This window comes from Macaca mulatta, chromosome 7 (genome assembly GCF_049350105.2).
Source record: "Macaca mulatta isolate MMU2019108-1 chromosome 7, T2T-MMU8v2.0, whole genome shotgun sequence".
Classification (NCBI taxonomy): domain Eukaryota; kingdom Metazoa; phylum Chordata; class Mammalia; order Primates; family Cercopithecidae; genus Macaca; species Macaca mulatta.
The window spans coordinates 124,484,873-124,629,051 of NC_133412.1; the positions used below are offsets into that span (position 1 = coordinate 124,484,873).

Genomic DNA, 144,179 nt, shown 5'->3' on the forward strand with positions numbered 1-144,179 from the left:
TTTATGACTGTCCTTTTGAATTTTCTGTCACGCAAATGACATATCTCCATTTCATTAGGGTTGGCTTCTAGAGATTTATCTTGTTTTTTTGTTTTTTTGTTTTTTTTTTTACTTGGAGTACATTTCCCTTTTTCTTCATTGTCCTTGACTTTTTGTGTTAGTTTCTGCTCATTAGATAAAAGAATCCCCCTCCAAGTCTTGGTAGACTGGTCACATGTAGCTGTTCTTCCTCATTCAGCCCAACCAGAGATTCTAAGTGCCTCTAAACTCTTTGTGCTTGTCCAAAGAATCTTTATTCTTAGTGGGCCACAACAAATTAGAGAGCATCAAGTCATACTATTGCCTTGTAAGAGGCAGGATAGAAGGCAGTCCTTTGGAATGCAACTGCAGAGGTTGGAGTGTGAGATATGATTCACTTATTTCCTTGCAGAGAAGCTGAGAGCCACAGTTTCTCTCTGACTCTTTCCGTCTTACATCAAGGACAGGTCAGTAGCAGATCCTTAAAGTCTTGTTCAGGCTGCACACTTTGAACCTGGGGAGCTACCTGCTGAACGTGTACAAGTTTAGAAGTCATCTGTTTGTTCTCTATGGTCCAGAAGACTCAGGAGTACAGAGCTCTGTCAGTTTCCAGAACTAGGTAATGTAGGTGCCAGTAAAGGCTTGAGTGAAGGCTTTACAAGTTGGGGTGCTAGATGCATGTGGAAACTTTCCACAGAGTTTGCAGGTTGGATTTGTTGATGGAACAAGCCAGAGAAGATGATGTGGGGAGTGCTCACTCTCCTGTTAGAGCAAACAGAAGTTTCACAACCTGCTAGCGGGGGGAGACTCCTCTGGAGTTGTCATTGAAGTAAGCCAAGGATGAAGGCAGGGAGTGTCTGCTTTCCCTTTTAGACAGAGAGAGGTACCCCTTGCTGGTCAAGAAGGTGCAGGGGATGCTATTGCTCCCATTCTTGCTGGTAGAGGTCTCCCACCTCTTTCCCTGGAGAGCTATAGCAAGTTAAGGAAGGTGACACAGGGAGTGCCATGCTTCCTATTTAGACTTGAAGAGGTGTATTTATTTATGTATGTATATATTTTTTGAGATAGGGCCTTACTATTGCCCAGGCTGGAGTGTAGTGACATGATCATGGCTCACTTCAGCCTCAACATCCTCGGGCTCAGGTGATCCTCCACCTCAGCCTCCCGAGTAGCTGGGACTACAGGTGCACGCCACCATGCCCAGCTAAATTTTGGGTTTTTTTTTTTTAGAGATGAGGTCTGAACTATGTTGCCTAGGCTGGTCTTGAACTCCTTGGCTCAAGCAATCCTACTGCCTTGGCCTCCCAAAGTACTGAGATTATAAGTGTGAGCCACCACACCTAGCCATATATATATATATATATTATTTTTTATATATATTTTATATATATTTTATATATATTTTATATTTTATATATATATATATATATATTTTTAAGAGACAGGGTCCTGCTCTGTCACCCAGGCTTTAATGCAGTGGCAGCATCATAACTTACCGCAACCTCAAACTCCTGGGCTCGAGTGATCCTTCTGCCTCAGCCTCCCAAGTAGCTAAGATTACAGGCACACACCACCACGCCCAGCTAATTTTTGAATTTTAAGTAGAAACTGCATCTTGCTATGTTGCCCAGGCTGGTCTTGAACTCCTGGTTTCAGCCTCCTGCCTCAGCCTCCCAAAGTGAGGTTTATTCTTTATTTTGCTATGTAGGTTACCAGGTACAGGTTTGTCAGAAGCCAGAATCTCAGGGAGCTGCTGGAAAGTGTGTGTTCAAACCCTTTCAGGAACAAGTTGGGAGCTGAGCTGATCCTGGGGACTGCAGCGACTGGGAGTGTATGGTTGGTTCAAAAGCCCCCTTTATTCTTTGTGCTTGAGGGAAATCCGATGCTGTGCCCTCCTCTTTCCCAAGCAAAGTAATTTTAAGTGTCAAACTCTAAGGCAGGGACTGTAAATGTTGAGCACCATGTGGTATAAGTCCCTCACCCATCAGGAAGAAGCTAGGAGTTGGAGTTTCCTTTCCATTTTTAAGGTGCCATGCTCAAGGTAGGGTTAGTGTGCTGGTGTATCTCCACTTTTCCTACCTGTTTTGATGTGGATATTTTCTCAGTCATATGGTGTGTAGGTGTTTTTCAGCTGGATTCTGGCTTTCTCTTGAGAGAGCTGATCTATGTGTAGGTGTTTTTACTCAGTGTGTCTGTGGGAGGAAGGACAGTCAGGAGGCTTCTATTGTGCCCTGTTGCTGACATCATTCCTATCCCTGTCTTTTAAAGTAATTGTTTGTTTGGATTCGTTAATTACAAATGGTGATAATATCAGTATTTTGCCTGGTAATGAAATCAGCTTGTGTCTTCTACCCACTTGGGTGTGTGTGACATTACTTTTAAGCCTATTTTCCTAGTGATATTATAACTCAGACTGGTTGTGTCTAAAACATGAAAACATGAGAAATGAAAACACTGGAAGTAAATTGACCAAATAGAGGTTTGACTTATCTGAAACTTCTTTTAAATGTAAATATAATTAAGAGAGTCACCGTTTTAAATTCAGTGGAAACATACTTAATTTTTAAGAGTAACTTAAGCAATGTATGTTTTTGAAGCTTTCCTATTTTCAGTGTTTTTAATAAAGCATGTCAGAAATAAGGTTACCTAGTGGATTAGAGTATATCAGTTCAGGTCCTTAGGGTGATTCGGCATATTGCTACCTGGGCTTTTATTTATTTATTTATTTATTTATTGAGACAGTCTTACTCTGTAGTCCAGGCTGGAGTGCAGTGGTGCAATCTCACCTCACTGCAACCTCTGCTTCTTGGGTTCAAGTGATTCTCCTGCCTCCGCCTCCTGTGTAGCTGGGACTACAGGCATGCGCCACCACACCTGGCTAATTTTTTTTTTTTTTTTTTGAGATAGCAGGGCATTCTTAAGAAACATTCTCTAAACTTTAGATATCTCCCATCTTCCACAGATTCAAATATACATTTCTTGGCTGGAAATTTTAAATGTTGTTAACTATCTGCCAACCATCTACCTCAGTTAATATTCTTGAGACCACTTTTAACAAATCAGTTGTTCAGTGAATGTTCCTCACATTGTCTGTTGGTTCATAAGTCAGCTCAAATCTGTTTAAAGTCCTTTCTGGCCCACAAATGGAGGTTTTGTCATCCTCTGGCAGTTAAGTCACAGTTTGTCTTGTAATGTTTCTTCTCTTGCATTTATTATACCAGTTAGCTAAGTGACATTGAGCAAAGACCATCCATCTCTTGTCCTCAATTTATGTGTAAAATGATTACTGAAATTTCTTCTCTACCTTTAAGAAGACAATTATTAGATTCATACTTGTCTCCAAAACCTGATTGTCAGCTCCTTGCGGCCTGAAACTTGTTAGTTTGAAACAAACTGTAGTGATGTAGTGGGACACTTCAGAGCACTGATGTTCACATTTGTAAAACGAAACAGGTCACTAGGAAGTAATTCATACCCTGAGTGCTGAGATGGGGGAGCCAGAAAAGAAAAAGGCTGCCCTGCCCTTTACTCTCATAGTCAACACTGTTGTGTTGTGTCACTGTACTAGCATCATCCCATCCTTCACTGCAAAAGCCAGATTTTAAGTCATCCATCTGTGTCTCCCCTGGATTCATATGCTTCAGGGGCAGTTGACTCCATCCTTGCCTGCTAGGATTGAGTTTAGATTATGGACACACATGCTCGTCCAATCCAGCAATTAACATGGTCAATGGACATGTGCTCCAAAAGGAGCCATTGAGATGTTGTGGTCTTCTGGCAAGGCCTCTTAAAAATGAGACTCAGAAAATAGATAGTTCTCTCTCTTCTGGAGTTTGACATTATCTTAAAGTGATGCACAGAATTTTGAGGTCATCTCAAAGCCTGAGGATGAAGCCAATAAACAGGATGGCATAGCCAAGAGACTCTCAGAAAAGCAAAGGGAAAGTCCTCACGTAACACCCCTTACCTCTGGACGTCTGTCTTGAGATAATTTTTCTTACTGCCTAACCATTTTGAGTAAGACTTTTCGTCGAAATTATGAGCGTGGCTGTTACCTCTCTGGACTTTGTGAACAATGGTGTCTTGATTTAACTTCACCCAGCTCATTCCATGTGTATTTCATTATCTGAGAATGCTCATTTCAAGCCTATGGTTTACTTCTCTCACTGTGACATTCCAAGGTCAGAGGGAACAAAGAGTACATGTATGTGGCCGAAAGTAATTCCTGGGCCAAATCAGACACAACAAACACACTGGGTAATGAAAGGTGAAATGAGTACAGTTTTCCTTTCAGGGATCTATTTTTTATTATAGCTCATAATTCATTACACCAATGTTATGCTCTGTAAGCATCAGAGTTGAAATCCTGGAACTTAAAAATAGTATGTATTGGGTTCAAATATAGCTGTTTCGTGTGAAAGCAGGCTGAGTCTAAAAGAGCCTTGTTTGGCTTGTTTAATGTAACTTTTATATTTGGATTTTATGTTTAGTGAGCAAATTCTTATAAATCGTTTTAGACAGTTACTTTAGTTGTCTACTGAGAATGGGGACAATTTAAGTTTGACGGTAGTAAAGAGGAATTATTTTGCCATTTTGTTTCCTTTGAGGAGGAGGAAGGAAAGGATGAGATATGTTTATGTTGTTGCAAATGTTTCTTAGTCTAATGTTCATAAAGGTGGATTCCGGTTGAATAACCCTACTGCTTAATAGTCTGTAACTTGCACTATAACTGGAACCATTTTTTAAAGTATTATTTTGCAAACCTGTCAAGAATGTGATTCCTTTTATTTATTTATTTATTTATTTTTTTGGTGTGATTTTCAAGCTTCTTGTCAGTGCATGCTTTGACACCTTATTGCTGGAGAAGCCAAATTGCTTGGTAACTTTTAGTAATATATTGCATATAAACAGTTTTAGTTACATTCAATGTTAATATGTAAATTCCGGTTGTTAAATGATCCCAGTTTTCAGGCTGATTTTTAGCTGAGTACATACAAACTGCATAAAATGATCTGTTACTTATTCTCATCTTGGATATGAGTTTCCAAAGAAATTATAGTCCACAAAAATAGGACATTGTGGTATATTTTTATTAATCTTTAGAGCAGCCCTTTATTCTGAGATTACATCTTTCTACTACTTAGTGTTTCTAAAATGAAAAATGATAGTAATTTTTAAAAATGACCTTAGTAAAGTTAGAAGTTGACAGTTTCTTGTATCTAATAACCTTTTGAAGTCTGGGAACATTACGTCTAGTGGGAGGTGAGTAAACTGAAGTTTCCTCATTAGACAGCTCATGTAAAGGCAGATAGATAGAAAGCAAGTATTAGAGTCTCCTCTCAATCAATAGATTTCTTCTTCCTCCACAAAGTTTTGTTTGAGTGGAGTTACTGGAAGCCATGTTATATGATATAACTGTAAAGTTAAATGCTTTAGTCACATTGTTAAATAGAACTCATTTTTTATCAAAAAGGGCTATTGACTTAAGAGATCTATCAGGTGACAGTTTTTATTATTGTGACACCCATGCCTGTAGTAATTTCATTACTCTTTGTGTTAAGAAAAGATAGACCCACAAGGTGGATGATTATCTTGGCATTTTGGTTACATCAGTGACACTTCTTTCTGTACATATGGGGAGATCAGATTTAATCTGATGCTTGACACTCACGAAGGAATAAGAAGGTCAGTTGGGTTACTGAAGGTTTTTGTTTTGTTTTGTTTCAGAAGCATCAATATAAAATTTATCATAGCAAGGAGAAGTGTCCAAATTCAAAAGGAATCATACTAGTGTCTTGGCACTGTCATCTTAATAAATTCTTTTTTGCTGAATGTATTTTTTCATTCTGTTGTTTACCACTGATCTTGAGTTAAGCCACCAAAGAAGGCCCCAATTATGCTAGTTATCCAACTTTGCAAAAAACAACTTTTTTTTTTGAGACAGTCTCACTCTGTCACCCAGGCTGGAGTGCAGTGGCAAGATCTCAGCTCACTGCAAGCTCCGCCTCCTGGGTTCACGCCATTCTCCTGCCTCAGCCTCCTGAGTAGCTGGGACTACAGGCTCCGGCCACCATGCCCGGCTAAGTTTTTATATTTTTAGTAGAGATGGGATTTCACCATGTTAGCCAGGATGGTCTCGATCTCCTGACCTCGTGATCTGCCCACCTTGGCCTCCCAAAGCACTGGGATTACAGGCATGAGCCACCGCGCCTGGCCGCAAAAAACAACTTTTAATAGAATATTTTCTATTTTATTTCACTAATAATACTGTCTCATGATACCCATGGATTTCCCTTATCTCTAATGTGAGATATTGTAAAAACCTTTTGTTCAGTGCATACACCTGTAATCCCAGCACTTTGGGAGGATGAGGCAGGTGGATCACTTGAGGTCAGGAGTTTCAGACCAGCCACGCAACATGATGAAACCCCATCTCTATTAAAAATACAAAAATGAGCCGGGCATGGTGGTGTGTACCTGTGGTCCCAGCTACTGAGGAAGTTGAGGCCGGAGAATCGCTTGAAGCCAGGAGGTGGAGGTTAAAGTGAGCCAAGACCAGACCACTGTACTCCAGCCTCGGCAACAGAGCGAGACTCCATCTCTAAAACAAAACAAAACAAAACAAAAAAAGCCATTTTATTCATGTGTTTGTTGCTTTAGAGTTTACAAAGAGTTTTCCTGTTCTTTATCTCATGTGACTCTAACAACAACCTTTAATTAGTGGGTGGGAAGAGCACATATTTTTTATTATGAATATTTTTATTATTTTACAGATAAGGAAACTGAGAGACTAAAACACTTGGGTGAAGTTACACCACAAGTAAGTGTTGGAATGAAGACTTGAACCTAGGATCATTGCCTTTAGTAGAGTTCAATGTTTCTCAAATTATTTTCTGTAGAACACTAATCCCACAAGATATTTATGAGGACGATGCTCATGGTCAAATGAGTTTCACATATATGTCAATACAGTATGTTCCGGTTGGATGTTTACAGTACCTGTTACCAATAAGACCAGTTTACCTTTGTTCAACCTGGTATTAATCAAGTTTGTTTGAATGTAGAATCCCTTTTGAAAGCAACAACTTTAAATATCCTAAGAGATCAGTATTTCTTAAAGTACACTTTGGGAGAACGTTAGTGTAGTAACTTCTATGCTATGCTGCACTAATCTTACATGGGACTTTTCTGTATGGCACCTTGTAATTTAAACTTCCTACTATATTGTAAAATCCTGTCTTCCTGAAATACACCAACATAATCCTATTGATCACTACATTGACAGCATCTTGATAATATCTTAGAGGGAGAGCAAAGACAGGATATTTTCGGTTCCTTGAGGGTCTGGCTTATGTTGGGTCTTTTCATTTGGGAGCTTATGATTGGACAAATTTGTGGATAGGATTTTAAAGTGAATCTTGGCTGGGCACAGTAGCTCACACCTGTAATCCCAATACTTTGGGAAGCCAAGGTGGGCACATCACCTGAGGTCAGGAGTTCAAGACCAGCCTGGCCAACATGGTGAAACCCGGTCTCTACTAAAAATACAAAAATTAGCCAGACGTGGTGGCATACGCCTATAGTCCTACCTACTTGGGAGGCTGAGGCTGGAGAATCCCTTGAACCCAGGAGGTGGAAGTTATACAGTGAGCTGAAATCGCACCACTGCACTCCAGCCTGGGCAACAAGAGTGAAACTCGGTCTCAAAAGTAAAATAAAATAAAATGAAGTGAATCTTGAGAAGTAGACATTCAATGCTATATTCTGAGAAAGGAGTATATACTTTGATGAAGGTGAGATCAGTAGTTTAGTGTTCAGATAAATGATTATGATATGTTCAGTAGTTTGGTATTCAGGTAAATGATTATGACTATGTCTTGAAATGAACAAATAAAATTATTTGCAAATTTACCTTCCGGGTAAATTTCCTAGAATATTAATGCTATGTGAATGAAGGTAAATTTCCTAGAATATTAATGCTATGTGAATGAATGCTATGTGAATGAATGCTATATCCCCATATAACATAATATGAAATATATATTTGGTCTTAGCCCCCCAGTTCCTGACACAGAGTTCCTAAAACTCTTGCAATTTCATTAGTGATGGGGTGATAGGATATCTTTTTAAATCTTACTCCTTGTTCTTGACACAAGAGCTTCTCAGAAACTTGAGATCTCCGGAGTGAATAGTGAGTGTCTTTTTATATTTTAATGAAAAGAGTGGTGCTGAAAGCCCCCTAAATATTATAGCTTCAGGATAGGGACTGGTTACCAGGGGAATCAACCTTGTGATGAGAAGACTGAAACTTTGAACCTTACCCCCTGACCAATGATTGAGTTAATCATACCTATGTAATGGAACCTCCATAAAAACCCTTAATAAAGGGGTTCTAGGAGTTTCTGGGTTGGTGAACACGTGAAGGTACAGGGAGGGTGGTATGCTTAGAGAGCACATGGAAACTTATATCCCTTCCCACGTTCCTTGCTACCCTATGCATCTCTTTTCTGGCCGTTCCTGAGTTGTATCCTTTATAATAAGCCAGAAGTAATAAGCATTTCCTGAGTTCAGTGAACCATTCTAGTAAGTTACTGAACCTTAGGAGGGGTTCATAGGAACCCCTGATTTATAGATGTCAGAAATATGGGAGGCTTGGGCTTTTGATTGGCATTTGAAGTGGGGAAAGAGGGGCAGTCTTGTGGGAATGAGCCCTTAACCTGTGGGGTCTGCGCTGTCTCTGTATAGTCAGTGTCAGAATTAAATTGTAGGACACCCTGCTGGTATCCACAGAGAAATGGAGAATTGCTTGGTGTGGAAAGCTCCCATACATTTGGTGTCAGAAGTGATGTGAATATAGAGGAAACAGTTTTTCTTTTTCACCCCCTTATTGCCATTCTTTGGCCTGAGCTGATGGATTCACTACTGGGGATGTGATCAGTCTAGATATTCACTGCTATTTATAGTCTCATGATCATGTATCATTTCCCAGATGGTTGTTTCAACATTCAAGTGTTAGGTTTTTCTCTTCTTTTTGTTGGATGATCATTTGTTTAATCATGTGGTAAGACAACAGTTGGACGGCAGCATTTAAAACTTGAGAACACACCATCTGAGCCCCTGTAACTAAAATATACCAAGAGAAGGATTATGATCAGTTTGTTGTCTTCCTGTAAGCCGTGAGTCAAAAGTGTCCAAATTAAGCTAGAAGAACAGATTTTATCTCCTATATAATGAGATGCAGTACCAGGTATGGGATTATTAGTCAAATCATAAAGTTAATTAATTTAATGATTTTTTGGTTAGCTTACCAGATCTCTTTAGTATTGTTAAAGATGGCAGAGACATCTGCAGGGCTTTAAGCACACCATTTCCCCCTAAAAGCACATTTTCTCTCAAGACACCAATATAACTAATGGGCTCCTTTTGAGTTCCATTTTCTGAACTTCTTGGGCAAAGAGTTCTATAGTTGTGGTTGCATTGTTTATTATAGCTTTCCTGCTTTTCTCATTCTGAACCATAGCATGCAGGAGCTTCTCTACCTCTAGGCCTCTTATAAAGTGAAGAGGCTTGAAGACAGCAGAAAGCAATCCAAAATTTGAGTGATTAGGGTTTCTATTCTTAAACCAAGACCCATTTTCTCTCCTTTCATGAAGATATCTCTTTTTCCAAGAGGGTAAATTGATTAATCAAAACAGATCTTGGGTGATAACAGGGACTATCCTGAGGTCAGTTAGGAGTTTACCAAAATAACAAGCCTCTGTCCAATTTGCAGGTAGTAGCCAGTAGGTTTTTGTGTTACAAATCCACTCACTGGTGGCCACTTAGTCGTCTGGTTTTTGTCAAAATACTCCTATGGGTATTGTCAAATCCTTTTGCTATGATTTGGGGCCATTTATGAAGAGTGGTCTGGCTCCAGGCAATGAAATTTATGGTGTCAAGACTTAATTAGGTTGTTGTAAAGTGAAAGAGAAGTAGTGTGTTTTACTTGTCAAATTGAGTGACGTGAGGTAGTCTCCAAATATGCATAATCTGTTTCCTAGTTCTCTTTCAAGCTTTCTGTGAAAGTTTGTATACAAAAGCTAGCTCCCACAAAAGGTCTCAAAGATCCCAAGCATAGTTTTGGTGGAGACAGGAGCTTTTTTTTTTTTTTTTTTGATAGGCTATTTATCCTTGTATTCTACCCAGAAAATCATTTGATCTCATTACAAGGAAATGGAACCAATGGAAGCTGGGTGGCTCCTCCAAAAGGAAAATGTGTATAATCCCAACTCTCAGTTTAATTGTATGCTTTATTTAGCCAGTTCATGAGTAAGTTATTTCTTTCAGAAGACTAAGTCTTTGGGTTTCAGGTTGTATGAAATTTGTTTGGGAGGATTTGGGGGAAAGGCTGCTCCTATCTATTGATAAGACTGGATGTTTAGCATGAGTTCCTTGCAACATTTGGTCCTGTCTGCTTGCCAGTAGTGTGTGGAGTCTAGAATCAGATGTAATTTTCCTAGATGCCTGGGCAGGCCTGTATATACTTATAAAGCAAGAGTTGATAGACCCCAGTGGACTCATTGAAGCTTATGGGAATATCTTAGACCATATAACTTTGAGAGTCTCTGGGAACTTTGCAAAATTGAGATTCAGAGTTTTATTTATTCTTTACTTTTCTTGGATATTGGGGCAATATATAGATAGGGAACTTTCTGATTAAGTGGAGGGGCTTTGCAAAGCTCTTTAATAACAGTCCTAGAAAAATTGAGGCCCCTGCCACTAGAGAGATTTTTGAATTCCACAGGTTGGCAATATGACATTAGATATTTTTTCTACTGTAGAGCCATAGCTCCCTAGCAAGGAAAGGCTTCAGTCTATCCTGACAATAAGCAAACAATGGACAGGACATATTAAAAACTCATTGCAGGATGTACTTATATGAATCCATTTGGAGGTACACAAAGAGGCCCTTTGTGGTTTTGGGGTTTCATGAGTGCTAGGGTCTTAGCAAAAGATGCCTGTCTTCCATAGTGACCAGCCAGAACACCTTGTTTAGCATTTGTGTTATCCCTTTTTGGGATGAGTTTCAACCTTGATAATAACTACCACCTTAGGAAGTATTAGAGCACTTAAAAGTTCTTTTAATCTGCCAGTCTTAATTGGATTTCCTGCTGAGGTCAAAAGCCTGTATTGTAGCCAAAGCATTCTAAAATCATGGACTACCTGCAAAAGCATATCCTCTATAAGTTAAGCTCCTTTATTGCTAAATAACCAACAAGCTAAGCAAAAGGATTTCATAGGAGGTAAGCCCACTTGTGAGAAATGTGTATTTCCAGCAAGCAACAAAGGTTGTATATAGCATGGGACACCTTCAAGACTACCATCAGAACTATAGACTTAGTTTGAAGGACACTGTTAAACTTGATGATGCCTCATACTATACAACCTGCAGGCTTTCTACGGGCAGAAGGTTTTACCAGTAGTAAAGAGAAAGATTGTAGTAAGCCGTTGGCATCTAGCAATTCATATGGGCTTGAGTCAGAACATTAAAAGCTTGTTCAGATCTTCCTTGTACAAATAGGCACAATGATTTATGATGAGAAAACCCAGAATACGATGTTGGTGAAGAGCACAACTTGGCGTTTTATCACAGAAATGACCATGTCAGTGTGTAAATGAATGAGTGTTGCTTTATTACAGTAACACTTTATTTACAAAACAGGTGGCTAGACATGGGCCTTACAATGAAATGTATTTTCTCTTACTGAAGAATTTAGTCCTTTAACATTTTGTTACTGATACATTTGCAGTCATTTCTACCATCTTACATTGTGCTTTGTAATTGTCCTATTTTTTATATACATATTTTTTCTCTTTTGAATTGATGGGTAATTTTTTTCCAATTTTTTAATTAAATTTTTTTTTAGAATTCCATTTTCCCTCCTATTGAAAATGATGCCATTTTAATTTTTTTGTGGTTCTCCTAAAGTTCTAACAAGCATATTAATTACTATTTTTGCCTACCTCCTAATTTACATGCTATTGTTTATTTTAATTCTCTATATAAAATATATATTTGTTTAAAAATATATAATTTAAAATTATATATTATAATTTATATATTATATGTATATTTGTTTTGGTTTTGTTTTGAGACTGAGTCTTGCTCTGTCACTCAGGGTGGGGTGCAGTGGTGTGATCTCAGCTCACTGCAACCTCTGCCTCCTGGGTTCAAGTGATCCTCCTGCCTCAGCCTCCCGAGTAGCTGGGATTACAGATGCCCAACACCACGCCCGGCTAATTTTTGTGTATATATATATATATATATTTTTTTTTGAGACAGAGTTTCACTCTCGTTGCCCAGGCTGGAGTGCAGTGGTGCTATCTCGGCTCACTGCAAACTCCATCTCCTGGGTTCAAGCGATTCTCCCACCTCAGCCTCCTGAGTAGCTGGAATTGCAGGTGCCCGCCATCACACCCCGCTAAATTTTGTACTTTTAGTGGAGACGGGGATTCACCATGTTGGCCAGACTGGTATCAAACTCCTGACCTCAGGTGATCCTGCTGTCTCGGCCTCCCAAAGTGCAGGGATTACAGGCATATATTTTTAGTAGAGACAGGGTATCACCATGTTGCTCAGGCTGGTTCTCAAACTCCTGACGTCAAGTGATCCTCCTGACTTCAGCCTCCCAAAGTGCTGGGATTACAGGCGTGAGCCACCACAGCTGAGCCTAATTCTCTACATTTTAACCCCACAATTTAGGTATTACTATTGTTGTTGCCTTATGCAGTCAATATTAGTCTAGATTTTCCTACATGTTTTGCATTTATTATGCTCATCATTGGTTCTTCAATCATGGACCTTCCTTTTGGGCTCATTTTGCTTCTTTCTGGAGCAGACCCTCGAAGTTTTGAAGCCAGTCATTAAACTAACTTTTTTTTTTTTTTTTTTGAGATGGAGTCTCGCTCTGTCGCCCAGGCTGGAGTGCAGTGGCACGGTCTCGGCTCACTGCAAGCTCTGCCTCCCGGGTTCACGCCATTCTCCTGTCTCAGCCTCCCGAGTAGCTGGGACTACAGGCACCCATCACCACGCCCAGCTAATTTTTTTTGTATTTTTAGTAGAGATGGGGTTTCACCGTGTTAGCCAGGATGGTCTCGATCTCCTGACCTCGTGATCCGCCCATCTTGGCCTCCCATATTGCTGGGATTAAAGGTGTGGGCCACTGTGCCTGGCCTAAACTATTTTATATGCAGTCTGTCTTTTGTTGTTCTGTAGTGTCTAGGTATAATTTTTTTATTCAGTCTTTTTAGGATTCATCAGGATTCTTGAATCTGAAGATTTTTGACTTTCAACAGTTTTGGAAATTTTTCCACTATTATGTCTTTGAATATTGCCTCATTCCTGTATTCTCTACTAATTTCCTATTAGAGATATGTTAAACGTACTCCCTCTGTCCCCAATATTGATTAATTTTTCTTTTATATTTTTCATCTCTTTATTACTCTTTATCTTTTTTTTTTTTTTTTTTTTGAGACGGAGTCTTGCTCTGTCGCCGAGACTGGAGTGCAGTGGCCGGATCTCGGCTCACTGCAAGCTCCGCCTCCCGGGTTTACGCCATTCTCCTGCCTCAGCCTCCCGAGTAGCTGGGACTACAGGCACCCGCCGCCTCGCCCGGCTATTTTTTTTTTTGTATTTTTTACTAGAGACGGGGTTTCACCGGGTTAGCCAGGATGGTCTCGATCTCCTGACCTCGTGATCCGCCCGTCTCGGCCTCCCAAAGTGCTGGGATTACAGGCTTGAGCTACTCTTTATCTTAAACAATTTCTTTAGAACTAACTTCAAGTTTATTATTTCTTCAGCCATACCTAAGCTTTCATCTCTCTATTGAGTTTCTAAATTCAATGATATATTTTAAATTTCTAGATGCTCTATAGATGAAATCTGCCTCTCCATACTCAAAGTACTATCTTTTTATATTTAAATATATTCAATGAAATTATGTTCTCTCTTTCTGTATATATAGTCACGGTGAGTCTGATATGGTTGTTGGTGTTCTGCTGAGTGTCAGTCATGTTAATTTGTCTCCTCTTGTGTGTATAGGTTTTTGAGCTTAACTTGATATGTCATCTGTATAAATTTTTGGAGACCAAGCTTCAAGGTATGTTCCTCTAGGATTTGTACTTATTTCTACCAGTCACTTGGAGGTGTTTTAAATTCTCACCTTGGGATTTTTCACACCTAAAGGTTGTACAAATTTTGCCTTGGTGTACAGGGCCAGTTTCTGGATAGAAACTCATGGAGGAAATTTTTTTTCTCTTTCTTTTCCAGAGCCAAGGTGAAATAGGCACTTTTTTTTTTTTTTTACTATCTCCGTCTCTGGGGGCTAGTTCCTGGTTCCACTGAGGGAGTTGCTGGTGGGTGTCATCTGACCTCTCTCGAGCTAGGCTTTTTCTCCAGTGCCTCTGTTTGCATAAAGACCAGTGAACTAAAGACCCAGTCCATCAGTGACAGCAGAAGCTCCAGTGGTAGCTGTTAGCTCTTGGACTTGGCTACCTCACTGGATTCAAGTTTTTGCTTCATTTTTAGCTTTGAGGAGATTCTCAAATGCCCAGCTGTGAATTTAAGGAGATTTAAAAATTTTTTATCTAGAACTTTTAGGCATCTGTCCTAGGAGTTTTTCTCAAATTATTCACTCCACTAAATTGCCTGAAACAGAAGTACACCTCTGTTTTTGTTTTTTTGTTTTTTTGTTTTTTGTTTTTTTTTTGAGACAGCTTCTCACTCTGTCACCCAGGCTGCAGTGGTGCAGTCTTGGCTCACTGCAACCTCCGTCCCCCGGGTTTAAGCAATCCTCCCATCTCATATGAGTAGCTGGGATCACAGGCACGCACCATCACACCTGGCTATTTTTTTTGTATTTTTAGTAGATATGGTGTCTCACTATGTTTCCCAGGCTAGTCTCAAACCTCCAAGCTCAAGTGATCCACCTGCCTCCGCCTCCCAATGTGCTGGGATTACAAGCATGAGCCACCATGCTGGGCCTACTCCTCTGTTCTTTTTGTATTGTTGTTTTATACTTAAAAAAACCTTTTACTATGACTTTAGCGGTGTTTTAGAAAATTAAAAGATTAACAAAAAGCTTTTATTATTGAAGGTCATTCAAATATTGGGGCCCTCTTTATACTAACGTACAGAGATGATGATGTCACAAACACAATTGAGTTTAAGGTTATAACTGCATCCTGAAATGAAGTGTGATGCTTTTTCTCTCCCTTTTACTATCGATTATTAAGTTACTTGGGTTTGGCAGCTGAGTCTGTGTGTGTTAGGGTGTGTTCTTATGTCATTTCACTCATTTAAACTATTATAACCAATAGCTTCAATTGATAAATTCTACTCACTTTAGTAAAAATTTAAAATGCTATAAAATAAATTTGCAAAATTATAAATGTTGGGACTTCTGGATATGCTTTCCATAATGTTAGTCATAAAAGGCAAGAGAGTGACCTTTTCATGGGGCAGAAGACAAATTGCAGAGAAAATGCTTGGAAGCTATCCTCTGAAGATCTTATTTAGATAAAAATGTAAGTTATGCAGCAGAGGACAATACAGTTTATTAAGCTGGTAAAAATAAAATTTCTTTTACCTTGAAAAGGGCACGTTTGTAACAAGTTTTATGCCTAAGTTAGGACTGACTCAGCAACAAATTCTCAGTCAGTATAGTAAAGTACAAACCTTATTTATTTGGGTTGAACAATAGAGTCGGGAGTTCTGAACCTGTGATCTGGGCTTCATAGGACCTAAGATCCCTGAAATTTTGTGAAGGTTTGCAAATACATTTATATTCATGCATTTTTCCTGGGACCAACCTCCTTGGCCCTCACTCCCTCTTTGGCTGGGTACACTTGTGCATTGTTTGAATTATATGGTGCTCCTGGCCTTACTGAAGTGGGGTTTACTATTTGAGAAAACATTTTAGAAAATGTTAAGCTTGCATCTCATAGTTTGAGAAACTCTGTAAAAGATAAATGGAAACAACATGATTTGACATATTGAGGAAACATGCCTTATGGGTTTGGGATTTAGAAACTCAAGTCATCTTTATCAGTTGCATTAAATATGGAAGTGAAGAAAGTGAACTCATCTGAGTCAAACAGTGTTTTTATCCTTTTCATTTACACTAAAATCCTTTGTGTGTGTGTTTACCATACTTGGGAGGGGCCGTTCATCCCAGGAGAAGAAGCCCTTTTGCCCAATTATTACTGGTTGAGGGTGTCTCGGTTCTTGGTGTTTTGAACAAAGAATTGGACAAAATGCACAAAGCAAGGAAAGAATGAAGCAACAAAGGCAGAGATTTACTGAAAATGATACCACACTCCACAGGTTGGGAGCAAGCCTGAGCAAGCGGCTCAAGGGCCCAGTTACAGAATTTTCTGGGATTTAAATACCCTCTAGATGCTTCCATTGGTTACTTGATGTATGCCCTATGTAAATGAATAGGCTAAAGTGAAGTTACAAAGTTATTTACTCTGTGTATGCCCTGTGTAAATGAAGAGGATATTTCCTGTCATAGCTGAAGTGTTTCCATTTGATTTAGTTCTAGGAAGTCCTTAGGTTCCCTGCCTCCAGGCCCTATTCTCCTGCCTCACAATTATCCTCAAAACCTTGCCTGATTCCTTGAAGCAGATTTGAGACACACTATGCTTAGTGGTTGACTGTTTCCAGCTGATTTTTCAGAGTAGCAAGGAACTTGGACACTGGTTATCTGTAGTCTTACTTCATAATTCCTTTTTTTTTTTGTCTTAAGTGGCTAATAGATTTTTTTTTTAAAAAAAAGAACAAACGTCATAAAGGAAACCTGGGGAGAAAAAAAAGCAACAAAAAGTTTTGTGTGCAGATTATAAAATAATGTGATTGCAGTTGGTTTAAGTTGTTAGGCAGCTGTTTTGTCAAAAATTAACAATAGGGCTGAGTTTATTTTTGTTAACAAATCAGACTTTTGCTTTGATTGTGTTTTTTTTAGGTTTCTCTGCTTTTTTGTTCCTCGCATAAATGAACCAAATATTTTCTCTCTGATATTCCACAAGAGAAATCTCTCACTTAAAAAAATAAATTGTAGGACTTGTCTTTCATATAAAAAAATCTGAAATACATCTTTTTCTGTTCCAGGTCAAAATGATTTCATTTTTCATCTTTGTTGTTGACTAATGATGGACTTCCTTAGGAGCTTATATGTATAAGAAGTTTTTGAGCAGTGCTTATGAAGTCTTTTGATAGCCTTTTTTTCCATGTAGCATGAAGTAAACCCAACCTGATTTGGTTCCTGAGCAATCTTCATGGGCAAAGAATGCCATCTTTGCTTGTTCTATCTGTAATGATTGGCCTATATCTGGTATGGATGGTTCACTGGATAGAATTGTCATTTGCAGACATTTTTATGAGTATTTTGTGAACTTAATAATGTACTGCCACTGATTGGTATCTGTTCCATATTTGTCCTTGACAAGGTTGTCCTGAAACTTGTTCTTAAGGGCAAGCTTGTATCTTTTTCTTGGCTTGAGTCTCTATCACCCTCTTCCCACTTCCTACAACCCCCTACCATCCTCCAAAGCAGAACAAGCTTGCACAACTTGTGGCCTGCCAGCCCCATGAGACCCAGGGCAACTTTGAATGTGCCCCAACACAAATTCGTAAACTTTTTTAAAACATTATGAGATTTAAAAAAAATTTTTTTTAATTTTTTGGCTTATCAGCTATCAGTAGTGTTAGTGTATTTTATGTGTGGCCCAAGACAATTCTTCTTCCAAGTGGCCCAGGGAAGCCAAAATATTGGACATCCCCTGGTCTAGAACAAAGGCTGATGAGCAAGAAGTTTACTTAGTAGTGATCCCGTTGTGCTAACGTGAGGGATCAGGAGAATTGAACAGGGAATGGCGGTGGTGGTGGGTGGGGAATACTGTGATGTATTATTGAGTTCTTAAATTGGATGACTGGTACTCAATCTTCATGGAATCTTCTTTTAAATGTGTCTCAGAACTGTTTGCCTGCGGAACAAAAGGAAGAAACATGTATCTATTGACATCTGTCTCCTATTGCTTAAGTCTGGCCAGGCAAGCATTAACTCCAAGGGGTGAGACCAAAAGGATTTGCACCTCTCATTTGTGGTACTAAAGATATGTCCAATAAAATTTTGTGGACTTATTAGGACCAAGCTCAAATCTGAGTACATAGTGTGCATTCAGTGACTACTTTACTGGCTTGAAGGTTATGGCTCTGAAAATAGAAAAAGCACAAGTAGCACATTATTATTTCTATTTTTCCCAAATCTGCTAAACAAATAGGTTATATTTTATGATGTTTTAAGCAAAATATTGTTCTGATTTCTTTTCTAGTGTCCAACATTCTTCCTACATAATTTATACAGTAATATCTGTAGAACTTAAATCCAGTAACAGTAAGCTCTTCCATATGGCCACTCCCTTCAGAAATGTACCACATGGCAATGTTTTCACCTTATGGAACCAGTTTTTTTGTTTGTTTGTTTTTTGTTTTTTTTTTTTTCTTTTGAGATGGAGTCTCACTCTGTTGCCTAGGCTGGAGTGCAGTGGCGCGATCTCAGCTCACTGCAACCTCTGCCTCCCAGATTCAAGTGATTCTCCTGCCTCAGCCTCCTGAGTAGCTGGGATTACAGGTGTGCACCACCACGCCCAGCTAATTTTTGTATTTTTAGTAGAGATAGGGTTTCACCATGTTGGTCAGGCTGGTTTCGAACTCCTGATTTCGTGATCTGCCTGCCTCACCCTCCCGAAGTGCTGGGATTACAGGTGTGAGCCACAGCGCCCAGCTGGAACCACTTTTTTTCCTTAGCTTTAAAAACCTTTTATTTTGAAATATGTATAGACTTACAGAAAATACTTCAAAAATTAGGAAATTAACATTGACATCATAAACTAATCTGCAAATAATTCAAATTCCAGCAATTTCCCTACTAATGTACTTCTTCTGGTGTGGGATCTAACCAGAATTCCACAATACATTTAGTTGTCATGTCTCTGTAGTCTCTGTAATCAGTCTTTGTCCTTCATGACCACTTATTTTGTAGATCATCCCTCTGTTGGGGTTTGTTGTTTCATCATGATTAGAGTGAGATTATGCATTTTTTGCAATAATGCCACAGAAATGATGGTATGCCCTTCTCAGGGCATGATGTCAGGGGGTACATGATTTCAAATGTCTTGTTACTGGTGATGTTTACTTTTTTTTGAGACAGAGTCTCACTCTGTTACCCAGGCTGGAGTGCAGTGGCAGGATCTCGGCTCACTGCAACCTCTACCTCCTGGGTTCAAGCATTTCTCTTGCCTCAGCCACCAGAATTACAGATGTGTGCCAACATACCCAGCTAAGTTTTAAAAATTTTTAGTAGAGGCAGGGTTTCACTGTGTTGGTCAGGCTGGTCTCGAACTCCAGATCTCAAGTGATCTGCCCACCTCAGGCTCCCAAAGTGCTGGGATTACAGGCGTGAGCCACTGTGCCCGGCCTAGGTGATGTTTACTTTGATCACTTTATTGAGATAGTGTTTGTCAGGTTTCTGCACTATAAAGTGACTATTTTTCCCTTTGTAATTAATAAGTACCTTTTAGGGAGATACTTCGACACTATGGAAATATCCCGTTTCTAATACCGTTAATTTTAGCATCCACTGATGGTTCCCTGCAACAGTTATTAGCGATGATATTTGCTTAGTAGTGATTATTTCCATCATTCCTTCCACATTTATTAATTTGAAATACTAATTTATTTTTTATCGATTTGGACTTATGAGCATAATCTATTAGTATCATTATGTATATTATTGCTCAAAGTGTTTCCACCTTAGCCATTAGGAGCTCCCTCTAGTTAGCTCCTATATCCTTTTTTAGCTACCCCTGTCATTTTTTGAGCCCTCCTTTCTGGCATCAGAAGCTGTCCCAGGCTCATCTATATTTGCTGTTCTAAAGCTGAAATCAACTGTTTCTCCAAGGAGCTTTGGTTCCTTATATTAGAGACTGGTATTTAGAAACCAAGATCCTAGAGCTAGGTGTGCTCACTGCTTCTCAGAAGACAGAGCTTAGAAATGTATGTATGTGTATTAACCCATGTATGCACACATACATAGTTCTTTTGGTTTTTCTTTTTATAATAGATAGTCAAAATACTTACAGTCGCTCTTTCCATCTCACCCTCTTCATTTGTCTTATTATTCATCTGCAGTACAATTAAGTTCACTGGTTGCTGTTTATTCCATTTTGGGTTGTCCCCCTCACATCCTGGTTTATTTTAATCGTTTATTTATTTTGGGGGTATATAAAACATATGATTTTAGGAGTCAGAATTATTTTAAAAGATACACTTAGAAGGGTTTTACTCCCCCTTTATGACTATTACCCTGTTTCTTTTTCCTATTCCCTTCTGCCCTGTTCCCACTTTCTCTTAACCAGTCTCATTAATTTATGATTTATCCTTTTTTTTTTTTTTTTTTTTGAGATGGAATCTCACTGTTGTTGCAAAGGCTGAAGTGGAATGGCATGATCTTGGCTCACTGAAACCTCTGCCTCCCAGGTTCAAGTGATTCTCCTACCTTAGCCTCCTGAGTAGATGGAATTACAGGCACCTACCACCAGGCCCAGCTAATTTTTTGTATTTTTAAAACACAAAACCTTTTTGGTAGAGATGGGGTTTCACTGTGTTGACCAGGCTTGTCTCGAATGCCTGACCTTGTGATCCGCCTGCCTCGGCCTCCCAAAGTGCTGGGATTACAGGCGTGAGCCACCGCACCTGGCCAGTTGATTCTTTTGTACAAATGAATATACCTATGAAAGAAAAAATACGTATATATTTAGATTCCTTTCTGTTTTGCATGAAAGGTAGCATACTGTAGATACTATTTCATATTTTACATTTTAAATTTAATGTGTCCTGGAAATCACTCAATATAAGTTCATAGAGATCTTCATTCTTCTTTATAGCTGCATAGTATTCCACTGTGTTGGATGCATTATCGTTTATTCAAACACTCTTCTATGTATGAACATTGAGCATCTAGGTCGCTTCCAACATTTTGTAATTACAGTGCTGTAACGGATAACCTTGTGCATATTAATTTTGTATTGTTGGAGGTTGAACTTCAGAGTAGATTCCAAGAAGTAGAATTGCCAGGACAAAAGCTAAATGCATCCATGATTTTACTAAGAGTTGTTAAATTTCCTTCCAGGAGGGCTGTACCAATCTTCATTCTCACCAGCAATGTTCAAGAATATTCTCTCACAGCCTTGACAACAGAATGTATTGTCATACTTTTTAATTTTGCCAATCTGATAAATAAGAAATGGTATCTCAGTGTTGTTTTAATGTCCATTTTTCTTTTTTTTTTTTTAATTTTTGTGACAGAGTCTTATTCTGTTGCCCAGGCTGGAGTGCAGTGGCATGATGCAGCTTTGAACTCCTAGACTCAAGTGATCCCCTACCTCGGCCTCCCAAATAGTTGGGACTACAGGTGTGCACCACCACACTCTGCTAATTTAATTTTTTTTCTGTAAACATAGGGTCTTGCTATGTTGCCCAGGCTGGTCTCAAACTCCTGGGCTCATGCAATCCTCTTCCCTCAACCTTCCAAAAGACTGTGATTACAAGTGTTAGCTACTATGCCTGGCTGCATTTTTATAACTATAAGATTTTTTTCATATATTTAAGGGCCATTTTGTATATTTCATTTTATATATTTTTGGTTCAGTTGTCTGTTGATATTGGGTTTTTGGTCCTTTCTCCCTATTCAAAATCTCTTTACATATTAGGGATATGTCTGTTGCAAATATTTTCTCCTAGTTGTCTTTTGACTTTGTTTATGGTGATGATGGTGTTGCTGTTTTACCATGTGTTATATTTCATTTTTGTGTGGTCAAATTATCTTTTATTGCCTCTATTTTAAGTCTCTACACTGAGAACAGAGAGTAATTTACTCATGGTTTCTTCTAGTAATTGTATAATTTTATTTTTTGTACTTAGGTCTCTGATACATTTGGAATTTATTCTTTTGTATGGCATGAAATGCGGATCTAATTTTATTTTATTTTTTTCCAACTGTCTACCCAGTTGTCCTGGCACCATTTATTAAAAAGTACATCTTTGCCCCAGTGGCTTGAGATGCCACTTTCGTCACATGCTAAATTGGACAGAATCACCTGTTAAGTCCCTTTTTGATATTTTTACTTTGTCATGGTGTGATTTGTCTTTTGCTATCTATTCATTGCCTATGGCGACAAATGTTTGTTCTTCTGAAAGAATAGTTAATTATTGCAGCAATAATCTTGAAAGCTAAAGCAATTTACCGTCTGGCTATGCGTTTATAAAACGTTGTTACCCAAATTGAACCCACAGCTCTGAGATATTATTCCTTCTGTCTAAATGTTATCAGTGTCTGTTCTATTGTAAAATCATTAGGCTCAAATGAAGCTTTTTAAAATTAGTCTCAGTGCTACTTTGGAACCATTGTACTGAAACCTTGGAGAATGGTCTTATGAGAACTGGCTTTATTCATGTTTATTGTCTTTGACTCCTGGACTTGTTTCCTTCATTCAGCTGCTGGATCTAGGTAGACAAATTGTTATACCAGACTTTTGTCAGAGTAGATTCATTAGAATAATAAGGTAATTTAACTTTCATGTGCACCTGTATCTGGAGTACAAAGTTGCCTGGCAACAATGATGTCCTCATTAAAATTCAGAAAACCTCAAACAAAGTCCAGCCATTATTCTTCTAGAATGAATTTACATGTGAAGGAACGCCATGTTACAGAATCCTCCTGTTTTCAGAAGAAATAATTAGTTATTTAGAGAAATAGATTAATAAAAGCAATGCAATATTGTACCCTTTCTCTATCTTATAAGGCCAGTCTTAAGTATTTGATTAGTGTCATAGAGCTGGCTTTGCTTGCAAAGCACCCCCATTTCTTGGGCTTCAAATGTCAGAGTATGTGGAAAGTGCCAGAGGAATTTTAATTCATTGCCTTTATTTTGTCTCTCTTTTAAAATACTTATCTCAAAGTGATGTAAGAAAGGTGCAGATAAAAATGAAGCCATGGCTTCTATTATGATTTTTTTCTTTGTAGTCATGTTATTCATACCTTTGCCCTGTAGAGGGAGCAAGAAGGTTATAGTTGTTAAGTAGTCATAATTCCTGAAGAAACTCAAATCTTACCTCCCTTACCTCCCCAACCCAGATGGAAATTTGTTTCAGCAGGTGGGGCTATTTCCTTGGAAATAGTATTATTTATTTCACTCCTCAAGCTCCCCACTCTGGTCCTTTTCCCCCATTAAGGTAGAGAGGCCTGTGAGTTCTTTTCTCCCAATTCCTACCAGCAACAAAAATGTTAAGAGAACATGGCCAAAAACTAAAGAGAACCAACCCTCCAGGTGGCTTCTGGGCTGAAAAGTTGGTGTATCACAAGATCCTTCGTTGATAGAAAAGTCCAAGCTATTAGAAAATGCTGTTTCTCATTGGTCTCCTGCTTCACAGGAAGCTTTCTCCATGATGACTGGTCCCAAATAAATAATTATAACTTTCTCTGAAACAAAAGCCTGTACAATAATGATGACCTAATTTCAACATGTGCATTTTCTCTCTCTTTTGGTTATTGCTAAATTCAAGATGGGTTTGTGGTGCCTGATTCTGGATCTTAAATGCTATGCTGAATCTGAGAGCTTGGCTTGAGCTAGGTTTGGGAGTGGTTGGGTTTTTTCTTCTTTGACCTGACGTGGGCTGGCCTATGGAGGCTTTCATCCCCAGTGCCTTCCATGCACAGATGGAACCTTCCTTCATACTGTACAGTGGGCTTGACATACCATCTGTATGCTGCCGATTCCCAAATTTTTATCCTCATCTCTGACCTCTCATCTGAGTGGTCTATTTCATATTACTGGGATATCTCATTGGAATTTCAAATTTAATAGGTTCAAAACAGAATCCCTGACTTTTCCCACTGCACACCAGTTTCTTCCCCAGGACTCCCCATTTCTGTAAAAATGGACAACCAGCTATTACTGACTTACGAGTCATTTTTGGTTCCTCAGCTTTCTTCACCCCTGCCATCTAATCCATCAGCTAATTTTGTTAGTTCTACCTCCAAAATATTTCCTCATCCTGCCTTCTTTTACTTATCTCTCCTACTCTCTACTCCACTTCCAACAGGTATCAAGCTATGGTTATTTCTCACCCAGAACATTAGGATAGCTTAGGAGGTATAATGATGGCCATGGTTTGGAACAATTTCATGTGCTTTTCTATTTTTCCTGAATATATCTGCCTCTGAGATGAGATAAATGAGTGCAAACTGAAAGTAAGAGTTAAGATTTGGCTTCTGACAATCAAAAATGGGGTTCTGCAGAAAGACAGTAGTCTTAAAAACTAGTCCTTATAGGGAGAGAAAAGATTTTATAAATGTTTTTATTTTTTTATTTTCATAGCATGGAGTAGGCCTGGAAATTTAGACTGTGAATTTCTGCAATAACACATATTAATAGAATGTTTATTCACCATTAATGCTCAGTAATGAGGCAGCAGTTCAGAAGATGAGGGCTGTGATAATGAAGCGTGCACTCCAGCCTGAATAGATATTTGGAGGAGGAAGACAGAGAAAAGGGGGTCAGAAGAGGTACATGGTGAGTTCAACACTCTGATCTTCCTTCTGGTCTCAACCCTGTAGAGTGGGAATTCTGTTAAATTCATAAAGGGAAACAGGGCAGAGAGGTTCCTTCCTTGCTTCCAGTCTGGGACACTGGGAAGAGATCACCTGGAAGCTCCTTGAGGGACCTTCTTGGCAAACCTGGAGGGTGACCACATGAAATAAATTCAGAGATGTGGTCAGGGAGAGTGATGGTCTAATTTGCATCCCCAATACTTCCTCTGTTCTCCCAAGACATGAATGCAGACCTAAGAGCTGACAAGGCCTACAAAGGCCTGTTGAGATAGGGGACTTACAGAGACTCAGAGGGGTTTGTAATGCCCGTGAGAGCTGAAATGAATGAGGCTGTCATACAAGGAGTCATTGGGTCCAACTGAGCTGAGAGGGAGCATAGACCAAGGTGCCTCCCAGCTGCAGCCTCAGCCATAGCCCCTAATGACACCACTGAGGGCTAATCACAAGGAGAACAAGGCACATTGCTGGGGAGCCAAAAGACCCTGCATGGTTTTAAGGACTTTTCCCTCAAAATCTTCAAGGTCATGTACACTTCTTTCTCCCCAGCACTATCCTGGGGGCCAGGGATGTTGCTGAAATCTAGAGACTAAGTATGTTTAGTGAAAGAGGCCGAGTTTTACCAAAAGAAAGATTTAAACTATTGTATTGATCTAAAGGTTATCCCCTGCTTTTTTGTTTTTCTATAGTGCATAGGAGCTAGTGAGCAAGAATAGATTAGATCTAGGGAAAGCAGAAGTGTAATTTCTCTGCACATGTGAGTTCTGGGGTGGCTTAATCACACCCCTGCTGCACTGGTTCCTTCCTGCCTCCACCCTTACCACTGCTATAGTACACACTCACACAGCAGGCAAAGTGGTCTTTAAAAGTGAGATCTGGTTCTGTCTCCTATCCCAACCTTCTAAAACACTTCCTGTTGGGCACAGAATTAAATAGCAGCACCTCACTATGGCATGGTAGGCCCCACATGATCTGGGTCCTATCTTCTGTCTGTCACACCTTATAGCTTGTCTAAGAAGCTCCAGCACAGTGGCCCCTCTACTCCTTGAACAGGCTATGCTATTTCCCATTGCAAGCTTTTGCACTTGGTGATTATGCTGATGCCTTCCATTTGCCTTTCTATACCCAGTCTTCAGTCTTTCTCATCTTGTTCTGTGTGCCAGTAGGCTGATGGTGTGAATTGCATCGATGAACACTCTTGCTTCCTGACTTCCTGTTGGAATTGGCCAGTGGGAAGCACTACCAGGAGATCAGAGAGAGAGTGAGGAGGAGATATTTATTCAGGGTATTTACCACCGCACGCCTGCTCCTTCCTTGCTGGCTAGTCACCTGAGGACGATTGCATCCCTTTACCAAAGGCCACAGCTCCTATCAGGGGTCCTCTCCATCTTTTGGTAGCCATTCCTCCCTTTGTCCCTGCAGGCCACGGGTGCTCATGGTTCCCCCCACTTTTGGTAGCCCTGGGTTTGGTAGCCCTCGGTAGCTAGTTTCATTAAGCTCTGCCTGCATATTTGCACATAGTCCCTTTTGAGTGTCTCCTGCTTCGTATTAGGCCTCAGCTGTCACATTGCTCCTTCTGTAGGCTCTCTGCATCCTGGTTCTTTCTCTTCCTTGAGCTCAGCTCAGATGTTACCTTCTGAGGCAGGAGTAAAGAGAGGGAAGAAAGGGCCCCCCCGACTCCTCCTCATCTCCCTGCCCACTCCCATGTCCGGCTTCACGCTTTTCATTGTGGTAGGAATACTTAATGTGAAACCTACCCTCTTAACAAGTTTTTAACTGTGCAACACAGTATTGTTTATGATAGGCACAATACTGTACCACAGATCTCCAGAACTTTCTTATCTCATGTAACTGAAACTTTATACCTGTTGAATAGCAACTCCCTATCCCATCCTTCCCTCCCCACAGACCCTGGGAACCACCATTCTACTCTCTGCTTCTATGTGTTTGACTATTCTGGATACTTTATATAAATAGTGGAATTATGCAATGTTTGTCCTGTGACTCTGGCCTTCACCCTTTTTTTTCTTTTTCTTTTTCTTTTTGCTTTTTCGAGATGGAGTCTTGCTCTGTCTCCCAGGCTGGAATGCAGTGACGTGATCTCGGCTCACTGCAATGTCCGCCTCCCAGGTTCAAGTGATTCTCCCTCCTCAGCCTCCTGAGTAGCTGGGACTACAGGCGCATGCCACCGTGCCTGGCTAATATTTTTTGTATTTTTAGTAGAGACGAGGTTTCACCATATTGGCCAGGCTGGTCTCAAAATCCTGACCTTGTGATCCGCCTGCCTTGGCCTCCCAAAGTGTTGGGATTACAGGCGTGAGCCACTGCGCCCGGCCCCTTCACTCTTTTTAACAACATATTTTTAATTTCTTTCGTTGAAATCATGATAATTTGACACTTTTTTTGCCATTGTTTTTTACTTGTCTCTTTTATCTGGACTGTAAGCCAACAATGGAAGGAAACTTGTGTGTTTCACTCACTGCTGTGTCCCCAGTGCCTAGAACAGGGCTTGTACATAGGAAGCAGGAAATAAACTTTTTTTTTAAAGAAATGAATGGGGAGCTGATTTTTCATGCCCTTGAGAAGCCAAGATCTCGAGGCAGGCATATGAGGGGGTGTCAAAAGCAGGTCGGGAGGTCGTCTCACTTGTACTTTCATTGCCTCAAGGTGCCAACACTGCTTCTCAGGTACCGTTTGTTAACTGAACCACCAATGCTTAGGAAGTAGAAAGGAAGAAATGAAATAATTGTGTTTCAGATTGAGCCCTTTTTCTGGAAACATGGAAGAGTGTTCCATACCATGCAGTCTGTCTGTCACTTTTACCTATTTCAGGTGTGTCCAGTCTCAGCTGGGAATGGAAGATGCTTTGCATATCTTTAAAATCTTCAGGCCCTAGAGTTGGCGATAGTGCAGAAAGAATACCACAGAACTTTTATGCCAGAAAATGGCAGGTGCTCCGAGGGCTATGTTGGAATGCTTGGACTGCATACAAATACCAAGGTGAGTGCCTAGCAGAGTGGTTCTCAACATTAGCCCTAAGTCATAAACTCCTCCAAGGGTTGTTTTCAGGAATCTGTACCTTTAAAAGTTTTAGCGATGCCTCTGGGGCCGGGATGAGGGCCACTGGTCTGACATAAAGAGGATGGGTTCTGCTTAGTTCCATAAATTCAGGGAGCTAATTATGTTGTTTTAAATTTCTTGAACCATTAGCACAGGGCTGATGAGCCAAACACCTTTTATGTTTGAATCAATAGATGTTTCTTCCCATGTCTTTGGGAGTATTTCTCAGTAGCAGTTGGGGTCTTGAAAAGTTGGCATTTGAAGGCTAGTGTTGTTTTTTGTTTATAAAATAAGAAATGGAGATTTGGAAAGCAATTTAGCAATCTTATTTGGCCACAGTGGCATTGAGACCACTGTCTTTCTCCCTTTAAGCCTCATTATAACTCAAGAGTCCATTGCATAAAGCTCTTTTTGTTGTAAAATGAGACCCCCCCATCAGGATCCTATAGACAGTTTCGTTTCCTCTTGTTGCTTTCAGTACCCCCATACTGTATTTCTGTAAACGGTAACCTTATCAGTGAGTTTGGCATTGCTGGGTAGCCATTGCTGTCTTCAGGAGCCTTCTTCAGCTCATTTCTTTTTTGTTTGTTGCTCATAAAATAGCAGGCATCTGTGCACCAAGCTGATGTATTCATTGGTCCATGTAATTTTTAGTCCTTGTATGCACATTTAGGTTGTACAGATTTACAGTAATATTACTGCTAGAATTCTATTATATATCTCTTCCATTTATATTATGCCATGAGTTTTTTTTTGAAGACAGGGTCTTACTTTGTTGCCCAGACTGGAATGCAGTGGGATGATGATGGCTCACTGCAGCCTTGACCCTCCCAGGCTCAAGCAATCCTCCCACCCCAGCCCCCAAGTAAGCTAGAAGTACAGGTGTGCACCACCACGCCCAGCTAATTTTTAAAATTTTTTATAGAAACAGGGTCTCACTGTGTTGCCCAGGCTGGTATTAAACTGCTGGGCTCAAGCAGTCGTCTTACTTCAGCCCCCCAAAGTGCTAGGGTTACAGATGTGAGCCACTGCTCCTAGCCCGAGTATTTTTCAGATCAACTTTATTGAGTATAATTTAAATATAATATTAATAAACTAGTGCAAATGATTGTACAAGTGGTTGAGTTTTTACAAATGCATTCATCTTGTAACTACTAACCAAAATCAAGATACCAAATACTTTTATTACCCCAGAAAGTTCCCTCATACCCTACTATGGTTAATCTCTCCTTCAATTTTTGGCCCCAGGCAACCACTGATCTGCTTTCTGTCACTACAGATAAGTTTGCATTTTCTAGTATGTCACACAAATGACATCAGACATAGTTATGATTTTGTATCTCAATTTTTTTGCTCAGCATATTTTCAGATATAAATAATTTTCATTTAGCTCATCTCTTTTTTCCATACCTAATCTTTCTACTATTATCATAGCTGCTTTTTTTTTTTTTTAGAGACAGAGTCTTGCTCTGTCACCTAGGCTGGAGTACAGTGACATGATCTCAGCTCACTGCACCCTCCGCTCCCCAGGTTCAACCAATTCTACTGCCTCAGCCTCCTGAGTAGCTGGGATTATAGGCACATGCCAGCATTCCCAGCTGATTTTTTGTATTTTTAGTAGAGATGGGGTTTTGCCACTTTGGCCAGGCTAGTCTTGAACTCCTGACCTCAGGTAATCCGCCCGCCTTGGCCTCCCAAAGTGCTGGGATTACAGGCGTGAGCCACTGTGCCCAGCCACCACTACTGCTTTCTTAAATCAGATAACTTAAGCTTGGTATGTGTATTTCCAACCCTCTATCAGTATTCCTACAAACATACACATACAAGGGAGCCTAGGTGATTTGATCTGTAAAGGTCATCCTTACAAGATACAAAATAAGGTATCAAAGGGAGGGCAGAGAATGGATTTGGAGGGGCAAAGGGAAAATAATCAGCAGAGGTAGGTAGGTATTTCTGTTTAACAGATGAGAAAATTGGAAAACTCTGAAGGATCCTACAGTTAGTCAATGGCAAACCAGCATTCCAGCACAACTCTTCTGACTCCAAATCCCATCTCTCATTTCCCTCCAAGAGGGTCTGTTGCTCCATAAAATTTGGAAGGCCATGAGGGCAAAGAAATTTAGGACCTGGAGAAAAGATAATGTTAGTGATGAGGATAATGATGATGATGATGGTGCTGATGGTGATCTTTATGATGATGATGATGGAGGCAATGATGATGATAGTGATGATGAAGATGGTGATGATGGCAGTGATTATGATAGAGATTGTGATGGTGGTACTTTAAAGCAGCAATCCCCAACCTTTTTGGTACTAGGAACCAGTTTTATAGAAGACAGTCTTTCCATGAACCAGTGTTGGGGATGGTTTTGGGGTGATTCAAGTGCATTACATTTATTGTGTACTTTATTTCTATTATTATTACGTTGTAATATATGATCAAGTAATTATACACCTCACCATAATGTAGAATCAGTGGGAGCTCTGAGCTTGTTTTCCTGCCACTAGATGGTCCCATCTGGGAATGATGGGAGATAGTGACACCCAAAGTGTGTTGCTTATATCCAGTCTACTCCATAATCTTGTTTGGGTTGCTGTCACTGCAGAAAACCCTGCTTCACAATGATAGAAAGCTGGAAATGGAAGCAGGATTTTCAGTGCTTTTAAGGCAGTCTCAGGACATTCCACCTTGACTTTAATCAAAAACATAGGGAGATTTGAAGTTGTCTCAAACGTGCTTTTAAGGCCACCACATGCAGTTGTACACTTGAAGGACATCGACTCATTTGCTGCTATAAAGTCTGCCACCAGATGCAGCTTAATTGTCACTTGCCACTCACTGACTTGATATGAGTCTTCAAGCAGTTGATTTATTATGGTCTCTGTGCAGTCAAACCTCTCTGCCAATGTTGATCTGTATTTGCAGCCACCGCACAGCGCTAGCATCACCACCTTAGGTTATCAGGCATTTGATTCTTCTAAGCAGCGTGCAACCTGGATCCCTCACATGCGCAGTTGACAATAGGGTTCATGCTTCTATGAGAATCTAGTGTCGCCGCTGATCTGACAGGAGGCTGGAGCTCAGGTGGTAATATGAGTAATGGGGAGTGACTGTAAATACAGATGAAGCCTCGCTGGCTTGCCACTCATTTCCTGCTGTGTAGCTTGGTTTCCAACAGGACCAGTACCGGTCCGTGACCTGGGAGTTGGGGACCCCTGCTTTAAAGAACACCCAGACCCAGGGAAAGCTGAAGGTAACAGAAAATAAAAACCCCCCTTTCCACAGTGCTTTCACCTGTTTTTTTCTCATTTCATCCTTACTACAATCCTGTGTGATGTGTATTATGGTCATTCCCATTTTAGAGAACTTGAATCCAAAGCAGTTTTTCAACTATCAGCAAGAGAAGCAGGTGATAAACATTTAATCTGCTTTTTATATTCCTAGTATTTGTAAAAATCAGTTCCAAGTATTTTAATGGCATGTTAGGCTTTCAATAAATTTGGTAAAAATCATCAATTTTTCATGCTTAAAAGCAAATTTTGTTCATGCCAAGTTACTGCTAAACTGTTGAGAAGGAATGAATTGAAATATATTAACTTAGAGGGATTTCAGTTTTATTGTCACTATCATCCTTAGATGGGGAGATGAAGATGCAGATAAAGGCATATAGTAGGTCCCATTTTGATTAAATATATGTTAAACATTCCTTCTTAAGCTATGGTGACCAGCAGGTAGGAAGAGAGAAAGAAGTCAGGGGTTTCTTCCCCCACCTCTGACCGCTTCCCTCCTTGCTTGGCTGGGGGTTAGGCAGATGGACACAGATCCTGCTGGCAGCCCCTCTCCCACAGCCATGTCCCTAATGGCCCTGACAAGATTCCCATAATATCATCCCTTCTTCTTGCCCCTTAGACTTAGGGGCAATAATTGTTCCCTGCCATTCCTGGTTGCTGGTTGTTTTACCATTCCCTTTACCCTGCTCATTACTAAGCTGATGTTGCTCAGCTCCTCACCACCCTTTTTTATGCCCTGATTTTTGGTACTGGGCTGTGATGTTCCAAAAGACATCCCTCTTTGTCAGCAGCTCTCTGTCAGTTCTGCCAATACAGGGTGCTGCAGGGAGCCTGCAAGACTGGAGGGAGGAGCAGGGACCCATTCCTCCTTTGCTTGCGCTTCCTCTTAGAGTCTGCTCAGCAGCCATCCTTCCCACAGCAGCCTTGGGATGCAGCCTTCTGTGTTTTTCTGGCACTCTCACGGCCGTGCTTGTGCTTGCTCTCAAGCACCTGTAACAACCAGGCAGCCCCTCTTCAGAGGCCTCCGGCCCAGATCTGCCACCCTGCTCCGAGCTTCTGGGTGACAACACTGAGCTCTTCCCTTTGTTCCCTGGCCCAAGTGGTGCTAGCCTATCCTTCACAGTTGCTTTTCTGTGTTACCTTTATGATTCCTTTCACATATTCAGATCTCCAACCCCTTTCTTTTTTTCTTTTTGTTGTGAAAAACATAAAATTTACCATCTTAAACTTTTTAAGTGCGCAGTTCAGTGGTGTTAAGTAGCTTCACATTGTTGTGCCTCTAATCTCCAGAACTTTTTCATGTTACAAAACTGAAACTCTCTACCCTTGAAATATCTCCCCATTTCCCATCCCCCAGCCCCTGATGACCACCATTCTACTCTCTGTCTCTATGAATTGACTACTTTAGATACTTCATACAAAGATCTCCAATCCTTTATTTAGGTGTTGAATTTAATTGCCTTATTAAAATAATCGGCACAGTTTTTATTTTCCTGATTGGACTCTGACTGATCCATCTCTGTAAATAGTCCCTTCTTTAAACAATTTTCAATTAAACTCTTTGAATGTGCCGTCGAATCCCTGCTGGGACCACAGCTGATACACTACGGAATTAGTGGGGAGGTCAAATGAAGATTAGGTTAAAATAATAAAGATAAAAACCCTTTTAACTAAAAAGCACTATATATTATAATTCATAGTAGTAATAATTTAAATGAGGCCACATGAGCTTCCCCTGCCGGGCCTTGAAACACTGCCATCCAGAGAAGAAGAAGAATAAACACAAGAAAGTGGCTGCAATGCCAGAGTTTCAACAGATCCTTTGTGGCTCTAGAACTGGAACTCTGTCCCCTTTTCTAAGAGAAGATATGGGAAATCGGATAAAAATCTTCATATTCGTATTCACAAGTTAATGTGGGAAAGAAGCCAGGATTTCTGTGTCCTTAAGTGATACGGAGACTCTGGCTCCACCAAGACAAGGCTCCGATCCCAGATGTCCGTCCCCAGCGATTCAGTGACACTTCAACATCCTGACTTCAAATGAAAAATCGGGTTGCTTTTCGAGAGTAGTAAAAGACTGGAAACTCCCTGACCACTCGCCAACTCACAAATGCCAGAAACTCTGTAGCCATATCCCTGGCCAGAGATTTTTCTGGGGAGTGGGGTCCCCTGACCTCTTTAAGAGGAGCACTCCTTTCTGAGGGCTCAGAAGGCAATCTGAGGCCCCAGCGTCTTGGCCAGGAGCTGTGAAGAGATGAGTGGAGCACAGGGCAGGGTATGCAGGGAGCGGGGGGTATCATGAGCGGGCCCCTCAGGGAAGGCCGTGGATTATTCAAAAGTGCCCTGGCCAGCTGTGCATTCTGGAGGATATTCACCGTCAACCCTGCCAGGAAGGAAGGCCTCACAAAACACTGGGTCTGAGGGAAGGATCAAGGAATTTCTTTTTCAGATATTAATTAAGAAAACCTCAACACCAAGGGCGGCTATTGCTTCCTCCTGAAACTATTTGACTAGCTTGGTCTCTTTGTACTTGGGTGGCTCTAACCATGAGAAAAAGCTCATCTGTGTGAGTTTCATGACTCAATATTATGGGGTGCAGATGTGAGCTACTCCTCTAATGTCCAGGAACTGTATCAATCCCAAGAAATGATTTGCAATATCCTGCATGTGTGTGTGTGTTGTTGGGGAGGGATCTGGAACAATTTTCTGGGGCCTGTAAATGTAAAAATGTAATCTGATTGACAAGATGAAGTGCTCCTCCCTGCCTCTTCCCCCATCCCAGAATTGAGAACAACTCTAGATTATGAGGCAGGGTAGGCCAGGGCTATGACTTTCCTCCTGGAATACCCGACAGTACCCTGCCTGGCAAGCTTTGCGTACAGTCTTTTTAGGAGTACTTACTAAATTGAACGTATATAAGCAGGCTTCAACTTTTAGGAATCCACAATACATTCCTCCCATCCAGAAGGTTAGCTTGTGATGAGAGATTCTTTTGGGGATCTCAGTAACAGTTTCTTCTGTTTGTGGGACAGCTCTTCCCAAAGGGGTCTTAAAATCAGGGAACAGGCCGGGTGTGGTGGCTCACGCCTGTAATCCCAGCACTTTGGGAGGCCGAGGTGGGCGGATCATGAGGTCAGGAGATCGAGACCATCCTGGCTAACATGGTGAAACCCCATCTCTACTAAAAATACAAAAACATTAGCCGGGTGTGGTGGTGGGCACCGGTAGCCCCAACTGCTCAGGAGGCTGAGGCAGGAGAATGGCGGGAACCCGGGAGGCGGAGTTTGCAGTGAGCTGAGATCCCCCGGCTGCACTCCAGCCTGGGCAACAGAGAGAGACTCCGTCTCAAACAAACAAACAAAAAACAGAGATTAAGAAACACAAGTTTGGGAGGCTAAGTGCTAGTATTGGTTTTCCCACCAACTCTTTTTTGTCCTAGTTACATCATCCACAAATTCATAGTCTCTCCCCCTCTCTACTACTCAATAAAGTTATTATGGGGAATTATGATAAAAAATTAGAGGAAGGAAATTTATCGTAAACTCAAAGTTGTGGTATTAGTATAGATAAATGAAATAGGAGTTGGTCATTTGGTTCCCCTTCCAGGTTATTAGAGGAGAAAAAGAGACAGATTGAGGGAGAAAAAAGAGATGTAGCAGGATATTGTCATTAAGATCATAGCAAAGTAACATGACATACTGTTGGTGAGTAGTTAAGAAGGATAGCTCTGAGTCCCTCACTTTAAGACACATAATAGAAAGGAGTCAGAAAGTTGCAGGAAGTGAAAGAACTATTCATTTCATCATTATCCTATTCTTAGTTGGAATTCTTTTCCTTTTCATTTTAGTTATAACCACGGGTCGGCCAGAACATTAAGACAAGAGCACAAGGTTACTGTGTGGGAGCCCTATTTAACTTATTCTAGAATGTACATCTTCCACATCCCAACATCTCTGGGGATCAATGGATGGTGTTGGTCAGGCTCTGTGGAGATACAGTTGTTAATAATGTCATGGCAGTTCACACTGTCATCATGTCAATTGAAGTAGATGCGCTGTTGATGCTATAGGTGTTGAAGTCAATTGCTGTTTAAAAGATCCTCAAAAACTTATACTATGATTTGACATTAAAATGAAAAATTACCTTATGTGCAAAAAGGCATAGAAACAGAGCAGCAGGACTTTAATTTGATATTAGTGAAGCAGATACACATGGTTAGAGGAATGAACACAATAGTGCATAATTTTTGCAAAGTAACAACCAAACTGCTTTCTGGAGCCTACGAGAGGAAGAGCCATCCATCAAGTAGAAGAAACTGTTAGTGAGTTTCACAGAAGGATTGGCCATCACAAGCCCAGCCAAGTGACAGCAGAAACTGCTGGCACATCTTGGATGGATGAAAGAAACGTCAAAGCAATCAGAGGCTTGCATGACTCTGGAGAACTATAGTTAAAGCAGTGTGTCATGTTGTCTAAAGGATGGTGTTGCTCCTGGTGACTCATAAGATAAGGTGTGTCTTAGGATCAATGGAAAATGGTACAAATGTAAGCTTATAACATTCAGGGAGCCACTACCATTTTTAGAGGAAAAGGTAGACAGACCTAGTGCGTTTTTAGCTGGTGGGCTTAGTCTTTTGAGAATCAGTACAGAGGTTGGCACATGACTGATCAGGGACTGTGAGAGTAGGAGCATCTTGTATGCCTGTGGTGCTACTTGCCCTAATGACTCAGAACAAACAGGAGATAGGACAGGTCTCAAGAGTGTGGAGGAATAGGGCAAGTATCCAGAACCTGTCCTCCTCCTTCTAGACATGTGAATGTGAGATGGACAATGGATTTTTTTAAAAAAGGGTATTGTTCTTTATTTAAAGAAAGAATTTGCAGTTTTGGAATGCTTCTTATAAAACAGCAAAAACTAATCCTAGATTTTAAAAAAGTCTAGCAGTTTCAACACCCTACAACAAATATAAAATGTTTTAAAGTAAATTCAACTAGTAAATATTTGTCTCCAAGATTATACCTTTAAATTTACCAAGCATGATTATTTTATGAGTATATTAAATTCTGTATGATGAATTTTTAATGTCCCTAAAATAACAAAATTACTTCAGATTAATAAAAGCACCAGAAACAAATATTGCATATATCTATATTTCTGTCAAATTCCTATTAACAATCAAGACATGAGTAAAAAGAATATTTGCAAGTTTGTGTCCTCATCCATCCCATCCCATCCCCACCTTGGATTTCCTCAGGTGTGGATAAACAGTTCTAGATATTTCAGGTTTTCAATTCTTCAACATGTTTATGATCGTTCTTAATCTGGGCCTCATGGCCAGAGTTCCATGGATAGGCTCCAGGGAACCCGTGTTCCCTTGAAATTATATAAACAATAATTTATATAATTTATAAATTATATTTAAAAAATTTTGGTGGTGGGGGGGAGAGGTATTCTGGTTGTTATATATTTCCTAAAAGTGCCCATATCTTAAAGAATGAAAGCATCCATTAACCACTGTTGAGCATTTTGGATTTGTTGTGACTTGGCCCTTGGCCCCTCCTAGACAGACAATGGGAACTTTTAGCGAGTATTCTGCCTTAACAGGAGGCTGCATCTAGACCCAGCAACAAGGGAGAGGGAGATTCTTGAGCAACAAAACACCGGGGAAATGGCTTTGTGATTCCGTCTTGGTTTCAGGATTTGGCTGCTCCCTGCTCTTCCTCAAAATAAACAAAGAAAAGCCCCTGCATTCCTCTGCCACCCAGGTTCAATCTAGAACTTTAAACTTTTTTTTTTTTTTTTTTAAGTGACAGAAGCCAGGTCCCAATCCTTGAGTTTTCCTCTCCCTCTGGCAGGGTCAGAGATCTCCAGCCTGTGATATGGATAAGATTGGGGGAGGCTTCAGGGGCAGCTATCCAGGCCATTCGCCACTGGTGGTGACTGTTATACTCTAATTTGAAAATACCAAAAAAAAAAAAGGTCAGGTTGAATGGAGTCTTACTGAGTTCCGTGGAATTCCTCTTCCTCATGGGCCTGGCATGCCTAAACTGATGGTCACCCTCTGAACATCATAGGCTGGGCCATGACTTCAGAGTCAAGATGTTTCAGAGTAGCAGGAATCAGTGCTGGAGATGTTTGTTAAAAAATCTCCAATCCTTGTTAAAAACAAGCATTTGTTTTTGGCAGAGAGCTTGTTAAAAACACAGATTCCTCAGAATCACCTCCAGAGATTCTGATTCAGTAGGTCTAGGGTGGAATCCTGGAATTGGCTTCTTTAAACCAACATCTCCAGGTGATTTTGAGAAAGGGACTGGAAAAGGTTTTGGTATTCCACATGTTGAGAGCCTGGATGAAGAGAAGGACATCTGGGCCCTCAAAGGTTCTGTCTTTCCTGTGTTTATTCTGTTGGGTCTGGGTCCTCTCCTTATCTTCTGGGAATGGCTTAAGAGGGAAGCCCTACCCTCCTGAAAGGGCACTGTGTGCGAGATGAAACATCTGAGCTAAAACCATGACCGAGAATTGTCTGTCGGGGCTGTGCTTTTCCAAGCCCCTGACCCCAGCAAGGCTGTGCTTTGATCTGAAGTAGAGAATGTCCAAAGGTGGAAGTTTCTGTGGGCTTCAGTCTTGGGGGAGGCAGAGTGGTATGGTGGAAGAGCACTAACCTGGGAGTCCTAAGTCATTCATTCATTCACTCAAATACTTGGCTGCTTACCGTGTGCTAAGTACTGTGTTAGGTGCTGGGATTCAAGGGTGAACAAGACACAGTGCATATGCCTTCACGGAACCTTCACACTAATGAGAGTGAAAGATAAAAAATGGTTCTAAAGTTTCTACAGGAGAGGGGATTGGGACTTCAGTCTGGTTTTAAGACAGAAAGGGAATGGCAAAGAGACTTGACTTAAAGGTGATCTTATATTGCAAAATGATTTGTCTCGTCTCACATTAACTGTTTATTTGGAGTGGATGATGTTGAGGAAGAGCTGATGGAGATTGTTGAGCGGTCAAAGATGCTCCCTCACCGCCCCCTCCTGCAGTCCCGTCACACACAGCATAACACCAAGCCACCCCTTGGTGCCACCATCAGAATAAACAAATCATTATTTAATTCATGTAATCAGTCAATTGATTAGTTAATGACAGTTGAAAGTGCTAAGAGGTACACAGCATAGTGGGAGCTCATCAAAGGACACCCAGTCCAGGGCAGGGCATGAGACAGAGATTTCTTAAACAAGTAACTTTTAAACAGAGACCGGATATAACTAGTAAGAATGGGCATGGAAGGTGGTGAGAGTGTCAAGGCCTGGCCAGGGCAACATAAAGGTGAACGTCACAGTGAGTTTAGAGAGAAGCAGCTTCAGATCCTACAGGGTCTTAGGGATTTTTTTCTTACCACTTGCTGCTTTGTGATCTTGAGGAAGTTTCCTAGTTTCCTCATCTGTAAAATGAGGGACAGGCCAGCTCAACAAGGTAGCAGCATGGATTAAAGCTGCTTTGTAGAATGTAGCTGTACAGAAACTGAATTACTGTGAGTGCTCAGTGTCTGCTAGCTCATATTTAATTCACCTAAAAATGATAGAATGAGCCCAGTCGAGATCCCCCTTGGCTTTTCAAAAAACCTCATGGTAATGGGGAAGGAGGTGAGTCTGTCCTGGTCCTGATGGCTTTGCCTGTTCAGCGTCTTCTCTGGGCTTGGTCAGAGGGGGCATTTCCTCCAGCAGGCTGTCCCACTTCTGGAAGGAAGCTGATTTTTTCATTTTCTGGGTGTGCTGCTTCTTTCATTTTCTTTTGTGATTTCTCTCAATGAGTTCTAGCGCCTCCCCCTACTTTTTTTTTTTTTTTTTTAAGTAAGTTTGAGAATAGCAACACTTGGTTAGATCCACATGCATTTTTTATAACAGTAAATCTATATTAATAGAATATGCAGAGATTGATGCATCAACATGACATTTGGTGGTGTCACAGATGAGGAATTGTACCTAACATTTATTTAAATTTCGTATATCGAATTCCATGCAGTTCACAAATGACCAGTGGAGATTCTTTGATGAAATGAAGATCTGTCTGCTCTTCACCCTCACCTCTCTTCATTGTTTCCCTTTTAAAAGTTTGGCAAACACACACATGCAGCATTTCTGAACTGAACCTGGTTGTCTGCCCTAGAGATATTATTTCCAGCACTATAAGAGTTTATATAACACCTCTCTTCCCATGCACAGATGCATTCTTACATTAGCACTTCTCCTTGATTCCATATGTGTTTATAGAAATCTTTTTGAAAGATTTCTCTGACTTAATGAATAAAAGAGGCATAGGAAAAATCTCTGGGGCCCTGGGACCTAATGTTGGCTTAGCCACTTGCTAGCTGTGTGACATTATGTGGGATGAATTTGGCTTCAAGTAACAGAAAACTTGACAAGTGGAGTCTTCCATAAAGAGAGATTTATTTGTGTATATTCCATAACAAGAAGGCTGAAAGTAGGAAACTGCTGGCTTGATTCAGCCTCAGCTGAACGATGTCCTCCAGGACCAGGTTCCCTGTGTCTTTCCCTTCTACAACCCTCGGCATGTAGCTGTTTTAGCCTCACACTTGTGGCTTTATTGCTACAAGATGCCCACTTAGCTCCAGAGCTGTGTTTCCTTTAAGGCAGGACAAACAGGGAAGGCTGATGTCTCCATGTAAGCCCCTCTTTACTGAGAAAGCAGATTTTTTTTTTCTTTTTTGAGATGAAGTTTCACTCTTTTCACCCAGGCTGGAGTGCAATCCATTCCCCACCCTTTTCTGTGTCTCCGGGTAGGTTGGCGGGGGGAGGGGACTGACCTCTCCTTGGGCTTTGGCCTCTAGTTGGGTCTGGCTAATAGGAATTGCCTACAAGAGACTGTGGAGCATAGAAGAGATAGAGGCTGAGGCATTCATTCCCCACTTTCCAAATGGTTGGGCAGTAGTGGTGTTTCTCTATGTCAAGTCCGCAACTTAGGAGTCCTCTCTGATGGCTCTCACTGGTGTCTAGTAGTACGGAATAGTTACTCCGTCTCCTTATCCCTTTAAGCCTGGGTGATAACTGCTTCCCCTGTTGCTAGTCCCTGGGTGACTCGCCATCTCTTTTTGGTTCTCTCAACCCTGCCCACTCCTCTATAAATAGTCTTTGATTATCATTTTTAGGTGCTGCCTGTTTCCTAATGAGGCCATGACTCACTCACTTATTTCCTAAACATGTTCAGGTAGTGGTAGATACTGTTAAACTCTATAGAAGGAGGAAGTTGGGAGTCCTCAACAGTCAGAATATGGGGAGAAGTTAGGGCTTCAGCTTGACCTTGACATGTGGGGAGGATTTGCAGAAACAACAGAAAGAGAACATGCCAGAAGAACATCAAGCAGAGCAAAAATTAAAGGGATGTGGGGATCTAACTGCACTGTGGGATCAACAATAGGTTGCCTGCAGTGAAACCAAGTAAAGGTGGTTTATAGGAATAATAATGCTAATGTTATTAAGTGCTTGAGTTAGTGTGTTCTAAGTACTTTACTTGAACTAACTCATTCCATTTTCAACAGTCCTGTGATCTTGTTTTTGCAGAGAAGAAGGAAGCTGAGGTAGAGAGAGGTTAAGAACTAGTCCCAGGTTACCCAGCTCCTAAGTGGCCAGGATTTGACCCTTTGTAGTGTGGCTGTGAGCCTGCCCTTTGGCCCACCATACTGTGCTGAAGCATAGACCTCCAGAACCCATTGACTGTTTTGGAGCAGGGATAAACTCTGAAGAAAGTGATATTTAGGAGAGGGGAGCCTGGATGTGCTGGATAGAAGGCATGAGGGGAAAAGCTGGGGGAATCTGCGGCTCTCTCTGCAGACCATTCAGTTAGCATGCTCCACCTCCCACTAAATGCAGGGGGAAGAGGCTCTCAGCCACATGTCAATCAGATGGGATTTTCAGCTGCAGAATGATGAGGTTTTTACATTTGGAAAGGAGAGCCTTATTTCTCATAAAGAGTTGCAGCCTGCAGGTGGCTATTCTGACAGGCTGGGAAGCACAGCCTCTGGCCAGAAGCCAGAAACAGATACTTCAAGGGACGGGCAAAGGGAACAGGAATTTATGCTGAGTAGGGTGGCTGAAATACATATTTAATAAGCTGTAGGAGGAGTTGTAAATATTTATGAAAGGAAAAACATGCACATGCACAATTGAACTTCGTGCCTCTCCATGGGTCATATGTTCAACAAATGGCTGTGTTAGCATGATCTGAGGGTAGAATTTGCAGCCCTCTGGCATCAAAGGTGAAGCATTGGACACAAAAACCCTCAGTGCACATCCTCTGTAGGCTGGCCAGAACCACTCTGTGGTCAGAAGGAATGCTGGTCAGTTGTGTCAAAGGCACAAAAAGGGAGGGGCAGTCACGGAGTTGGTTGAAATCAGTGGTGGAGCAAGCCTTTCCCGAGGACTAGTTTCTGTTTAACTCTTAGGAAAGAAAAGTAAGCGAGGAGGTATAACTAGGCCTGTCGGAACTCCCATCCAATCGCAGCTTGGAACTCAGTTTTCAAGGTTTCTCTGTGGTCCCCTTGGCTAAGAGGGGGCTTGTTCAGTCAGTTGCAGAGCTTAGGAATTTATTTTTATTTCTCAGGTTCATCTGCCCTCTTCTGGGTGTGGCTGAGGAAGAGCTGTCTTTCCTTTTCATATGCCCGGGGTCAGAATTCATGTTTCTTTATCTGAGTGGCAGGGAAATGGAAAGGACCAGAGTCAGGATGGCTGGGAGCGACACCTGTTGCCAGGTCCAATTAACAAAAGGGCCTGGAGGCAGTGGCTGCCCCAATCCTGGCAGAGCCCATGTGTCTGCAAGGTCTGTGTTGTCCCTGGATTTTGAGATAGTCCCTTAAGTATTAACATAATTGTTTTTGTTTTTAATTGCTCCGAAATGAATTTCTTTAGCAGCCAAATAGCTCCATTTAGCCAGTTTGTTCTCTTTCTATTTTCCATGCAGGAATGTAGGTTAGGCTGGGCACAGTGGCTCATGCCAGTAATCCCAGCGCTTTGGGAGGCCGTGGCAGGTGGATCACCTGAGGTCAGGAGTACGAGACCAGCCTGACCAATATGGTGAAACCCCATCTCTACTAAAAATACAAAAATTAGCCAGGTGTGGTGGCATGTGCCTGTAATCCCAGATACATGGGAGGCTGGGATAGTAAATTGCTTGAACACCGGAGGTGGAGGTTGCAGTGAGCCAAGATCGCACCACCACACTCCAGCCTGGGCAACAGAGTGAGACTCTGTCTCAAAACAAACAAACAAAAAAGGAAATGTAGGCTAACTTGAGTTTCCTTTTCCTCATCTCCACAGCATTGGTTGTAACCGCTATTTGACTGTACTGTGTGCCTTCGTGTGCATTCCCGTCATGGAGATCACCCAAAAATAGGTGTTCACAAATACTAGTGGGAATTGCTCCCTCCTATTAATCTACCTTCCTTCCATTTAAAGTCATTATGAAACGATAAGGGTGTTGGACAGAGTCCTCCCTCCTTTCGTCCCCTCCCTCTCCCCTCCTCCTCCATCTCTTACTTCCTTCCTTCCCACCTTCCATCCTTCCTTCCTTTCTTCTTCCTTCCTTCTTCTCACTGTGAAAAATTCCAAACAGACATAAAAGTAAAAAGATAGTGAAATATACCATCATCATCATCAAGACTTATCAATGCTCAGCAGCTTGCTGTATTTCATTTATTTTTGCTAAAATATTATAAAGCAATCCCAAATATCATATATTTTATATCAAATACTTCAGTGTGCATATCTAGAAAATAATACTTTCTTGGCTGGGTGTGATGGCTCATGCCTGTAATCCTAGTGCTTTGGGAGGCCAAGATGGGAGGATCATTGGAACCCTGGAGTGCAGACCAGCCTGGGCAACATAGTGAGACCATGTCTCTAAAAATAATTTTAAAAATTAGCTGAGTGTGGTGGCACACTGATATGGTTTGGCTGTGTCCCCACCCAAATCTCATCTTGAATTGTAGCTCCCATAATTCCCTTATGTTGTGGGAGGGACCCAGTGGGAGATAATTGAATCATGGGCGTGGCAGTTTCCTCCATACTGTTCTCGTGGTAGTGAATAAGACTCATGAGATCTGATGGTTTTATAAGGGGAAACCCCTTTTGCTTGGCTCTGATTCTCTTCTCTCGTCTGCTGTCATGATAGTGAGGCATTCCCAGTCATGTGGAAGTGTGAGTCCATTAAACCTCTTTCTTTTGCAAATTGCCCAGTCTAGGGTATGTCTTCATCAGCAGCTTGAAAACAGACTAATACACACTTCTAGTCCTAGTTACTTGGAAGACTCAGACGGGAGGATTGCTTGAGCCCAGGAGTCTGAGGATGCAGTGACCTGTGATTATGTCACTGCACTCCAACCTGATCAAGACCCTGTCTCCAAAAAAAGAAAAATGAAAATATTTTCATAACATAATGCCATTAGTACACCTAAAAAAATTAACAGTAATTCCTTAATAGTAAGTAATACCCAGACCATAGTCACATGTATTCAATTGCTAGCACAGTCTTCATTGAAATCAAGATCTAAGCATGGCAAGTAGCACAAGAGACAACAACTAGCCAGGGCCCTGTTTGCAGTTCTTAAGAGTGGAGTGCAGGGATTTCTTTGCCTGGTACACAATGAGTCAGCTTTACTGATAAAGTGCACCCTGACACTTGTGGTTTTGACTGTCTGGAAACAACTCCACATGTCCATGGCATTTAGCAGTGTCTGCTAAGGCACAGAAGTGAATCCTAGGCACTCCTGAGGTTGTGTCTGGGAGGGAGTGGTTCAGCTAGAGTGTAAACCTAGCTGAGAGCTGGCACTTGGCTCCTCAATGATGCTTTGTTCTTCTCTTTTCTTATTCTTCCCTGATTTGGGATTTCACAGACTTGTACAATTGAAAAAAAAGTAGAGTTTTATGTAGGATTATTAATCTTTTATTTTGCTAAGTAAGGACATCAGAAAAAAAATCTTGGCTGGGTGCGATGGCTCACGCCTGTAATCCCAACACTTTGGGAGGCCGAGGCTGGTGGATCTTCTGAGGTCAGGAGTTCGAGACCAGCCTGGCCAACTTGTTGAAACCCTGTCTCTACTAAACATACCAAAATTAGCCAGCTGTGGTGGTGCATGCATGTAATCCCCGCTGCTTGGGAGGCTGAGGCAGGAGAATTGCTTGAACCCAGGAGGCAGAAGTTGCAGTGAGCTGAGACTGCACCACTGAACTCCAGCCTGGGTGACAGAGAAAGACTCTATCTCACAAAAAAAAAAAAAAAAAAAAAAAAAAAATCTATCACCATTATTTCTTAAAAGAAAGGATATTTCAATACTAAAAGGGTAGAACTGACATGATTTCAGAATAATGGAGCATCTATCCCAGGAAATGATTGTTGGCCACCTTATCTTGATGTTATATATGTTCTGTGGTTCTAGTTTTCTTATTTTGTTATGGATTGTTGAACAACATTTTGTCACAGTTTGGTATTTGGGAAGCATTCCTCTACCCAAGATTGCTTAGATAGTAAAAATGCTGTGATAAAAATGTCATTCTCTTTGGAAAAATAGTCGAGGACACTTGTAGTAAAGTTGAAAATGAAGTTAATTTGTGATGTAGAGATAGGCACAGAGATGCTACTGTTTTGATCTGTGATTTAGGGGCATAATGGGAGCAGGTACAGACATTTCCGTATTCTCATATAGGTCTGCGATTAGATCAAGGGATGTCAGGAATTATTCTCTTAAACTTATTAGGCTTCTGATCCAACTTCCTCTTGGCTCCCAAGACTTTCATTGTTCTTGCGCACATTTCCAAGCCCACATCTCCTCCTTGTCCTGTATTTACAGCCTAATACCAGCATTAAGCGGATGACCCTCACATTTGCATCTCTTGCCCACTCTGCTCTGCTGAGCTTCAGCCCAGTGTATCCAGTTGCATTCAACAACAGCTGCATTCAACAACAGGGAACCCTTACTCTGCTTCCTCATTCTGGCTCTTCCTCCTCTCTTCCCCATTGTGCAAACTGGAGACTTGCTCATGCCAGAAACCAGGAGCTCTCCCTGACACATCTATCACCTTCATATTCACCCCTCCAAGATTTTACTTCCAAATATATTTCAATCTATTTACTTCATGCCATTACTATCCCTACCACTCCAGTCTAAGTCACTGCTACCTCTTACCTGGGCTTCTACAACAGTTCTTCTTACTCCACCATCTCTACGCTAACCTTTACCACCAGTTTATTCTTCATACAGCCAGAGTGACTTTCTTAAAATGGGAATTGTGTCACATTGTACCCCCTGTTTAAAGCTCTGAGGTCATTCGAGATAAAACGAAAAAAAATTAAGAGAGGGTCTAAGGCCCATGTGGCCTGCCCATTACCCAACTTCAACCTCATCTCAAGCAACTTTCCTTTCCATTTACCCTGCTTCATTGATACACGCTGGACTTTGATTTTCTTGAACACTCAAAACTCTTTTCTGATTCAGAGTAGGGAAGACATGGTGTTTCTTCTACTAGAAAGTCCTTCTTCCCACCCTCTCCACTGTCTATCTCTTCCCCCTGTGCATTGTAAGTTCCCTGAGGATGGACCCTAGACTACCGTGCTCATTAATGAATAACCAATATGTATTCATAACAGCACAGTCCTTGGCAGAGAGTAGGTGCTTGCTAAATGAGGGAATGACTATTCCAATTAACACCAAACTTCCTTCATCCCTATAGAAGGGCAGAAAGGAGAGGCTGAATATATTTTAAAAAGAAACAAGGCCATGTTTTTGCTAGGTCAGCCAAATTGATATTGGGTATTCAGGCGAATATTTACCTGTGTAGTTGTAATAGCGGACCTTTCTGTGAAATAAAGTAAATCATATTTAAGTGGGTGCTATGATCAGCCCCGTTTTCTCTGCATTACAATAATTGCCAAGGTTTCTATAAAACTCCTAGAAAGGGTGACCCCTCTGTCTTGATAAAGTGCTAAATCTGTCCATTTCTGGAGGACAAAGATCTATAATATATCCATTAAAAAAACACTAAGTACTTTATTAGAAAAGACTAAAATCAAATACATGGAAAATGGCCCCATAACTTAAGCCCATACTTTTATTACAGTTTTTAAGGAGAAGAGTCAACATATTTGTAGGACCATTTCCTATAATAATTTTCAATAAATTAAATAATTTGCACTTTTGCTTAGCAGAAATGAAATGTGTTCTGAGAACTGTAAGCCCACATTGAGATCCCCTTTTACTAACTCCCTTTTAATGTATCATCTCAGTGATTCACATTTAGCACCATATCTTATTGGCTAATTATCTCTACTTTTCAGTTTATCGTCGTACTTCATGCTGAGTCCTTACTTGTATTTTGTGGGTATGATTTATCCCAACTATACTGTAAGCTTCTTGTAAACAGGAGTTCATGTATTTTTCTACTTCTGCATTGTAGTTACCCTGTGTAACAATAGGCAAAGTCATAGAGCAGTGAAAAAAACCCAAAAAACAAAAAACAAAAAACTGACATCTCAGGGGCTTCGTTTCCTACTCAACCTGCATGTCCCATATGGGTCCACAGGGGAACTCTGACACATCCATCCCCCTCATAGTCACCCCATTAAGAGTTGTGTTCTCCCAGGGACCCAGGCTAATGAAGGCTTTGTCTTGACACTTCTTTCCCTGACCAAAACAACACTGAGGAGGAAACATGACAAACCCCATAGCTGGATTTTATAGCTCCTGCCAGTGTGTAATACGTATCATTCCACATACATGTCATTGGCTAACACAAGTCACACAGCCATGCCTAACCTCAAAACGGGTGGGCAAGTGCAGCTCTGTTGTGTGCCAGGAAAGAAGAGAGTCAAGAATACTGGCAGCTCTGCACTCATGATTCACACTCAGTGCTGCTTGGTTCCAGCTCATGATGGGATTTCTATCATAACTTGTTTCATTAAAGTTTGGAAATGCCTGAAGGAATATGTGTGGGCTCAAGATAAAGAGAAGACAGTTACTGGTTGAAAAGAAGAAAGTATGGCTACTGTGTATTTGTACTCTTTCTTGTTTCAACTTCCTTTCTAAAATCTGGAAGGGAAAGCCCTAAAGAATATTTCAAAATAAAGGACCCACATGAATACCTGCCCTTATGTAGCAAATAGGTGTGCACTGACTAATCATCTGGTATTCCACTTGACAACATTTCTGTCAACATTTCTGTCAATGATTTGCATGATTGCAGATGTTGACATGCAGAAAACATTTGCATACTACCTGAACCTGGAACCAAATTACTGGAATGAGTAATTCAGGTGATAGAATTATGATCCAAAGCTGGGATCATGGGCCGGAATAATGGGTTCACTGGAAAGGATAAATGTGTGATGTTTGGGTCTAAAGACGAATTCAGTTACCAAACTACAAGATGGCAGAGCTTTGAATAACAGCATATGGAAAAATCTCCATGATTTTATGTTGACATGAATTGTATTCTTATCTGATGGTGGGATATGGTGGACAAATGAACTAAAGGAATGTCTGTCTGCATGGAAACGTGACACCCAGGCCCATGAAGGAGGGGCTCATGAAATCTGCTCAGGCATTGTGCAGGGCCTTGAGCTAAGTTTGGGCCTGTCAGTGCTTGAGGGACCTTGACAGATGAGCCTGCCCAGAGGAAAGTAGTGAGGTTACCAATGGAATGAGAACACTCAAGGAGAAGACGAAGGGGCTGGGCCAGCATATCCTAGAGAATAGAGAGACTGGATTGGGGAAATGTGGGATGGGAAGGGTAGTCTTCACATACTCATAGAGCTACCAGGTAGAAGAGGGAATAAACTTTGTCTTGCTGTGGAAGGCAGAACAAGGATAGATTATAGCACTGATTTTGACACGAAGGAGAATAGAACTCTGTGAAGTCCGTGTCTGTGCTTTTCTGTGTTCTAACAGAACTCTGTGAAGTCTCAGTTAAGTTTCTTGTATGTTATGTCACAGAGAAGATTCATGAATCCAAAGACTAGAGTGACCAACTTAATTTACCCAAGACTCAGAGATTTTTCTAAGACTTAGAATCTTCAGTGCTAAAACCAGAAAAATCCCAGGCAAACCTGGAAGAATTGGTCACCCTACCAAAGAAGATTGCTTTTAATGTTATCTAAGGTCTCTGCCCCCTCAGAGATTCTGTGGTTTATAAGATAGCTATGTTGATTTTCTCAGAAAAATTTCAGGTAAAGCAATGATTCTTATACAGTACTTTTGGTTCTCAGTCCCATGCTAATTTAATCACGACGGACTTTTACATGTATTTTGAGCAATTATTCCACATTTGTGTTTAAGATTTGATCATTGCCAGTAGATTCATGCCCTATAATTGTATCAAATAATCAGGTGAATATTTCCCTGCAAGTCCAAAGTCATTAATTACATAAATGAGCATTTTGAAAATACAGAACCGCACCTTTCTTAGGAAGCCACAGTGGATAATTTGTTTGTTTGAATTGCTGTTATTCTTAAATGAAGCTTTATGAAGGTGAACAGCAGAGCAGCCTGTTCCATCAGAATGAAATTTCACTAGGCTTATACACAATGAAAGAGCTATTTGTGTTTAAGACATCCTAGTAGAAACTTTGTTCCTTTCTTTTAATCATTTATTGTATGTGGGATTCTGGAATAAATTTATTAAGTAAATCTGCAACCTTGAAGATTTGTTCATTCTTTGAGGTTCAATGTTTGTGTATTTAGGAATAAGACCTTCACAAAGAGGTTTTGTAGTTTTCCCTTGGCATTCTTCTTGGTAATATGCCACCTGCCCATTCTAACTGTTCAACTTCAATACAACCATGCGATGGTTTATTGAGGTCTGCCAACTTCCCTGAGCCATTTCCCTTATAACACACTTGACAAAACCATGTAATTAGAGTCCTACGAGAAGAGAAGAGTAAGTGGTGAATGGGCTCTATTTTTTTATCTAGTTGGTGATTTATAGAAAAGAGAAAGAGATTCTTCAAGTTTCTGCCTTTCCACCTCATTTCAAAAATAGAAATGCGTCGAGGTAAGAGTATCATGGCAAGGCTCTTGATGTAGCTTAAGGGTAGTAGCAATAAAAAGAGTTTTGACTGAGAGGAAAATAGTGGGAAACCAGCTACTCACTCAAGCCCACTCCACCACATGCTCCCTCCTACTTTGATTTGGCTTCATGCCTTCTGGGAATTTTCCTTGGATCATGCATCTGACTCTTCTCTCTGCTGTCACACAGAATCACTGTCTATTCTTGGATCTGTGTTGTTCACTGTAGTTGTTGATGATAGACTTACTATAGGGCCAGGAAAAAAACCTTGTTCATGATGAATTAAAGCCCAAAATGGATACAGTCTTGGACATTCTACTGCTTAAATTATCAATCATGCAAGAGAGGTATACAACTGTCTTAGCTTCCTGGTTGCCTCCTGGCTGCATCACTCTGTGTGCTGTGGCTATGGTAGCTTCTGAAACTCTAATTGGAAACATAATATAAGCAATGCAGTGTAGGATAGTGACACAACCCCCAGAAGGTCTTATGAAGAAGAGATGCATTTGTTACTAGAATCTGCAACCCCCCTCACAATCTCAGCTATCTGTTTTCACAAGTAACACTCTGGAATCTCAAACTGAGTGTGGAATTGTATACTTTCCTTATATGGCCTTTCACATTGATTTGAAAAGGAAGTCAGGACTGAGTATTTTTAGTGGACACTGTAATTTTGATCCAGAATATCTTAACTTTTTTTGAATTATTCCAATGGTAACTATTGGAAATCCATTGTTCAAGTTCAGAAAAAGGCTCACCAAAGGTAAATAGCATGTGTGCTCATCAATGATAATTAGCTTGCTTTTATTTAGCTATATTCCAGCCATGTTTAAACACCCATAGGAACGTGACTGCCCTTTTCTGGGTTTGCATCTGAAGTTATCTACATGGATAAAGGTGGATTTCCCCCTCCCCCTTCCTTCTTGGTACTCATTTTTCCTGGTTTTGATACTTTTCTCACACTATCCACATTGAGGAAAGGTGACTGTCTCCTCAGCATTTTCCTTGATTAGGACGAAGATGATACTTGATTGTAGAATAGAAACCTACCCTCAAGAGAGAAGTTGGGAAAGAGGATTGAGAAATAATTTGCTTGTGCAGGAAAAAGAACATGGAGAGACTTATGAATGTTGGGTCAGAAAACTCACTGTGATGAGAATGAAGTGTATAAAGTAACTCAGCAATGTCAGTGATGCAGGAGAAGGTGGCTGTAGAGTGGGCCGGTGGTGTTGCTCTCGGGACAGACCTTTCCATGGACCCGTCATGCTGGACTGGCACTGTGCACACTGCTGCTCTCACTGTGCTATCCTACGCTGGATACACCGAGGTCTCAGATCTACTGTAACTGCACTTTTCAAAAAGTAGTGTTTGAAATTTATGGAAATATTAGTAAAATCGGAATGTTGCTGATTAGATTTATACTGCTCATCAAGAAATTCTTCTTTACATATACTCAGGGCATTGCTGAACTGAGATATCACCACCTTTCTGCCCAATCACTTTCCACGTCTGCTAGGTTCTCCTGTAGGCTGCCCTTTCAATGTGACGCTCATTGCACATGGCCTTTGTGCCACCCTTCCTGTCACCTTCAGTTTATCCCATGCCTGAAATGCAGTATCATGTTATAAATACATCAGAGAGTTCTTGCTTTATTCAAACTGGTATCAAAACAAAATTGTCCACAGGCAGCCAAGCCAAGTTTTTCCTTTACTTGCTTTTGAAAGACTTTATAAAATAATAATATACAGAATTTACAGTTATAAATTTAATTATGCTAGGAGAAATAATCACTAAGTTACTGTTTGGTGTATAACATTTTCCCTCATGACATCAATCAGGTGCCCGAAATAAACAGCTAACAGTAGCCTACCTTTTTTTTCTCTTTTCTTTTTCTTTTCTTTTCTTTCTTTCTTTTTTTTTTTTTTTTTTTTTTTTAAGGTGGAGTCTTGCTTTGTCACCCAGGCTGGAGTGCAGTGGCACTATCAGCTCATGGCAGCCTCAGCCTCCTCGGTGATTCTCCTGCCTCAGCCTCCTGAGTAACTGGGATTGGGATTGCAGGCACCTGCCACCATGCCCGACTAATTTTGTATTTTTAGTGGAGACGGGGTTTCACCATGTTGGCCAGGCTGGTCTTGAACTCCTGACCTCAGGTCATCTGCCCACCTCGGCCTCCCAAAGTGCTGGGATTACAGGCGTGAGCCACTGCGCCCAGCCTCAGCTCACCTTTTTATTTCCTGTATGAGTTTTGTCTGTCTTTCCTATAGAATTCTCAAGTTCTTAAAACAAGTGCATGCTTCATGTGACCTTTTCATTGAACCCACAACATCGCTGTAAGTGCTGTTTTCTCTTAGGCTCTAAAACTTAAAGTAGGGGAATGACTCTGAGGCAGTCAACACAACTGGGATGCTTCCTTTAAAAAAAATATTCTTACAGACTGCAAAAGATAGGCATCTCATCTCATTTGTATTTAACATCATATGTAATATACATAGATATATAGATATAACTTATACAAAGATAATTCAATATACATGCTTTGAATAATCCTACTGATTGGTTGCCATCTTGCTTAAGTAGTCATTGTAGAGACAGTAAGGTTTGCTTAGCCTCTTTGGCTGTGTGTGTGTGTGTGTGTAAAGATAAAGAGAAAATACAGCTTTGGGAAGAGACCAGTTTTTCAAATAATTATTTAGAAGGTAATGAGCTGGTATATTCCTTAACATAAAGCCATTACTGTCATGTGCTATTCTTTACCACGTCCTAAGATGGTTGTGTTGTAAACTGGGGTTATGGTATACTGACTTCATTATCACTGTTCTTCCTTATAGCTAAATCATTAAGGATAATAATTAGCATTCTTTCCATATATTTGTAGATTACACATTTAACCTGGGATGTGTTTCCCTTCAGACAAATTGTTTTTGGGTCCACAAAAGAATTTCTTCATTATATATTTTTGAAAATTATCCTGCCTTTTCTTTTTAACAAGCAAATGTTTATCAGACACCTTATTTGTAAAGTCTATAATAAACAGTGGGAGGAGGGACTCTCTGTCTTTAAGGAACTTATTATTTAGTGGAAGAATCTAAAACCCATTAGTTGTGGTGTGCTCATTAAATTTCCACCTGGGACAAAAATATACATTGCTGATTAATATGCCAAGATGGTATATATTTAGTTAGGTTTAGGTCAAAGAAAAGTTTGGTTATACATCCCCACTGGCATATATACACACATACACATTTATTTATATCAATTGCTTTCAAACATGTTTTCTCTCCTAAAGTGGCTAAGACTCTGGCCTAAGTGAGGGAGAGGCAGGAGTCTTACTGTTGGCCTCTTTATGCCACCTCCTCTCTTCATGCAAAGTCTTGAGCATGACCTGAAAATTCCTGATTCAGATTGTTTGATATGCAACAGTGTGTCTTAGAACATTAATTACTACAACTGTAGTCAATTTCTACAAAGATAACTCAATATACTTGCTTTGAGTAATCCTACTGGTTGGTTGCCATGTTGCTTAAGTAGCCTTGTTTCTAATGGCTTTGCTGTTTTTTCTTAATTCAGTCATTTCACGTCATTCACCCTCTTAGTCAACCATATGCAGTTTATAGCTTCACCATAGACATTTTCTATAACCAATTTGTCTTTTTGGCAATACACATCTTACTGATTTTCTTAGTAAATATCTGGGCCTTATCACTTAGGATCTCATCACTTTTCATCTGAATTATTAGGAGAAACTCTATAATAGCTTTCTGCCTTTATTCTTGAAATTGATAGTGAATTGATTCCCTTCCACTTTGTTACCAGAGCGGTATTCCTAAATCATGAGTCATTTTTTGTTCTTCCCTGTTTAAATTTTAGTGATTTGCGTGGTCCTGGAGATAAAGTTCAAACCTCCTGACATCGTATACCAATTTGGTCCAGTTCAGCTTATTGAATCCCTGATGACATTCCCCAGTAATTCAGGAACTAGGTTAGAGATGGGAGTCCTTCCTCCAACCTTGTCCTCTGCCTTGTCCCTTTATGTGTGTTGAGCTGTTTTCTATTATAGCACCTCAGTGCCTCATTGCCTTGGTACAGGCTGTAGCCTGGCACAGCCTTCTGCAAGCTTCAACAATCTTTTTTCCCCAAAATTCAGCTTAAGTTTCACTTCTTTTCGAAACATTTCATGATGGTTTCCAGACTAAGATCTCTTCTTCTGTGTTCCCTCTCTCCACTCAAACTATACCCCAAGCATATATTTTTGTTAGAATTCTATTGCACTGATTTGTAACAATTTTCTGTCTCCTCTCATAAGAATGTGTTTCTTTGATGGCCAGGACTACATCCTGTTCATAGTTGTATTCTCTGTATTATATCATCTATCAAGGCGACTTGCCTAAATATTTTATTTTTAAAAGTGTGAATTTGAGCCCCTCTTAACATTGAGCCCCTCTGTTATGGACTGAATGTTTGTGTCCCCACGATTCACATGTTGAATCTCTAACCCTCAATGTGATGATACTTGGAGATGAGGCCTGTGGGAGGTAATTAGGGGTAGATGACGTCATGAGTATAAGGTCTTCATGATGGGATTAGTACTCGAAGAGACACCAGAACACTCTCTCCCTCTCTTTCTCTGTACACACACTGAGAAAAGGCCATGTGAGGACACATGAGAAGGTGGCTGTCTATAAGAAGACAGGAAGGGAGCTCCCACAAACACCCAACCATGTTGGCACCTGATCTCAGACTTCTAGCCTCCAGCACTATAAGAAAATGAATTTTTGTTGCTTAAGCCACCCAGTCTATGGTATTTTGTTATGGCAGCCCCAGCAGAATTATACATCCTCAGGGGAAGAACTGCTTGTTTATCATTTTGTTTACTGTCTTTATGTTAGATTTCTAACTCTGGAAAGTATTCCCTCTAGTTTTATGGCAATTCAACATTTAACAACAGGTTTTTTAAATTAAAAAAAAAAGTAATACATGCTTGATATACAAGATTTGGGATGCACACACACACACACACACACACACACACACATACACACACACACTCCCCACAATGAAAACATCACCCATAACCCAACAGAGAATCACTGTTAATATTTGTGTTTGTCTTCTAGTATATATAACAGAGTATGTATTGCGCACACACACACACACACACACACACACACACACACATATTCCACAAAAATAAGATCATACTATACTCCAAAGCAGTAAATATAGCTTACACTTATATACTTGTATGGATGTTCATTTTATATTTAGCATCACAAGGTGCACATTTTGCTATGACAGTAATCACTCTTCTTCAACATTATTTTGGGTATACAATTTTCCATCCAATGAATATATAACTCTACTATAGATGTAATGTTTGGTCTATATTCCTCTGAGATATTTAAACATTTATTAGTTTACTGGTTCCTCCAATCCAAGTGTTTATTACTCCCTCAAAGTTTACTTAGTTTCTTATAGTTCAAATATGGCAACTTTTCACAAGAATCTTAAAAATCATTTATTTATTCATTGATTGATAACTATTTATTAAGTACCCCCTGGGTAGTAGGAACTGTGTTTGTATTTCTTGGGAAATTCAGTAATATATAGCAAGAATCCAGAAAAAATATGTGGTGTTTGTTCCAGTTATTGTGCTTTTAGAAATTTGTTGCTAGGAAGTAATTGTATATGCACAAACAGACCTGTGTACTCAGATGTTCACTGCAGCATGGAGAGCAAAAGAATGGCCGTGACCTACATTTCCAACAGTGAGGAAATATCTAAATAATTGTGGCCCATCCATATGGTAGAATGTTTTTCAGCCATTAAAAATGCCCTTCTCAGAGAGTATTTAAGAATGTGGGAATTGCTTAGAATAGAATGTTAAGTGAAAAAAAAAAAAACAGGTTACAAAATTATGTGTACAACATGTGATCTCTGTTTTATACAAAACAAAGCAGAACAAAAACTATTTATAGAAAATAAAACACCAAAATATGATTTGTTTTCTCTAATAGCTGGATTCCTGATAATTTTTATTTTTTTTTTGTCTATTCCTAATTATCTATGAAAAATATGTATTACCTTTGTGATTAAAAAAATGTTTTGGGCAATTAAACATGTTCGAGATGGTTTATTAATTTCAGAGATATGGAGCACCTTTTACTAGAATTGCTTCATTTTGGTGAAGTGAAATTCTCCAAACATGGATTGAATTCTCACCTTCATAGTGATACCAGGAATGCTTTTGGAGTGTTTTTGATGAAAAGAAGCCCATCAAGGAAGCAGGGGAGACATTGCCAATATACCCTCAACACTTGTTCTTTAAGACTTAGCCTAGCAGTCAACTCTCCTGGCAAGTTTTCTCTGCATCTTATCCTAGCACCACAAACGCAAATCCAGTATACTGTGTTACTATTACACAGTGTTGCTATTGTTTGTTTATTTTCTCTCCTGGATTGTGCCGGAGCCTACCAATGTGCTTGGTTTATAGCATTCAGTAAAATGTTGAGTGTATGAATGAGAAGTGAATGACTAATCCAATGCCAACATTGCTCAATTACCCCTGAAACCCCTAGACCTGAGCAAACCAAAGCCGGTATGTTGGACTTGATGGAGTGATATCAGCCTTGCTTAATAGAGAAGCAACTCAAGCCAGGATATAGGATGGATTGTGTCAGTACAACCTCGGTGGATGTTTTTCATGCACTCCCCCGACGTTGTTCTGCCTGGCTGGCTCTTGTATGATTATATTAGCTCTCGCATTTCTGAAGTGAGAATTGTTAAGCAGCAAGGAGGTTGCCTGCTGTGTGGTTCAGCATTCGACATTATTTGGTCCTGAGCTCTGTGATGGAGCTGATCTGTTTCTGTATACTGAACTGTCTTTTTGGGGTGGGTTGGGGGATGCTGCTGGGTTCTCAGACCTCAAAAGCCTAGTAACAGAACAACCATACAGTAAAAGATATCAGGGAGAGAGGGCATTGTTTCTTATGTGGCAGCACAAAAAGTGGGCTCTGGGCTAGAAGGAGGGGCCCTGCTAATAAAGAGCTAGCCCTGTGAGGGCTCTGGTGCTCTTCCTGTCATATAAAAATGGAATCCCTGAGCAGACGGCTGGAGCACAGGACTCTTTCTGTTAACTTCAAATTCCATTCCTATGGGGTAGGACTCATTCATAGGAGATGGGTCACATTCTGGCTCACAATGCCATGCCCATGATTCCTGCTGGAATCAGTGGGAGCCATGGGTCCACAAGCTGAGCGCAGTCTGGTTTCCTTTGATAAGGAGTGTAGAGTGTGTATGTGTTTGTGTGTGTGAGTGTGAGTTGTATGTGATAGAGAAAGTGTATGTGTGTCAGGGGAGAGAGGGAATGAGAAATATTGAGAATTGGCCTTTTCCAAGAGAAAGGATTAAGGACATCCCTTTCTGTTCTGGGATGGCCCTTTCTTTACTGTTATGAATAGCTCTACTAATAGAAAGAATTAACAAGTACTCCATCTGTCATAAATCCCATTTAATATTCGTGCCCGAAATACACTGAGTTCTTGCCCTAATCTGGCTTGCTGACTGTTCCTTCTCAGCCCCAGGGAAAGGATTATTCCAATGGGATCACTTCCAGATATTTGGAGAGAAGGGGGTGGAGGTAGAGAAAATGAAAAGGCTGATTCTGCCTTTCAAGGAGTTTAATGAATGCCACTGCCTTCTAGCCCTGAATTGTCTTGGGGCAAATGGCTCATCGAGTTATCTGAAGCATAACTCCTCCTGTTAACAAAGGCCATTTCAGGTCACCATGACTGGCTTCATTTCTGAAGTGTCTCTTCCTACCCTGCCTGGGCAATTCTCAACTTCTATTTTGTTTCCTGATAAGGCTGTCTTTTCTGCATAAGATTTGGAAAGACTCTTCTATTTAATATTCAGTTTTACAGACCATTGCCAAGAAGCTGTTTAAATTGTCCAGACACATAACTGTAAATATTTTCTGTTTTATATAGGGGCTCTTCCATGAATGGTAGCAGAGAATTCAATATTATGATTTGGCAAAACCTAGTTGACACAGATATGTTGCCAGTACCCTTGGGCAATGCAGGATTCATAAAACTGTGTCTCAGGTGTGGCACCCCACTCCCACTTCGAGGTGAACCTTAGTGCCAAGAACTCACTCTCTTAATTGGTATAACTTTATAGCAAATGTTGATATATTATAGGGCAAAAGGCTGCACCTTGTTCTTCTTTAAAATTATTTCAGATATCCTTGTTCCTTTGCTTTTTCATATTAATTTTAGAATCATACTATCAAATTTTAATCAAAATTATTTTGGGTTGGATTGCATTTACTGAATTTATAGATTAATTTGGAGAGTTGGAGTTGTCCTTTATAGAGTCTTGAGTCTTCTCATACATGATATCCTCTCCATTTATTTGGTCTTATTTCGTATCTTTCCATAAAGTTTAATAATTTTTCCCATGAATGTCCTGGACATATTATTCTAGTGCATAACTCAGTGCCTGCTGCTATATAGTAAATATCCAATAAATTTTTACTGAATGAATATGTTTTGTTGCTAGTGTGAATGGAATAAGAGTTCAACAAATGTTTGTGTATTGATTTTTTTATCTAGGAACCTTTCTGAAGCATGTTTTTCTTTTCTTTTTTCTTTTTTTTTTTTTTCTTTTTGAGACAGAATTTCACTCTTGTCACCCAGGTTGGAGTGCAGTGGTGCAATCTCGGCTGACTGCAACCTCTGCCTCCCGGGTTCGAGCGACTCTCCTGCCTCAGCCTCCCAAGTAGCTGGGACTACAGGCACGCACTACGACTCCAGGCTAATTTTGTATTTTTAGTAGAGACTAAGTTTCACCATGTTGGCCAGGCTAGTCTCGAACGACTGACCTCAGGTGATCAGCTCGCCTTGGCCTCCCAAAGTGCTGGGATTACAGGTGTGAGCCACTGTGCCCAGCCCATGTTTTTCTATTCTAATAATATGGTACATTTTCTTGGATTTTCTGTGTATTTAATAATTTGGTCTGAAAAATCAGAGGTTTGTTTTTTATTTCTAATCTTTATGCATTTATTTTTCTTTATTGGCTTACTTTATTTGATATAATCTCCAGTACAATGTTGAATAGAATGATGATAGAAGTATCCATTTCTTTTCCTGAATTTAATGGGAAATTGAAATCTCACTATAATATGTCTGCTTTCAATAGATGCCTGTTATCAAATTAAGGAAGTTCCCTTGTATTCTAATTTTCTAAGTGTTTTTGTATCTTGAAATTATGGATAGGTTTCAAATTTGATTAAATACTTTTTAAAAATATGCTTGATTAGATGTGCTAACATTTAGTTTTTTGGCATTTGTGTTCACTTGATGTTCATTTTTTGGTCACAGATGCAAATATTGGTGGAAATATAGCATAGTGGTCAATAACGCATGCTCTGAAGTGAGACTGTTTGAGGTTTGAGTTCTTGTTCTATCACTTCTGACTACTAACTTCAGTAAATTACAGACATTCTTTATGACCCAGTTTCCTTATCTCCAAATGGAGTTAATAATAACACCAACCACATAGTTTTGTTTTGTTTTGTTTTTTTGGAGAAATTAAATGAAATAATCCAAATAAGCCTGGGCATGGTGGCTCACACCTGTAATCTCATCACTTTGGGAGGCCGAGGCGAGTGGATCACTTGAGGTCAGAAGTTCAAGACCAGCCAGGGCAACATGGCGAAACCCTGTCTCCACTAAAAATACAAAAATTAGCCAGGCATGATGGTGCATACCTGTAATTCCAGCTACTCAGGAAGCTGAGGCAGGAGAACCACTTGAAGCCAGGAGGCAGAGGTTTCAGTGAGCCAAAATTATGCCACTGCACTCCAACCTGAGCGATAAAGTGAGACTTGGTCTCACAAAAAAAAAAAAAAAAAAAAAAAAGGAAAAGAATAATCCAAGTAAAACTCTAAAACAGTTCCCAGTGCCTTGTTGAACATTTAATGTATGTCAACTCCATTTTCTTCTTCCTATTACTATTATTTCTCAGACTCCCCTTGTTTAGTTTTGGTGCCAAGGTTATAATAGTACCTAAAGGAAGACTGAGAGATTTCTATTTTACTTTTCAATATAGCTTATATAAAATTAAGATTTTATGTTTATTGAAGCTTTCGTAATACTCATTAGTAGAAATCATCTGGCTTTAGGAATTTATATGGATAAAATTTGTGGATAGTCTTTAAAATTATAGACTTACTCATGTTTTTATTTCTTTTTGAGTCAATATTGGCACATTTATTGAAAAATTATAAATTTATTTCTCAAAATGTGAGTTCATAGTATTCACTTAAGATTGGGTTTGAATCCCTAGTTCATCTGAAATGCTGTTCTCTTTTCTACTGCTACCGTTGTCTAACTTGTACAATCTCCTTTCCTTAACCTGTCTTACCGGAAAATCATCTATTTGATTTGCCATTTCAGAAAAAGAACTTGGTTTTATTATTCTTTTCTATCATTTCTTCCCTTATTATTATTATTATTTTGAGACAGGGTCTTGCTTTGTCACCCAGACTGGAGCGTAGTGGCACCATCTCGGCTTACTGCAACCAACCTCCACCTTCTGGGCTCAAGTGCTTGATCCTCCCACCTCAGCCTCCTGAGTAGCTGGGACCATAGGTGCACGCCACCATACTCAACTAATTTTTTATATTTTTGATAGAGATTGGTTTCCACCTTGTTGCCCAGGCTGGTATCGAACTCCCAAGCTCAAGCGATCCACCCGCCTCAGCCTCCCAAAGTGCCCTTATGTTTATTATATGCATCCATCTACTTTCTTCAAGTTCCATCTTTCTCTTTCTAACTTCTTGAATTGAATGCTTAGTTCATCTTATTTCTAGTTCAATGTGATATATATATACACATATATATACTTTTTACTTTTAATACTGCTTTAGGCATATCATACAAGTTTTGACATCTCGTGCTAATAATTTCTATCGTGAGTTGTTAACTCACAAGTCATTTGGAAATATTTTCTTTGTGTGGTATCATGGAAATATATTTGATCTTTGTCCTTGATTTTTGACAGAGCTCCTGAATCTCTTGTAATTCTCTGAGTGATAGGGGTGATAGGAGCATATATATGTGTGTGTGTGTGTGTGTGTGTATATATATATATATATATAGTTGCCCAGGCTGGAGTGCAATGGCATGATCTTGGCTCACTGCAACCTCCACCTCCCGGGTTCAAGCAATTCTTCTGCCTCAGCCTCCTGAGTAACTGGGATTACAGGCATGTGCCACCATGCCCGGCTACTTTTGTACTTTTAGTAGAGACAGGATTTTTCCACATTGGTCAGGCTGGTCTCAAACTTCCGACCTCAGGCGATCCGCCCGCCTCGGCCTCCCAAAGTGCTGGGATTACAGGTGTGAGCTACCACGCTAGGCTGATAGGAGCATATTTTGTTCTAATGAAGTGACTCTTGGTTGGGCCCTTAGATCACTTCAGTATGGAGACTGGTCACCAACCAGAAGACTTGATTAGAAACCTGAAACTTTCAGCCCCACCCCTTAACCTCCAGGTAGGAAGAAGGGGCTGGATGTTGAGTTAATAATTGATCATTCCTTTGTGATTTAACTTCCATAAAAATTCCTAAACAATGGGATTTGGAGAGCTTCTGGGTTGGTGAATACATCCATATACTGGGAGGGTGGCACATCCCAACTCCACAGGACAGAGCTCCTGTGCTTGGGACACATCTGGACTTCACTCTATGTACCTGTTCATTTAGCTCATTTGTACCCTTTATAATAAACCAGTAAGTACAAGTAAGGTGCTTTCCTGAGTTCTGTGAGCTGTTCACAACCTGAAGGAGGGGATTATGGGATTCCACAGCCTTGTAGCTAAGTCAGTTGGAAGCATCAGTAATCTGGGAACCTCATACTTGTGACTGATTCGTGGTACTGAGTCCTTAAGCCTTTGGTGTCTGATACTAACTATGGTTAGTGTCAGAATTGAAGTGAATTGTAGAATACCCAGTTGGTGCCAAGGAATTGTAGAATTGGTTGTGGGTGTGGAAAATCCCCTACACATTTAGTGTCAGAATCTGTTGATGTCAGGCGGAAAAAGCACCTCTCATTTGGCATGTGTGTTCCAGTATTTGAAAGTTATGTTTTTCTGCTTCATTTCAGAATTCTAAATGTCATATAGGTCAATACTGATTATTATAATTATTTGAATATTCCGTGTCATACCAATTTTTGGTCTAGGTGACATTGCCTTCTGACAAAGATGTGTTAAAATCTACCTCTGATTTTTTTCATTTTTTCCCCTTATAACCTTGCAGCTTTTTGCTTTATATATTTTGAGACCATATTGTTTAGCACAACGGTCAAGGTCATCCTATCTTCCTCAAAAACAATTCCCTTCTCATTTGGTGTGTTTAATACTAATAACTCTGTCTTACATTCCATTTTGTCTGATTGTAATAAGACTCTCCTAGCTTTCTCATTTGGTGTGTTTAATACTAGTAACTCTGTCTTAAATTCCATTTGGTCTGATTGTAATAAGGCTCTCCTAGCTTTCTTGTACTTACTATTTGCCTGGCGTATATTTTTTCATCTGTACCTTGTAAATATCATACAGTTGGAATTTCAAAACTTCCAGTCTGAAACTATAGCCAGTGGTTTCAATTTTCTTACAATTATTACTAGTATATTTGGATCTATTTCTTCCATCTAATTTTCTGTTATTTATGTCATTCTCCTTTCTTTTTGCCCTTTTGGTCCATTTGAGTTTTGTTTTTCCTCTTCTTCTTTTTCTAGTTTTGGAGTTATACTTTTTATTTCTATAATCTTTAAATTCTTGTCATTAATACATGTCTAAGTTTAAAGTTAATGTTTCCCAAGCAATGTGAGGACTTCCACTTGTCTGTTCAGCTTTATTGAGTTACACTTGACAAATAAAAATTGTGTATGTTTAAGGTGTACAATGCAATGATTTGACATACATATACATTGTGAAACGATCACCAGATTCAAGTGAATTAACATAATTTGTCACCTCAGAGTTACTTTTTTGTGTGCTGAGAACACGAAAAATCTTTTCTCTTAGCAAATGTTAAGTATACCATACAGTATTATTATTAACCATAATCACCATGCTGTACATTAGATTCCCAGAACTTATCCATCAGATAATTTAAAGTTTGTATCCTTTATTTTACCATCTTCCCATTCCCTGCCCAGCCAGTCCCTGGAAATCACCATCTACTGTCTGCTTCTATGAGTTCAACTTTTTAAAGATTCCACGTATAAGTGAGGTCATACGTGAGGTCGTATTTTTCTTTCTGTGTCTGGCTTATTTCACTTAGAATAACCTCCTTTGGGTTTATCCATGTTGTTACAAATGGCAAAATTTCCTTCTTTTTTTATATTCGTATATGTGTGTGTGTGTATATATATCTCTAAAATGAGATATTATATATACATATATGTATATAATGATGCTATATATACATCTATATGGAATTTATGTGGAATAATTTAGATATGCCATTATATATATGGAATCTATATATATATGTAATTTGTGGATTATTTCACATTTTCTTTATCCATTCATCTGAGAATTTCCACTTTTTAAACTTAGCTCCTCTTCCATTTCCATGTTATTAGTGACTACTATTGTCGTCTATCTAGTTATAACTTCCTCATTAGTTGTCTGAATTATTTTTATGCTTTGTTTACAGTCAATTCTGTTTCTATTTATCATAATATTTACTGATATTTGTGTTCATCATTGCATTGTGCTTTTTACTTCTTTGTTCTGGACTAAATTTCCTTAATGAAGTGTGTTTTTAGTAGGTATTTCAGTGAGTCTCTGAATGGTAAATTTTCCTTGCCTTTTTCCATAAACATCTTTACTCTCCTCTCTCTTGGAGTTTTGTTGAGTTAGGTGTTGTATTCTAGGTTGACAGTTTTTTTCGAACAATAGTATGAAAATATAATTTGATTTTCCTGTGGGATATTCTGTTGCTAATGGGAAGTCTACTGGGAATCTAGCTGTCATTTTTGTTGTTGTTGTTGTTGGCAGTTTGTTTCTTCTTTTTGTTTGCTTGGGAGATTTTCTCTTGTTTTAGCTATTCTGCAATTTTACCACAATGTGTCTAGTAGTAGATTCATTTTCATTTAGCCTCTTCAGCATTTGGGCACTTTTTCATTCTGAGGAATTACACATTCAGTTCTGGAAAAATCTTAATCATTGTCTTTTCAAATATTACCTCACCCTCATTCTCTCTTTTTTCTCTTTTTGGAGATTTTCATACCGTAGCCTTTATATCTCTTAACTACTTTCATATTTCCCATCTTTTTATTATTCTCTGCTGTATTCTGTATAATTTCTTTAGATCTAGTTCCCATTTATCTAATATTCTAAACTCTGTTTAATCTGCCACATACTTTGAGCTTCTAATTTTATTTTATTATTATTATGTTTGAGACAAGCTCTCACTCTGTCACCCAGGCTAGAGTGCAGTAGCATGATCTCAGCTCACTGGAACTTCAGCCTCCTGGGTTCAAGTGATTGTTATGCCTCAGCCTCCCAAGTAGCTGGGATTGCAGGTGTGCACCATTATGCCCAGTTAATTTTTGTAGTTTTAGTAGAGATGGGATTTTGCCATGTTGGCCAGGTTGGTCTTGAACTCATGGCCTCAAGTGATACACCCTCCTCAGCCTCCCAAAGTGCTGGAGTTACAGGTGTGAGCCACTGTGCCTGACCTTGAGCTTCTAATTTTAAACACTATATATTTCATTCCTATAAATTTTGCTTTTTAAAAAATTTGTCCTTTTTCATACTTTTATTATAATTTTAACAAAGTTTTAATAATTTTAAATATACATATTTTTTAGTCTGTTTCAGTTCTCTTCTCTCCCAGTACTTGGAATGATAATTCTCTCATGTATTAATTACATCTGCTGGCATTCCAGTCCCTCTTGGTCCTTTATTCTTTGTGTGTGTGTGTGTGTGTGTGTGTGTGTGTGTATTGTAATACTTTATTTTTAAATAGAGTTCATTATCAGCAGATTTTTTTTTCCTTGTGGGATTTCTGTGTTCTCAGTTGGTTTAAGTGCCCCTCCAAGAAATAGCTTACACGTGGTTTCAAGAAAGTTCAATATTTCTTGCTATTGGTTACAACAGAGAGGACAGAGCTAGCAGCCACTGAGAGACAAATCCCAAGTGAGTGAGGACAAAATGAATGGACCAAGGACCTAGAGAAGGTGAGAAGCTAAAGGATGAGGAGTCCAGGTATAATATAACTTTATAAAAAGGAAGAGGAATGTGTCTTTCTTTTCAATAGAAGGAAAGGTAAAACTGTGATGAAAATCAGAAAATGTTGAGTAAAAAACTTGAGAGAGGCCCAAAAAATGATTTATTCTTCTTAGAAATGACAAGAGATGAGTTGTCTTTGCAGGTAAGGCACTCAGATAGTTATGTGTCTGAGGAGACTAATGCTGTTAGAAGTGCCGTAGGGCAACAGGAAAAGTTAGCAGAAAGGATTGTCAAGAAGAAGTGAGGGCCCAGCCAGGATTTAGAGAAAATGGATTTGTGGGATACAATCTATGTGCTTTGGTGATTTTTCCCACACTACTTGGCAGCTATGGATAGAGGGAAGATAAGTATGGGTTTGCCAGATTCATTGATTGACAATCCAGCCATAGGAGGCAGCTTGGGAGTGAGCAATTCTAAGATTCCTGCAAAAGCCCTATTTAAATCATTTCTAATGGATTCCAGGTTGGGTAAGGGGCAAAAGAAGCCAGAAGGACTCTGATGAATGAGGAGACAAGAGAAGAATCTAGAAAATGGAGACTCAGTGAAGGTGAGGACAGATCGACAGGAATGAGAGGGCTGTGGGGTAAGAAGTGAAGGAAGTGAGGTCAGGAAAGGGGATTTTCCAGCTTGAGGTCTTGGCCATGAAATAGTTCTCAGTGCCGAGCATACCAGTAATTATTTGTGGCTCAGTTATTTCCTAGATCCTTGCTATCTGGAGGAAAAGTTAGTGGCTCTGAGCTGCAGTATGGAGTCTCTCAGCTTCAACTTTCTATTGTAAAACGTGAGAATGTCAGCCTTGCAGAACTATTATCCTACTTTAAAAAAAGATACACATTAGGTGCTCAGCAATTTAAAAAATCTCTGGGGATTGTGTCTAAAATTATCATATTCTAAAGCCATGAGGGGGTCTGTCAAGGCATAATATTTTAATATCACTTGACTTTGAGCCCCATTTCTTCAAACGCTTACCCATGATTCCTGGAACCTTTGCTTTCTGGTTGAAGTCTTGGTTTAGCATGTGCAGCAAATAACACAGAACACAGCCACTCCCTGAGAGCATCTCCACCTCCCCTCTCCTCTCCTGTGACTTACGTTTTCCTCAGTGAGCTGGCTGCCACCTCTGCAGCTGCCCTTTGAAGCATTTCTCCAGAGTGGTGACCGTCATTAGCTGTGCTGCGGCTTGGCTGTTCTCCCTGCCAACTGTGGTTGTGTCTGCCCTCTCTTTCCATAGGACGTGCTGGCAGGCTTGGTGCTTTACCAGATCACAGCGGCCTTTGTGGGTCTCTGTCAGCATTCCTTTTCTTTTGCTTTCTTTGTCTAGGTTGTTTCTAGAAGGGAGCAGAACTTGGTTGCTGAGTCATCACTGGCTGTGATGTGGGAAGTCAGAACAGTTCTTTACCTTTTCTTGTTTATTTGTGATCTCTTCCCTCCAGAATGCTGAAAGTGTTTTGAAGGAGAAGATTCATAGGAAGAAACAAACAAATTTAACTGGGATAATAGATTGGGATGGGACACACTTCCAGTCCAATCTTGCTGTCCACTTGGTGGTAGGGAGGGGTCAGTTCACTGTGCTGTTTCATTGGGACTTACTTTGGCATCCTCATACTGAGTTAAGTGTAGAGAATGCAGTGATGGGATTGCATTAGCCTTCAAAGAGGTGCTTACTTGTGACTGGCCTACTTAGAAAAAATGGAGTGGAAAAAAAAAGGAGTGTTTTGATGCAGAAAGAAAAATAAGGTAGTAGAAGGTAGAAATAGAGAACCATAGTGAAGGACCAAGCAGATGGACTGTATCAGCTCTAAAATGTCCCTGGACTGTGTTCTTCCTGGCCATGTCCTGGATTTTCCATTCTTGCTGACATTTCCAAGTCATAAATCAAGGGGAAATACTCGAAGAGCCTGATGATTTTGTTGAAATATGAGCAGCCAGGACACCCTCTGGGTGGAGTAGGACTTGCAGGTGCTGGAGGTGGGCGGGCAGGACATGAGTTGAACAGCAGGCAGGGATATTGGGCAGGGGTGGCCATTGCCTATGGTGTCCAAAATTTCACCTTTTTAAAAGAAACTTTGGGATTTTGGCCTATGAAGGACAACACAGTGAGTCATTTCTGCTGGGCTGGGATGGGAAATTACTGGTTTTTGGTCTTACGATTCTGAAAGTCTGCAGATGTACAACCATAAGTCTTTTTTATTCTCCTTTACTCTGCCTTTTAAAAAGTTTACAGTTAACAAAACCCTCCCTATTCTGCCGCAGGTGGATCAAATCCTTTTTCTCTCATTTGACCCCATTATGGTCTTGAGAACTAGCTAGACACATTTCAGATTAAGAAGCTGTGTCTTGCCCAAATTCCTGTCCTCATGACAGGTTTTCCCCAAATCTAGGACTAATTCCTGATCAACTGCTTTACATATTCACATCAGCGGTGGCTTCAGTTCTGTGCATATTCTAACACTTGACATAGATGTTTATCTCACGGACTTTCGTTCTGGAGTCCTTTAAGGACTATTCTTAATTGCTTGATGCCATAGGCTGCGGGTTGTGACTGTGAGAGAGGTACTGTGCTAATCTCTAGACATACATGATTTTGTTTACATTTTATACCCCTGTGAAGTAGGTATTATTATTCTCATTTTGTGGCATAATAAAATGAGGTTTACTAGTGTTACATAAAGTGACAAGAAGTTGGTAGTGGGTGAGCTAGGATTTGAACCCAGGTCTATCCTACCTCTAAGCCTAAGTGCCTAACTAGTCTGCTGGAGACTCAGTCTGGAGTCCATGCCCCTGTCACCCCTAGATTCTATGTGACGTTTTGTACATGTTTTTCTGGAAGAGGGATCCTGGTCTATATCAGATTTTCAAAGGGCTACGATCCCAACAAAGCTAAGAACACTGTACTCAACTATTAGAGTTGGTGGATCAGTTAGGATGCTCTTGGTTGCAAACAAAGCAGAACTGAACTCAAACTGGCTGTGTCAGTGTTCATGTACAGTTTAATCAGGATTCCTGCTCTGTTGCTCTGTAACAGTCCTGGCTTCATCCTCCTCCATGTATAGGCTTTGTCCTCAGGCTTCCCTTATTGATAGCAAAATGCCTGCAACAGTTCCGGGTCCAATGTCTTAATACACAGGTCCAAAAGAAGAGCATTTCTCTTCTCTCTACTGTCCAACAAAACTTGTGGGCTTCATTGCTGGCCATGGGGCCAAGTGAGATCCTGTGCCCCTGTCTTGAGCAGTCACGGGAACTGGGGGATGCCATGCATGGATTGGCTGCAGCCTGTGTTCCTTGTACATTCCTGAATCCATCACAGTCCTAACGAGGATAAGATTACACTGAGTGCCTTAGGCCACTGCAGTGGGGAATAGGGTCATTTTTACCCCATTGACATGGCTGATTGCTAATGGTCAGGGGAGAGGTGAAGTGGATGATGGGCAGGCATCCAACAATACTCAAAATAGTTAGTATTCTTCCCGTGGCATCTCAAAGATTTTGCAACAGTCTCCATATCTTAATGGGACAAGACGAAAGCAAATTCAGCTTCTAGGAGGATGCTTTTTGGCATTTCATTGTTCTCTTTGATTTGAAGAGTTTAATATGCTGCCTTTTCCCCATCCCCAATCAGAGTCTATTTAGTGAGGCAAGATGTCCCTACCAACGAGGAGATATTTCCTTTAGATGCAGTTCTAATTAGAACTGCTGCTTCTGAGAAACACTTTCACGGCCTGAGTTATAAACTCCTTTGTTATATTTTCCTCTTGTTTAAGAATGTATAGTCTCAGAATCCAAGGGTGGGTGGAAAGAGGAAGAGCAATTGAAAATGAGAATGTGAAAGAAGACAGAAGTCTTTTTTATGAGAACTTAAGCAGAGTGATGACTGCATGTGTCTGAAAATATAATTATCCTCTTTTGTTTGCTTGATAGAGTTTTGATAGATAGAATCTTGACAGCTCTGTTATGAAACGTTAAAATGTAATTTAGGTTAAAAATCTTAATTATCTTAAATTATAGTCTGAAGTCATGTTCTAGACTTTGATCCTTTTATCATGTGTGACACAGTAGAGGCTGCAGGTGCAGCTAATCCAGCTGCTGTGTTTGCATAAAAGTGAAAAAAGTGGTTGATTGACTCACTGGACACCCCTGGAGGGGATATATGTGCGCATAGAAGGAAACCAGTGGGATTTGCCTTCTGCCCGGCAATCCCTAGGTGATGCTGTTAACTTTAGAGCAGAGGAGCATTGTGGGTACTTATATTCATTAGAGAATAAAGCCCAAGTTCCTTAGTGCAACATTCAGGCCCTTAAGGACATGGTCATAAACTACCCTCTCAACTCAGGGAGACATATGTGCAGTGAAGAGGGTGTGGGCCTCAGAGTCAGACACTAGACTCCTAACTCCCCCCACTGATTTGCTAAGCAAACCAGGATTTGCTATTTAAGATCTCTAAGCTTCAGTTTCTTCCATTTACCATAAATGCAAAGAAGACACACTGACCTTCCTTGTGCAGTCGAATCACCTCATCACTCCTCTGTACTCTCCCAGGTATCTGCTTCCTCTCTCTTCCTCTCTCTCTTTCTTACATTGTTATTTTTATTTCATGTGGCCTCTCTCTTTCTTTCTCTCTCTCCCCCACCAATCAAGGAGATGGAATGTTCATGAGGCACATGGACTGCATGTCCTCCCCTCCCTTCATATCCTAGTCTTAGTAGAGCGATTGGTCACATGATTAAGTGCTAGATACAACTTTGCTAAAATGAGTGCTCAACAACATCCTTCATCATCCATTTGACCTTCTTAGCAAATGTCAATTAAAAAATGAAATACCGAAGTGAGTCAGAAGGAGAGCGGGCTGGTTGAGGTGAGACATAGCTTTGTAGAGTGGGTGCTGGAGTTTGACCCAATGGGTTTAAGTTCTGGCTAAATGATGACCTTGGGCAAGTTACCATTCTGGGCTCAGTTTCCTCTGTAAGATAGGGATAATAATAGACCCTCTTTAGAGGGTTGCTATGAGAAAAAAAATGAGATAATAAAAAATATACTTAGGAGAATGAGCACTTAATTAACATGACCTATTGTTCCCCTAGAAGATTAGTTCTGCCAGGTAAGAACTTGACGGTACACTCATGAAATCTGATGCAAGTCTTATTCTTTCATGAGATGAAAACTGAGCAAGAGCTGAGAAATCCTTTTATGTCTTTCTCCCCACTTTGTCCAAGGTGGGGAATAAGATACGTAGGACTATAGGATATTTCCTGCAGACAACCTGAGCATTACTGAGGGAGGAGAGGGAGTGTGTGAATCTTGTGTCCTGGCCTGACCACATGGCTGCCTATTTCACCTTGTCAGGGGGCTGCCAGCCTCTGAGGTATTGTCCCTTTTGACATCTTCAGAAGCCACCTATCATGAAGACTAAATTCTACATCTGTCTTCTCTAGAAAACAGAGTCAAAAATCAACATATATTAGGCACTTATTGCATAGCTATTATGACATAGATAATCTCATTTAATTCACACAACAATCTCCTAAATTAGTTGCTATCATTATCTCAACCTCACAGAGGAGGAGACTGAAGAACAAAGCAGTCAAGTACACTGCCCAGGGTATACTGGTTAGAAATGGTAGAGGCAGAATTCGCATCCACTTCTGGCCCTGCTGCCTCTTCTGCTCATGATATCTGTGCCCCAGGGTTCTAGATGGGACCATGCATCCATGACACCCACAAGGCTGTCCATTCCTACATGGTGCTCTTCTCCTCTGACCTCCTAGTGAATGGTGATAAAGGTTAATGACTATTTGGACTTTAATGTCTGTGGCTATTGTTTCAAAGGGAGAATCATGATTTAAAAGAGGCTTAGGAAGGCTTAATGAATTTAGTTGTCAGAAATATGACTCTCCTAAGGCTTGGGGTGACTTGAAACAGAACTCAACACAAGTCCATCAGCTTGATACAATGTCCTGCTTAGGGCTTGCAGGAGTCCAGTGTAAAGGCAAATAAAAGACCCAGGTGCAAAAATGGGTTGGCATGCACTTCCTTTTTTCCATCAGATGGGGCATCCTTACTCCCGGTCTTTCCAGATGCTCTTCCCACTCTCAACGGCTCCTGGCTCAGAAACCCTGTGCACCTGGAAGAAAGTGAAAACCAGTTTTTCAATAAACACATTACACAGACTTATTGTGAACCCCGGGTAGAATCTAGCACTGGAGGGAGAAGAGAACTTGGTTTTATTACTCTACAGAGCACTTGAACTGTACTTTTTTGAAGAAACACCAGTGGTGTTCTGAGGTATCTCTTGTGCCCAGGAAGCTCATGGGAGCATTCACTGCCTCAGTTAGGGGAAATCTCCAGAGAATATTTCTCTCGTTTGAAATAGACATTCTAACTTATGCTTAGAGGATCCTTTACACAATATTCTTTTGGGAGCCTGGTTGTTTAACATCTGCTTTGGGGCAGGAGTATTTTTCTAAAAAAATACTTTATTTCTTTCTTATTAACAGTTGTCTACCCTACAAAGTTGCCATGTGCAAACAGGATGGGTGTTAATAAGGCTGCAAAAGTTATTGTGGAAATCCATCTGGCCTCAGGCCTCTGTATACGGCATGCTAAGACACAGAGAAGAATTACTCAGCCTGGGTGCCAGCTGAGATGCTCTACCCAGCTCTGCCCTGCCTTTTTGGAAGCTTTCTTTGTTTCCTTACTTTTCACATGTGGGATTGTAAATTTGAGAGCTTCCTGAGATGTCATCCATGAGAAGCCAGATTCTGTGTAATGCTACCTATGTAGTCTTCCAGACTTGAAAATAAACAGACATATAAGTATTTGAAAGGCCAAACAAGGAAAACTATGAGCCAAAGAAAGACTGAAACAAGATGTGACAAGTCTCATGTAAATTATTCATAATTCTGTTCTGATTCATAGTGGAGTTAAAATAACCTGTAAGCCCAACACTGCAGCTGGTTAAGAGAGCACTGGTGTGTTTGTTTCCTTCAGTGAGGGCAGGCTGAGTGGAGGCCTGTGGCCGGGAGATCCCTGCAGATAAAAAATGACTCTTCAAGGTCAAATGGCCTGTTGGCTGAGGGTCTCAAAGATTTGGTAATCAGAGTTGGAGTATAACCAAGGAAGAGGCTGAGGAAAATCTGGATAGACCTTTCTGGGGATGGTGGCCCCTTCTCTGCCTTTGCCCCACCCATTGCAGATTGCCTCTGGAAAATGAAATTCCCACAGCTCTGTTTTTTCTTCAGAGTAGGATTGATGAACTATCTACCTTAAAATTACCTACACCACTTATTAAAATGCACACTTCAGGCCCTATCCCATGAAATCAGGAACTTTGTCCATGCAGCTGAGAAATCTGCTCTTCTAGAAAATCCCCCAGATAATTCTTGGTATTAAAAGTTCGAAAATCATTGCTAAAGCCTAATAGGCAAATACTTTCTTGGACTCCAGCATAATCTAAGTTTTTCTTTAATTCAGGGAGAGAAGGATCTGTTATGATCCAGATTGGACATAAATGGGCAAGAATTTGATGCATCCCAGCATACTTACTCAGTGGTTCAGAAAATGAATTAGCAAGTGTTTAAGCACTTTTGTCATAGGAGAGGAGCTCAATGATGTTTGTTTTGCTTGTTAATTTGTTGTAATGTCACCAGGGAGAGACACTCAGGCCATGTGGCAGGTTCTTGTCCTTAAAGAACTTCTGCTCTGTAAAATCCTGTGAAGTAACATAGAATTAAGTACTAAATTACCTGGTGGAAAGTTAAATACTAGGTAAAAACCAAAGTCTGGCATAATCAGGAGAAGCTTCATGGAGGAGATGGGCTGTAAGCTGGATTGTGAAGAATTGGTAGGGTGGGGACCTTGAGAAAGAGGAGAGGAAGTTCCTGGCAAGAGGAAAATGATGTCCAGAGGCCTCAGGTGGGTGTGGGCTTGGGGACCGATGCTGCACCCGGAAGAGCAAGGTGGCTAGTGTGGAGGGGTGATGGGAAGTGGGAAAGGTAGGTTAGATCACGATGGACCTTAGAAACCAGGCAGAGAAATTCAGATAAGAAAAGGGAGCTACTGAAGCTATTGAAGACTGTGGGGTAGCAAGGATCCCACTGCTCCATAGTCCCAGTCCCCTCAGGGCCAGAGGAGTGTCCGACGCTGAGTGCCACTTGCTGCTTGAGGGAAAGTGCTGAGACATCAGACACATCTGGGGAGATTCAGTGTTGGAGGTGGGTGGCCAGGGGCAGATGGGGCAACAGAGGACAGGCGAATCTGGGGTTGCTGGGCCCTGGCTGGCAGGGGAAAGGGGCAGCAAGTCAACCCGGGGTGGCTGGAGCCAGATACGGAGTTGAGTCAAGGTCACGGGCTGTGGAATCTACAGTGGAGAGGGCCAGAGCTTCACAAGCAGGGCAGGAGACCAAAGCAGACACTGAAGCTAGCAAGTAAGGAAAGACTTGGCACTGTGGAGTCTGAGGAATTAGTCTGATTATCCATGGTGAAACAAGGCTCATGGGATATGCTCTTTGGAAATTCCAATAAAAAATCAGTGCCAGGCATTAAAGGACCATCTCCCATTGCATAGACAAGGAGCTGTGGGTTATACTCAGGACTGGTTTCCCCACATGGCAGGCTAGCCTGGCCATTCCACACTCTGCCCAGAGCTGCAGTGTGAAGAGGCATTAGATGGTACATGTTGATTTCCAGGAAGTTACACTGCCCTACTTTATGGTGATGCTCATTAGTCTGCAAACCTGTATGCTGAAGAAATCCATGTCATAGAAGGAGAGGATTTTTAAATATTAAAGAGGGTTTTTAGGTTACAGCTCAAGGATGGTACAGAGAAACCTTGTATCCTGTGCCAACTCTGATTGTTTGGTGGTGATTGCGTGGAGTGCTGGGGCTAGCCTGTGTTCTGCAGGAAATAGTGTACTTATTGGTTAATGATATGTGCCATGGATGTGTGTGTGTGTGGAGTGGGAGGAGGCAAGTGAACGAGTGGATGATGGCACCAGTACCACCTATTTACCATGTCTGATTTGATCCCTACCTCCTGATCTCACAGGTGAGGAATCGGAAGCCCATAGATATTAAATGTGTTACGGTGGCGATAGGACTCAGGGGTAGATCGGGGAGAAAGGCTGAGACTCCTGGTCTAGTGTTTTTTTTTTCCTTTGGATCACACAGTCTTCCAACCCTCCCACTCACCATGGGGCTGTCACACTGACTTCATTTTCCCAGTCCCACCCTTGGCTTCTGCAAGACTTTGCATTAGGAAGTTGGCCACAGAACTAATTTGCACAATGGCTAAACTTGTTTCACATGTGATCAGGACTCTTGGGGGAAGGATTCTAGGAAAAGAAATTGCAGATTGATTCATAATTCCCGAGAGCTGGAAAATGCCATTAGGTAGGGGGATGGCAAGAGTTGACTGAGAGAGAGAGGGAGGAAGATTACTGTGGCAAAATATCATAAGGGAAGCAGCAGTAGATTGTCATTACTTTTACAGAATTGAAGATGCACAAATTGAAGTTGGAGATTGTGGCTGCACAAAATACGGAGTGGGAAAGAGAGAGCCTAATGTTTATTGAACAGTGCTGGGAGAGGTAACGTGGGTTTTGGAAGGCATATGGACAATGGGGTCACCCAAAGCCTGACTCTGCTGAAACAAAGTAGGCCCACAATAAATGTTAGCCAAAAAAGCCAGCTGTGCTTTCAGCGTTTCATCCTCCCAACTCCACCTTGAGAGTGGATATGATTAGCCCGATCTTTACTAAAATAGGAAGTGACTGCGGTCTCAGAATGGCTAACAAACTCATCCAGGTATGCAAGTGGCTGATCACATTACAGATTCCAAATCCCATTCTCTTTTCCCTGGTAGTAAGAATGTCTCCTGAGCGTACCTCCTATTTAAGAGAACGAAAAGAGTTTTCTCTTTCTGCTTATTACCTTGCTCTTGGGTGGAAAACAACCAGCTTCTAGTCTATGGCACAGGAATCTAACTTTATTCTGAATTCCTAGAGTAGAAATTAGCTCTGTTTGTTGTTCTTGAGTTGTATGCATGTTTTATTGAGGAATTAACTTCATAACTAAAGAGTATGATTGGAACTTTTATAATTGCACCTGTTACTTCTATTATTGAACTTCTCTCCCTCCCCTGTTTTATTGCTAAAAGAATCAGTGATAAATTATTTGTTTGGAGAAATGTGCAGCCTGCTGAGTCCAGACTGCCCTCATATGCTTTTGGTATCTTGAGACATAAAATGTTGTTATTTGAATCTGTTTAAAGGAACTTCCAGCACATGCCCAGGCAGGGCCTCAGGGTGGGCGGAGCTCAGGTCGACTGCTGGCTCCCGCAGGCTAATCACAGGGCAACGTGGTTCCCATCTTACTACCAGCTTCAGAAATTAAACCTACACTTCTGGGGCCTGGTAGAAAACCACTGACTCTTCTGCCAAGCAGGAGCTGTGCCCTCAGGGACCATCTGCAGAGATAGTATGGCCAATTATGGGCATTCAAAGCAAGCCAACTGGTTTAAGCCATCTTTCCCTGCCAGTGTTGGCTGCTGGCAACAAACTCAGAATCTGGAGGATGCTGGGAGAAGATCGTCCCTGAGGCCTCTCTTCACTCTCACAACTGCACTATCTCTAATTTAATGTCGTCTGAGAGTCTCACAACCACACCATGAGCCATGGAGCATCCATCAATCTCATTGAACACATGAGGAGACCAGGACCCAGTCTCCTTGATCCTTACAATGAAATGGAAACCCAGCTTTTACATTTCTTTAGAAATAATTATTTAAATGAAAAAAATTACATTATGCTGCTTCTTTCCGAAGAGAGATCATTATAACACAAGTGAAAAAAAAAGAAATTTTTAATACTTCTCTGCTTCCTTTTTAGGAGGGGAAGACAGCAAAATTATGACAACCAAAAAAACTTAACTAAATGATGTTTCAACAGCTCCTACTGTCTTGCTTAAAAGACTTTGCAAGTGTTACATATTTTTGCTTTTAAAACACTGAATCTAAAAGTCTTTGCTATTATGATTTTTAAAATTCTTATATACATATTTATTGGGAAATAAGCTCACAGTAAAGAGCTTAGAAATTGCTATGAAAGTAGAAAACAAATGCCATCCTAAAGTAAAAATTCAGAAATAACTATTTACTTTCCTACACTTCTTCAGGTTTTTCTTTTCTATGCCTACCTATTTTTTTTTTTAAACAAAATTAAGATTTTGCTGCATACAGTTTGGAGTCCTATATTTTTTTCTACTGGAGATTATATCATCCTATTTTTGTAATATTAAGATTCAAATATATTATTATTTTTTGAACTGCAAACAAAAATTGTATTATATATAGTATATAACGTTTTAGATAGATAGATATTATTGAATAATTAAATCAAATTAACATTTCTATCACCTCACACACTTATTATTTTTGTGTGGTGAAAACTCTTGAAATCTACTCTCTGAGCAACTCTCAGTTATACAATGCATTATTATTAATAATAGTCACTATGCTGTATCAAATATATTATTTTTAATGGCGGTTTAATATTTTACCATTCCTTTCTTGAAACATTTTCTTCTTGGCTGCTGGGACATTTCTGTCTTGGTTCTCCTCCTTAGAATCTTCTAAGTCTTTTTTGCGGAATCTCTTCATCTCTCCCCAGCCTCTAATAGCAGGAGGTGCCTCAGAACTCAATCCTAAGGCCTCAGACCTCTCCTCTTCCTTCTCTATCTGTATTCACTTGCCAGGAGTGCCCATCAAGCACCATGGCCCCAAATACCATCCACCCATCCCCATCAACTCCTAGATTCTATCTCCAGCCTCACCTTCCCCCCGAATACTGCCTAGTTGACATCTGCACTGAGATGATCAATGACATACTAAACTTACTATGTCTTAAGCTAAACTTCTAATGAACCTGCACTCCAGGTTCCCCTTCTCAGCAAATGGCAACTTCATCCTTGACCTCAAACCTCCAGGCCTCAAACCTCATCTGAGGTCTTCTCTGACTCTTTTCTCCTACATCACACACTCAGTCCTTCACAAAACCTGCCAGTCTTGCCCTTTGAGTCGTTCCAGAATCAGATGCGATTCCCATCTCACCTCACCTTCCCTGTAGCCGCACTGGCCCAAGCCATCTTCATCTCTTGGTTGGATAATTTCAGGAGCCCCCTGATGGGTCTTCGCCTGGATTCCATCCTGGTCCCATGACAGTTTATACTCAACCCAGTAACCAAATAATGTTATGGATCTGCTCAAACCCTCAAAGGCATTGCAATGTCACTGCCAGTAAGTGCCTCTATCTCCCATTGCTGCCTCTATCCCACACCCCTCTGGCCCTTATCCACTCTGCTCCGGCCACATCGGTGTCCAGCTTCCTCTCCCTTTGGAACTTTACTTTGCTGTGTCCTGACCTGATATGTTCTGTCCCCAAATGCCTGCCTATCTTGTTCCCTCCTTGCTTCAGGTTCCTGTTCAAATACCATCTTACCTGTGAAACTCTCTACATAGTCTTTATAAAGAGCAGTCTCTCTACCCAATATTCCTTTCCCTGCAATCTTACCTATTTTAATTTTTCTGCATCTTGCTTTTTCTGTGTGGCATATGTATTCATTTCCTAGGGCTGCCATAACCATGTACCACAAAGTGGGTGGCCTCAAACAACAGAAATTTATTCTCACCCTGTTCTGGAGGTCAGAAGTCCAGAATGAAAATGTCAGCAGTGTTGGTTCCTTCTGAGGGTTCAGAGGGAGAATGTGTTCCACATCTCTCTCCTAGCTTCTTGTAAATGGCTCACAAACCTTGGCATTCCATAGCTTGTGGATGTATCACTCCAGTGTCTGCCTCCATCTTCACATGGCCATGTTCCCTCTGTGTCTCTCTTTTAGAAGAATACCAGCCATACTGAAGTAAGAGCTATTCTACTCTAGCATGACCAATTTAATCAATAACTAGTTACATCCACATTAATCTTATTTCCAAATAAGTTAACTTTCTGAGATCCTGGGGGTTGGACTTCAACACATCATTTTTGAAGGATCCATTCAACCCGTAACAGCATACAAAGTATTTACTGGTTGATTTTTTTAGTACCTGTCTTTACCCACAAAAACATAAGCTATTTCTGTTCACTGATGTATCCTCCATGACTAGAATACTTGGTACAGAGTAAGCATTCAATAAATACTTTTTAAATGAATGAATAACTATGGAAATCCCATTTTCTAATCTTTTCTAAACACCTTGCTAATGTAAATACTGGTATAGTGAAAGTTTTTATGCATAATTATTCACCTGCATCTTCCCTATCATCCCTGCATGAATAGGGAAATCCTATTCATTCAGATGTTGCTCAAATGGAATTTGTGGTCACTTGAAGGAAAGGGTGACCTGGTTCATGTTTGCTAACTGTTTGTTAAGCAGATTAAGAGTGGAGTCAGTTTTAGCGGGCAGTAACTCAAATCCTAAAGATTATGTGTGGTTATATAACCTTTTTTCCTATTTAAGAATTGGTTTGCCTTTTTCCCAAGTTTTTGCATAACTTCATAGTTATATTTAATGGCCAGTATAAGAAAGTCTTATTTCATGATTTGTTATGATTGGGCATTTAGTTTGTTTCTGATTTGGGAGTATTATAAATAATGTTGTAATGTCTATTTTCAAATATGTATTTTTTTCCCCTCACATCAGTATTTTCTCTTTAGTGTAAACTCTTAGGAATCAAAGACTCTCAAAATGTCCAAGCGATTAAATATCTTTATGGTGTTTGATACATATACTTCCCTCATTTGAATCACATGGGCCAAAGGGTATATCCATACATTTTTTTAAAAGACATTTTACTTACACCTTCATCTTTTAAGAAAAATGGCCCCCCAACTCTTTTTGCCAGTATTGTTATAATCATTAATTGGTTCATGTTCATTCTTTCTTAGGGAATGGAGCTTCCTGTTAACTGGGTACCACCTGCAGGACCTGGGCCAGGCTCAAAGCTGAAGGCAACTCTGTGTGGGCTGGCTATAAGGGAGTCAATCACCCTTGGGAGGTTGGCAGAGACTGTGCCCATTAAATCCCTCTATATCGTGCAGTGCTAAATGGCCCAGTCAAATCCTCTATTTAGAAGAATATATATCAGATGATTAAAGAGAAAGCTGAAGACTCAGCTTTAGGCTGTTGTTTTTCTGGAGCAATAGTGAGCAAATATCACTGGTCATTTATGATGCTGGCTGCACATTTTAATGGGTAAACCAATGTCCTTGAATACCTATGCTGCTGATGAATAATGCCTCCTTTTGCTGGCCTTTCCCATGGTTCTTTGAAATAAACTTTTATGTTGGTTAACAATTTGTGCATATTACTTCCTTTTAACCCTGAAGGAATGACTAGTAGAGCCAGTACAATAGTGCTTTACAGAAGGGAGTACCCCTTGATAATCCTGCCGGTGGTAATGCCTATAAGCAGCTGGGTCCCAAATTCACCAATTCTGAGAGTTGTCACTAAAACCTTTTTTTTTTTTTTTTTTTTGGTGGGGGGGGGTCAGGTTCAACATGATGTTGATTTTTTTGGTTATTAGTTAGAAGAATTGAGTACTTAAATGGTCCTTGCTTATTTTAAACCAAGTTCACTAACAGAGAAACTGGCCTCTGGAAAATTGGCCTTTAGTGTTGAGTGCTAAGTAATGTTTTTCATTCACTGGGGGAATTCATCTCATGTTGACTTCAAATTATTCAACAATGAAATCATAGATTTACTGTAGACACAATAGTCCTCAAGCTTATAGAATTTGGGAGCTCCTATTCTCTACTTGAGCCTATCATTTTGTTTCTGTCATTCGCATATGTACAAGTCATGGCTAACTTGATTGCTTTGGTGTTTTCCCAGGTAATACTGACTCCAATCCAGAAGATAGTCATCAGTTAAGTAAATAAAACAGGAACAGAACATTGGTACTTACAGTGGGCATTATTTTAAGATAAACCCCAATGAGTCATACCCTTGTATAATCTCCTCCCCTTGAGTGTTGTTGGAGCTAATGAGTTGCATTTAGTCAACAGAATACGGCAAAGATGGTGGGATCATCACCCCCGTGGTTTTGTTATTGCTATGTAAACTGCCATTATAACAGACTGGAAGGATTGATTCTCTTTTTGACCTTGAAGTAGTGAGGTACCACATGGCAAGAAACTGTGGGCAGCCTCCTGAGTCTGAGAGTGGCCCCTGGCTGAAAGCCAGCAAGAAAAGAGGAACCTCAGTCCTCCAGCTTCAAGGAAGTGAACTCTTTGAAATCCCAAACTCCAGACTCCAGAAAAGAATGCAGCTGTGTCAACACCTAGATTGCAGCCCTGTGAGACCCTGAGCAGGGTACCCAGTTAGGCTGTGTCTCAACTCCTCACCTATAGAAACTGAGATGATAAATGGGTGTTGTTTTAAAAACAACACTAAAAACACTAAACTGGTGATGTGTTATGAAATGACAGATATTTAATACAGTTTCTGTATTCAGGGTGGAGTGTAAGAGAGTGTGTTTAAATCTCAGCTTTACTCCTTATTAGTTGTACAACCGTGGCAAATTACTTAACCCTTCTGAATCTGTTACCTTTATGGTAAAATAGGAATAAAAATTATACCTATTTTAGGATGATGAAGAGGGAATGAAATGGTACACGTGAGTCACTTAACGTGGTACCTGACACATAGTAACTTCTCAATACATGTTTTTCATTGTCATCAGAGGTTGGACATTTTAAATTCCGTAATTCTAAATGTTTTCATTATTTTTTCCAGGTAGCTCATGTTTTGAAGATTTTCATTTATCATATTACCTGAATTATTTATTAAGTAATCATTTTCATTTCCCCATCTTTTTTCTTTTCTTTTCTTTTCTTTTTTTTGAGATGGTATCTCGCTTTGTCACCCAGGCTGGAGTGCAGTGGTGCAATCTTGGCTCCTGAGTATCTGACAATGCAGGTACATGACACCATGCCCAGATAAATTTTTTGTGTTTTTTAGTAGAGACAGGGTTTCACCATGTTGCCCAGGCTGGTCTTGAACTCTTGACCTCAAGTGATCTGCCTGCATTGGCCTCTCAAAGTGCTGTGATTACAGGCGTGAGCCACTACACCCAGCCCTCCCATCTATTTCTAATTCATGACCTAGCTTCTGATTAGCTTGGGGTATTCTTAATAGATTAACTGTAATTCATGTAGTTTGGCTAAAAGCGGACATTTAGTGTTATAGTTAGTAGAATTTCCCTTAACTTTTGAAGCATAAGGAATGAATTGTTGAACTTTGCCAGACTACCATTTGGAACCACAATATTAGCTCACTGATGGTAAACAGGCATTGGGTGACTTTCTGCAGCTAAGCAAAGCAATCATGATTTGCCTTTATATGCCAGCATATTTGCACAGGTATTGCTGGATGGGTGAGAATGGCTGAAAAGAAAATTGTTAGTTCAACTGAAGGAAGGAAGTGCCCAGAAAGAAAAAGAAGATAAAATATTAACGTTTAGGTACTTAATGGCTAGGAATTAACTTATGAATCACAAAAGTTTTAGGAATTGTTGTGTAATATCAGTATTTAAATTATGGCAAAATGAATAAATATGCTTCATTTATATTGTGTTTATATTAAAATGCTCTTACATTTTGTGTATAATAAAATAAGAGCATTTTAATCTAAAATTATAATGTTCGAAGTATGATTGCTATTCTTTCATTAGTGCTTTATTTCCTCTTTGTATATTATCTAAAATACTGCATTTTGTTATATTATTAATATCAAGGCCTAATGTATTCAGTTTCTAGATGAACACTTTTCAAGTTGATTACAGACTTGATAGGGAATTACATTTATTTAATAGAAGTTTCTTTTGTACAATCTTAGCTAAAATTCTGAGAAACAAGACAAAGCTATAAGGAACCAGTTCATCTGCTGTAAAAGTACATTGAAACATTTTAAAGTGCAAAAAAACAAAATACCGTTTAAGAAGTATGTCTGAAAAGTTAATGTTAAATAAATTAGATTTTCCAGGTTATACTCTGTATATGCCCTAAAAAAGTTCCACAATACAACACACAGAAAACATACACATACTCACATAACAGATACATAATACATAAAACACCCACAGTGCACACATGCAAAACACAAATGGCAACCCCTATAAGCATATTAAGGTCTCTGAGAAGTCCTACAATAGAGACCTACTGAACTTTGTTTAATCATGTGCTTCTCCAATTGATCTCAGAATCCTTCCTCCACCATCACAGGTAACCCTGATTCCTGATGACTTTGTGTTCCTTGGAACATACTTTATGAATGACGGCTCTATGAGATTTTTCCAAGGAAAACCATTACATAGGATAAGTATAAGATGCCCTCAACATTTATAGGTGAAAAACAGATACTACCATTAAAATAACTCATATATCAGAAACAAAACAACACTTCCAAATTATGTAAAGAACATTGAGGATTCTTGCAGGGACTGAAAATCTTTATTTCCTTCTGGAGTCCAGGTTCTTTCTTTTGGTGTTATGTACAGATAAAGCCGGGTCTATCTGCAGGTAATCACAGTGCTGCTGTTCTCTGTTCATGTTGGTAGAGAGATGTGGTTGGGAAGTAAAAGGTGGTCATCTTCCTGCAAAATGAGTCATTAACCCAAGGGTGAAAGCTGTGTCTCCCCTACAAGTTCTATCAGCATCCTTTGACTTGACAGCACAATTGGGAGCCTTATCCTTTCTGCATTCCTGACACAGAGAACCAAAGGCCACTCCTCAACTTGCACCCCTCTCTCTGTATATTCCATAAAGAATTAAAAAGGAATATATTTCCACACTTTAAGACTGTACGGTGGGGCATTTGGAGGGTGCTTACTCTGACAATTAAAAGGATTTTATCTTCATAAGGAAACTGACATTTGCTGTCAGGATGCCAGACCACCATTCTATAGAAGCTTTTCTCTTTTTTTATGATCGATATGGTTTGGCTCTGTGTCTCCACCCAAATCTCATGTTGGATTGTAATCCCCATATGTCAGGGGATGCTCGTGGTGGGAGGTAATTGGATCATGGGGGTGGATTTCCTCTTTGCTGTTTTTGTGATAGTGAGTGAGTTCTCATGACATCTGATGGTTTAAAAGTGTGTGACACTTCCCCCTTCGCTCTCTCTGTCTCTCCTGCTCTGTCATGGTAAGATGTGCTTGCTTCCCCTTCATCTTCCACCATGATTGTAAGTTTCCTGAGGCCTCCCAACTATGCTTCCTGTCCAGCATGTGGAACTGTGAGTCAATTAAACCTCTTTTCTGCATAAATTTCCCAGTCTCAGGTAGTTCTGTATAGCAATGTGAGAACGGACTAATACAGAAAATTTGTATCAGGAGGAGAATTGCATGAATCCAGGAGGCAGAGGTTGCAGTGAGCTGAGATCGCGCCATTGCACTCCAGCCTGAGCAACAGGAGTGAAACTCCATCTCAGAAAAAAAAAAAAAAGAAAGAAAGGAAGGAAGGAAGGAAGGAAGGAAGGAAGGAAGGAAGGAAGGAAGGAAGGAAGGAAGGAAGGAAGGAAGGAAGGAAGGAAGGAAGGAAGGAAGGAAGGAGAAAGAAAGAAAGAAAGAAAGAAAGAAAGGAAAGCCCCATTTTCTGGCAAGAAATTCAAGCTTGCTGCAAAAATGTGCATAAGTAATGAGGAGCTGAATGTTAATAGCCAAGGCAATGGGGAAAATATCTCCAGGGGATTTCAGAGACCTTCAAGGCAGCCCTTCCCATTGCAGGCCTGAAAGCCTAGGAGGGAAAAATGGTTTAATGGACCAGGCCCAGGACCCTCCTGCTCTATGCAGCCTTGGGACATGGCACCCTGTTTCCCTGCTGCTCCAGCTCCAGCCGTGGCTAAAAGGGGCCAAGGTACAACTCAGGCTGTTGCTTCAGAGAGTGCAAGCCCCAAGTTTTGGCAGCTTCCGCATGGTATTGGGCCTGCGGGTGTGCAGAAGGCAAGAGTTTGGGAGCATCTACCTAAATTTCAGAGGATGTATGAAAACACCATGCAGAAGTCTGCTGCAGGGAAAGAGCCCTCATGGAGAACCTCTACTAGGGCAGTGTGGAGGAGAAATGTGGGGTTGGAGCCCCACACAGAATCCCCACTAGGGCACTCCTTAGTGGTGCTGTGAGAAGAAGGCCACCATCCTCCAGACCCCAAAATGGTAGATCCACTGACAGCTTGCACTATGCACTGGAAAAGCTGCAGGCACTCAATGCCAGGCCATAAAAGCAGCCGCAGGGGTTATACCCCAGAGCCACAGAAGTGGAGCTTCCCAAGGCCTTGGGAGCTCACTCCTTGCATCAGCATCCCCTGGATGTGAGACATGGAGTCAAAGGAGATTATTTGGGACTGTTAAGATTTAGTGACTACTCTGCTGGGTTTCAGACTTGCTTAGGGCTTGTAGCCCCTTTGTTTTGGCCAATTTCTCCCTTTTGGAATGGGAACATTTAGCCAAGCCTGTACCCCTATTATATCTTGGAAGTAACTAACTTGTTTTTGATTTACAGACTCATAGGTGGAAGGGTCTCAGATGAGACTTTGGACTTGGACTTTTGAGTTAATGCTGGAATAAAAAAAGACTTTGAGGGACTGTTGGGAAGGCATTATTGGTTTTGAAATGTGAGAAGGATATGAGATTTGGGAGGGGCCAGGGGTGAAATGATATGGTATGGCTCTGTGTGCCCACCCAAATGTCATAGCAAATTGTAATCCCCACATGTCAGGGGAAGGGCCTAGTGGGAGGTGATTGGATCATGGGAGCGGATTTTCCCTTTGCTGTTCAACATGCCTCTTCCCCTTCACCTTCCACCATGATTGTAAGTTTCCTGAGGCTCCACCCATGCTTCCTGTATAGCTTGTGGAACTGTGAGTCAATTAAACCTCTTTCCTTCATAAATTACCCTGTCTCAGGTAGTTCTTTATAGCAATGTGAGAACAGACTAATACAATGATTATCTGTTTATTGTCTAAAAGATGGAGTCCTAATTAAACTTTCTGTTTATATTAACCCTAATATTTTGATCTTCATTTTTTTAACTTTGTAAACAGTAGAGTTTTATCCAAATGTGAAGTTTTATACCTTCACAGCTATCACTCCAATAAAGATGTTTATTCTATTAAACATAATATATTTTAAAATGTTTTAACATATACAAATATATTTACAACATAATCTACTGACTAAAGACTCCAACAAAGTTTACAGTACCTAAAACAGAATACAGATGCCTACAATAGTTTGCAGATTGATTTAGTTTACACTTACATCTATTGTTTTAAGAAATACCGTTAATGCAAATGCAGGATTTACAGTATCCCCATTATAGCAAGAAAAAATAAATTTATAAAGTAAAGTGTCTTTTAGGCATTTATTATGCCAAGTATGCCAGGTATTTACTTTTTTTTTTTTTTTTTTTTTTTTTTTTTTTGAGACAGGGTCTTGCTCTGTCCCCTAGGCTGGAGTGCAGTGTGCAGTCTCAATTATGCCAGGTACTTAAATAATTATTCTCATTATGACATAGGAATAATGGTCTTTTACTGATGAAAGATAAATTTTATTAGCTCAAAGACCACTGAAGAGCTTCCAAGAAGTTCCAGAGTAAAATCTGGCTATTCTTTATGGGAAATAAATAGAACAGCAGCAATCTCTGTGTATGCCTTAAACATAAACTATGATGATTCCATTTATGTTAATTGGGCCTTAAGTAAATGACTTGTTACAAATAAAAATCAAATTTTAGAAACTAGTTAATACCACCAGCCTGAGTTCTTTTTTTTTTTTTTTTTTTTGAGATGGAGTCTTGCTCTGTCTCCCAGGCTAGAGTGCAGTAGTGGCCCAATCTCGGCTCACTGCAAGCTCTGCCTCCCAGGTTCACGCCATTCTCCTGCCTCAGCCTCCCAAGCAGCTGGGAGTACGGGCGCCTGCCACCATGCCCGGCTAATTTTTTGTATTTTTAGTAGAGACAGGGTTTCACCATGTTAGCCAGGATGGTCTCAATCTCCTGACTTCATGATAGCCAGGATGGTCTCGATCTCCTGACCTCGTGATCTGCCCACCTTGGCCTCCCAAAGTGCTGGGATTACAGGCGTGAGCCACTGTGCCTGCTGAGCCACAAGTTTGATATTTAATTGCTTGCTTATGTCTAAGACATTTTACCATGAAGTAAATATTAAAAATTAACAATTATTTCTAACCTATACATAAGCCAAAATGCTCACTCTTTTTTTGTAGGAAAGTTAGAGATTTTGCATTATTGAAAAAGTTCACTTTCCAGGGCTTCAAAATGACCAGGGGAGTCAAGAGACACTACCATGGAATCAAACAATGAATTTTTGTATTAACCTATGTGTACATTGACTATTTCACATTGACTAAGTTACCTTAGCTAGAAAAACAAGATTCTGTCATTTCTTTCCTGATCTTTTCCTTTCCTTCCTTCTTCACCAAGGAGGATGGCCCAGTAGCAGCTCGGCCTATGCTTTTTAACCCACCTCCTCTATACCCTCTACCCAATGTCCAAATCAACCAAGGATCCCTGAAGGATTCTTTAACAGCACCAATGTACCGACCATTAGTCTACATTTTTCTAGATGTCTCTGAGGTCCAAGTAAAAGACAATATTTGTAACCAACTCACTGGAGTTGACCATCAAAACTCTTTTCCAGGTAGGGTCTCCTTCATTATCTGAGGCAGAATTTTTTTTATTGCTTTCTTTCTTTTCCAGTTGTATTAAGATATGACAATCCTCCCATGTACATCAAAGATGACTTATAGAATTTCTTGGTGGGCTATATTAGTATAAGGTGAGAGCCCATCACCAACTAAGATTTCAAGATGGCATTCATAGATGAGTGCATCAGTTACAAACAGTATGGAAGAGAGCTTTCTCCTACCATAAACATTGTTTCTTCTCAAATAAGAGTTTGCAATTTGCAACCAAATGGACTGGAAAATCTGGCACAAAAATCCTGGGCCTTTTCCACAAGTGTCCTGTCTGCTTTATTTTGGGCCATTACTTTGGCCACTATTTCTCATTGGGTTTTGTAATGTCATAAGTGAACAAAAGACCTGTGCAAACAGGATACAGCATGGTCTGATGTTCATAGCCTTTTCTGTAATTACAGGCACACTCAGGCATCATGGAAAATAATATGTACTGTGGAATCCCTCACTTGATGAATAATCTAGGTGATCAGAAATGTGGCACTATTTTGGCTTTCAGGTGGAAAATCACCCTGAATCCAACTTCCTGCTATGAATGAGTACTGAGCTTGGGATGGTGGAAATAGATTTTCAAGATAAATAATTATGGCCATATTCTAAGGTTTCTGGAATCAACTGTGTTCCCTTTAGGTGGTGTGGGATTTTGTGCATGGGACTGGGTGTGTCTATGTGTGAATCCAAATGGTGTGATTCTGAGTGTGCATGTGTTCTTGGCAAAATGCTCACTCTTACCATGGAAGCAAAACTCACTTCTGAAAATAACCTACAGAAATAATATGTAAACATATGGAGCTTTGAGATAGACTAAGAACATGCTCCTATGTTCTATGGATCAAAATGCAAAGGTATCTGTACATATGTAAATGAACACATTTTCATTAATTTGGGATATATTGATATTACATAACTATGTGCATACCTTTATAGACCATAAAACACAATTTTGACAATGTTTCTAATGACAACATACTTTCTAGCCCCAACTGCTGGAAAAAAATATGAAAATGAGTTTTTCTGTTTTTAAATACAGTTTTTAAGTGGAAAAGCAAAACCAACACTCTCTATTGCAACATGGACTGGCCTTTAAAAGGTTCAGAGTCAAAAACCTCTGGTTGTTCCCCAGTGTAATAAAACACATAAAGTTTCTCTCTCTGGTAAGGAAGTCTGATCATCTCTAGTGTTTTGTCTTAAAAATTGCTTTCCAGGATAAGTCAGGCGCAGTGACTCACACCTGTAATCCAGCACTTTGGGAGGCTGAGGCAGGCAGATCACCTGAGGTCAGGAGTTCGAGACCAGCCTGGCCAACATGGTGAACCCCCATCTCTACTACAAATACCAAAATTAGCCAGGCATGGTGGTATCACATTTCCCAGTCCCTAGAGCCTTTCCTTCCTTCCTTCCTTCCTTCCTTCCTTCCTTCCTTCCTTCCTTCCTTCCTTCCTTTCTTCCTTCTCTCTCTCTCTCTTTCTTTCTTCCTTTCTTTTTTTCAAGGCAGTGTCTTGCTGTGCCACCCAGGCTAGAGTGCAGATTTGATTTGAGACCATGGCTTACAGTAGCCTCGACCTCTCCTGGCCAAGAGCCTTTCTTAGCACTAACTGTGTACACTGTGTACTGCCCTTTAGCCTTTGCACTTTGCGGCCTACTCCAAGCCAACTGCGGAACGATTCAGGCGTCTCCGCAGTCTCCGAGTCTTCCTGGGTTTGGTTGTTAATCACTCTCAGCAATAGCCAAATCCCTTCCTCGACGTTGGTCTGTCCTCCCTAACTGAAAATGCAATTGAAGGTGGACCGTTTGCCTTTCTGAGGCGCCCCTTGTCAGTAATAAAGTAGCAACTTCAGAAAACTTAGGTGAGCAGCCTAGAGAAATAAGCAAAGGCCAGAATGTAGAAAGCCTTGACTCCATGCTGCTTCATGAGAACAGGGTTCTTAGTCCTATCAGAGCAGCAGCACCTTTTGACAGCGAACGCTGGCCGTCTTATCAAAGGTGGTGTCATCTTTCTTCAAAGTAATGCGGCTGAAACTCTCGACCAAGTTCTGCACAGCTTCTTCATCTTGCGGATCTTCTCGGCCGGCTGCGGCTCAAAGAGGTGGCACCTCTGGGCAACGCAGGGCCCCGGCAACTTCCCCAAACTGGTGGAGAGCAGGCGCGCTCCAAGGCCTGCTCCTCCTCCACGCGCCCTTCCAGGGCTCAGGAGGCGGGCCGCAGCGTTTTCCTTGGTGCCTGGCCTACGTTAAGTCTTCCTCAAGGCCAAACTGACAATTAGGCACAGGAAGCCTGTATTGCTGAAATTGGAACAAAAGACCTATGTACCTTAAAGGTTTCGTATTTCATATTTTGAATAAAACCATAGTTTCCCACAGAGTGGGACTTCTACCCTATTTAAGAAATGGGGGCTGGGCGCGGTAGCTCATGCCTGTAATCCCAGCACTTTGGGAGGCCAAGGCAGGCAGATCACGAAGTCAGGAGATCGAGACCATCCTGGCTAACACGGTGAAACCCCGACTCTACTAAAAGTACAAAAAATTAGCCGGGCGTGGTGGCGGGCGCCTGTAGTCCCAGCTACTCAGGAGGCTGCAGCAGGAGAATGGCATGAATCCAGGAGGCAGAGCTTGCAGTGAGCCTGGATCGTGCCACTGCACTCCAGCCTGGGCAACAGTGCAAGACTCCATCTCAAAAAAAAAAAAAAAAAGAGAAATAAAGAAAGAAATGGGGCTAGGAGTGGTGGCTCACACTTGTAATTCCCAGCACTTTGGGAGGCTGAGGCAGGTGGATCACTTGAGGTCAGGAGTTCAAGACGAGCCTGGCCAATATGGTGAAACCCTGTCTTTATTAAAAACACACTCACACACAAAAGAAAAGAAAAAAGAATAGCCTGGTGAGGTGGCAGATGCTTGTAGTCCCAGCTACTCAGCGGGGTGAGGCATAAGAATCACTTGAACCCGGGAGGCAGAGGTTGCAGTGAGCCGATATCGTGTCATTGCACTCCAGCCTGGGTGACAGAGTGAGACACTGTCTCTAAATAAATAAATAAATAAATGTAAAGAAACGTAATACCCTGGCAACTTCTAGATAAACTTTTTATTAGTAAATTACCTATTTATTAAGGTACAGTGAAGGAAAGAACTTGCTAAAAATTATTTTGATTCAGTCCACTCAATATTTGAATACACGCAAGATATTTTGCTATGCATTTTGCCTTTTGATCTATAAGCAAGAAGTAAATATATATTTTCATCCTTCCAGAATAATTTTCACCTGTATTTGATGGGTACTTGTAGACCAAACATGTGCCAGAGCCCATCTGTGCTTTTTTCTTAAACTCATAGGACTAACCAGGCTGGCAAGTGGTAAATGACACCAAACTAGGCTGGATTCATAGGAATTTTAAAATGTTAAGGGACAATATCTACTCAGAAACAAATATTCCGAAAAAATGAAAAATTTCCTTTATCACCATGTCGAGTTGACATTTTACCATCCTCTTCTAACCTTTTCATTGTAGCATCTCGAGTTGAAACACCGGAGCCAGCAGTTTGAAATACACATCTGCTTTATGAGGCTGTATCGCTATAGGACACTTCTGCCCTCTCAATGGTACAGAGATAGGAACTTCCTTAGCTCTTTTGCCTGAGATCCTTTGTAGAGACTCAAGCCTCAGTGATGGGATTCGGAGGACTGCCTGTTAATTTTCGAGAGTGGGTTGTGATGGTTATGTTTATGTGCCCACTTGGCTAGGCCATGATATTCAGTCAAGCTTTCTAGATGCTTGCGTGAAGCTATATGTAGGTGAGGTGAGCATTTAAATCAGAAGACTTTGACTAAAGCAGATTACCCTCCAAAACGTGGTGACCCTCACCCAATCAACTGAAGGCCTTAAGAGAAAAAAGGTTGAGCCCTTTTGAGGCAGAGGGAATATACCAGCAGGCTGCCTTCCAATTTGAGATGTAACATCTTGTCCCTGGGTCTTCAGCTTGCAGGCCTACCCTGCAGATTTTGAACTTGCTAACCTCCATAACCTTGTGAGCCAACCAATTCTTTAAAATCAATCTCTCTCTCTCTACATACCCACCCACCCACCCACCCTTTCAGTTCTGTTTCTCTGGAGAACCCTGACTAATTGATGGGTAGCCTTTAATATGCTTCATGTCAAACCCATGAGCTGCTTCATAAAAACAATCTAGGATGGCAAGGAAGACTTTTTTGGCTTAGTTCCCAAATTTGGCTTTGACCTTTGCCTAGACTTTAGCCCCTGAATGCCCCACTCTGAAAACCCTGCGACTGACCCTCAGGACCCAGCTGTCACTGCCTCTTGAATAACACGCTAGGCTCCCTTACACAGAACTGAGTCTGAACCACTAGGCATTTTTCTCTCTAGCTAAAATTACATGGGACTCACTCCTAACTGCACAATTAAAGAATCGATTCAGAATTTAACTAGTGAGCATGTCTGAGTTCCAATATCATACAAGGTTAATTAATTAATACTTTAAGATTCAAACAGCATTTTCCTGTACTTGCCTTGTTCACCTCATATGGAGAGGACCCTGTTCTATCCTAGTGCCATTTTATACAATTGTGGTGCATTTCTGCTCATGCTTTCCATTGCACCCAATGCTGGAGAGAGGACCTATAAAACACTAACCCATGGGCTCACTTGTGTAAATACTATAATCTATGTACATGATCCAGCTGTGAGTGTTGGTAATAGTCATAATTACAGTGCTCATATTTACTGAGTGCTCACTATGTGCCAGGCATTACTTTGTTGGTACTAAACCCTTTAATGCTCACACCAATCTTAAATGAGGTAGGTGCTATGATTATCCCATTTTATAGATGAGGAAATTGAACCACACCCTCAATGGCACCATAAATAGTAGATGACCCCTGAGATTGTTCAGCTGCACTGACTGGGAGCCATTTGTAATGTTCTGCTGCTGGCCTTGGGAATTTCTCCTTCTGCTTCTATCCACAAGGGCACACAGCATGGCAATCCCCTAATCCTGCCTTTGAAGATGCTACCCTGAGAAACAGAGCCCATGGCTCTTTGCTTCCCACCAGAGAGCAGAGCTCTTCAGTCTTAGATATTTTTTCTGGCTGATCCTCTTTTCTGAAGTTGCTGTGGCTTCTGTTCTAGTGTCTAATTTGTCATAGTTCCCTTTTTTTCCTGCTCACCCCAATATGTGGCCCCTACTTGTTTTTGTGCTGTGTTTCCGTACCCTATCCCTTCTCTAGAGGGTCTCAGGAAACATCCTGGTGGGCTCAGCATGCTAGGGGCTGCTCTTCACCTTCTCAGCTCCTTCTTGATGTAAACTGTACTGCAAGACTGAGGGCTTTGAATAGTTGAGGCGTTTCTTATCTGTACAAAAAGTACACTGACTCACCTCTCCTGACTTGTACATGAGATTATCTTGACCCTCTTCACATATCTTATTCCTTAACCAAAGTCCAACACTGCTCATTTCATTTAAGTATGACTTCAGTGAACTTCTTAATTTGAAGACTTGTAACTTCTCAGTGATTCTGGTGAAATGTTTTCTTAACTTTGAGAGGACAGTCTTCTCTTCCTGCAAGTCACTGAAGAAATCTTCCTAAAGCTAATAAAGCCTTTCTGCACGTCTCTCTTTGGAGCAGACTTCAACTGGCCCTTTAACATAGCCCCTCCTTTGAGCACAAGCACACTTCTTCTTGTGTGTCTTTATATCCCCTTATACACCAGGAATCCATGGAGCCCATCGTATCAGGTACCCATACCCTGGTAACTAGGAAGTAGCATAAAAAATACTACCCTCCAAAAGGAGAGCTGTTACAACTCAATGCATTAATTCCTGCTAGAATTGAAGGGTTAGGTCCTGCTAGACCTGGGTAGACTGGGCTGTCACTGTCAGGAGGCAAGTATAGGCAGGAAAGAGCTGACAGAGTAGGTTTGAGACTTCAGAGCAGAGCCCTACAGTCAGAAACAGAGGTAGTGGCTCCTGGTGGCCTCTGGCACAGATACTTAGGAAATAATGGCTAGGTTGGAACCAGGAGAGGGACAGGGGACAAAGATAGAGAGCCAAGGGAAAAGCTGGATGTGGGTTCAAGCCCAGGCTACAAGACACAGAATTATGAGGCTCAGAGACATCTGTGCTGATACTGTCTCAGACAGCGATGGCTTTTCTGAAGTGACAGGTTGACCCCCATTCTCTGAGGATTAAAGGGTGCCATTGTCCTGGAACCGGCATGGAGGGCTCTTCATATCATAAGTGACAGTGCTGACAGCACATTCATATTCTTTTCTTTAGCAGGAGTTTAGGTATTCCCAGAACACTGAATTGAATTAAGAGTCAGAGAAAGAGAGAGAGAGAAGTGAGTGAGATGCTGTTGAGTTGAGGTAACCTATCTCTGAAATACATATTTTAAAATGTAGCCATTTGTGTAGCTGATTGTCTCCTTAACATTCCATTTAGGAAAGGAAGGGGATCTGTCTTATGAGTCAGATATTTCAGTTTAGCCATCTCATTTGCTATTCCTCTCACAGTAGAGGAAAGCCAAGTGAGTTGTATAAATGGAATAATTACATTTCCTATTCCTGGGTGACACATTTGCCAATTCTTTCTTAATAGCATTAGAGCCAGGCACAGTGGCTCAGGCCTGTAATCCCAGCAGTTAGGGAGGCTGAGGTGGGCGGGCTTGAGCTCAGGAATTCGAAACCAGCCTGGGCAACATAGTGAGACCTTGTCTCTACTAAAAAATAGCTGTGCTGAGTGGCACACGCTTGTGGTCCCAGCGACTTGGGAGGCTGAGGTGGAAGGACTGGTTGAGCCTGGAAGGCTGAGGCTGCAGTGAGCTGTGATTGTGTCACTGCACTCCAGCCTGGACGGCAGAGCGAGACCCTGTCTCAAAAAAAAAAAAAAAAAAAAAAAAAAAAGCATTAGAATAGATAGATTCAGTGAAAACCCCCTGTGTACATGCAAAAGGTAGTAGTTGTTAGTATAACTTAAAGCACAGGTCTCTGGACATAGTGAAAAAGAGGCCACACTGGTCCACAGATTAGAAAGATACATATGTAGAGAAAGTGATTTTTGAGCCTCCTTTGTGGATATTATTCCAACTTAATTCATAAACATAATTATAGCATTCCTCACTTATTTTAAAGCTGCTTCATCATTTTGTCCCATCCAGAGAAGACTCATCTCTGATAGGATAACTCTCATTTATCTCCAGTGTGGCTGGGATTCCCACCCATAAACCTGCATAATTAGAGGCCTGCAGGAGATTCACATTCCTTCTCTTGGTTTATCTTTTAAAAACTCTCATTTGTTCAGTTTCCCTGGCACATCATACATGTTCTTGCCTTCCTCTCCTTCTTCTCAGGCCCCCAGGGCACTACAGCACATTTTCTAGAACTTTCCTGAGACATAATGCCTTTATCTAAACACTCTGCGGTCTGAGTTCTGGTAAATAATGACAGGCATGTGTGGACTTGTGGGCAGAAGTGGGTTTTGCCCCTGTGCTTTTTCTCAGTGGGAAGTCCAGGAGGCTGGCCCTGTTTCAACCTCCAGATCTTTCTTTTTATGAAGATAATGATGATCACAGAGTCATATTATTGGCCTCCCTGCGGGCACTCAGAGGCAGCCAGCCCAACGCTCTTACGTTCCTTTGCCTTTCATTTGAAAACATGTAGGGGCACGTAGACTGGGTGAAGATAATTTCAAAAGAAGAATTTTTGAATTTAATTAAATAATACTTCGTAATAGTACACTTGGTTCATTTGCAGAGTATGGCAGCATGCAGAGGATTTCCACATGTATGATGCTATATAGTACTTGAAACATTGGACCTGTTTCTTTTATGATTACACAAGTGTTAAAGCAAATGTCTCCCTCTGTTTCTATTTAAAAAGTGACAGAAATGGAATATTTGCCATTATCTCTTTTGCAGATACTATCCTATTTTCTTGCTTTTCAACACAGACTAAATTCTTCCTCAATCCAGTGCTCCTCCAAAGCCCCGTGTACTTCTTCTTTTATATCCTAGCATTTAAGCTAAAATGAGTATTCATGGCCATATGCTTGTTAATTCCCTTTGCATGAAGGTGCGTTGTTGGCAATCTGTGCAGATCATTCTTTAGTTTGGACTTGCCCCTAGCAAACTCTTGGAGCGAGAGCTAAGCTCGGGTGGGCTGGCTTAGAGGACATTGCTTCCTCTTGTTTTCAGCAACAGCTCGCATCTCAAATAGTCCCCCAAGAGGACTATTTGATGAAGTTTTGCCATGTGGAAAATATAAATAGACTTTGCAAAGTGGTATGGACAAGCAGAGATTTTTCTGAACTAATATATAATGAGAAAATAGGCCGGGCGCGGTGGCTCAAGCCTGTAATCCTAGCACTTTGGGAGGCCGAGACGGGCGGATCACGAGGTCAGGAGATCGAGACCATCCTGGCTAACACGGTGAAACCCCGGGCTCTACTAAAAATACAAGAAAATTAGCCGGGCGAGGTGGCGGGCGCCTGTAGTCCCAGCTACTCGGGAGGCTGAGGCAGGAGAATGGCGTGAACCCGGGGGGGCGGAGCTTGCAGTGAGCCGAGATCGCGCCACTGCACTCCAGCCTGGGGCACAGAGCAAGACTCCGTCTCAAAAAAAAAAAAAAAAGAAAAAGAAAAAAAGAAAATAACATTGAAATGGGAGCTGAATCCCTAAACCTGCATTGAAGAACTGCTTTCTTTTTTCCCTAAGCCTTCAAAATACTGAGGTGGGTTGCATGCCAATAGCCCTCAGTGGGCTATGCTAAGGGAGTCTAGGCTAGCAAAGTAAGAAAAAAAATGTATCATTTTAACAACAACAAAAAACTCCTTTTATTGACTATGACATACATACAAAAAGATATGCATATGAGTTGTGGGAGCATCCACATGTGTGTGTATGTGTTTGCACATGTGCACACGTATTTCCTAGCTCTGTTCACTGAAAAGGTTTAGAAACCATGACCGACCCAGTAGCAATGGGCATCCCTCGTGCCCAGATGTGGCTTTGAAACACCATTTTTCCACTAACGAGAAAGAGCTATTTCTAGGTTTGGGATGGGCAATGTACAAGATGTGTCTGGAACACCTTGCTATACCAGATAATGAGAAAGCTCTTGAAGACCACCAGGATCATGTTGAAAACACTCGGGTCAACTCAAAGAGGCTTCCACTGGCTGATGAGGGGGAAATTTGAGCTTCAGAAAGGATAATAAATGTAATCATTATGAAACCCATCAAATAAATTGAAATCCATGACTTCATAATGATATCTTAAAAATTGATCTCCTTCAGAGGATAATAGGAAAATAATCCATTTTTTTGTGAAAATTAGTAAATGAAAAGAAAGAATCAAACATTTATTCTACTTCTGCTAAGTGAACGTGCCACTGAGTAATCAAATAGTAGATGAGGGAAAGCGAATTTTTAGAAAAGTGTTCCAGTGGACGAATTAATAAATGGAAAAGAAATGATAGAACTAGAATGTTACCATTTTGCAACCCCCTTTGAATGAATAGATCTTGGCATCAAGCATCAACAGCTGCTATTATCACAACAAGAGAGACAATCAGACACTGCATGTCTCATGGTGAAAGAACAAATCACCATCTAGAATCTTGCCAAAAGTTCAAACCTGAGGCTGATCAAGTCTCTGGATCCAGCTCCCATTTGCAGGAAATAGAGAAGACAGAGGACAATCAGTATACAATCAGCAAAGGCCAAATGGTGGGAAGTCTACCAGTCAAGTACCCAGGTAAGTCGGAAAAAAGAAAGGGATGGAGGAGAGACCCTGTAGAATATAAGAGAATTAAAAGACACGTCGAATTTACAAATGGGTAAAGCTACACTATAGTGTTTAGGAATGCATGCCTAGATGATAAAACCACAAGAAACACAAGGAATGGTTACTTAACACTTCAGGGAAGTGGTTAGTTTTGTGAGAAGGAAGCCATATTGAGCAGAATGAGACACAGAAGGGACTTTGGGGTTGCCGTGCAAAGTTCCATGTCTTGACCTGGACAGTGGTTGCTAAGGTGTTCACCTTTTAGCAATGAATTGGGCTATTAATTCACTTTGTGTGGTTTTCTTAATCTATGTTTTATTTTATAATGGAAAGGGTTAAGAGAGTAGAAGAAAAGAAGAAGAGCAATTTTTAAATTTATATTTTATGAATGCCACAAAGGGCTTAACTAGTGAAGAGCAGCAGTTTGTGTCAAGACATTATCATGGAATGGTAATGAGTGTGAGCTCTGAGCCACCCTGGTGGGGTCTGAATTGCAGCTTTGCCACTTACCAGCTGTTTAACCCTGGGAAAATCACTCAGCCTCTCTGTTTCAGTTTTCTCTTCTGTAAAGTGGATATCGTAATAGTTCCCACTTCATAGTGTCATCATAAGGTTTACATGAGATGATAACATGAACATTGAGAATACTGCCAGGCATATAATAAGGGCTCAATACAGCTATGTTGTTCCTTCTTACTTTTTGCCTTTCTCTCCCATTCGTTTTCCTCAAACTTTGTAGCACTATCTCTTCCTTAAAATCCTGTGGAGTAGGGTGGGGAGTCCTCCACTAGTCCTAGCCTGTGTCTCTCTTGTCCTTCTATCCTCTGTTCCTCATTCTGGATTTAAATACCCCCAGGGAGAAATCTGAAAAGACAGGGAAGGAAAGATCCCAGCTGGGCACTCAGAACCTATTTAGAGATGAGAAAGAGGGAAAGAGACTTTTCTTGAATCCACAGCGCTAGAACAGTGCCTGATCCAGAGCAAGCACGTAGCAGACATTTGCTGAAAGGATGAAAAAAAGAACTTGTAGAACATGATTTAAAAAGCACTGCTCAAGCATTTCTCTTTTGGATGAAGAGTTTGAAGTAGTCCATGACTTTATTTTTGCCTTTGTCCTGCCTAGCTATTTTTCTTCCCTGCTGCCCCATTTTGGTGTTCATGTCTTGGTATGAGTCAAATAGTCGAAATGTAGTATCTGTTGGCAAAACATACATATTGCACTGTTCTTTATTCAGAAAGCCACATGTGGACTCCAGCCCTATGCCTACCAACCATCTTGTCACTGTCACTCGGAGCTCCTTCCTGCCCAGCAGATGTGTCCACCCTGTCCTTCTTCCTCTAATGTTATTCCTGTCATTGTTCCCATACCTGACTCCCTCCCATCCTGTGTTCCAGTGTAGATGAGCCTATTGCAGCAAAGCCTTTGTGTACCATCCTCCCATAGGTAAATTTCCCCATCCACTGATTATTTCCCTCCTGTTTCCTTCAAAGCACTTACCACGTATCTACCCACAGATGAATATTTGTGGAGGAGTCCATGGCCTTGACAACAAATGACCAAACACGCACTACAAGAATGGAAGCATGAATGCAAGTTGATTTGTTTCTTGTCTCCTGAATAGCTTCATGAAGGTACTATGACTGTCAAGTTTACTAGTTTCTAGGTTTTAGTGGGTGCTCGATAAATACTTTGTGAATGAATGAATAAACAAATAGATAAAATGTGAAGCTTCAGGCTTGGGGTTGGGGAAGGTTGTTCTACAAGATGACCTATCAGAGTCTCATTGTGAGGTGGAGCCAGGAGATGGGGATTCCAGGACAAGGAAGTAACATTCACAACCTTGAGGAAATAGGCAGTTTTCCCTGGAAGATCTGCCTATAATGAGGGAGACCACCCCATACCTTTATTCAGAGATGGGATGGAAGGCAGGACTCAGGAACAGGAACTGAGCCTACAGCCAACGACAAGGGCCTACAATGCTGAGCAGGATTGCTGGGCCTATTGTGCCCAGTGGACAGTCCTTAAGATGCTGATTCTGGGCATTTGGAGGTTTCTGAGAGTGAATGACGACTGAGTTCCATCAGGGGACTCAGCGTGGCCTGTCACTAACAGGGTGCTTTAGGATTTGGAGTGATCCATAACTATAGACAGAGTATAGCTAAAAATGCCTTGAATTTGACCTTAGTTTTGTCACTTACTGTGTTATCCTGAGCAAATTTTTAACTTCTCAGCAACTTGGATTCATTGTTTATAAGATGAAGATCAAAGTATGTACTTTCTGTGGTTGTCATGACAATGAATTAAGATCTTTTCTCAGGTAAACTGCCCCATCCAGTCCTGCTCTCATCTGGTTGTGCATTAGAATGGTCCATGAAGAATGTAAACACTGCACACACACCTGGGTACTACTGCAGCAGATTCGGACTCAGTACTTCCGGGGTGGCCTCCAATCATCTGTGGTTTTGGAAAGCTTAGAGGTGACCATGAAGCTCAGGCAGAGTTGAGCAAGGTCGAATTGGTATATATAAGGCAACAAAAGGTGGAAGCTTTTCCAGCCACTTCCTCCTCTGCTGCCACTGCCTCATCTTCTTCTTTCTGATCCTTTTCTCCTTTTTTTTCTTCTTTGTTATTGGGTGTGAGCATAAGTGGACAAAGTCACAAGGTAACTGGAGGAGCAGTGGCATTAAAAACAATTAAAGACTGATAATATCTACATTGGATGTTGATTCCAGCTAATGACTAGATGAAGGCTATGAGAATTGAGGTCTTGGTGCTAATTAGTCAGCTTTGAATATCTGGAACAGCAATTGCAAAGGTGTGAAAGATGGCACTGCCAGTACTTCATTTGCATAGAATGACTCTTACACATGCCTTTCCAGTTTTCCTATATTTAAAAAAAAATTGGCTGGGTGCAGTGGCTCACACCTGTAATCCCAGCTATTTGGGAGGCTGAGGTGGGCGATCATGAGATCGGGAGATAGAGACCATCCTGACTAACACAGTGAACCCCGTCTCTACTAAGAATACAAAAATTTAGCCAGGTGTGGTCGTGGGCGCCTGTAGTCCCAGCTACTCAGAAGGCTGAGGCAGGAGAATGGTGGGAACCCGGGAGGTGGAGCTTGCAGTGAGCCAAGATCACACCACTGCACTCCAGCCTGGGTGACAGAGCGAGACTCCATCTCAAAAAAAAAAAAAAAAAAGTACTTTCTACTAGACAGTTTCAGATACTCTCAAACAAAACATAACCATTTTAAAATAAAGATTGTAGAGTGGTTTAATTTTCTTGTGTAATGAAAATTTATTGAGTACTTTCTGAGTACATAGCATTGGGTTAAGGACTATTAACATGATTTCATTCATTCATTTATTCAACATGTGTTTATTGAGCACTGCTGTAGGTGTTAGAATACAGTAGTGAAAAAAAAAAAAAAGATAGAAGTCCCTATGCTATAAGAGCTTACATTCTAAGGGGAAGAGACAGGCCATAAAAAAGTAAACATAGTAAGAAGTAAATCATAAAGTGTTAGAATGTGATAAAATGTTACTTAAAAGTATTTTAAGTACTGGGAGCTAGAGCATCTTGTATGCCTCACATACAGAAAGACCAGTCAGTGCAAAGGCCCCGAAGTATACAAGATGTGTCGGAGGAACAGTAACAAGGCCAGAGTGGTCTCAGTGAAGTGAAGTTAAGGAATAGGGAATGAGGTGGAAGAGAAAATGACCTTGTAGGTCATTTCGGACTCTGGCTTTAACATTGAGTGAGATAGAAAGCTACTGGGGTGTCAGGGGCAGAGGAGGTATAGGATTTGTATTATAACCAGATCACTCCGGCTGCAGCATTGAGAATAGATCATAGGAGGGCAAAGGTGCAAGAGAGGATGCAAGAGAAGAGACTCTAATGGGAATCCAGGGAGAGCCCCAGTGGCTTGGATGAAGATGGTGGCAGTGGACGTGGTGACATATGAATATATTTTGGAGAAAAATTCAGCAGGATTTCCTGATGTGTTGACATAAGGTATAAGAGAAAGTGTGGAATTAGTGACTCGAAGGCTTTTGTTGTTGTTTGGTTTGGTTTGGGGTTTTTGTTTGCTTTTGCATTTTTTCCTGAGCAACTGAAAGGACAGAATTGTTTTCCAGATGGGAAGATTGTGGGTGGAAACTGTTCGGTGAGGAATATTAAAGTTTACTTTCGGTGACTTGAGTTTGACCCCCAAGTGAAGACATCCAGGAGGCATTGGACCTGAGCATTTGGAGTTGGGAGAGGTATCTGGGCTGGGGGGACATATGAGGGACCATTGGGGTACAGATGGTGTTAAAAGCCAGAGACTACATGAAGTGGGTGAAGGTGGGGTGCAGATGGAGAAGTGAAAAAGTACAAGGACCAAGCTCTATGGCACCCCAAGAAGTCTGGGGGACAAGGAGGGACCAGCAAAGGAGAGTGATGAGGAACGACAGGTGAGGTGAAAGGAAGATCAGGGCAATGTGGTGTCTTGGCAGCAAGTGTGGTGAGGAAGGTGAAGAAGGGGGCAAGGAGGCCAGTGCCAAATGCTGCTGGGGGTCGGGTTAAAGGAGGACTGAGAAGTGACCATTGGATTCAGTAATGGGGAGGCCATTTGTTACCCTGACAAGAGTAGAGGGGTTAAAGCCCACTTGGTTGGGTTGACAGAGAAGGGAAGGGAGGAACTGGAGACAGAAGAGAGTAACAGGAAGTAGTTCACAGGGAACTGGGTCAAGAGGGTTTTTTTTGTTTTTAATTTTTTAAGTGAGAGTGATAATAGCATTTTTGTGTGAAGATGGGAATAATACAATGAGAAGAGGGATTATTGATGCCAGAGAGATAGGAGAGCTGCTGGAGCAATGCCCTAGAGTAGGTGGGATGAGATGGGATCTATACACAGGTGGGAGGTTGGCATTAGATGGGCACACGGACAGGCCAGCTATTGTATCAGGTGAGAGGTGGCACATGTGGGTGCTGACGCTGGCAGGGGTAATGAGTCTAATGATTTTCCTGATGGCTTCAATTTTCCCTGTGAAACAGGAAACTAAGAACGGGAGAGAAGATATCAGAGGCTTAAGGAGAGTGGATAAGGTATTACATGGATGTCTAGGAGAGTGGGAGAGTCCATAGACCAGGGAAATGAACACAGTTGCTTGGCCACACCAAGCGCTCACTGATGTTAACTATCACAAACATAAAGTGGGATTGGTGCATGTAGTTATGAGTTTTTTTGCTAGCCATGTTTGGCTTTTCGGGTGCAGACACAGTTTGCTAGATTTAACCAGGGTTGAGGTGTTGCCAAGCGAGAAAGCTACAGAGAGACAAGGAAATAGAGATTAGATGCAAGGGTCCGTCATGATAATTGTCCAGGCAATGAAAGGAGGCTCAAAAGGGAAGATAGTGAGGGGCAGCAAAAGGTGGCGGGATCAGTGGATGGGCACTCCCAGTGGGTTGAAGGTGGTGAGAGAAGAGGATGGGCATTCCCAGTGGGTTGAAGGCTTGCTGGAGTTGGGACACTGGGGGGTATGAACTGGAGAGTCAGGAAGTAAGTGATCAGATGCTGGGATGGATGAAAATGAGAATATGGATGGCAAGGTGGTTGTTCACCCCCAAACATGGTTGGAATACATTTTTTTGTTCCTTTTTGCAGATATGGCCAATGCTTAGTTCTGGCAAAGGAAATGTGGATGGAGATGATGTATCCAGTTTCTAGGCCTGGCCCATAAAAAAAAAATCATCTCATGCAATTCTATACCCTTTCTCTTTTCTGTCTGCCACTGAATGCAGAGAATCCAGCCAGGACTCTGAAGCCCCAGGGAATGGCTGCACTTCAAGTCAGAAGGAGCCTGGGTCCCTGAATCATCGTGTAGAAGGCTTTCCACCCAACTCAATGGTGCAATGGACCACAAGCAAGAACTTAATTTAGAATGTGCTTATTTTGTTAGATTTGGTAATTAAAAAATTGATCCCACTCTGACTGAATCAGAGATGTTGAAGTCATTGGTCTGGGAGGGTATGTTCCTGGGAGTGGGTGGCTGAGGTGAGATTTCAAACAGGGTTGTTGAGGAAGAGGAGTTCAAGTGACTGAGAGGACATATTGTTGGATAAATTGTGTGTGTGTGTGTGTGTGTGTGTGTGTGTGTGTGTGTGTGTGTGTTGAAATCACCAAGAATAGGGAAAGAAGTGTATAAGAGAGTGTGGCAGTGAGCCCAGAGCTAAAAGAAATCATGAGCAGGGAGTAATACACGAGTACAGAGTAGCAGCAAGCAGAGGCAGTGAGAGAAACAGCTGAGGGATTTTTAGCAAGGGAGGAGGGAGGATGGTATGGAAGCAGTATCTGGGGGCCAAGAGGACACTGCCCCATCTCCAAGCCCAGTGGTGAGGAGAATAAGGGGAAAACATCAGTGCAGGAGAAGCTACGTGGAAGGAGGAGCAGCATCGGCAGGAGGAGCCCCAGGTGAGAGGGATGTTCAGGGAAGAGGCTACAGATTACAGGGATTTTGCTAAAGAGGGTTTCTGAATCCAGACGCACATTAGAGGGCTCTTGAGATGCTGGGGTCTTGTAATGGGAAGATGGAGACAGAATGAGGATGTGTGGAGCCCTATGGCGAGCAGAGAATAAAGAAATGGGGTGACCTGGGAGCCTGGGATTCTTGTGACCATCGACACAGGTATCAAAGGCATGATGCAGTTAGTCCTGGAGAACCTGAGGCAGGTGGTGGTGATGAGGGGCAGGGAGCAGTGGTGTCTGGGACTCAGTCTTGGCTCCTGTCTCTGGAGGCAGTGAGACCTGGGACAAATGGGATTAGTCCCACTTTAAGACCCTTAAAGGGTCCCACTTTATAGGCTTAAGACCCTTAATAGGCTGCTTCTTAACCCCTGTGCATGGAAGGAAAAAGGTAGGAGTTGAGGCTGATGGATGTAAGATGTGGATTCTTAATCACATCTACTAGCTTCAGCTGTCCTACTCTCGGGAGGCTCACTTTTTTACAAAGAGAAAATATGTGCCATTGTAACTGTGCTTCAGTGGGCAAAGTAGAGCAGACTTCATTTAAAAGGCTGCTCCATGTTCATTACAGAAAACAAAGTCAATGTGCTGTTGACATTATTGCACATGACTGCGCAGCTGCGCACAAGCTCCACCCACCAGGTGAGTCTTACCTCTTTCCCTGAGTCCTGATGCCTTGCTTCTCACAGAGTGGCCCATGGGCCAGCAGCATTGGCATCACCTGGATGCTTGTTAGAAGTGCAGGATCTCAGCAAGACCCAGACATACTGAATCTGCATCTGCATTTTAACCGGATCCCCAGGTGATCCTTAGGCACGTTAAGCCTGAGGAAGCACTGTGATGCATTTCTTCTTGGTAGTAGGAACAAAGCGGGTGCCTCCAAGAAGAAAAAGGCAAGTGAAAGCAGCAGCTCCAGGAAAGATGACATGTTACTCATCAACCTTAAGATTCCAAGTTCAATGCATTTTCCCCCAGTCCTGGCAGTGTATTGGATTCATGTGAACTTCATTAAAAATTAAAACAAACAAAGTTCTAACTTGCATGACTCCAAAAACATTTCATTGTTTCTTTAGAGAGAAATAGATGAGAACAGACAAAGTTGATTACACAGAATAAGGACAAAACAACTCTGAACTTTTAACCTGCATGAGTTGTCAGTAGAATCTCAGAATCATAGAATTCCAGAGTTTAGAGCAGTTGGCTCAACATTGGCTACACGTCAGAGTCACCTAGGGAACTTTCCAAAAAGTACAAAATACCAGGGGTGAGCCCCAATCCCAGATATTCTGTCTGAGGAAAGAGCCTGCCATCAGGTATGTTTCAAAAGCTCTCTGGGTGATTCTTATATGCAGCAAGGATTGAGATTCACTGGTAGAAATAAGATGCAAGACACATACGTGATTTAAAATTATCTAGGAGCCAAACTAAGTTGGTAGAAACAAATGAAATTAATTTCAATAATATATCTTAACCCAATATGTCCAAAATATTATCATTTGAAATGTAATTAATATAAAAAACTAATAATGATTTTCTTCTCAGTAAGACTTTAAAATCCAGTGTGTACTTTACACGTGTAGAACATCTCAATTCAGTTTAGCCACATTTCAAGGGTTCAATAGCCACATGTGGCTAATGACTGTCACAGTGGACCATGTAGTTCCAAGTAATAACAGTAGTGCTGGTCTATGAAAGATAGGTTTCCACCTCTGGAAAACAAAATGATTGCCCATTTAAAGTAGAAGAGACAGTTCAGAAGATAATGAGATGTAATTCAGTATTATTTCTTGCTTGCAAACAGCCTCTTAAAATCATCGCGGAAGTTCAATGAAGGGGTAAGATTTAGAAGGTTTGCAAAATTTCTTCCAAAAAGGGAAGTGTCTGGGATTTACATGACAGAGGCCAACCCTTACATGGTGCTATGTTAAGGCATATAAATGAATACCGTGCTGAGTTTCTCAGCAAACTATGGTGTTGGGAAGGGCTGATCTTCTGATTTTGATCTAGGAAAAATAGGAATATAGTCATTGGCTACATTTTCTTTTTCTCTCTTGGAATCAACCATTATGAAGAGCAGGCATCTTTGGGGATTTTGGTGTCTGCACAGCTGAATCAGCATCGGAATCAGGAATGTGCGAGGCTAACATTCTGCGGCTTGGCATTCCTCTCTCAATTCCTCCACTTCTTAGAAAAGAAGCGTCACTCACTGATATTCTCCCCAACCAGCTGTGGAGTGTAATAAAGACCGTCCTCTTAGTATTAACATTAGATTGCATTCTTAGGATCTAATTTTCACCATGGGATTTTTCCCTAAAGAAATTAGAGAAATCACTTAGCCATTGGCATGTGTTAAACTGTAACCAGGTCATGTAGCTCTTCTGAGCCTGAGGCAAATAAACAGAAAATCTTAGTGACATGTGCTGAGAACTAGGTTAAACAAATTTCTCAGGATGGGTTGCAGAGTAGTTTGCTAGTGCTGGCAATGAAGTGTAGAGGCACTTAGGAGGGATGGTTTTTCCTTTCTCTTTTTACCAAAATGTCGTTGCTTCCCTCATAAGCAGTTTCTTCCCAAAGCCGACCATGTTTTTGTTTGTTTGTTTGTTTGTTTGTTTTTTGAGGCAGAGTTTCGCTCTTGTTGCAACAGCACAGTCTCGGCTCACTGCAACCTCTGCCTCCCAGGTTGAAGGGATTCTCCTGCCTCAGCCTCTTGAGTTACAGGCGTGCACCACCACGCCCAGATAATTTTTTATTTTTATTTTTAGTAGAGATGGGGTTTCGCCATGTTAGCCAGGCTGGTCTCAAACTTCTGACCTCAGGCAATCTGCCTGCCTCAGCCTCCCAAAGTGCTGGGATTACAAGCATGAGCCACCGCGCCCGGCTCTGACCGTGGTTTTATAAAGAGAAAAGGTTGAAAACATAATTGGTCTTTGGTCTATCTAGTTTCTCCATTTTGTACCCTTCTTTCACCTTTGCCAGTAATACCCTTTTCTCTTGGAAGGCCCTGGAATGTTTCTCTAGTGTCAAAATTCACCCCACCAAAGAGTTGTGAACTTAACACCAAAGAGTAACCTGTTTATATCACAGTGTGAATTACACAGAACTATCACTCTTCCAGTGCTTTTGTGATGAAGAATAAAGCACTATCAGAGCAATATCATGCGTCCGCTAGGTAGTGAAGATTTTTAAAAAGTGGGCACAAAATTAGAACAAATGGAACCCTGAAACCGCACTACATAGGCAGATAGCTGAGTACAGACTGAAGTTAGAAAACCCTCCAGGGGTTAGGTATGAATCTGCAATTATGATAGGTGGCCCTCAGGGGGCACTTCAGCGCCTTGGTTGTGTGGCCAAACGATCAGGTTTACCATAATCAGAGAATAAAGTAATTTTTACTTCTTTAAAATAGAGTAGTTTAAATAAAATTATCAATTAGGGTTTAAAGATTATTTATATGAGCAAGTTCTTAAATCAAAGGCAAGGAAAAAATGCACTACCTGCCTCACTATGCAGTTTTAGTAATTCAGGGTGGCCTTGTTTATGGCCCTAAGATATAATAACCATGTTCCTTCTCATTCTGATTTCTTATTTGGGAACCATATTCTTTTACTGGGTTAAGGGAAAACTTTTTTTTTTTTTTTGAGATGGCGTCTCACTCTGTTGCCAGACTGGAGTGCTGTGGCACGATCTCAGCTCACTGCAACCTCTGACTCCCTGGTTCAAGAGATTCTCCTGCCTCAGCCTCCTAAGGGAGAACTTTTAAAAGGGATTTTCGCAATTTTAATAGCCCAGCAGTATCCTCTCACTCTCTCTTCCTTTTCCACTGCTACCTGAAATGGAAGGAGCTGCTCGCTGTGTTAAAATGTGGAGATTATTTTGTAAATTTGAATATGAAGAATAGTGTCTTAAGCCATTCTCTCATTGTTAAAAAGAAATAACCTGAGACTGAATAATTTATAAAGAAAGAGTTTTAATTGGCTCTCAGTTCTGCAGGCTGTACAGGAAGCATAGTGACATCTGGTCCCAGGGAGGCCCCAAGAAGCTTACAATCATTGTGGAAGGCAAAGTGGGAGAAGGTACATCACATGGCAAAAGCAGGAACAACAGAGTGAAGGAGGAGGTGCCACACACTTTTAAATGACCAGACCTCCCAAGAACTCACTCATTATCTCCAGGACAGTCCCAAGGGGATGGCACTAAACCACTCATGAGCAATCTACCCCCATGATCCAGTCACCTCCCATCAGGCCCCGCCTCCAACACTGGGGATTACATTTCAATGTGAGATTTGGGCAGGGACCACATCCAAGCTATAACAAGTAGTTACTTTAAAACAAATGAAGTAATCTTAGCTGATATCTGCAAGATATTATAAGGGCTTTTCAGGTCAAATTACTCTGAGGTTCTCATGAGAGAAGTCTGACATATACAAGATAAAATGTGTGAGGTTTAATCCATCTGAAATTCTACAGTGCTCCTCTTTGCTTAAAGATTAGGTATAGATTATTCTGTCTAATATGATGAGTGTAGGACTCATATAGTGGATTAAGTTAATGCTGAGTGGTAAGGTAAAGACATATACATAAATCTTAACGTTTGACTCAGGAGATTGCATTTCACTTGGCACCTGGTAGGAAACCATTGAAGGTTTTTGAGTAAGAGGGGTGGCATTCATGGAGTAGTGCTTTAGTGTCAGGGGAAATAGAAAGGAGGGAAAAAGTTCAAAAGCTTAGTGGAAGTGGAATCCATAAAACTAAGTAGCAGATCAAATGTAGAGACTAAAGAAGAAAGATGAGTTAAAGATGACTCCGATGATGAGCAGGAGGATGATAGTGTCCTGAAAGAATGGGGAGGCCAAAAGTTGGAGAGAAATATAAACTTGACCTTCAACATGCAGAGTTGAGAATCAGATAAAAATGTGTATGTGAAGTGCTTTGAAAGGGGCACAGGACCATTGTCATGTAATAATGCCATTTAGTAAACACGAGGCAAGTATTTTCTGTGTAAAATCTCAGATACAGGCTGTGCCCTCATTGTCAGGAAAATGATCCGTAAGTACAGGAGAAAGAACTTCAGGGCAGAGGGAGAGACTATATCCTGGACTTTTTTTTTTTTTTTTTTTAATATCAGTTGGGGCAAAGAAAAGAGGCAATGAGAAAGTAGCAAAGAGAACATAACAAGTGAAACAACAGGAGGTCACTCTAAATAGCCCAATGACTAGGAGATGACAAGCTTCAATGTGGTAGAAAAGACAATGGGCTTCAAGTAGGACTGGCTGAGTTCAAATTCAGACTCCACAAGTTAACTAGCTCGCTTATCGTGGGCAACTTCACCTCTGCGTGCTTCAATTTCTCTATCTGTAAAATGGCGCTATTTAAAGTATCTGCTCATAAGGTTATTGTGAGGATCAAGGGAGATCATACTTGAAAGTGCTAAAAATAGTGCCTGGAACACCGCCACAACTCAAAAACTGTTAGTTCTCAGTAGTAGTATCATGGAAGTTAAATCAGAGAAAAAAAAATTTAACTATTATTTTAGGTTCGGGGTACATGTAAATGTGTGCATAGGTAAACTTGTGTCACAAAGGTTTGTTGTACAGATTATTTCATCAGTCAGGTACTAAGCCTAGTACCAAATACCTATTTTTTTTTTCCAATCCTCTCCCTCCTCCCATGCTCCATGCTCCAATAGGCCCCAGTGTCTGTTGCTCCCCTCTTTGTGTCTACGAGTTCTTATCATTTAGCTCCCACTTGTAAGTAAAAACATGTAGTACTTAGTTTTCTGTTCCTCCATTAGTTTGCTAGGGATGATGGCCTCCAGCTCCATCCATGTTCCTAGAAAAGACATGATCTCGTTCTTTTTTATGGCTGCATAATATTCCATGGTATATATGTACCACATTTTCTTTATCCAGTCTACCATTGATGGGCATTTAGGTTGATTCCTTGTCTTTGCTATTGTGAGTAGTGCTGCAATGAGCATATGTGTGCATGTGTCTTTATGGTAGAAAGATTTATATTCCTTCGTGTATATACTAGTAATGGAATTGCTGGGTTGAATGGTACTTCTGTTTTAAGTTCTTTGAGGAATTGCGACACTGCTTTGCACAATGGTTGAACTAATTTACACTCCCACCAGCAGTGTATAAGCATTCCCTTTTCAGATCAGAGACAATTTCAAGGAGGTGGTAGATGATGCCAAACTTTTCTTAGAGTGGTGATAGTGGAGGGCAAAATTTGTCTTTAAAATGTGAAATTTCAATTAGAAGATTAGGGTGATTACAATAGCAGTAACAACAGAAACACTAACTCACATTTATTTCCTTCAGTGTGGCCTTCTGATTGAATTTGTTATACATTGGGGAAATTATTTTCAGTCTTCCTCATGTGCATGAAAAAAGTCTGACAAAAAAGTAACAATATGTAAAAGAGTAGGTGTTTAATATTTATAGCATTAAGTAGCATGTTTGCTTTTTCTCAGAAGAAAATTTAACAGTATAATTTGCCAAGAGGAGGTAATCTAATTATCATGTCCACCCTGAATAGCATACTGCCATGCCTAGGACTTGTGCTGGTGAACATTTAAAAATATTTTCTCAATGCACATCTTCTAAACACTGTGTACCCTGCTATAATTTACCCTACTGTAAGACTTTCCCTAGGATTTATACTAGGTATAGGTCAGAGATTTAATTACATTTTTTAAATGGATGCTATTTTTAGGATCCTCCTGAGCCTTTAAATTCTAGTTGACTATATGTTGTTTCATACTGTAGTAGTCCGTTCTCACGCTACTCTAAGGATGAGCAGACTGGATAATTTATAAAGGAAAGAAGTTTAATTGACTCACTGTTCCTTAGGGCTGGGGAGACCTCAGGAAACTTAGAATCATGGTAGAAGGGGAAGCAAACACATCCTTCTTCAAAAGGTAGCAGGGAAGAGAAGAATGAGTGAAGGAGGGGAAAGGCCCTTACAAAACCCTCATATCTCATGAGAACTCACGCACTATCACAAGAACAGCATGAGGGTAACCACCCCTGTGATTATCTCCCACCACGTCCCTCCCACGACACATGGGGATTGAAGATACAATTCAAGATGAGATTTGGGTGGGGACTAGCCAAACCATATCACCCACCCCTAACACCCCTGTTTGCTTCTAGACCTATAACTATAGACTCCGGTCCCGGCAGGCCCCTAGAGGTGAGGTTCATAGTGTGACTCATGAGGAGGTGCACTACACTTCAAAATAACTGCTTGAGTTTTCTAATTTATATAAGCAGAAATCTGAAGAATAGGAATGGGAATGGAAATTAAGGGTGTGGGATAATGGTGAAAGGAACATAAAGTTGGATCAGGCTGAATTTATTGATCTGGGCCCACTAAGCAGGGATTCTGCATTTAATGTGGCAGCTTAGGGAGTTAACAAAAGGTTCTAATAGTTTATTTGCTTGGTTAGCTGAAATATAGATGAAAAGATGTCCCACTGTGAGTGACCTAGAAATGCCTGAGCTCCCTTGGTTTAATATAGAGGAAGGGATCTAAAGGCTTAGGGATATGGGAATACTAGAGTGGATTAGTCCTGCTCATCCCAGCTGGGAGAGTCCAGAAGCCATATCCTTCACCAACACCTTGTAAAACAAATTTGTGAAGGAGGCACCTGCTTCCTTGAAGAGCTCTGTGATTGTTCTCTATATGCCAGATCTTACAGTGGGAACCATGGTCACAATTACAAAACTTAAATACAATGGGAATAATTGAATCCCAAGGGAGCTGGGGCCAAGTGGCAGCACTCAACCTTCAAAGGCAAAGTGGGCATAGCTGCCGTAATGGACAGCAGAGGCAAAGCGGCAATCAGAATAGTCTGACTCATGTAGAGCTCTGGCATTGGCTAATTAATCACAATGTTCCTAGAAGTGAAATTGATAGGAAGCCTGCTGCATTCTTACTTAATTTATAAGCAGAAAACTTCCAGGTTGAGTGGACAAAGGCTAATTTGAACTATAAAATCAGAGAATCATGGCCCCTCAATGAATTTCAAGACTTGAATCGGTTTACAGACCCAGAACCTCTTGAATGAAGGGAAGGCCAGATCCCCTTGAGGAAGGACCCCACTACACTACTGATAATTTATGCTGTTAATCTTTCTCTCATCCTTCCCCAAGAGACCGCTGGTCTTTTACCAGAGCAACTGCACTGGGGAAAGGGGAATGATCAGAACTTTTGGGAACTACTGGGCACTAGCTCTGAGTTGACGCTGACTCCAGGGGACCCAAAACGTCACTGTGGTCCTCCAGTTAAAGTAGGGGCCTATGGAGGTCAGGTAATTAATAGAGTTTTAGCTCAGGTCTGACTTACAGTGGGTCCAGTGGGTCCCCAGACTCTGACACTCATCAGTGTCAGAATGCATAATGGGCATAGATAGTTGGTCGTACTTAGCAGTTCACAGAACCCCCATGTTGGCTCCCTGACTGGTAAGGTGAGGGCTATTATGGTGGGAAAGGCCAAATGGAAGCCATTAGAGCTGCCTCTACCTAGAAAAATAGTAAATCAAAAACAATATCACATCCCTGGAGGTATTGCAGAGATTAGCACCACCATCAAGGACTTAAAAGATGCAGGGGTGGTGATTCCTACCACATCTCCATTTTATCCTACCACATCTCTTTTATTTGGCCTGTGCAGAAAACAGATGGATCTTGGAGAATGACAGTGTATTATTGTAAGCTTAACTAAGTGGTGACTCCAATTGCGGCTGCTGTATCAGATGTGGTTTCATTGCTTGAGCAAATTCACACATCTCCTGGTACCTGGTGGGCAGCCATTAATTTGGCAAATGCCTTTTCTCCATTCCTGTCCATAAGGCCCACCAGAAGCAATATGCCTTCAGCTGACAAGGCTAGCAACATTCCTTCACTGTCCTCCCTCAGAGGTATATCAACTCTCTGGCTTTGTGTCATAATCTTGTCTGGCGAGATCTTGATTGCTTTTCCCTTCCACAAGATATCACACTGGTTCATTACACTGATGGCATTACGTTGATTGGACCCAGCGAGCAAGAAGTGGCAAACACACTGGACTTATTGGTGAGACATTTGTGTGCCAGAGGATGGGACATAAATCTGACTAAAATTCAGGGACCCTCTACCTCAGAAAAATGTTTAGGGGCCTGGTGATGTGTGGCCTGTTGAGATATTACTTCTAAGGTGAAGGACAAGTTGTTGCATTTGGTCCCTCCTACAACCAAGAAAGAGGCACAACGAGGCCTCTTTGTGGGCCTATTTGGATTTTGTAGGCAACATATTCCTCATTTGGGTGTGTTACTCTGTCTCATTTATTGAATGACCCAAAAGGCTGCCAGTTTTGAATGGGGTTCAGAACAGGAGAAGGCTCTGCAACAGGTCCAGGCTGCTGTGCAAGTTGCTCTGTCACTTGGGCCATATGACCCACCAGATCCAATGGTGCTCGAGGTGTCAGTGGCAGATAGGGATGCTGTTTGGAGCCTTTGGCAGGCCCCCATAGGTGAATCACAGCAGAGACCTCTAGGATTTTGGAGCCAGGCCCTGTCATCTTCTGCAGATAACTACTCTCCTTTTGAGAGACAGCTCTTGGCCTGTTTACTGGGCTTTGGTGGAAATTGAACATTTGACTATGGATCATCAAGTCATCATGCGACCTGAACTGCCTATCATGAACTGGATGCTTTCTGACCCATCTAGCCATAAAGTGGCGGCATTTACAGCAGCATTCCATCATCAAATGAAAGTGGTATATACGTGATCAGGCTCAAGCAGGCCCTGAAGGCACAAGTAAGTTACAGGAGGAAGTGGCTCAAATGCCCATGGTCTCCACTCCTGCCACCCTGCCTTCTCTCCCCTAGCCTGCACCAATGGCCTCATGGGGGGTTCCCTATGATCATTTGACAGAGGAAGAGAAGACTAGGGTCCAGTGCACAGATGGCTCTGCACGATATGCAGGCGCCTCCCGAAAGTGGACAGCTGCAGCACTATGGCCCCTTTCTAGGACATCCCTGAAGGACAGTGGCAAATGGAAATCTTCCCAGTGAGGAGAACTTCGACCAGTGAACCTGGTTGTGCATTTTGCTTGGAAGAAGAAATGGCCAGATGTGTGATTACTGATTCATGGGCTGTAGCCGATGGTTTGGCTGGATGGTCAGGGACTTAAAATGAAGCATGATTGGAAAATCTGGGACAAAAAAATTTGAGAAAGAGGTATGTGGATGAACCTCTCTGAGTGGTCAAAAACTGAAGATATTTGTATCTCATGTGAATGCTCACTGAAGGATGACCTCAGCAAAGGAGGATTTTAATAATCAAGTTGATAGGATGACTCATTTTGTGGACACCAGTCAGCCTCTTTCCCCAGCCACCCCGTCATCGCCCAGTGGGCTCATGAACAAAGTGTCCATGGTGGCAGGGATGGAGGTTATGCATGGGCTCAGCAACGTGGACCTCCACTCACCAAGGCTGACCTGGCTACAGCCACTGCTGAGTGCCCAATTTGCCAGCAGCAGAGACCAACACTAAGCCCTTGATATGGCACCATTCCTTGGGGTGATCAGCCAGCTACTTGGTGGCAGATTGCTTATATTGGACCTCTTACATCATGGAAAGAGCAGTGGCTTGTCCTCACCAGAATAGATACTTACTCCAGATATGGGTTTGCTTATCTTGCACACAATGCTTCTGCCAATACTACCATCCATGGACTCACGGAATGCCTTATTCATGGTATTCCATACTGCATTGCCTCTGACCAAGGCACTCCCTTTACAGCTAAAGAAATGCGGCAGTGGGCTCATGCTCATAGAATTCACTGGTCTTACCATGTTCCCCATCATTCTGACGCAGTTGAATTGATAGAATGTTTGAATGGCCTTTCAAGGTCACAATTACAAGGCCATCTAAGTGACAATACTCTACAGGGCTAGGGCAAAGTTCTCCAGCAGGCTGTATATGCCCTGAATCAGCATCTGATATATGATACTGTTTTCCCATAGCCAGGATTCACAGGGCCGGGAATCAAGGTGTGAAAGTGGAAGTGGCACCACTCACCATCAGCCCTAGTGATCCACTAGCACAATCTTTGCTTCCTGTTCCCATGTTCTGCTGGCCTAGAGTTCTTAGTTCCAGAAAGAGGAATGCTGCCACCAGGAGACACAACAATGATTCCATTAAACAGGAAGTTAGGATTGCCACCTGGCCACTTTGGGCTCCTCCTACCTCTAGGTCAACAGGCGAAGAAGCGAGTTAGTGTTGGCTGGAGTGATTGACCCAGACTATCAAATGAAATCAGTGTACCACTCCACAATGGAGATAAGGAAGAGTATGTGTGGAATACAGGAGATCCCTTAGGGTGTCTCTTAGTATTACCACGTGATTAAGGTCAATGAGAAACTACAACAACCCAATCCAGGCAGGACGACAAATGACCCAGACCCTTCAGGAGTGAAGGTTTGGGTCACTCCACTGGGTAAAAAACTACAACCTACTGAGGTGCTTGCTGAAGGCAAAGGGAATACAGAATGGGTGGTAGAAGAAGGTAGTCAGCAATACCGGTTATGGCCACCTGACCAGCTGCAGAAACATGGACTGTAATTGTCATGAGTATTTCCTCTTTATTTTATTAAGAACATGTTTGTGTGCATGTACACACTTGTACTAAGAAAATATATTCATTTTATTTATGAATTCATGAGTTTACAAGCTCAGTGTCTCCAGCTTTATTTTTCCTTTATTATATGACATTAGATTTATTGACTCCATATCAGCATTTAAGTGTTGTTAATTTTATGTAATTGCATTTAGGTTAAAGATTAGTGCACTTCCAGTTGTACAAAGGATAGCTGTATTATGTTAGGTGTAGGTATGACCTTATTATTGTCTTTATTTGAAGATTATGTATGATTTCAGGATATGTATATGGGTTCAAGTTGACAAGGTGTGTACTTGTGATGGTTAATATTGACTGTCAACTTGATTGGATTGAAGGATGCAAAGTATTGTTCCTGGGTCTATCTTTGAGGGTGTTACCAAAGGAGATTAACATTTGAGTCAGTGGACCGGGAGAGGCAGACCCACCCTCAATCTGCGTAGGCACCGTCTAACCACCTTCCAGGGTAGCTAGAATAAAGCAGGCAGGAGAAGATAGAAGAGTAGACTTGCTGAGTCTTCCGGCCTTCATCTTTCTCCTGTGGTGGATGCTTTCTGCCCTTGAACATCGAACTCCAAGTTCTTCAGCTTTAGGACTCTTGGACTTGCATTATTGGTTTGCCAGGGGCTCTCAGGCCTTTGGCCACAGACTGAAGGCTGCACTCTTGGTTTCCCTACTTTTGAGGTTTTCGGACTTGGACTGATCCCTTCCTTGCTGGCTTCCTTGCTACTCAACTTGCAGATGGTCTATTGTGGGACTTTATCTTGTAATCATGTGAGTCATTTCTCCTTAATAAACCCCCATTCATATATACATCTATCCTATTATTAATAATCTGTCCCTCTAGAGAACCCTGACTAATACAGTGGGTGGTGAGGAGAAGCAGCATTGCCTTGTCTGGCAACTGCCTCAGGGGAGGTCATCACTGTTGCCTCAGGCAGTTCAGGGTTTATCTCCTCAGATAAAGGTGGAAAGGCTGATGGCAGCCTGGGTGGAAGAAGGGATGTTGCCCCCACTAGGGGTGAGGAGGCTGTTTCCTCTGGCAAAAAAAGACTCAACAGAGTTTACAAGCACAGCATCACCAGCTTCATCAGGGTCCTCCCACACATCCCCATTCCAAGTTGCAGGGTCCCCTTCTTTTCCAATCAATATCCTCACTTTGCCAATAGACACCTGGTGAGACAGAGTGTACCTTTTGGTGCAGGTCAGCCACTTGCATGATAAGAGCTTGTGTCTGATTTTCCACATTTTCAGTCCTTTGTCTACGAGAGATAAGACTCTCACTCGGCAATTCTACAATAGGCTGTCTGCAAGCTGAGGAGCGAGGAAGCCTGTGGTGGATCAGTCCAAGTTCTATAACCTCAAAAGTAGGGAAGCCTACAGTGCAGCCTTCAGTCTGTGGCCAAAGACCTGAGAGCCCTTGGCAAACCAATAATGCAAGTCTAAGAGTCCAAAAGCTGAAGAACTTGGAGTCTGATGTTCAAGGGCAGGAAGCATCCAGCACGGGAGAAAGATGAAGGCCAGAGGACTAAGCAAGTCTGCTTTTCTATCTTCTCCTGCCTGCTTTATTCTAGCTGTGCTGGAAGTTGATTGGATGGTGCCCACCCAGATTGAGGGTGGGTCTGCCTCTCCCAGTCCACTGACTCAAATGTTAACCTCCTTTGGCAACACCCTCACAGACACAACCAGGAACAATACTTTGCATCATTCAATCCAATCGAGTTGACATTCAATATTAACCATAACAAATAACAAAATCTGGTTTCTTGGAATATGAACATTTACTGTTATGGTTTGCTAGACTTGCTTCATTTAGAAAATGTAAAACTAGGCTGGTCATGGTGGCTCATGCCTGTGATCCCAACACTTTGGGAGGCTGAGGCAGGAGGATCACTTGAGGCCAGGAGTTTGAGACAAGCTTGAGCAACGTAACCAGACCTGTATAAAAAATCAGCCAGGCATGGTGGTGCCTGCCTGCCATCCTAGCTACTCAGGAGGCTGAAGCCAGAGTATTGATGGAGCCCAGGAGTTCAAGTTTGCAGTGAGTTATGATTGATTGCACCATTGCACTCCAGCATGAGTATTAGAGCGAGACCCTGTCTCTTAAAAAAAAAAAAAGGAATTATACTATTATTGTGCAATAAATCACTGTAAGCAATTTGGTATATTTTTTTCAGACTTGTTTCCATATATTTCTTTTTATATAGTTGTAATCATTCCACACATGTAATATTGGTGCTGTTCTTTAATATGAAATTATTAATACTTTTACTACATGGTCTTCAGAACCATGACTTTAATTATTATATAATAACTCATTAAGTAGCTATATTATGATTTACCTCCTATTCCCTTCTAACTGGACATTAGTTTCTTACTTTTTTACTGTTAAAATGGCAGCATTTAACATATTTAAGTATGTAGCTTTTTCATATTTAATATTTTTCCTTATACTTAGAAGTTCAGCTGAGGATGAAAGGGCACAAGCATTTTTATAGCATTTGGTAAACAATGGCAACTTATTTCCCAAATGGACACACACACACACACACACATATGTGTTTATGTGAGTGTATAATTTTGCTAAGAGAAAAAAATGCCTTGTTTTATTTTGTATTTCTCTGATTTCTCGTAGGTTTGAATACTTTCCTAATTGCATCTCTCTGTTGTTCGCTTGTTCAGCTCTTTTGTGTTGGTCTGTTTCTAGGAAAGTGATTCTTTTGTTTAAAGTTAATTTAAGATGGTTACACTAAAGTTAGATTATTTATTACTTTCTGATACTCCTCTGTCCCCAACAAAATATGGACTTCAGTCTAAAGATATGCTTTTGAAATGCAACATTTTATCAATGAGCTTTAAAAGGGCTTAATAATGTTTGTACTCAAACAGAATAAACCACCTGAAATACTTCCTTAAGAAAAACCCCAGAGGTCCTTAAGAAAAGAGAGATCTTCAAGAAGTAAAGCTTGAGATGATACACAAGTAGCACAAACTACTTGCAAAAAATAGTGGGCCAATTTGACAGCATTTATTTAAAATAATTAGGTATTGATAGACATGATAATCTAAATGCAAGATTCCTTAGCATCTCATACTTACCTAGTTTCTTTTCCTTCCATGAAAACTGCACTTTCTTTCCAATGAAAGTACAGAGGGAGAAAATGGAAAGTCTGAGGGAACAGTCAGTGACCCGTGAGTGTGTTGAAAGTTGTAGCATTTGCTCTTCCTGTCTTTGACTCATCCATTACATACCTCTTGCCCTGGTGTATTAATCTGTCTGCAAGGAGCAGAAACCAATTCTAGCAAAAAAATAAAAGCAGGGGAGAGAGAGAAAGGAGAAGATGTATTGGTGGAGTATGGAGTTATCTCAGGACTCCAAGTTGAGGATGAAGCTGGGCCCCAGGGGGACAGTCAGGGATGGGGGTCTTCAGGAATGCCTCCTTTCTCTCCGTTTCTGTCTCCACTGCTCTCACAATGCCAACTTTATTCTTTTGCTTAAGATCTTTCAGTCATGGACCCAAAATTCCTAGGAAAGGAGCTAACTGGCCTAGCTTAGTATAAGAAGCTACCCATGTCCCAGTCGACTACAGCTGTGAGGTCAGGAATTCCATAGTCTGGAGACATGGTGTTTCCTACTACACTTATTTGGGTGGTATGTGAGTAGGTAGAGGCAGTTTCTCGAAAAGGGATGCTGAACAAAAAATTAAGTAGCATGCTTACTATGCTTGCTACCCTATTCTCCTTTGTGCCAGCTAGCTGGACCTCAGCTCTGCTGGACCTCTTAAGGTGCTCTAACTTGTCCATTCCTCCAATGAGCTACATATTTGCACTTCAAAAAATATGCACATGATATGCAATCTTCTTTTTGTTTGTTTATGTTCATGTACAAACAATGTATTATAAATGCCTGTGTGTTTATCTTGTATGTATATATAGAGAAAGAAGTATTTCTTCAATTGTGTTTATGAGAAGTTTCTAGGGAAAAAAGTAATGTTGTCTGGTCAGATAAGTTCTAGAAGCACTGAGCTAAACAAAGATATACAATTTCTTTATAGCATGACTTCTCAGGTTTAGTGGGCTAATGAGTACTACATATTCATGAGAGAGAGAGAGACCATTCAAACTTATTTGAATATATGTATATATGTGACTGTATGTGTATATATATATATATATTTTTTAATTTGAGGAATATTTGTAAATGTATTGGTTATTATGTAAAATGCAATTTGGGAAATGCTGGCTTGGGTTTGAAGATAAGCATACATTTCCCTTTGAAAAAGTAAGAGACAAGCAGATTGTATGCAAAAAGAGATGAAAATGTGTTAGTATAAAAGTTCAGAGGGAGAGGCAAGTGGAAGAAATAAGCAACTTTGGAAAAAAATTAGCCAGGGCAAGACATGGGTTCTAGCCCTTCCATCTCCCATTGACTTTTCAAGACCTCCAGTAAGTGATGGACTCTGCTTCCTCTAGTGTAAAATGTAAGATTAAAACATTTTCTTTTTGGAACACCAACTGTATTTTTCATGGTGTTTGTATTGATTTATGAAATACTGTGCCTCAGAATTTAGCACTCTTTGGAGTATGTTTCTATATAAGTTTAACATCCAAATCTAGTTCAGAAACAGCAATAGGTCTAGCCATCCTCTTTAACTAAAATTATTGTATCATTATAACTGGTAAGTAGATTGTCAACATTTTAATTTCTCTTTTCTTTTTTTCCCTGTACCAGATTCTTCCTCCTAAATCAAAAGCAGTGTTTTTTTTTGTTTTTTGTTTTGTTTTGTTTTTTTAATTAAAGCCAACATTCCATGAGGCCAGCTGACAATGATGTATAGAAGTTTTAAATATCTTTTTTTTTTTTTTTTTTTTTTGGAGACAGAGTCTTGCTCTGTCATCCAGGCTGGAGTGCAGTGGCACAATCTTGGCTCACTGCAAGCTCTGCCTCTCAGGTTCACACCATTCTCCTGCCTCAGCCTCCCGAGTAGCTGGGGCTACAGGCGCCCACCACCACACCCAGCTAATTTTTTCTGTATTTTTAGTAGAGATGGGGTTTCACTGTGTTAGCCAGAATGGTCTCGATCTCCTGACCTCGTGATCCACCGGCCTCGGCCTCCCAAAGTGCTGGGATTACAGGTGCAAGCCACACGTCCAGCCAGAACTTTAAGATATCTTTATCATACCTTAAAAGAGTTTGACTAAGATTGTTTGGTGAGGACAAAACAATCATCCATCCAACCACCATTTATCATGCCCTTTCTATGAACCTGGCTCTGTTTTAGATGCTCAGGCTGTGACCGTGAACAAGACAAAGCCAAGTCCTGCCTCCATGGAGCTTCCATTCGAGTGTGTGTGTGTGCACATGTGAGTGTATGTGCATGCGTGTGCATGTGCCTGTGTGTATGTGGACTGAGTACAATAAATATATAACATAGTGTCAAATAGATAAGTGCTAAGAAGAAAAATAAAGCAGGCTAAAGGGATAAAGAGTGATTGAAGGTGCTGTGTTAGAGAGGGTGGTCAGGGAAGGTCTCTTTGTTCAGATATCTGAGCAGACACTTGGACTAAGGGAGTGCATCACGAGGCTCTGTAAAGGAAGACAGTTCCATCTGGAAAGGCAAGTGCTAATGCCCTGGGGTGCTCATGTGCTGGGTGTGTCACAGGAGCAACAGGGAGGCCATAGTGGCTGGTGTCCGGTGATGAAAGGGGAGGGAGAGATGGGAGAGGAGTCAGAGCTTTAGTTGGGGGAGGGTGTGCGTGTGTGTGTGTGTGTGTGTGTGTGTGTGTGTGTGTGTACATGGAGGGGGAAGGGGACCAGACAACAAAAGGCCTTGTTGGCTATAGGAATAATTTTTTATTTTATTCTAAGTGTGATGGGATAAAATAACCAGAATGCAAAACAGCAGGAACATCATCTACGTTCTTTTATTACTCTTTCATCTCAATCATTGTAGCCAAAAAATTCTTACATGACAGGAAACGAAACACTTGTACTATCTGGCAATCACTTTAAGAGAAGGGACACAAGGAAATAGCAGTACGGCGTAGGGGAGAGCCATGATGAATAAGCCCTTTTTAAATGGGAGGGGCACCGCTGCTGCTTTGGGGTTCATTTGTTGTCTATAAATATCACTGTTAAATACAACCCATTAACTTGGTGACTGGGTGAAGAAAGGCAAGTAGCACCAGGTTGGAACTGCCTACTGGTGAGTCAGAATGTTCTGCTCCTACCTGAATGCCTGAGGTGAATGGAAAGCTATTTGTAGGTAGAGGCATGCTGGCACAAGCTGGGAAGACGCATAAATCAAGTGACACTCAAGGCTTACTTGTGTCAGAAGCAGAGACAGCTTTTACTGTACTCTCAGAAATCCACTTAAGATATAAAGAGATTAGGTCAGAGGAAGTAAACAGTCCTCTGTCTTCCTTGTAATACACCTATTAGGTGGATTTCCAGCAGGTTGCTCTGGCCTGACTCCTGGGAACATCTTTTTTAATGGCATTTAGAAATGTAACAGATTTCAGGTGCCAGGGCCTGACAAAGTGGCTCCTCAGTTGCTCTGAACTTGGTAGCTTTAAATTCTAAATCTGCCTTATCCCTCGAGGACTCTACGTATGAGTGAGACCTATTATTTCCTCTCTTCTTTTTCACCATCTCAGGTGTTGGAACTGGAATAAACCTCCGTTCCAGTTCTAGCTCCAGAACTTGGTTGCCATGTGTCCTAATTAGCAAGTACATGATCATTCCATGCCTCAGTTTCCTCATTTATAAAATAGGGACAGTAACACGTAGCTGTTGGGTGAGGATGTAAAGTGCCAGCGCAGAACCTGGCACTCAGAAAGCACTTGAGAAATGCGATAGATCTTGGAGAGAAATCGAAAGGGATCTGAGCCTCCTGGAGCTATCACTTGATGATTGGTTGACTTGAGGGTCATTTCTACAAATTGTTGGCATTCAAAAAATTGAAATTCAGCTACAAAATATATGTGGTCCCTATTTACACTTCATCTAGATACTCTTCCACTCTTCCCTTTCCTACAATCCTGCCCAGTCACAGAAAGGGGGAGGAAGCAAGACTTAGTAACCACCTACTGCAGACAAGGCATTTTACATTATCTTGTCTCACTCGATCCTCATAACATTTTAAGTAAGTAAGTGTGTATTACTATCTTCACTTATTGATTGAGAAAATAGAGCTCTGGAAAGCGGAATTAAGAACTTAGCAACTGACAAAGTGGCAGAGATGGAGTATCAACCTAGGTCTGCTTGAATCCCAAATCTGAATTCCTTCCGGGACCCGGGGTGATCTACTGAGAGCACACTACCATCAGCAAATACAGTACTGCACCAGAAGAATCTCCTAAACACAAAATAACAAGGGAAACTGGAGCCAGGTGAATTTTACCCTTCTGGCCTAGTCTCTGCATCTCACTGGACTATGTGAATAATTAATGTCCCAGAAATGGGGCCAGTCCTTTTGTGGATAGTTGAGTATAAATCTATCCTTAGGCAACATGAAGCAAAGATACTTCTGGCCTATTTTTAAAAATCAACTCCCCTGCTTGACAACCAGTCCAAGGGTCTTATAGCCCTTATAGATGTCCTCATTTTGAGCCTCAATCCCCATCATGGGGGGCCACCATCACTCTTATAATAGCTCTACCCAGATGTGAAGACAGATCTTCAATCTCACCATAGGCTTCTCTTTTATGGAATGACTAACCTTTAGGTTTCTCATATGACCTATTTCCTTGGCCTTTTAATACTTTTCACAACTGTTTTCTGGACACTTTCCAAACTTTCTACTACTTGTCAAAGTTACTGAGTCAAAAAGGAGACATGAATTCTAATAGAGCTCTGAAGAAAGCTGAATTTAAAGGACATCCCCCCGCCCCCATCTTACATGCTTGCCTCCAGCTTCCACGCCCCTGGGGTGTGCTCCGTGTCTGTGCTGCAGCACTAAAGGATCCAGTCATTTTTCCCGTGGTGAAGAAATGCCAACTTTGAAAAAAATAAATTAGGAAGCCAGGGCTTCTGACAGTATCTGATAGAGCTACTGTTGCTACTATTGTACTGAACAATCCTAATATATATCCTTTTTAGTTCTAAGAAGGAACATACATAAAAATGAGTATGTTTTCCACTAGCATCAAGAACTCACAAAGGATACCAAGGAAATGGATCAATTAAATGCCCCTTATTAATATTCTTGGCCTAAGAATAGGAAAATCTTTAGTTAATAAACAAGTGGGAAGGTACTCATACCAGGCAAGCAGATAAGATTTTTAAAAAAACTTTACAGCACAAACTGTTTCGAAGTTTTTAAAGTACCAAGATTTGGTCTGTCTTTATAACTTTTGGGGAGTTTAAAAGGAATTACTTGGAATGAAGAAGCAGCTAATGCTTTTAAAAATACTTGCTCACATATATCTAGCCACAGGAAAACATGTTCATAATTTGATATTTGAAGTTTCAGTATTTGATTTGGTTAATTATTTTGACAGTTATCAGTTCATTAAACATGTGTTTCAATTCAGTTTGAGGATTAGAAGAGCTTTCGGAATTCTTACATGTGATGTCTTTGTTGCATCTTTGATCAGTAGTTTTTTTTTCTCTTGAAACTATATTTTCTGGTTTTAAAGAGTCAATGAAAAAAATGAATGATTCAGTTTGCAGAAATTTTGTATCTAACAAATCGATCAAAACAAACAGACAAATCTGGCTACAAATCCTGTCTCCCACACTGGCAAACAGTGGAACATTGAGAAAGTGATTTAACTCTCTGTGCCTTAAGTTTCTGTGACGATTAATACATACGCAGGTCTTAATATGGCCTTGGAACGCGATCACAGCTTAGAAAACATTTGTGTCCCTTACATCTTTGTCAACTTCTATTTGTTCAGTTAATTTGAATTCTAATCCAGTCCCTCAAAGTATTAGTTATCTTGCCATTTTAACAATCTCATCATTGGTAAAAGCATTTAAAATGTCATTTAAATTAAACCTTTTGAAAGTCCAACTGAAATGCTGCTTATAAAATCAAATTATTTTCTGGCTTTTGGTTTTTTGACTTTACCTGGAAAAAGTCCCTATTATTTCTTCATGAACCTTATTAGCTTGTAACATTTCCACTCCTTGTAACGTTTAGGTGTGCCATATGTCTATGTTTTCTGTCACCCAGCATGTCATAATTTTCACCTGTGACATAAGCCTTCCCCTGCTGCATGTGTACCCCTTGCTGCCCTGTGGTTCCAGGAGAGTTAACTGTTGTTTTTGATAAGAACTTCTATTTTCCTGACTTTATTTACCCATAACATTTTTTTCCTCTCATAGAGTTTTTTCCTCCCTACCATTTTCTTAAGCCAACTTAAAAATTAGGAAACATTAGTATTAAGTTTCTGGCTTAAAAAATTGGAGGAGTGGGCAAATAATACCAGTTCTCAATTTTTATCTACTAATGGAGAGAGACAAAAGTTACCACACTCTGTGCTAAACTCTTAGTTTGGTGACCCCCAGTGAACCACAGCTCTCGGAGTTCTTACCCTTGTGTAGTTCCCTCCCACTCTGGGCTTTATCATGGAGCCATCTTTGGCCAATGGGACATTTAGCAAGTATGATGCAATGGAGGCTTGATAAGTGATTTCATATTGAGGCTTGTTTTCTTGGAATATTTGCTCTTGGAACCTTGCTGCCATCTTGTGAGAAAACCCAAGCAGCCACATAGATGGATCTATGTGGAGGAGGAGAGAGGTCCCTGGCCGACAGTCCTGGTTGAGGTCTGGCTGACAATACAAGCTTGCCAGCTTTGCGAGGAAACAATCTTGAAAGTGAATCCTCCATCCTCAGTTGAACTGCCTCAGCTGATACTGTATGGAACAGAGACAAACTATCCCTGCTGAACCTTGACCAAACTGCAGAACTGTGAGCAAATAAATGATTGTTGTTATTTTAAGCCACTATGTTTTAGGATGGTTTGTATGTGGCTGTAGACAATGGAAGCATAAAATCACTCTCATTCCTAACCTTAAGTGCAAAAATGAAGAGAAACTGGCAGCAAATTGACAGTGCTGTGTTGATGCCAGATCCGTATAATTCTCCCCCATCTAAGACTGAGAGCAAGGAGGGGTCTGAAGCTCAGATGAGCATCAAATGGCACTTTTCTAGTAGGAAAAGTTTTAATTGTTTCATTCCTCCCTTTCTTCTTCCTTCTCCTCCTCCTTCTCTCCCTTCTCTTTCTTCCTTTTTGACACATACTCATCAAGCACTTGGCAGCCAACAAGACAAACGCTAGCTCTGACAGAGCTTGTTTATCTTCCTACCATTTCTATTCTTTACCAGATGTTATAACCTGTGATACACTGAAGTGTGACTTCCTCTCTTGTCCATTACACAATGCTAAATTGTTGAAAAATGACCAAAAGATGGTTGGCCAAGTAGGAGGAACAACTGGGACATGAGCTCATCTTCAAAGAATGACAGATACGGATGAAAGAAGAGATGAGATTATATGTGCTACATTCATACTTACCTGGTTAATTCTTCCCAACACATATTATCTAAGGGTAGAAGAGCTCTGCCCCCTTTTTTCTTTAGTGGGTGGTGTGTCTCTTAACAGGTGTCAAAACTCCAGACTTGCCTGTGGAATGTTTCCTGGCTCCCCCTTGCTGGAGGACACGGTTCTTTTCAGCACTCATAAGATTTATGAAGCCTCTGCACGTGCTGCATCCTCCTTGCTGTGTGAGAGAGACCGTAGATTTTAGAAACTGGGGCTAAGTCTCTTTCTCCCTGCAAAGAAAAAAATCAAATGGGCAGTAGGCTTCTGGTTCCTCTTACACTGAGCAGCTGACAAGAAGACAAGTTTCAGAAATCCTGCAAAGGAAGGAAAAAGTGAAGGAGATTTGTTGTGATATACTTTGTTTACTCCAAAGCAGAAGAATCACTGGTCATTTCATCAGGCAACTGAAGATTAAGATGTTATCCCTTTTATTCTGTAGAGAAATAGCACAATGTAATAGTTGTAAGAATAGGCACTGGGGTCAGACTGCTTGGGTTCTTAGTGATCTTCTGCATTGAGCTTAGTCAGGTTGTTTAGTATCATTCAATTGTCCAAATTTATAAAATGAAGAAAATAATAGGAACAACCTTAGGAATTGTTGGAAAGAGCAAATGTGCATAATAAATGAACAATAAATATTAACTATTAGTTTTAGCTAGTCAGTCCTCAGAAACTTAGCATTTTCCTTCCACTGATTGAACATATTCTTAATTCTGCAAAAAAGGAAGGATTATTTTAAAGAATCTATGGACAAGCTGTTTTGAATGTATTCTATTTTAGTTTTCTCACAAGAAATGTTGCTGCAAATTTGAAACTTCTAGCTTCAGAAAAACTTAATTTAATCTAAAAAATATTATAAAGCTCTATCTCATGAGTCTTTTCATTTGTAAACATTTAAGTAATCTGTGAAGCCAAGATTTTAAGCTAATACATATCCCTCACAACTCATTATGGTATACATTACACAATGTAATACAGTATACAGTATATAAGTAAGATTCGTGAAGTAGCTTTAAGTTATCTCTGCCTGTGGAAAGTTTTTGATCATGTATTCTTTTTGAAAAAGACCATTCACTATGGAGAACTAGGACCACTATTATATGTTCAATCTTCAAAGAAGTTCTATGTTAGGATTTTTATTGTCAGGTCAGCCAAGTTCATCCATAGGCACACACTTTCACTTATCAATAGAACTTAACAAATACTACATTTCCTTTTTCTTTCTTTTTTTTTTTTTTTCTTGTAGTGAGAACACTGAACACGGGATCTAGCCTCCTAACAAAGTTTTAAGTCTACAATACATTATTGTTAACTAAAGGCATAATGTTGTACAGCAGCTCTCTAAAACATACTCACCTTGCATCACTGAAACCTTATACCCATTGAATAGCAACTCCCCATTTTCTCCTCCCTCCAGTCCCTGGCAACCAACATTCTACTCTCTGCTTTCATGAGTTTGTCTATTGTCTTAGTTCATTTTCTGTTACTTATAACAGAATACCTGAAACTGGGTAATTCGCAAAGGAAAGGAATGTATTTCTTATAGTTATGCAGGCTGAGAAGTCCAAGGTCAAGGGGCTACATCTGGTGAGGGCCTTCTTGCTGGCAGGGACTCTTCTGCAGAGGTAGTGCAGGATATCACATGGTGAGGAGGCTGAGTGTGCTAGCTCGGGTCTCTCTTCTTATAAAGCCACCAGTCCCACCCTCATGATAACATATTAATACATGAATGAATTAATCCATTCATAAGAGCAGGGCCCTCATGACTCAATCACCTCTTAAGGAAACCATCTCTCAATACTGCCATATTGGGGATTAAGGTTCAACATGAGTTTTGAAGGGAACAAATATTCAAACCATAGCAGCTATTTTAGATATCGAACATAAGTGAAATATACAGTATTTGTCTTTCTCCGACTGACGTCTTTCACTTAGCATAATGTTTCTCTAGGTTCATCCATGTTGTTGCATATTGCAGGAGTTCATTCTTTTTAAAGGCTGAATAATATTCTATTATATGTATGTACCACAATTTCTTTATCCATTCATCTATCGATGGACACCTATGTTGCTTCTACCTTTTGGCTACTGTGAATAATGCTGCAAGGAAGATGGAAGTACAAATACCTCTTTGAGACCCTACTTTCAGTTCTTTTGGGTATATACCCAGAAGTGGGATTGCTAAATCATATGATAGTTCTATTTCCAATTTTTAAAGGACCCTTCTTTTTGCTTTCCATAGTGGTTGTACCATTTTACACTCCTACCAACAATGCACAAGAATTCCAGTTTCTTTACATTCTCACCAATGTGCGTTATCTTCTTTTCTCTAATAGACATCCTAACACTCTAATGAGGTGATATCTCATTGCGGTTTTGATTTCCATTTCCCTCATTATTAATGATGTTGAGCATCTTTTGTTTGTTTGTTTGTTTGCTTTTTGAGATGGAGTCTTGCTCTTGTTGCCCAGGATGGAGTGCAGTGGCATGATCTTGGCTCACTGCAACTTCCGTCTCCCAGATTCTAATGATTCTCTTGCCTCAGCCTCCTGAGTAGACGGGACTACAGATGCCTGCCACCACACCTGGCTAATTTTTCTATTTTTAGTAGAGATGGGGTTTCACTATGTTGGCCAGGCTAGTCTTGAACTCCTGACCTCAGGTGATCCACCAGCCTCAGCCACCCAGAGTGCTGGCATTACAGGCGTGAGCCACTGTGCCCAGTCAAACATCTTTTTATATAACTGTTGACCATTTGCATGTCTTCTTTGGAGAATGTCTATTCAAGTATTTTGCCCATTTTAGTAGGGTTATTTGTTACTATTTTATTTTTTGCTATTCAGTTGTAGAAATTCCTTATACACTTTGGATATTACAGTAATCCCTTATCAGATATATGGTTTGCAAATATTTTCTCCTATTCTGTAGTTTGCCTTTTCACTCTGTATCATTTGCTATGTGAAAGCTTTCCTTGCCTTTCCTTTCCTATTCCCTCTCTTCCTTCCTTTTCTCCTTTTCCTCCTCCTCCTCTTCCTTTTCACTCTTTCTATCACTATTTCTCTCTGTCTCTCATTGAGACTTGCATCATTTTCCTCCTGATTTACTTGAGACTGCTGAGTTGGATTTTGTGTGCGTGACCTAGAACAAGTGGCAGTGAAAGACATCTAGGTAACCTATAAACTTTACCTTGTGAAATGGGAACTTGTCCCCTTCTACTCTCCATTCAAACCGTGTTGTAAGGGCTGGGGTGGAACTTTCTGAGTGTCTTCCATCCCCCTTTCTTTTGGTAATTGGTGTTATGGCACATTATTGATCTGGTTTACTTGGTTAACTTAGTCGATCATAAAACTGTTTGGAAGGCCTCATGCCCATTAGGATGGCAAGCCAAAAAACATAAAATAATAAGTGTTGGCAAGGATGTGAAAAAATTGGGACCCTTGTGCACTGTTTATTGGTAGGATTGTAAAATGATGTAGCTGCTATGGAAAACAGTATGGTGAGTCCTCAAAAAATTAAAGGTAGAAATACTATATGATCCACCAATTCACCTTTTGGGTATATAACCAAAAGAATTGAAAACAGGGTCTCAAAGAGATGTTTGTACACCCAAATTCATAGCAGCATTTTTCACAGTAGCCAAAATGTGGATGCAACCCAAGTGTCCACTGATGGATGAGTGAGAAAACAATATGTGGCATCTACATACAATGAAATATTATTCACCCTCAAAAGGAAGGTAACTCTGACATGTGCTACAACATGGATGAAGCTTGAAGACATTATGCTCAGCGAAATAAGCCAGCCACAAAAGAACACATATTCTATGATTCTATTTATATGAAATATCTGGAATAGTGAAATTTATAAAGACAGAAAATAGAATAGTGGTTTCCAGGGCCTGGGGAAAGATGGGACGGGGGAGTTATTGTTTAATGGAGGCAGAATTTCAGTTTGGGAAGATGAAAAGATTCTGGAGATGGATGGTGGTAGTGGCCATAGAACAATATGAATGTACTTAATACCACTGAACTGTAGGCCTAAAAATGGTTAAGAAGGTAAATTTTATGCTATGTGTATTTTACCCCAATACAATTTTTTAAAAAGATAAAAAATAATAAAACTGTTTGAAAGTCTTGTTTTGTTTCTCGCTGGTTGGAAAAATCCTTGTTATAACCCTAGCACCCAAGTTTTGCAATATTGTTTTAGGCCCAGCTACTGAAATTGGTTTTCTTGAGCATTTTTAAGAGAGAATTAAGGTAAGGACTAGACCCACTTAATTTTATTCAAATAAAGAAATGAAAGAGACACAGGTATCTACTTCTAGATAACGATAAAACTTTAGAATAAGTTGGCCCTAAGTACAGCTTTGTTGTGTCTCTGTCTTGGAGATATTAAAAACGAATCTAGAAAAACAAATGACACCAGATGTTTCTCTCCAATTGATTTGTATCAAACACCATAGGTTTACCTCAGAATGTGGACTAATTCCAAGAGCTGAGAGCTAAATGTGAAGCACCTTAGATATACATGCACACACACACACGAACACACACATGCAGACACGCATGCATGCACACACACACGAGACCCATGCACTACGTAATTAGAAAACTGCATTCCATATTATAACCATAGCCAGTCTTCATCAGTTATTTCCACATCTGAACCCACTCAGTGGAGATTTCCTGTTCGGTGCCTGATCTTGATGTTTTCTAGTCCTAATATTTCCAGCAATGGGCCAAGTGTAGGTGCCAGATAATAGCAGAATCAGAACTTCAAATACTTGTTTTGACCAGAGATACCTAAAAGGCACAAATCCTTCTGTTTCTTCATAGGTCTGCTCAGACGGCTGTGCCCAAGCAGTCAGCGAGGGTCCTGGATGTTTCTGGCTTCCAATACATGAGAGGCGTCCTGTTACTAGCAATGAACCAGAGTCCTAGAGTCTGGAAAAGCACTTTATATCCTCAGCGATCAGGTGAGAAATGGCCAATTGATGGTGCTGGAAGGTGAAGATGTTTAATTATTTCCATGACGGTTTATATCAATATTTAACAGAAATATGCTATGGCTCATTTGATGTGAAGTGCATGGTAAAATGATGGATTTTTTTTCTTTTTAACTATCTAATAGTCTATGAATTTCCCCCCAGGAAAGAACTGTCCAGCCTAGCACTTAGCACAGTGTCTTGGCAGCAAGTAAGCAGAGCTGATTGCTTGAAGGAATGCATGCTCTGTCCAAAGCCTCATCAATTATCACCTAATAAATGTAATAAGTTCTGTGATGAAGACTCTTAAGTTCTGGTGTTGGCGGAGAATGCATTTCTAGAGTAAATCTCAGGATATTCCTTCAGAGTAACATGAGGTCCAACCCATCTATGCTTTTCTGCTCTCCTGGGGAGACGTTCCCCTGGGGTGTGGAAATCTAGGTTTCCTGGATATGGAAAGGTTTGGAGGGAAGGCTCCAAGGAAGATCATTGGAGAAGAGTGGAGGGGGGCCACTCCAGAGGCCTGAGATCATGGCTAAGGGTGGTCCTGGAAAATGCTCCTCTTATCAATCATGGTAGCTACTACAGGAATGGATATTTGGTGGGAGGAAAAGAAAGCAAGTGAAGAAATTTGTGTTTACCTCTTCTATGTGACTCCGAAGTTGATCCATAATTGACATCTGTGAAAAAGAGAAGCAAAGCACCTCCTCCTTTCAGGACCACCTTGAGAAAAAAAAAAAAGAGGTGTTTTTAGCTTCCTCTTCCCTGTTTTTCTTTTGTATACAGTCTAGCCTTCTCATTGTATAGATGAGGAAACTGAGGATCAGGGCAACAAAGTGACTTCCCAAAATTATCTAATCAGTGCAGTGCTGGAGCTAAAATCCAGGGCTCGCGACTCTGCAGACCACCATTGTTTTTATTACTTTCCCCTCTGTCTTCTACCTAGTCCTCTTTTCTCAGAGCCCCCTCTCCTAGCCCCTCACTATTATCATAACTACAATTTATGGAGTGCTCACTATGTCTTAGGCACTGTACAATTTCCATGTATTTTATTTAATCCTAGCAGCTTTATAAGGTCAATATTATGATAATCCCCACATCATGGATGAGCCTGTTGAGGTTTAGTAGCTTACTTGGGGTTCCATCGCTGGTGGTGATTCCAAAGCCCATGGCCCAGAATTCCCACAGAAAACTTGATTTGTTCATAGTCTCCATTCCTCAAGACTAGGAAAGTTACAGGGCTGGTTTTTTTTTTTTCCTACTACCAATAATTCATGTTCAAGTGTAAATAGCCTGTGAATTACTTTGCTAGGGCTGCCATAACAAGGTGCCACAGACTGGGCAGCTTAAATAACAGAAATTTATTTTCTAATAACCCTGGAGGCTAGAAGTCTAAGATCAAGGAGTCCCCAGGATTGGTCTCCTCCAAGGCTCCTCTCCTTGCCTGATGGATGGCTGTCTTCTTCCAGTGTCTTCACATGGTCTTCCCTGTGAACAGGTCTGCGTCCCAATTTCCTCTTATAAGGAGACCCATCATATTGGATTAGGGCCCACCCCAGTGACCTCATTTTAACCTAATTACCTCTATAAAGACCCTGTTTCCAGATACAGTCACATTTGGAGCTACTGGGGGTTAGGACTTCTATGAATTTTAGGGGGACACAATTCAGTCCACAACAACCTGATATGTTGCCCCTGGCAAGAGTATTTTTATTCTGAAAGAAGTTTCTTAGATACAAAAATGCATAAGTCCAAAGGAATAAGCTACGGTAGGTGTTCCTAACACCAGACTAATATAGTAAGTACTCTGTTTAAAGGGAGGTGGGAAGAATACAGGTTTTACCTTCACTTTCTACAATATTGGCCAGTCCTGACTCTCAGATCATATGTGTGAATTCTCAGGTCATTTTCAGAGGCTTGGATTATAGGAAGAGAACAAACTGGTGGTGCCTATTCATCGAACCTCAGTTGACACCTCACATTTCTAATGATCATCCCTTTTGGAAAAATCTGTAATTCTCACGATTTAATGTAGTTAACAGCTATTTTCAAATTCCAGAGGTGCCTCGGGTGAATTCCCAGGGTCAATGAATGACACAGCCCTAGAGCCATTTACTGTTAGCTTGGGAGCTATTTGCTTGGCGTGCAAATAATTCCCTGGCTCCTGACTGAAGAGAGGCCAATTCCTCTTTCTCAGGAAGGCCCTCAAGTACTGTTGATAAATCCTCTTTTGTCATAAAATCCAGACACAGAGAGCCTGCTGTTGCACTCTGGCTACTTCCTGTAGTGAAGTAAAATCAGGGATAGGACACAGGGACAGTTGATGCAACTGGATGTCTAAGCCTGCCCACCTGGGACTCCTGGAATCAGGAGTCAATAAGGAAATGAGGAAGAGGCGCTGCAGGCTGCAGAGGATGGGACCTCCTGGGATCCTCCTTTCCTGAGGGATGTGGGGCTTACACAGGGGCTCTATTGTTCATAAAAGGATGAGGTGCCAGACTCCTGTCCTGAGAAAGAGGAGAAGCCTCCCCTCCTCCCTTGCTTCCTGTACTCTCCCTCTTCTCTAGTCACCTTGGCATTGGAACTTGTCGTTCAGGTCAAACAAGTTGGTGCAGATGGCAGATTATTTTATCTGACATGTCCAACCTGTGTCAAAAAGGTGTCTGTTTGGTCACATAAATGCTGCCTGATGTTACCCTTCCCTTCCTCCCCACCTCCTACTGTTCCCAAAGCCCTGGCTTTATCTTCTCTTGAAGAATAGCTGGGTCAAAGTTATTCCCTCTGATTTAAACCCATCCATAGGATGGCAAAATGCTACAAATGACATCCTCATCCTTGGTATCGAATCCCGACTCTTCTGCTCATTTGGCATGACCCGTGTGAGTAGTCTGACCTCGCTAAGCCCTAATATTCTTCCCTTTGTACAATCATCTGTGAATTCCCTTCTAACTCTCTGTGACTCTAGTAAGAAAGGAACAAAACACCTCACTGCTGACCACCAAGCTGAAGGGCTTGTGAGAGCGAGCCAGGCTGTCTCTGACTCTGAGGGGCACCGCTGGGCTGCTTCCTTCCATCTCTTAGGGTGGGTGAGCAGGCAGAGCCATGTGCTCCCAGCCTCCCTCCCAGAGAATCCCCTGTGGGACAAGTCTGGGCTTCACCCTGAGTGCTCCTGAAAGCAGGTCAGAGCCTGAGAGTGCAGACGGGTGCGAGGGAGGGGAGGCTCCACACATTTGTTTTTGATCCTCAGAACACGCCAGATGGACTTAGGATAACTTGGGATCTGTAAGTGAACATTCTTGTCAGGGGGCCAAAAAGGACAGCGCCAGGCCCTTCTGGGCTAGATTGTGTCTAAGGGTGATGCTCCCTCTCCCAGGCTGGGAGGCCGAGGGCCTGCTCTTTACTGCGAGGGGAGGCAGCTGTGGTGCAGAAAGCTACAGTGTTTTTATTTCCTACTTTTGTTTCTAGCTCATAGGCACCTTGGCTAGCAAAGAATCCATCCAATCTCCCCTTCCTTCTTTCCCTTCCTTCCTGCCTTTTCTCTTTCTCTCTTCCAAAAAGGCATTTATTTTCTCTTTTCAAAGCCAAAACAAAAAGGCATTTATTTTCTCTTTTCAAAGCCATAACAAAAATGTTTATTGTTGTTTCTCAATAAAAGGGTGAAACCACAGTGAAAAAAATGTAGTTCCTGCTTCATATAACATCCTTTCTCCAGAATAGTCATCTGTCTCACACTCCAAGACCCAGTAACTTTTGTTAGGTCATTAACAACTCTTTAATACACATTATTCAGAAAGCCTGGGAAGATAGAGATTTTCATGTTATAGATTTTCCCATATACTTAAGAAATATATTCCATGGCCTAGAAATTTTTTAGGCGTGTGTGCACAGTCACAAATGTACTACTAGTTTGTAAATAACACGAATATTTGTTCATGGAGGTGGAAGGGATGTTTCACATGATTCATAACCATCTGGTTATAGAGGAGGAAATGAGGTGTTTGGCAAATATTCTGGGTTTTTTTTTTTTTTTTTGCCAGCGAATTATTTTTTTCCCCAAAGAAGTTAAACATGTGCTCCATGGCCTACAACCTGCAAGAGGTCTTGTACTGTTTATTGTGATAATCTGTGGGCTCGTGGTGCCTATGCTGCCACAGAGCTGTACAGCCACGGAACACAGCTGCCTGAAGTTAATGATTCAGGAGTCACCATCTGTGCTGAGTTCTGTCTCTTCGGCATATACCACACAGACACGTCCAGAGGTGAAGGCAGTGCTTACACTCACAAATTAACATTCCTACTCATCAGAACAACTTTCCAAGGAGAAGGCCCAGTCTTCTGAATATTAAAACTTTTAAGTGAGTCATTAGAATCTTATGTTTGGGGAGTCTATGGGCCAAATTAGTCAGCCAGACAGTGTGACAAGTTGAACACGAATATATGTAACTGGACGAGCTACAAGGGCCTTACTAATCAGTTAGCTAGAACAACCTCCTTTTATATATGCAGATCCAATTTTCCAGTTCAGTTGTGCAGAAGGGGCTATTCTGTATCCCTGTGGTTAAGGCTAAATGTTAAGGCACACCATGCGAGGGGCAGGAAGGATTTATCCCTTGCTGTAACTGTTCTTAACTTACCTGTGTGAATTCTCTCCTAGAAGCGGGTAGGGTGGGGTCCTGGAGACCTGGGCAGGGAAGATCTGTTCCTTGAGTTTGGTCAGTGAGGAGCAGAGAAGGATCCAGAGGTGGTATCTGATCTGCAAGAGGAGACTGGAACATAGATCCAGGCTCCCTGCCCAGTGAGCTGTCATCATAGAAGTCTTGGGCAGAGAGGCAGAATCTATATATATATATATATATATATATATATATATATATACACACACACACACACACACACAGGAAGGAAACTGAGGCAGAAAGAGAGCATTCCAAATAGAGGCCAGGATGCATGCCCAGTCTGGAGGGAGTTTTCCTTCATAGGGCACAGCTGCAAGCCCTTTACATAAGGTATTTGTGGCTTCTGCCATAGGTGAAGAAGAAAAGGTTGAGATCAATAAGTTTGCTCAGACACCTTCCCTTTGACACCACAATATGGGAGGCAGGTACATACCTAGAGCTTGAGACAAGAGATGTGAAGTTTTCAGAAATTTGGAAACACTTGCAAAGTATATGTTGTGTGTGAGTAACAAAGATGATTTGTGGGAGAGAAAAGCAATTTTGACCTACTAGTCTTTTTTGCTTTTCTTCAGAAGTTAGGGGCATACATGTGTCATACTTTGTACCTGCTTTGTTAATAAATTGGTTATGTTTGATACAAAGGTCGAACAACTCTAATCCCAAACTCCAAAATCTAAAATGCTCCAAAATATGAATGTTTTGAGCACTAACATGGGGCTGCAAGTAGAAAATTCCACACCTCACCTCGCGCAGTGAGTCACAGTCAAAACACAGTCAAAACTTTGTTTTGTGCTTAAGATTATTTAAAATATTGTATAAAATTATCTTTAGGCAACATTGATAAGGTATATATGAAACATAAATGAATGTTTTGTTTAGACTTGGGTCCCATCCCTGAAGTATCTCAGCATATATAGTCAAATATTCGAAAACCCAAAAGTATCCAAAATCTGAAACCCTTCTGGTCCCAAGCATTTCAGATAAGGGATATTCAACTTGAATTTAAAAATGTGAAGTCCTAGAAAAAAAGTTTAGAAACATAGGCAACAATTTTTTTTTTTTTTGTCTCTAGAACCAAAAGGGGGAAATGTCTTAGGAGAAAGTTGTTATACATATTTACTGGGACATACAAAACAATTATAAAAGTGAAGATTTTCCACTCAGCATTAGAACTGGTTAAGTGCGTATTTTGAAACTAGTCATTTAAAGCTTTGGTCTATTTCCTTGCTTCTGACATAGAGATGTTGGTACTTAGGTTTAAATTACAGGGGCCATTCTGAGAATCACTGCGCCTCCCCACCCATGATCCCTTCCCATGAACACACAGAGGAGGCTGTATTCATTTGGGTGCACATGTTCCCAAGGTAGAAGTCATGGTCTTCAGACAAGGCAGAGCCAATTTTCTTTAGTTCTATTCTTGGTGGTAAAATGCTCTTAGCAACTTACTCAAGAACAATAGATATGCAATTTTTCAAAGAACTTTCTCTCATCATCTATATAAGAAAAATATATCAATGTCACAACAATGTTAATTAAATAGCCAATATTTATAAGCTGAGCAAATTGCATTTTTGTGCATATTTCACCATCTCACTAGATATTCTTGGATTATGGAAAGAGCACTAAAAATCTCTAACAACCAGTCTTTTGGAACAAAGAAATAATGATAAACCTAATTTCCTACTGTCATTCAAAAAAATTACACCCTGATATGCTAATAATCCTCTCTGAAGACAGCCAGCAGGTAAACAGAAAATTGGGAAAAAGAGTCTCAACCAGCGACAATAGATTCCATAATTTTTTCACTGGTCTCCAAGTTTTCCCAACTCCAAATTATCCTATCGACTGTCACCAAAGACAGTGCCCCAAACCTAAATCTGCTCACTCCTTGGCTCAAAATATGTCAGCAGATCACCAGTGTATACAGAATAAAGCCCAACTTCCCTGGAATGGCCTCTAAGTCTCTCTAGGATCAGGCCCCAGCCTGATGCTCCAGTTCTGTTTCCCACACACTTATTGTCCCCACCCCATATTGGCACACCCTAAAGTCAGCAAACTGCTCACTGCCCCTGGCCAAGCCCTTTTCCTATGTGTCTACCATTGCTCATGAGCTCTCTTCTGTTGATACCCTGTCTCCAGCTCTGCTCTTGGAAACCTTACCCTTCCTTCAGACCCTGAGTCAGAATTTACCACTCCCTCTTCTGCCTTCCTTAAACATTACATTCAGCAGGTCTTCCTTCTTCTCCCCCTCTATCGTTAAGCATGTCTCACACTCGTCTGCCAGGCTACTGCATTAAGGGACTATTTGTAGTTAATGGTTCACCCATTACAGTTACTTGAAAATATTAAGGGCTCAATAAATGTTAAATCTACCACTTTCCTCTCAACTAGACACTAGCCACCATCTGAATGTGCCCCATCTTTCAGTAGATACATGAGTGCCTAGTAAAACTCATTAATCTAGATTAAATTTGGGAGATAGTCTGAGTTAGAAAAAGATCTGATTATTAGAATATTGTTTCTAAAATATAACTTTATTACTTTTGAGTGCCTGCAGTTATGAGAATTAGGCTGAAAAGTGTTGTTCTTCATTGAATTGATTCTGAGAAGGATTTGAAATTATTATATCACAATAGGCTTAGCAGTACTTCTTCTGTGCTTCAAATTTAGTCAAATTATTGATACGTAAGTGGGTGCTTCCAAAGTGTTTCTCTATATAAGAGAGCTGTTTTCTTAGTATTTTTATTCTGGTTATATTATTGACTGACTCTCAAAGAATAAACTTTAGACCAGCTCTTGTCAGAATTAGTGAAATCGTTGAATTGACTTAAGTAGAAATAAGAGGTTTTGTTAGGCAAAATACAGGAGAATAAGAAAGTGAGAATTTTTGAATTTATCTTTTCTTTTATGCTTCATTGTGCAGAGAATGTTGTTTGTTTTAGTTAGCAAGTATACCTTTTTAAAAAAAGTTTTATTTTTAATTGACAAAAGATAATTGTATCTATTTATGGGCACAATATAATGTTTCAATACATGCATACATTGTGGAATCATCAAATCAAGCTAATACACACAGCCATCACCTCAAATATTTATCACTTCTTTGTGGTAAGAACATTTAAAGTCCTCTCTTTTAGCTATTTTGAAATGTAAAATGTATTATTATTAACTTTAGTCACCATGCCATGCAATAAGTCACCAGAACGTATTCCTTCTGTTTCTGTCTAACAGAAACTGGTGCCCTTTGACCAATGTCTTTCCTTCCCCGTCTACCCCTCTACTCCCAGCCTCTGGGAACCATTCTACTCTCTACTTCTTTTTTTAGATTCTACTTGCAAGTGAGGTCAGATGGTAACTGTCTCTTCATGCCTGGCTTATTTCACTTGGCATAATGTCCTCTAGGTTCATTCATGTTCATACAGATGACAGAGTCTCCTGCATCATTACTATTTTCTCCCCTAATATTTTACTCTTGTCCATTATCACCTAATTAATCAGCATTTTTAGTTTTTGGCAACTCAGATTTATCCAGTTTTTCTAAAAATTTCAATCTGGATTTTGGAGAAACAAAAATCTCTCTTTTGTAATTCCATTGGTGTATATACTTTTTAATAAAATTATATAATTACAATAAAAAACTGTAACAGCATAAACAGGTTTGGGAACAAACACACCTGATTCTTGGTGAGCATACAACTCAACTACTGGGAATAAACGTGTGTGGGTTAATGAAAGACAGCCTGCAGGCTGTGAGCACTCAGCATGCTGGGGCATTAGATGGAAGTTTATTATGTAAAGAATGGAGAGTTATGGCTAATCCAGAGGGTTATTTAGGTTTTAAGGAGCACTTCTACTACACAGTAATTTATTTAGCCAATTTCCTAGGTTGAACATCTTAACTGTTTTTCTCCCACTCACTGTTAAAAGCAACTCAGCATTAAATATCTATGCAGATAATTCTTCAGCCACTTCCATAATTATTCCTAGAATTGGAACTACTGGGTAAAATTATATATATTTTGAAGACTTTAAATATGCACTTTCAAATTTTTCTCCAGAAACGTTTTCCTGAATTTTTAAGTATTTTAAAACACAATTTAAAATAATAAGAGACCTTTTAATAGCAGTGTCTAATTAAGCAACCAACTCCATTTTTCTGCATGTGGTAGGACTTTAAGTCTAATCCCTTTATCCTAAAACAGTGACTTCACTTCTTCCAAGACATGGCAGAAAAACACCTTCTTTTTGTTTTCTGTGACAATAGCAACAGTTCCATGGATGGAATTTATTTTTCATCCAGTAATTCAACCCATTTTGTTTTAGGATGTGGCTAGGAAAAACTGAGCCAAATATGCAAGATTAAGGCAACTTGATTTTTACGCTGTGTGTACAGTTGTGCTTTGGGTTTGGTGGACACAAACAGTTTCCATGGTTTGGGAGCTTTTGTTGTAGCAACAAGTTCTGTGGGCAGCAGTCTGTGAAATGCAAGGTCCTTCTGCAAGGAACATTTTGAACTCTGAGAGTAAAAGGATCAGATCAGGTGATATCTTGGATGGGTTCTCTGGAATGCCCATCCTAACCTAAGCTCAGGCCAAAAGTAAAACAGTCTTCAATTTCTCTGAAGACTTTTTCCATTGTTTGGAACTTCCCAGTAGGAGTATTCAACTTGCTAATGTCAACAGGGTTTGAATGGGACACTGACAGAGGCACATGACTCAGACTAATATGAAATCACTATACTGTGATGAATTTAAAGAAACTGCTCTTCCCTGGACCTCCTCCCCCTGTATTTGGGAAGAATAGGGGGTACCCAAGAGAACCAGACTTGTTCATCCCAAGAGTTTCTGTCAGGGGAGATCATGGCACATGAGAATTGAGAATATATATTGGAAAACAGGCCATGGAGGGAGTGCTGAAGATTACATTGAAACACTTGGCCCAGCCAGGCCTCCTGTCACAAGAGCTGGACAAACAGCCAGAGCCAAGGAACTGGGCCAAAACGAGGGAGTCTGAGTAACCAGAAAAGCTGGTGGGCCAGTAATATGAGATCTGGGCAAATTCAGCAGAGGCTAGATAGCAGTGTCCCTGGGGTTTTTGACATACTTTTGGCAGATATCTGTGTGGATAAATTCTGTTCATATAAAAAGGCTGGGATAAAAAGAATCATTATGGCCTTGAAGAGAATGCCTGCAAATGGCAGTAGGAGGGTTGGGGAGTTTATTTGAACTCCAGATTTTAAAAGAGATGTGAGAGAACAAGAAGGTCAGAGACACTATCTCTGGCCAGGCAGCTCCTCCACAAACCCATATTTTGTGGTTTGGCTCTGTGTCCCCACCCAAATCTCATTCCCACGTGTTGTGGAGAGACTCAGTGGGAGATGATTGAATCATGGGGGCAGGTCTTTCCCATGCTGTTCTCATGATAGTGAATGGGCCTCATGAGATCTGATAGTTTCAAAAACAGGAGTTTCCCTGCAAAAGCCCTCTCTGTCTGCTGCCATCCACGTAAGATGTGACTTGCTCCTCCTTGCCTTCTGCCATGATTGTGAGGCCTCCCCAGCCATGTGGAACTGTAAGTCAGTTAAACCTCTTTCTTTTGTAAATTGCCCAGTCTCAGGTATATCTCTTTTTTTTTTTTTTTTTTTTTTTTTTTTTTTTTTTTTTGAGATGGAGTCTCGCTCTGTCACCCAGGCTGGAGTGCAGTGGCGTGATCTTGGCTCACTGCAAGCTCTGCCTCCCAGGTTCACACCATTCTCCCGCCTCAGCCTCCTGAGTAGCTGGGACTACAGGTGCCCACCACCACGCCCGGCTAATTTTTTGTATTTTTAGTAGAGATGGGGTTTCACCGTGTTAGCCAGGATGGTCTCGATCTCATGACCTCATGATCTTCCCTCCTTGGCCTCCCAAAGTGCTGGGATTACAGGCGTGAGCCACCGCGCCTGGCTCAGGTATATCTTTATCAGCAGTGTGAATACAGACTAATACACCATAGGTAGGGGAGGCAGGAAGGTTCCAATAATCCCTCTTCAATCTCTCTCCCAAATGCTTATGAAGGCTTGAAATTCTCCAGTAGAAATTCATTGTTTTGGAGAGTATATGACGCTTGAAGGTATTTTCAAAACGAAAGATAAAAAGTAGATATATAAACATGTATAAGATAAAACAAATAAAAATACCATCTACCTGGTTTAAGAAAAATAGTTCATCCTTTAAGTCTTCTGTAGGACCCCGTGGACTCTTTCTCTTTCAGAGAAAATTGTTATCCTGATTTTTGTGTCAATCATTGCCTTACCTTCCTTTAAGATTTTACCTTTTACATTTATTTCCATATAAAACATACTGTTTAGTTTTACCTATACTTGAACTTTATACAAATGGAATCAGACTATATTCTGCAGCTTTTATTTTATTTTATTTTATTTTGAGACAGGGTCTCACTCTTTCACCTAGGCTGGAGTGCAGTGGTATGATCATGGCTCACCGCAGCCTCTACCTCCCTATCTCAGGTGATCTTCCCACTTCAGCCTCCCTGGTAGCTGGAACTACAGGCATGCACCACTGTGCACAGCTAATTTTTTCTATCTTTTGTAAAGATGAGATCTTGCTATGTTGCCCAGGCTGGTCTTGAACTCCTGGGCTCATGCAGTCTGCCCATCTCAGCCTCCCAAAGTGCTTGGATTACAGGCATGAGCCACCATGCCCAGCCTTGCAACTTTTTAAAATCAATATTATGTATTAAGTTTTATCTGTGTTTTTATATGTACCTGTAGTTCTCATTTTATTGGTATATAAAATTGTATTGAATGAATATGCCACAAACTTAAACTCTACGGTTGATGGACATTTGGATTTTTTAAAAGATTTTTGCTATCACTGAACAGTGCAACTACAAATATTCTTGCATGGGTCTTCTGGTACCAGTTTTTCTATAGGAGAGAAGATGTGAAATTATGGGATTTGTGAATCTCCAAATTTATTAGAAAGTGCCAAATTATTTTCCAAAGTAGCTGCACCAACTGGAATTTCCACCAGTGGTGTATAAGTGTTATATACCACATATACATGTTATATATGTCATCACTGATTCTTGTTATTTTTAGAATTTTTAATTTTTGCTTTTCTGGTAGGCTTGAAATACTATTGTATTGTAGTTTTAATCTGCAGTTTTCTTAATACTAATAAAATTGATATTTTTACATTTATTGATGTGTTTTCTGTTTTGGAATATGTTCAAGCTTTGACCATTTTTCTTTCTTGCATTTGCTGAATTTATTTTTATATATTCTGAATATTAAATGGTAGTCAGTTGTATTTGTTGCAAATATTTTCTCCCAGTTGGTGGCTTGTCTTTTTACTATGTTTACGATGTCTTTCAATTTGTAGTACTTAATTTTAATACAGTTAAAATTTGCCAAATTTCTCAAATTTCTGTTTTATGGGTTGAACTTCTAAGTCTTATTTTAAAATGTTTTTCTACCTAAGTCATAAAGATGTTCTTCTATTTTTTTCTCTAAAAGTGTTAGTGTTGTTGGCATTCTCCCTTAAGTCTTTGATTCACCTAAGAATTGATTTTTATATAAGCCGTAACGTGGAAATCCAATTTGATTTGTTTTCCTTATGGATAACCAATTGTTCCAGTACCATGTTTTAAAAGTCCATCCCTTCTTTAGTATTCTGCAATGCTTTCTCTGCCACAAGCCACATGTATGCTCTCTATTCTGTTCTACCACTGACTCACACTCAATTGTTTTGGTTGATATACTATATTAATAATTCTTTTTTAAAAATTTATTTTAGGTTTGGCAGTACATGCAGGTTTTTTTTTTTTTTTTTTTTGAGATGGAGTCTCGCTCTGTTGTCCAGGCTGGAGTGCAGTGGCGTGATCTCAGCTCACTGCAAGCTCCACCTCCCAGGTTCATGCCATTCTCCTGCCTCAGCCTCCCGAGTAGCTGGGAGTACAGGCACCCGCCACCACAGCCGGCTAATTTTTTGTATTTTTAGTAGAGACAGGGTTTCACCATGTTAGCCAGGATGGTCTTGATCTCCTGACTTTGCGATCCTCCCGCCTCGGCCTCCCAAAGTGCTGGGATTACAGGCATGAGCCACCGTGCCCAGCCGCAGGTTTCTTATATAGGTAAACTCGTGTCACCAGGGTATGTCGTATAGATTATTTAATCACTTAGGTAAACACGTGTCACCAGGGTATGTAATATAGATTATTTAATCACTTAGGTAAACTCGTGTCACCAGGGTATGTTGTATAGATTATTTAATCACCCAGGTATTAAGCTTAGTATCCATTAGTTATTTTTTCTGCTCCTCTCCCTCCTTCCACCCTCCCCCAACATGTAGGCCTCAGTGTCTGTTGTTCTCTTCTTTGTGTCTATGAGTTCCCATCATTTAGCTTCCACTTATAAGTGAGAACATGTGGTATTTGGTTTTCTGTCCCTGCCTTCGTTTGCTAAGGATAATAGCTTCCAGCTTCATCCATGTTTCTGCAAAATACATAATCTCATTCTTTTTCATGACTGTATAGTATTCCATAGTATATATGTACCTCATTTTCTTTATCCAGTCTGTCATGATGGGCATTTAGGTTGATTCCTTATTTTGCTATTGTGAATAGTGCTGCAATGAACATTTGTGCGCATGAGTCTTTATGGTAGAATGATTTATATTCCTCTGGGTATATCCCAAGAAATGGGATTTCTGGGTCTAATGGTAGTTTTGTTTTTTGCCCTTTGAGGAATTGCCATCCTACTTTCCACAATGGTGGTTGAACTAATTTATACTTTCATCAACAGTGTATAAGTGTTCCCTTTTCTCTGTAAATTCACCAGCATCTGTTATTTTCTGACTTTTAATAATAGCCATTTTGACTGGTGTGATATGGTATCTCACTGTGATTTTTATTTGCATTTCTCTAATGATCAGTGACTTGAGTTTTTTTTTTCAAATGCTTGTTGACTGCATGTATGTCTTCTTTTGAAATGTTTCTGTTCATGTCCTTTACCCACTTTTTAATGGGGTTATTTGCTTTCTCTTCTATATTTGTTTAAGTTCTAGATGCTGGATGTTAGACCTTTTCCAGATGCATGGTTTGCAAATATTTTCTCCCATTCTGCAGGTTGTCTGTTTACTCTGTTGATCATTTCTTTTGCTGTGCAGAAGCTCTTTAGTTTAATTAGATCCCTCTTGTCAATTCTTGCTTTTGTTGTGATTGTTTTTGGTGTCTTTGTCATAAAATCTCTGCCTGTTCCTATGATCAGGATGGTATTGCCTAGGTTGTCTTCCAGGGTTTTTATAGTTTTGGGTTTTACATTTAAGTCTTTAATCCATCTTGAGTTGATTTTTGTATATGGTGTAAGGAAGGGGGCTGGTTTCAATCTTCTGCATATGGCTAGTCAGTTATCCCAGTATCATTTATTGAATAGGGAATCCTTTCCCCATTGCTTGTTTTTGTGAAGTTTGTCAAAGAGATGGTCATAGGCGTGCACTCTTATTTTTAGGCTATTCTGTTCCACTGGTCTGTATCCCTGTTTTTGTACCAGTAGCATGCTGTTTTGGTTACTATAGCCCTGTGGTATAGTTTGATGTTGGGTAATATGATACCTCTAGCATTGTTCTTTTTGCTTAGGATTACCTTCGGTATTCATGCTCTTTTTTGGTTCCTTAAGAATTTTTAAATAGTTTTTTTCTAGTTTTGTGAAGAATGTTATTGGTAATCATAGGAATAGCATTGAACCTGTAAATTACTTTGGGCATTATGGCCATTTTAATGATATTGATTCTTCCTATCC

The 144,179-nt window shown here is 40.8% G+C and overlaps 1 long non-coding RNA gene across 1 annotated transcript; it reads left to right on the plus strand.

Moving 5' to 3' along the window:
• Positions 1-6,788: 6,788 nt before the first annotated feature.
• LOC106999426 (uncharacterized) lies at positions 6,789-78,785 on the plus strand. The gene is made up of 4 exons (XR_003731583.2): positions 6,789-6,838; positions 14,099-14,156; positions 27,558-27,725; positions 78,377-78,785. It is a non-coding gene; the product is annotated as an uncharacterized LOC106999426 (long non-coding RNA).
• Positions 78,786-144,179: the final 65,394 nt, after the last annotated feature.